The 119,522-nt window shown below is 38.1% G+C and overlaps 4 protein-coding genes and 1 pseudogene across 5 annotated transcripts in view; 1 reads left to right on the plus strand and 4 right to left on the minus strand.

Annotated features, from left to right (window-relative positions):
* Positions 1-10,431, minus strand: part of LOC127658613 (sacsin-like) — a 24,597-nt gene extending 14,166 nt beyond the window's left edge. Inside the window, exons 1-5 of the mRNA XM_052147987.1 lie at positions 10,385-10,431; positions 2,237-2,293; positions 1,904-1,991; positions 1,667-1,778; positions 1-92 (exon numbers count right to left, since the gene is read on the minus strand). The exon at positions 1-92 is cut by the window's left edge and continues 55 nt beyond it. Coding sequence (XP_052003947.1) covers positions 1-92; positions 1,667-1,778; positions 1,904-1,991; positions 2,237-2,293; positions 10,385-10,431 — 396 coding nt within the window. The remainder of the gene's footprint in view (positions 93-1,666; positions 1,779-1,903; positions 1,992-2,236; positions 2,294-10,384) is intronic.
* Positions 10,432-12,780: 2,349 nt separating this feature from the next.
* Positions 12,781-19,744, plus strand: LOC127659279 (zinc finger protein 239). Its single transcript, XM_052149027.1, has 2 exons — positions 12,781-12,920; positions 17,996-19,744. The coding sequence occupies exon 2, from the start codon at positions 18,052-18,054 to the stop codon at positions 19,057-19,059; it is 1,008 nt and encodes a 335-aa protein (XP_052004987.1). The 5' UTR covers positions 12,781-12,920; positions 17,996-18,051; the 3' UTR covers positions 19,060-19,744.
* Positions 19,745-27,793: 8,049 nt separating this feature from the next.
* LOC127658614 (uncharacterized) lies at positions 27,794-33,886 on the minus strand (annotated as a pseudogene).
* A 12,483-nt stretch (positions 33,887-46,369) lies between these two features.
* On the minus strand, positions 46,370-90,334 carry LOC127659277 (prostaglandin F2 receptor negative regulator-like). The gene is made up of 9 exons (XM_052149024.1): positions 90,047-90,334; positions 83,467-83,838; positions 79,319-79,732; positions 75,548-75,931; positions 64,868-65,290; positions 63,814-64,218; positions 63,000-63,107; positions 50,231-50,542; positions 46,370-48,972 (listed from the first exon to the last, which is right to left on the minus strand). The coding sequence occupies exons 1-9, from the start codon at positions 90,096-90,098 to the stop codon at positions 48,794-48,796; spliced, it is 2,649 nt and encodes an 882-aa protein (XP_052004984.1). The 5' UTR covers positions 90,099-90,334; the 3' UTR covers positions 46,370-48,793.
* A 4,811-nt stretch (positions 90,335-95,145) lies between these two features.
* LOC127659280 (uncharacterized) lies at positions 95,146-102,036 on the minus strand. Of its 2 annotated transcripts, none has more exons than XM_052149028.1 (6): positions 101,922-102,036; positions 100,744-101,037; positions 100,363-100,614; positions 99,902-99,967; positions 99,536-99,685; positions 95,146-97,927 (listed from the first exon to the last, which is right to left on the minus strand). In XM_052149028.1, exons 1-6 carry the CDS (start codon positions 101,977-101,979, stop codon positions 97,770-97,772), a joined length of 978 nt encoding a protein of 325 aa, XP_052004988.1. In that variant the 5' UTR covers positions 101,980-102,036; the 3' UTR covers positions 95,146-97,769. The 2 variants fall into 2 exon arrangements, with proteins under 2 accessions (XP_052004988.1, XP_052004989.1); XM_052149029.1 differs by lacking the exon at positions 101,922-102,036 and adding an exon at positions 101,289-101,369.
* Between the last annotated feature and the right edge of the window lie 17,486 nt (positions 102,037-119,522).

A 119,522-nucleotide genomic window follows, 5' to 3' on the forward strand; every position in this document is an offset into this window, starting at 1 on the left:
GTCATCCTGCTTGATGCTTCTACCAACTCTCTGAATTCCTTCCCAGTCTTCTTCTGTGAAGGCTGCATCATTGAAGGCATAGAGAGCAGGTCCTGCCAGAACAGTTATACAAAGTGACAAAATAGTTATGCAAACATGATTGAACACACACATGTTGGTCTACCTATCATTATGAGGACTTTCCATATACATAATAATTTTTATTCTGTACAAACTACAGATTATATCCCCTAAACCTAACCCCACCCCTAAACCTAACCCTCACAGAAAACTTTCTGCATTTGTACATTTTAAATGTGCAATGGGGACACTAGAAATGTCCTCATAAATCACATTTATGTATAATAGCCTTGTAGTTACCAGTTTGTAACCTAAAAAACTGTCCTCGTAAACCACATAAACATGCCCACACACACACACACACACACACATACACACGGTGCGTCTATCCTTATGAGGACTCTCCATAGACATAATGATTCTTATACTGTAATGTATAGATTCTATACCTAAACCTAACCCTCACTAAAAACGTTCTGCATTGTTTAGTATGTTTTTTAAGCGAATGGAATTATAGGGACACTAGAATTTCATCATAAACCATCGCTGTCCTTTTCTGCATATCGCAGCGCCATTTTGTGGTCCGTTCTGCATTACGCAGTGGCTCATTTTAGCTTATCGCGGCCAATTCGGCACGTTTCGCCGCCGACCCACCGGACCGCTCTGTTCTCCCGATGGCCATTCCACCCCTGAATGGCCCCAAAGTGCGTCGGCCACAGTGAATCACACTGTGAAGCGTCCGATGTACTGAGACATCAGCACTCGGACGCTTCACAGTGTGATTCACTCCACTTGTGTTTGTGGTGTTTTAATCTAATGTGATAGATCAGTGCATATGTGTGTGAAGAGCTACAGTATATGTGTCTATTTTCATTTATTTTTGTGACATTAGAGATTTTAGCCAGCAGGTGGCGACAAAAGACAATTTTTGTGTGTAATATAAGCCAGTTCGTTGCCGTTAAGTGAGTCAGTGTTTTCATTCATCATCAGCACGTAGTGATCGTTCGGATTAGGACTACACTACTAAAGCTAAGAAACAGCTTTAAACAGCTTTAAACTAACAAATTCAGTATTAAGGCTCATCACAGCTGATCTAGGAGCTTTATACAGCTTTATACCATTTGTGCCATTGAAGGGACTGTAAGTCTATCCCTCACAGCCTCGTTTCATTCCCATTAAAAATCAAAGATGGCACTAATATGAAGAAGGTCTATAGTGAATGACTTGTGCACCGGCTATACAGTATTTCCACAGGGAAAATAGGAGAGCATTATTTTCAGAAAGCTGACTAACACACTACAGCATCTCTGCACACTATCTCTCCTATGAAGGCCGTAATAAGACACATCTAAGGATGAAGTAATCAATAGCAAAGTGTGTCCTTAGATTTACTGCAATGTTGCTCCCAAAGCAGCTGAAACCTATCACCTATACCCTCAAAAGTGTTTTCTCACCTATATAACATCTTAGGTTTTTCCTTGCCATTATTGCTTTTGGCTTGCTTACTGGGGGATTGTAAGGCACTATATTTCTATTTTTCATAATTTTTCTTATGTTTTCTGTAAAGCTGCTTTGGAACAATATGTATTGTAAAATAAATAAGTACCTTGATACTTTCTGAGCTCTTCACCCCACAGGCTTTGAGTCCCATAATGTCTCTCATCATGAATAAACACCACAGCTGTAGCTCCTGCATCATCTGCATTCTGTATCAGCTCCTGATATGTCATAGCACAATTATTATCATAAAATAGGCGTCAAATAAAAATGTATGGCACATCACAATGATTGTCAAACGTCTATGCAATATGTAAAGATATTATTTTTATTTCAACAAACCTACCTTTAATATTTGTCCCCCATCTGGGTACCTTCTCAAAATCTCTTTCAAGTAATCAATAAATGGGGGGGACGTGGCACCAAATTTATTTCTAAATTGAACAATGTTAAAAGTTATCACAAAGTGCACAAAACACACACAAATTAAATGTAAATGTGTTAAAAAATGTGTTTAATTCATGCTAGTGTTTAGTGTTAGCATGGTGAGCATTTGTAAAACATATTGGTCTACTGAACAAATTCAGGTTTCAATCAGTTTTCATGTTCATATAAACTTGCTTCATCTGAGACTTGAGAATTTTTCCCAGGTTTAAAATCAATTAAAATAATCACTTACTTTCTTTTCTTCTTGTGCTTTGATGCTGAACTCATTTTTATGCTTTTGCAGTCTCCTCTGTGATAAAAGAAACTGTTAAAAAAAAAATTATCAATTCAGTAAAAACTTCTCAACACAGCACTAAATAAGAAGGATATACCGATTTCTATCCAAAAAATATTTAACTGAAAACAGAGGATGCCTCGCAGGCATTTCTGGAAAAACTTTTGAATGATGACAATATATATATATATATATTATTATTAAATTATTATTTTTTTTTTTTTTTTTTAACCCTATAGCTATGTATATTAAGAGATCAGGCTGGAGTGACCTGACTTGCCTTGAAAAGGAATTTGACTGCCCACTGAGGTTTTCTGTGCTGTACATTTTCTACACATTGTCTTCTATTTATCTGTGTTTTTGTGTACAGTGGCTTGCGGAAAAACGAATGTGCCATCATTTAAAAAAATTCCCACGTGGGCTTTAATTATTGTGTAATATATCCCAGATAACTCTAAATGGCACGTAATGACAAACTGACAGTGATGAATCGCTTAACATGTCAAGTTGATGGCCCTTCCAGTCTGAGTGGGCGATTATTGGCAAGTTTAAGTTTCAATAAGCCCTTTTGCCAATTTAGACAAAGGTCTGGCTACGTGAGACAAACTGGGCATGTGCCTGTGTATATATAGTATGATATAAGTACGATATCATTTTGTGGTGATGGGGGCGCGGCCGAGTAACGTCTGTGGAGTGTGAGGCTGAGAGAGTGAGTACGGTAAGGGTTGACACCTGTTGGAAATAACCTCTAACAGCTGCGTTTGACAGGGGAGCGGAGAGGGATTTATAGGGCAATCCAGGCTGCCGGAGGAGAGAGAGAGTGACCACCAGTCTCAACATCAGGCCCTACTTGAGCTACGCATGGAACTGGAGTGGCGATTCCTGGCACTAGTCCAGGGTCAAGTGGAGGACCGGCAGGTATTACGGAGCTTAATACTCCAAGAGTGATCTTCCACCACGACTACAGCCATTCTTACAAAGATGGGACCGCAAGATTACCCTGAGGCTTTCGTTGAGCTGTTCGAGCAGATGGCGGAGGTGTGGAAGTGGCCTAACTCCCATTAGATGGTCCGCCTACTGCCGCTGCAGACGGGGGAAGCCCAGCTCATGGCCCAACAACTTCCGGTCAACATCCTCCTGGTGTACAAGGATCTGAAAAGATACATCTTTGTAACGCGTCGGCCAGGACTAGGAAGAGATATCGGCCCGGGGTTTTACATAGGGGGGTTGCAGGTTTATCCTTTTCTACATATCACGGTGTAGTTTAGTGGTCCGTTCTGCATAACGCTGTGGCTCATTTTAGCTCATCGTGACCCATTCGGCATGTTTCGCAGCAGACCCACCGGCCCACTCGATTCTCCCGATGGCCAGTCTACCCTTGATTGGCCCCAAAGTGTGTCGGCCCACTGGGAAAATGCCCGGGATGCCAGATTACCAGTCCAGCCCTGGGTCGGCCATAGGAGCAGCACCTCCAGTGCTTCTGGACACTGATGCTTGGGAACCACACCCGCCCGTTCAAGGAACACATGGCAGCATATCCGGGGACCAGCAAACCCTATTCTCTCCATCTCACTCTCTCTCTCTCTCCCTTCCCTCTTCCCCCTCATTCCGTTCCTGTTGCCCGGAAATGGGGAATTCCTGTACCAAAACCAGTTCCCTGATCCCACGGGCCATTGGCTTCCCCTAATCCACTCTGTTGTACCCCAGACAGGTGAATCCACTGCTGTGTGTGTGAGTATGATTACCTGAACACAAATTTGGGCGTCACCCATTTGTCACCCTTCCTTTCGGATCCTTAGGGTGACAAATATTTAATTATTTGTTTGTTTTTTTATGTTTAACTTATTGTTTCCAAAGGCGTATTTAGGACTAAAGGTTGTCTTCTTGAACCCTAGAATGCAAATGTGGCACCGAAATGACCCAGCATTATTTTTTAAGATATTTGTATTTTTTTACATGAAGTGGTCTTTTGATCTATCACTCCAGGTAGTCCTCAATGAAGGGGTCTTCTATCCTGTGAACTGACTATTTTAATTTAGCTGAATATTTTTTTAATTATAAGAGAAGTTGCACAACTACCCCTAATGCATATTTGCGTCCTATTTAACATGTGTTTCCTATGATATTCAATGCATTCATTTATTTTTGTAATAAATGTATTGTTTCTAGTTTCCATTTGTTATGTAAGTCAATTAAATTCCAAGTTCACATTCATATTTATGTGTAGTATGCAAGTATAGAAAGTTGACATTCAAATGATGCTTGCATCCAAACTTCCTGACATTGCACCCATTACGGAGACAGTCCTCATGGAGCAACATCTGGTTAGATGCTAAATTCACATCAATGGCACAATGATCATTAGCTCCTGGAGCACTATAGAAATATAGTGTCATAAGGCAATATACTGTGTAGAGAGTACACAAGGTTGTCATTTAAGTTCAAGTTTATTTCACTTTATTAATCCCAAAAGAGGCAATTCGTAGTGGGGATTCAAACCGCACCCTCCTCCTCATCACAACTGTGTTGTTGCATAGTTTTCTAGTGTTATGCGAGTGTATTCTGAATTTCCAAAGTGTACACTGCAAAACCATAAAGATTCTACTCTACTCTATAAAATGACTTTATTTCTTAGATTGTGTCACTGTGTCGTAACTCTACTCTCACTGAAGTGGGGGAGGAATCAGGCCAATACGTGGCTCTGTAAGTGACTGCGTGAGTGTTACAATATGCAGGTTCTATCATTTAAATGTATAAATCCATTCTTTTATCTATTTTCTATAAACAGTTATCCTACATAAGGTCGCAGGGGTGCTGGAGTATATCACAACTACCATGGGCTAAAAGAAGGGAATGTAAAAATCAGTGCAAATAAAAATATAAACTTTTTTATTCAACTTTATTGTCATTGTGCAGAGTACAGGTACAGAGCCAATGAAATGCAGTTGTTTTTGCATATCCCAACTAAGCTGGGGTCAGAGCGCAGGGTCAGCCATGAAACAGCACCCCCTGGAGCAGATAGGGTCATGGGCCCAACAGTGGTATCTTGGCGGTGCTGGGGCTTGAACCCCCAACCTTTCGGTCAGAAACCCAGAGCCTTAACTGCTTACACACAGCACCGATGTGAAAACTTCAAAAAGTTGAATGTTGCGATCTGCACTCACAGACAATAATTCAAAGCTTGTGTTCTGAATTCACCGTTGCAGTCACAATTTACACAAATGTGTAAAGTACAACTACAAACACAAAATTGTATTACATATTTACTTTTGTATTTTAATTCATTTTCGCAGTACAACCACAATTCAGCACTTGCAACCTTTCAAAACTGGCACTGCAACTTTAAATCTTCATGCCTTGACTTTTGCATCTACTTTTGTGAAAAAACAGTAGCAAAACTCACTTTTGCACTTGTAAACCCAGATGTGAGCGAGCAAGACCAGTGTTTGGTGAGGGAGGGGGCAATGAAGTCAAATATTTGTTGATGCCTAGCCATTGAAATGGGATGTATTTACATGTATATGCGATGAAGTCATGCCACAGCACCAGACACGCCTGTTTGTAAGGGCAAAGTGAAGGAGTTTCTTTACTGAGTCAAACCTGTAATAATAAATGTATTTGTCAACTACTACACTCATGAAATTCTATTTCCCCAAGAGGAAAATTCTTCTGGAACTCTATCATTAACAACATAAATTGGAGGAATGTATGGTTGTTATAAATATTGCATGACTAATAAGATTAAAGAAGTGTATTTTTGTAACCTACTTGTATCTAAGTATTCTGAGGTAAATAAGCAATGTACCTTTTGTGGGAACAATAGTGAAAGTCTTGATCATGTGTTTTTCTTTTGTGATCTTGTATCAGCTTTTTGGCACGATCTGAGTCTCCATTGTTTTGATTTTTGTGTCAAAGACATTTTATTTTGAAATAAAACAGATCTCTGGAAAACACTGTCAACTTTTTACTTTTCTTCTCCTTTTATTTCCTTTTTTCCTTTTTGTGTACAAGTGATACAAGTTTACAAATATGCAAGTCTGCATTGAAACTCCTATATTGGACTTTTTCATTGTAATCTTTTTTTATTCAATAAAAAAAAAAAGAAAGAAAAAAGTTTGTAAGGGCAAAGCAGAACCTATCATCACAATGGAGGAATCTAACAATCCGAGGGCACGTTTTTTTTAATAATTAATTAAATAGTATTACATATTTTTTTGTAATATACTAACATATATTATTGCTAAAGATTACTTTCCACTTGCCAATGCAAAGTTTTACAAAGTATCCATGTATTGTTAATTAAATAAAAGCTGATCAGAACAAAAGGTGGTGGGCCAATTTGACTCATGGCCCAACAGGTCTGTGCAAAATAAAATAAAAATTGGTTACCATGCGATGCTATTGTGATTTTTATACAGGTAAACAGTTGGATTTTCTGTAGTGTTTCACACAGACAACTGATATAGGGATGTGCATGAGTAATCGAGTAATAGAGTACTCGTTATGCGCCAGCTACTCAATTATTAAAAACACTTTTCAAATACCGCAAACTACATTTCCTTTCTGATTTTCCCTGCCATGAGTAGTGCTGAATTACACAGTTTTCCCTCTTAATCTGTCACTGGATCTCACAGTTAAAATTTTGTCCATTTGGGGTGCTGTGGATACGTGTTGTGTTGAGGCGTCTGCGCCACTAAAGCTAAGAGAAATTCTCTTTTAAGTATAAGTTTTGGTGACTCACTGTGGGACATGGCCCTTCTGCGTATTCCTCAGAAGCCTAATTACATTACATCAGCCCTTATTGGCTGGCTGACGTGACGCTTGTGTCAGGGAATGGCTCCGCTTCCCAGTATAAAAGGAGTGACACAGTTTGTCACGGAATGTGCCAGGAATAAGGACCCAATACCATGAATGAGGCTAAATAAAAATGTGATTAAATAAAACAATAATAATAATAATAATAATAATAATAATAATAATAATCTTTAAACTTTTTTAATAGACAAAATGACAAATCAGATTAGAGGCCAAGCAAACAAAACACTTACGAGTTTGCGCCTTTTTCAAGATGTCGTTCCGTAAGTGTTCATTGTCAAACAAACATGAGAGCTGCGTTTTCTGTCTGGGCCGTACCCACGCAGAGTCAGCTCTCATAGAGACAGACTATCCTCACTGTGAGGACATGAGTCTCAAGTCGATTGGCTCACGAACTGTCCTTGTTCTGAGGAACGATTCAGCCTCTCGTGCCCTCCCATCCATCTCTTCTGTGATACCAGAGGGTTCACACGAGGTTCGTCGGAAGAGGAATATTGTTGCTCTCAATGTTTTGAAAAATGTTGTTTCTGTGTCCTATGTAATAAAAAATACAGCACTTATTGCACTTATTTGCAAGTCGGCCACCCTGTTTTAACAGCGTTCTGTCTTCCAAGGTTTCATGCGAAGTCGAGTCGAAATACACAATTTCATCGTGAAAATACATTTCTTGTCCCAAAGAAAGACAGCGGACTTCGGCCAATCCTGGATCTGAGACATTTAAATCTCGCACTCATAAAGAGCCCTTTAAAAATTATTACTCCGGAGTGGATCTTATTGCATGTATGCCCACACTATTGGTTTGCGTCGATAGATCTGAGGGATGCGTACTTTCATTTCCAAATTGTACGACACCACAGAATGTTTTTGAGATTCGAGTTTGAAGAAACAGCCCTTCGGGCTGTCTCTGGCTCCTCACACATTCACAAAGTGCACCGATGCAGTTCTCGCCCCTCTGAGACTGAGCGGCATACGCACCTTGAACTACCTCGACGATTGGCTGTTACTGCCGCAATCAGAGGCTCTGTTATGCCAGCACAGATACTTACAGCATCAGCATCTAAACAGCTTGGGCCTCAATGTAAACTGGGCGAAAAGCACGCTCTCACCCAGCCAAAAAATCTCACGAGCGTGCGCATTCAGGCCATTCTACGGTGCCTGTCTCAGTTCAAACTGGGGAGAACACTTCCTCTGAAGCTGTTTCAGAAAGCATTGGAACTTATGGCGGTGGCATCAGCCATCATACCATTAGGTCTCTTACACATGAGACCACTTCAGTGCTGGCTGAAGCACTGTGTGCAACAACATGCCACAAGGGCGCATGCGCATCCCTATATCCTGCCGCTGTACAGCTACTTTAGGACAGCTTCTACATTTTACCAGTGCGGTGTCGTGCTGGGGCAAATTATCTGGCAGAAAGTGGTGACTACGGATGCTTCCAACACAGGTTGAGAGGTGGTGTGCGATGGGCGCCAGACTTTCGGCACCTGGACTGGTCCTAGGAGGGCGTGGCATATCAACCGCCTAGAGCTATGGCCTGAAATTCTAGCCTTGAAGTCTTTTCAGTCAGAAATAGAGAACTGTCATGTCCTGGATCGCTACGACAACATGACCGTTGTGGCATATATAAACCGCCAAGGTAAATTAATTCACCGCCACTGTTGAGACTGACGCAGCACCTCCTCCTATGGAGCGAGCGTCATCTCCTCTCCCTGAGAGAGAAATATGTCCCATGCTGCCTGAATTATGGGGCGGACCTACTGTCACGCCAAGGGGTGATAAGGGCGAATGGAGACTTCATCCTCAAACGGTGTTGAGGATTTGGGAAATATTCGGCAAAGCAGAAATCTATCTATTTGCCTCAGTGGAGAATACCCACAGTCCCCTTTGGTATTAGAAGTCCCAAGCCCCATTGGGAATGGATGCAATGGCACACAAATGGCCAGCGAAATGCCTGATCCACTCCATCATATGCAAAGTCCAAGAGGACAAGGACACAGTGCTATTAGTTGCACCGACATGGCCCAACCAGCCATGTTTTCTGGAAATGGAGATGCTGTGCAGGACACCATAGGAAATACTACTGATGAGGGATCTCCTCTCTCAGGCAAAGGGCACATTCTGGCATCCACAACCCCAGCTGTAGAACCCTGAACGGGGCGCACTACACAAGCCAGAACTGATGCGTTCAGTCATGAACACCATTTTACAAGCCAGAGCACTGTCCACAAGATGCCTCTATGCACTAAAATGGAAGGTTTTCACTGATTGGTGTCTCTCACATAGCAAGGACCCAGTAAACTGCCCTATAAATGAAATTCTAATATTTCTTCAAGAGCGATTAGACACAGGACTGGGGTGAGTCCTGCATCTAATCACTCTTGACGAAATATTAGAATTTCATTTATAGGGCAGTTTACTGGGTCCTTGCTTGTCAACGCTCAAAGTGTATGTGGCTTTAGTCCTAAAAGCTCTCGCAGGGCACCCTTCGAGCCTTTGGACTCTGTTGATTTGCGCATGCTCCCCATTAAGACTGCACTACTGCTGGCTCTGGCCTCAGTAAAACAGGTAGGTGACATTCATGCACTCGTCAATTCATGTCTGGAATTTGGCCCCGGTCTTTGTCAAACCCAGAAAAGACTATGTACCCAAGGTACTGACCATCCTTCAAAGTGCAGGTGGTTCACCTTCAGGCCTTCTTCCATCCTCCATTTAATTCTGATGAGGAACAGTCATTGCATTTGTTATGCCCTGTGCGGGTGCTAAACACATACGTTGAGCGTACACGCCAGGTTAGACTGTCTGATCAGCTCTTTGTATGCTATGGAGGATGTACAAAAGGAATGTCCATCTCTAAGCAAAGACTTTCTCACTGGATTGTCAATGCAATTACTTGGACATGGACAAATGGTGTGTCCTTAAAAGACATATGATTTGCAGCAGAATGGTCCTCTCAAAACACATTCACAAGGTTTTACAACCTAGATGTAACGTCTCTTTCTTCACAAGTCCTCTCTGTTTAGAACACTTGCTATTCATTGGCCATATATATATATATATATATATATATATATATATATATATATATATACACTTATGCCCTTTGCTATAAGTATGGGCTCCCCATCATTTACACAACCAGGCCATTATAATTATCATAAAGTCACAGGCACTTTCATTATAAATAAACACCCTTCCTGATTGTGTTCATAAAGGAGTTAATTATACTATATGACTATAGTTCATATATTCATTATGAGCGCTCTCCTCCTGGCCATCACGAGGATCACTCACTGCAGCATGCTCATGTCGGTCATCGTCCCATAAGACTGCGCCGCCATGTTTCCTCTCTGGGAATTTATGTCGTGTAGTGTGGCATGATGTATTCTGTTCCCCATATGCGTTACTACGCAATGTCAAGTGGACTGAGTCGTAAGGGAACCCAGACTACCTAGATGGTACCTTTCATAAAGGCAGAAATGAATTCCCTGCATAATCCCCCACATTGGAGGAGACTACCCATTGGTTCAACTTGCGGTTTGTTTCTGCTAAAACCAATTGGTACAACTTGACTCTCAACCAGCTTGTCTAGATGAGCTGTCAATTAAAACTAGTGGACCAATAGGGACGTAAAACGCCCCCTGATTTACATGACACTCTAGTCACAAGTTTTGGAAAATCAAGCGCAGAACTTGGAAAAAAAGCAAAGAAAAATACAGCGTACGTGTACAAAAAATTTAAATATGAGCAAAATTGTCAGAGAGCACAAAAAACTAATATAACCAAGAAATCAGGATTTTGCTTGTAATTCTGATGACTTTGCTTTCAATTCTGATGACTTTGCTTTCAATTCTGATGACTTTGCTTTCAATTCTGATGACTTTGCTTTCAATTCTGATGACTTTGCTTTAATTTAAAAAAAAAAAAAATGTTGCTGCATAGGCTATTTTAAATGCGTTTATATATTTTTGATTCATGCTTGTTAATTTTTTTTTTTATCTGTACTTAATATTTTGATCTGCGCTTATTATTATTATGTTTTTTATCTGCGCTTATTATCATTTTGATTCACGCTTATTATTTTTGGGTCCGTGACCGCAATACATCTGGCGGAATTTTGATGCAAACTTTTATCGGTGTCCGCGTCACGGGCTCGAGGACGGAGGAGTTATGAAACGAGGAAGAAAAGTGTAGGAAACGAGAAGTACCCTGTCTGCATTCAGTGCACACTTTACACTTGTGTGTGGGAGGGCACTGTGTCTGACTACTTGATGAGAGAGATTGCACAGCTGAAGTAAAAGTGGCGAATTTTGGAGAATAAATGGTAAAGAATTTAATATTACAATAGTGCAGGTTGATCAATCAGAAGAAAGGGTCCACTCGTATGTGCCAATCAAATATTCAAGTCATATATTAGTGAAATCAAATAATCAAAACGCATCCCGTGGCTACTTTTAGAAAATTACAAAAACAAGTAATATTTTTTTTTAATTATTATTGGTTTTGTAAACGAACAATGAAATAAGTCGTTGTTTGGTTTTCCGATTTTGAATTCCAAATTGAATATGAAATGAATGGTACACGGATTATTCTATTACAACGTAACGAGATTTTGTTTGTTGGTCATCTGATCTCAGTCACATCCTGATTGCATCATCGGAGACAAATTTGGATGGAACACAAATTAATCCTGAACAACATTTTTAGTTCAAAACCTTTTAAAGATTTAATCTTTACATTTGTATTTACGATTTAGAAGTATTTTAACATCTTTCTAAGATGCTTAGCAATATTTGACTAAATGTTCTGTAATTCGACAAAATTTGGCATTTTTTGTTTCCTTAAGCACTCCAATTTATGTTCTTCTAAAGTAGCTTTATCAAGTTTCTTACCTTCAATGGTCCTTACTATGACTGCGATCATGCTGATGCTTCCTCTCGTGCCGACCGAATGAAAGTAAGCAATCGGAATGAGACAGATAAACCAGAATCAGATGAGATCATTGCGCTGGAAACCACTCGGTTTCTATTCCCTGGAAGAGCCAGAAAACGAAACTTACTCTGGGGTGAGGGTCAGAGACCAATCACAGTTTTCACTAAAAGTTGCAGAACACCATGAATAGCCTATCTGTGATGACACAATGAAGTTACGTCAGTTGTATTTATCAAAGTACATTATGATGTGAATACTGATGTCCTTTAATACGTGAATCAAAGGCAACTTCAGATCTTCAATGCAACAACATATATTTACATAAATATTTATCCTGAGCGTCCTCTTTTTATTAAAGGGACTGAATGCACACCATTAAAAAACAATACTTTAGCCTACTAAAAATGTCCACCAAAATACTGTAGTTACAATGCCAGGCTGCTATAATCCGTGGTATCAAACCAACATTGACATACAAAATCAAATATAAATTATACAAAATAAAAAAAGATTATAAAGCTTTTTACACATTGAAAGAGATCCCATCTTTATTACAGGAATATATGAAGTAGTCTAACTGCAATAAGTATATGTAAACATTACTATGGTAAATTGGCGGAATCTGCGTTTATGCCATGGTAAATTTTTATTTTATTTCTATTTAAGTGTGTAGTTATAAGTAACGTCTGACGTTAGACTACTTTTATTTTGATAGCATCAAAGCTGCTTTGTCGTTTACTTCATACTAGCTTCATGTGAAGAGAGGTGCTGTTATGTTCTGATGTGCGGAATCATGTCGGATAATTTGACGCAACACTAACATACATAACAAAAGAGGTTATTAAAATCTCCCATGCAACGTTGGGCGATATCCTTGGAGGAAATGTTTGTCAAAGTGGTGAGTCCTGTTTTACTGCATCCCTTGCTCTTGGATGCAGCATGAGCATGAATGCGACAATAACCGTCCACGAGAAATGTCATATAGGTTATTATTGGCATTCTCTTTCCCCTATTTCAATTCTAATGTTCATCATATAAAGCACTTGCGATGTGTAGGGGTCATTTAGAGACATTTAAGATCAGAATCAACTGCAACTTTCGCTTTTATTTTTTGTATGGGTTTTGGGTGAGTGCAGGGGCGTAGAGGATGCGGGGGACGTGTCCCCGTCCCCCCACTTTATCACGGGGTAAATGGGTTTAGGCCGTGTCTTTCATTCAGCAAATGTCTAAATCTGTAAATGCAAAAGTTAAAATGTACTAGTCAATCACATAATTCGTTAGATAAAAACATTTTAATTGATTGACAGCCCTAAAAGGATATATCTTATATTTATTCTCATCTTGCACTATACATTCTGTCCCAGTCACTTTTGAAATAATTGCTACGCCCCTGGGTGAGTGGGTGATGATGATGTTAGTGGTGGTCCGTGAGGGAGTTTTTGTGATTATGGCTATTGATGAAACGTGCTGTCCGTACATTGCAACAATTAAATGCTATAGTATGTTTACCATTAGTATCTTTTGCTGATAATAATGCTCCCGTGCAGATGACTGCTCCCTGATACAGCTATAATCTTACTGATAATCACCAACCAATACCTGCCAATACAGCAAACTAATGGAACATAGCGCCATCAATACAATCATAGGCTAAATTATGAAGATCCCCTTATCTAGTCATATATTTGTATAAATCCTCTTTTGCTATTTTCCTTTCATCGAGGTAAATGTGAACTTAGCAAAAAAAAAACAAATGTCCTCTCACCTTCAACTGCTTTTATTCCCAGCAAAGTTAACATGTGTAAATATTTGTATGAACATAAAAAGATTCAAGGAGGGATTGTGCGTTCCTGGTGTAACTTGGACCGTTGTTGTGCCACCATCCTATACTTGTCCTGCAGGTGTGATATTCGGATGTGCCGATCCTGTGCAGATTTTGTTACTCGTGGTCTGCCACTGCGAGGATGATCAGCTGTCCTTCCTGTCTCCCTGTAGTGCTGTCTTAAGCTGCGTTCACACTGCCAGCTACTTTGTTGCTGCATGTCCCCGGTGGCTGGCGGTTAGGTAGCTAGTGGTGTGTATGGAGAGTCTAAACAGCACTTTACAATAAATATTATTATTAAAATATTAGGATCACGTGAGCTCTACCATCTTCTCTCCTACTGGCTGTCATTCCCGAAAGTCGCTCTTCATTTGCATAAAGTTAAACATTTCTCAACTTTGTCGCGCCGCTGGACACGCCCACATCCGGTCTCCATTGGTTGCCATTGCTCATGGAGCCGGAAGTCGCCAGCTCTCATTGAAAAAGAATGAGATGAGGTTGTTTTGTCGCTGCATGTCGCTGGCAGTGTGAACGCAGCTTTAGGCGTCTCACAGTACAGACATTGCAATTTATTGCCCTGGCCACATCTGCAGTCCTCATGTCTCCATGCAGCGTGCCTAAGGCTTTTTCAGAGTCAGTAGAAAGGTCTCTTTAGTGTCCTAAGTTTTTATAACTGTGAAGTTAATTGCATACCGTCTATAAGCTTAACGACCGTTCCTCATGTTCATGTTCATTAATTCTTTATGGTTCATTGAACAAGCATGGAAACATTGTTTAAACTCTTTACAATAAAGATCTGTAAAGTTATTTGGATTTTTACAAAATTATCTTTAAAATACAGTGTCCTGAAAAAGGGCCGTTTCTTTTTTTTGCTGAGTTTATATGTCCCTGTTGTACAGTCAAAGACTTTTGCTTCCTTCAAGAGGAACTGGGAAGCTCGTACTACCGAGTTGGGCATTTATTATTACATCACGCATTCAAGTGGGAAACAAAATACTTAAGATGTCAGACTTAAGCAATTACACAATGAATGACAGCAAAAGATCTTTCTGTTTTACGAGAGAAAAAGTAGGGCCTATAAACTGATCACAACATCACTTTTAGTTTAGTTTACAACTCTTAACTATTAATCCCGCATGGGGCAATTAGAAGTAGGGCCACAGACAAAAGCAGACAAAATCAATAAAAGACCAAGTACAATCAACAATACATTAAAACCAAATAATTACAACACATCATAAAACATGTGCTTTCTCAGCACGCTTTCTTCTTTTACACTACTTATATAATATCGGCTATTAATGCATGTATTCTAAATTAAAAAGAAACCGTGAAGAATGAGCCAATAGTTGACTGACACATCATAGAAGTTAATCACTGCAATTGAAACAACTTTGCAAAATCATTGCTTTCCAATATCTTTCATGACATGCTCTTCCAACATCACAACTCTAGTATCTAGAGTTTCCCCTGTAACAACAAATGTATTGGCCTAAATATTTCAAAGCATGAGATTTCTCCTCGAGGGAAAAACTTGGAATGCTCAAATTTCTGACACTGATCACAAAAAATGTTGGTTAAATCCTTGTAAATTCTGTATTTCCAACAAAGTGAAAGAAGTGCATTTCAAAGCACTACACAACATTTTATCCCTGTAATGCAGCTTTATCTAAATATATGGACATTAAAAACAAATGTAGATTTTGAGGTGTAAGTGGGGAAGACTTTGAGTAACTGTGACGTGTCCTCAATTTTGGTTAAACGTTAGTTCCTACTTATTGTTCCACTGAAAATTAACAATATGTCTGAAAGACATCATATTTACCTAAGAACAAGATGGAGTATGTGGTAAACTTTTATATTCTACGTGGCAAAAGTTATATCCACAAACAAATGTGCAAACTGCCAACCTAAATTTCCCCTTTTGTCTTTGTTTTTGAAGCAATAACAAGTAGAAGAATGACACTTAAATTCATTGAGAAATTATTTGTATTGGAAATCCCCCTAACTTTGCAACTTCCTGTATTGTTTTTGTGCCCTTTTGTAATTTGAAAATCTTCTCTCTTTTTTTCATTATTTTCCTTAATATGTAAGTCAGAGTAATTTTTTTTTATGGTACCATCTTGATAACATGTTAGTTATCATACTTAAGTCACTTTGATGAAACTTCATTAATCAAATCAAATAAATCCCAGAAGTCAGAGTTTCCCACTTGTAAATACGACTTTCTTGGTCATTGCTGGCAACTTCATATATTTTGGCTGCGTTTAAGTCTCTTCAACTGTTGCTGTTAAAAAAGCAGGCTTGTTGATATACTAAAGTGAACCTGAAAGGTAATTGGTTTGAAAGATTACCATAGATAATGTATTTGATTATGATTTGTTTATTTATAAGGAAGAAAGCAAATAAAACATTTGATGGAAACAAAGAACAATGCATCATTCAATGCTTATGCATTCTAATTGGCCGATTTACACATCAGATGACATAAAAAGGGTTTCCACAGTCATAGGGAACATGGAAATAAAAAAATACAGGCCTGGAAAAGTCATGGAAAATCAATAAAATCTTAAAAAGTCTTGTAGATTTCTGTAGTATGGTCAGTTCTAATATATCATTGGCTAGAAATGTCTTATTTGTGAGCGCAATGTCCATAAATTTGTTCTTTAAAATTCGTATCCAGTATTCAAAAGCGATTGGAAAAATCATGGAAAAATAATCAAAATTCATTGGTCAAAATGTGTGAGAACCCTGCTTTAAGCTGTCAGATTTATTTATTTTGTTATTTCAAGCTCAACAGATGACAGATATGCATGCATGTATAATTAAATGGAGTTCTTAGCTAAATTTGGGAGGAGCATGTTCATTTAATCCAACCAACCAAAGTAAGCGTATATAAACTACTGCTTATCTCTGTCCTGCGACAGTTCTTCCGGCATCCCTTCTCCACCTCAAACTTCATGGCTAGTTACCACTAAATCAGACAATGAGGTCCAGGGGGTTCCTCAGGCTTCCATTATGGTCTGCAAGCCAAATATGTTTACCTTCGCTTCCATTCAAAGATTACATTAACATGCAAACTCAAGAAACAAATGACTCAATGTTGTATCAAATTTGCAGAAGGCTATCAGATTTCTCTGGCATTTGTGCAGTAATTTGGGTAGGCGTTAACAACTTATTTTACTTGCGTAATCTGACATGAGTGAAACAGGATATCAGCAAAGGGAAAAATAAAAAGGGCAGGACTTCATTTTATCTAGAGGGTTGAGAAGGAAGGAGCAGTTCTGTCAATCAAAAAGGAAAGCTGTTTCAGAGGAAAGTTATTACATTTTGATGATTGTTTTTGTTTCTTTTGAAAGAAATGCACTAATTAATTTGGCATAATATAACATTAGAGACATATAGTAAAAGTAAATAGGGTCCATTTTAATTTCAAAAGGAAAGCAAAAAATCTCGCTACTCCTTGCCTAAGCTACCGTACATAAAATTCTATTTCTATTAAAGTTCTATTAAAGTACTTTTAATTTTATCACTGTAGTTTATTTAGAGGTTCACCCTCTTTTGACAGGTAACTGCTGGAGGATTGCCATCAATCACGTTGTGCGTTGTGTCTTTAAAGGGATAGTTCACCCAAAAATTTAAATTTTCTCATTATTTACTTACCCTCATGCCATTCCAGATGTGTATGACTTTCTTTCTTCTGCAGAACACAAACAAAGATTTTTAGAAAAATATCTCAGCTCTGTAGGTCCATACAATGCAAGTGAATGGTGATCAGACCTTTGTAGAATGACTTAAATATTGACCTGTTTCTCACCCACACCTATTAAATCCTATATACTTCTGAAATCTTGGATTTAAACACTGGAGTTTTATGGATTACTTTTATGCTTCCTTTATGTGATTTTTGAAGCTACAAAGGTCTGATCACCATTCACTTGCATTGTATGGACCAGCAGAGCTGAAATATTCCTCTAAAAATTCATGCACATCTTGGATGGCATGAGGGTGAGTAAATGATGAGATAATTTTCATTTTTGAGTGAACTTCCCCTTTATCAAGGGTCTGAATTTGGAAGTGTGTATGACCTCAGTGTAGAATCAATGTCATACAGGTAATATGATTTGTTAACTCATTGTTTTTCCCATTAGGGGTGTGAAAAGGTGATCCTTTGGTCAATTCTGTGATTCATCCGAAGTCATCCGACATGTCCCACGCTTCCGAGCGTCGACCCCACAATTGTGGCCTTTGTGGTAAGTCATTCGCCCAGATATCCACGCTCACCAAGCACCAGCAAATGCACACTGGAAAGAAGCCCTACAAATGCCCCTACTGTGACAAATGTTTCAGCCTTTCTTCCGGCCTGGTTCTGCATAAACGAAGCCATGCTGGAGAGAAGCCTCACACCTGCCGGCTTTGCACCAAGACCTTCATCTCCTCCGCTCACCTGACACTACACCTGCGCTCACACACAGGAGAAAGGAAGTACAAATGCAATATATGTTCCAAAATGTTCATGCAGCCCTCCCAACTTATGTGCCACAAGACGATACATACCGGCGAGAAGCCTTTCAAATGCCCTGAATGCAACAAGTGCTTTGGTCGTGCGTCGCACCTGAAAACCCATCGTAGGCTTCACACAGGTGAAAAGCCTTTCAGATGTACACAGTGTGACAGGGCTTTTACACAGAAGGCCGGACTTGTTATACACCAGCGTCTGCACACAGGTGAGCGCCCTTTTAAATGCGACAAGTGTGGTAAGGCCTTCCGCACCTCAGCCCACCTGCTTAAACATCAGGCTCTAGAGCTAGATGAGGGCGCGTACATCTGTGCCACATGCCACAAGGGTTTCAGGTCAGTGTCTGCATTAAAACAACATGAGAAGAGCCACCAGAGCAGTGGGTCACTCTGCTGTGGTGTGTGCTCGAGGGCATTTGTTCCCTCCTCTTATATGCAGCTGAAACTGCAGATACGCAACAAAGAGCTGCTCTACCATTGCAAGGTGTGCAACAAAACATTTGTAAAGATATCTACCTTTGAGAAACACTGCAATAAGCACCACATGAAGATGGACAGGCAAGAGGACAATACTGTAGAAGAGGAAGACGCACATGATCCACCATTTGAGCTGCATACCGCAGCATCCTCAACATCAGATGTCAACACACGTTCAAAAACGAGAACCAAATGTTGGATTAAAACGGAAAACTCATAATAATGGAGTTGTTGTTTTTTGCACAAGCTTTTATAAATAACATTTACATAATGACCTATTGTATTCACACTTCATAAATTATTCTTTGATTTGTTCTTAATTAAATGATAAAAACATGCACACATACAGATCTTATAAAGTTGTAGAGAGACTTGTCTTTAAAGGGATAGTTCACTCAAAAATGAAAATTCTCTCATCATTTACTCACCCTCATGCCATCCCAGATGTGTATTACTTACTTTCTTCAGCAGAACACAAAGATTTTAAGAAGAATAACTCAGCTCTTTAGGTCCATACAATGCAAGTGAATGGTGGTCAGACCTTTGTAGCTCCAAAAATCACATAAAGGCCACATAAAAGTAATCGTATGACTCCAGTGTTTAAATCTACATCTTCAGAAGCAATATAATAGGTGTGTGGGAGAAACAGATCAATATTAAAGTCCTTTTTTACTCTAAATCTCCACTTTAACTTTCACTTTTAAGATGTGAAAGTGAAACTAAACAGGCACCACATGTGACTTTCAGATGTAAAAGTTAAAGTGGAGATTTACATTAAAAAATACATACATTTTGATCTGTTTCTCCCCCCACACCTATTATATAGCTTCTGAAGATATAGATATAGTCATATGGATTACTTTTATGCTGCCTTTGTGATTTTAGGAGCTACAAATGTCTGATCACCATTCACTTGCATTGTATGGACTTACAGAGTCTTTGTTTGTGTTCTGCAGAAGAAAGAAAGTCATACACATCTGGGATGGCATGAGGGTGAGTAAATGATGGGAGAATGTTTTAATTTTTGGGTGAACTATCCCTTTAAAAAGCACATGTAAAAGTACTACAACTTTTCCAGCCACTGGTCATTTTTACATTGAACAAGTTCCTTGTTTTCATCCCTTCATACTTGATGTAAGTGGTGGTACAGAGCGAGCACGGCACTTTCTAAAATGTACTGCTCAACATACAGTACTATTTAAAAATGACAACATGTAAAAGAATTGAGACCTACACAAAATCCATGCTTTCTGGAATTCGGTAGTGAAATGTGTTGGGTTCCTGAAAGAGATTTTTTTTTTAAGCAGATAAAAACATTGATGTTTGGTTTATTGTAAGTTGTCTTAAATGTTTATGTCAACACCCTGGATTGATAATGTGATAGATAAGTTATTTTCAGTACTATAAAGGACTCATATAATGGACTCAAACATTTGAAAGATGGTATATAAAGGAAATATCTAAATGTACTTTAGTATTATCGATCTTATCCACTGAAAAGGTTTAGTAAATTTAGCAGAAAAGATTAAGTACTTTTTACATTGAAGACGTTAGTTTAAGTATGAACTTGAAAATATTAAGTAAATTCTACATTTGTACTCCATTCAAACATGTAAAAATGTATATTCTAGCTTATAAGTGACTATTTGTTTATGGTTGTTTATCTTTACAATGTGTCATCTTTAATCAATCCTACATTTTATTTTTGGTGTTCCTAGCAGGCTTGAAAAGTTAATGAGCTTGCATGGTTTGCAAGTTTATTTACACCGTTAGTATTGTTGACCGTGTTATTGGTAACTTCCAGTTTTGTGGAAAAAGTTCATTTTGTACTCAAAATTAGATGAAAAAAAAAAATTATCAGTTGATTGTTACCGCCATCGTGTTTTGTGCACCAAGTGTTGAGGTGTATGTGCTGTGTATCTTAATACTACCGATAAAACAAGGTGATGTTGTCACTACGGCAAGCATGAAGCTTCGTTGTGGATGGCTTCTGTATGTCATGTGGTACATGATTAAACATGTGTTTATAATTAAAGCTCAAAGCATGAAATATTCTAATAAAATTCTGATTAAGATGTTTAAATAGCATGAACATTCGATTTGTACAGCATGTAAAAGTTACTATATTAACCAAGTGTGCCGCACAAGCCCTCAAAATTGAAGCCGAAATGTCTCGATCGCCCCCCGGTGACTGGTCCTAGTATAGGTCATAAACCCCGCCTCCCCATGTTATTCAACAAACAAAACAATTAAATTACACTACACATATCTTTTTTCCAAAGATGATTTGATGCTATAATAACGGTGCTGTGACATCATGATTGACAGCTGTGATTGACAGGTTCTCTGAGCGAAGTAGTCACTGAAGCGCCAAATGACTTTTTTTCGGGATCTTCGGAGAGCGTCATATCGGGACACTGGCGGCTTCAGTTCTCACCAATGGAAAAGAGCGAAGGGGCGTCGTCCATCTTTTTTTACAGTCTATGGTATTAACTGAAATGTTAAAGTTTAATTGACTCATTTTAATATTATACCATGAAGTAGATTTTACTTAATTGTATACCATAAAAATGTACTTAGAAAACCTGTGCGCAGAAACCTGTGAAATTAAAATTAAGTAAATCTTAATAATAATTTTTTCAGTGTAATTGCAGCTTCAAGTGTAACCCTTTGAACCTTTTGGTGAAGAGTTCAGCTGTCTTAAAGCTACAGTTTGTAATTTATGTGCAATCAGCTGCTCTAAATGGTATTGCAAAAATAACCTTTTGACTGTTTTACTTTTTTTTAACAGGTTTACATCATCTGCCTTTAGTGGGACAAATAGGTAGTCCCACCCCACACTCATGCCATTGTTTGAGCCCATTGTTTCCCTTTTTGGGAAATCAGTCTACAAATGATTTACTTGCAGTTGTCTTTGCACATTAAAGGAAGTTCTCCCAAAAATAAAATTCTCTCATCATTTACTCACCAACATGGGGTAACACGAGGTGGTTACCCCATGTGACTCTACCCTCCCTATATCAACCAGGCCAATTTGGTTGCTTAGGAGACCTGACCTGAGTCACTCAACACGCCCTGGATTCGAACTCGCGACTCCAGCGTTGGTTGTCAGCATCTTTACTCGCTGAGCTACCCAGGCCCCCTTCTTCTAATAAACTTTGTGATCAACAGAAAAAAATTAAGTAAAATGAATATCTGTGATGGTGTGAGGATGAGTAGCAAATTATATATTTTTGGTTGAACTATCACTTTAAGTTGGGACATAAAGTTTAAATTGAGGCCTTAGCTTGCAACTAAGTCAGTGCTTAATTTAGTTGTACCACCAGTTCTTAAGGCAACAAGTAGGATAGAAATCTATTGCACTAAACATGATATTGATGTCGTTCAATCAGATTGAGTGTTTATTCCTACCCTTACAGTAACTCCTAGCTGGAACATTTCATTTATGGAAATGTCAACCAATTATGATTTTTTTACTGGTTTTATTTCTCATAACTTGTAGTGCTAGATTAACAGTGTACATGTGAGGTAAGGTATGAAAACAAAATAAAAAACCTTTTGACGCCTGACTTTTCACCACTAGAGGGCGATTATGACCCAGCACATGGCTACAAAAAGTTTCTGCTTTCTGAATCCTTATAAAGAAGGTGGTTCTCAAACCTGTTCATGGAGGCTCCTCAACCCTGTACATTTTGTAGGTCTAATGTCAGGTATTGTAGTTTAGACAATGAGTTGAAATGTTTACCTATTAGTTAGCTATTCATTAACTTCCCCATTCATCTCAATGGCAGTTGCTTGGCCATCGCAGGGCCCCTGGAAGTATATGATTTGAAATCTATCTTTGCTCATGCCCTTTTAGTTCTGGATACAATTAGTTTAAAGCCAGTCACCTGGAGGTGAACAGAAACTTCCTATAGGAAAAATAAATAAATTACAGGTAAGATTTTAAATATCCAAAAACTACAATATTTTCAGAATATATGTTGCTAGCAAAGATATGTATTACAATATTAATTACAATGTGTATATTATAATTCAGAATTAGCATTGTAGTTAATGGTGTCAAACAAAGCATAGCAATGTTTTTATAGTGCTGCCATGTCACAATATTACACTTTTCAGGGAAATCAACAAATGGTTTTGTTTTTTCACATTACTTTGGGATAGAAAAAGGTATTTTAATATTTAGAAATGATACATTTCACCTTTAAATGTCATGAATGATGGTACTGTTGATCAGATTGTCTCAGAAATGAATCAAAAAACAGATATTTACATATATACGTGTGCTATTTGGTTGTCAGTCAATAGTCTGAAAGTGGGAAATGCAGTTAGAAAATATAGCCATTAGTCCTGAAAGGTTTTTTGAGACCGTATTTAAATTATTAATGGCTCTGTGAAGGTTAAAGTTAATGTAAGAGCAGTTTTAGCCACTGCTGTTGTCTCTTTTAGGCAACACAACTTGGCTTACCTTAGAATGCAGGCAATTAAGTAGAAAAATGCCAAAGCAATAGTTTAACTGATAAAATTGCAGAGCATTAAGGAAACCCACAGCAGAAAATTCCTCTGACATTTTTTGATTTGGAGTAGATAAGGAAGCTTATGGTGAGTATGACAACAGCCTACCCATGTAGCTCTAGGAAAGTCATCTGATTCTCAATAATAAAAGTCATCACAAAACACATTAAGTTAAAAGACCAAATTAGTCTATCACAAACCATAGTATGTCAACAATGAATTTTTTACATTGACCCAATCTGCCATTGCACAATTCCAATGTGGACATTATTGTTCAATGAAATGACCACCTAGAAAACAATAATTTAACCTAGTGGTTCTCATCTGTGGGCTGTGACCCAAAAATGGGTCACATATCTTTTCAGATAGACAGCAGGTAAAAATCAATGCTAATGAAAATTATAAAATGCAACTTAACCATACAGTATAACCATGCACAGTTTGGATGGCAAAATAAGTTGGCTTATGAACTTTAAAAAGAGGGATCAAAACCACTTTTCATGGCCTATCTTTTGTTGTTTATGTCAAAAGCTTTGCTCAATCAGCATATTGTATATGGCATGCCCTCATCCTTGAAAACCATGAGCAATACTATGCAAGGTAAAATAAAAAATATAGAATGACTACATTAAATTAGCTGAAACAAGGATAAATATGGTTTGTGTTGACCACAAAGTTTTGTGCCATGAATTACAGGCTGCTGAGAGCAGTTATCAGTTATATCAAATAAAAACGTATACATTTTCTTGTTTGATTTTATTTACCTTTGTACTGTACACAATTCTAGTTCTGTTCTTTTGTGTTGGATCACCACTTGATGTCTAATGTAATATTTGGGCCCTGAAGCAAACCCATATGAGAACCACAAGTTAAACCAACACCTATTCTTCTTATTTTGCCTCTTATAATAAATCTATTGCTTGCGATTCAAACGAATGCTAGTCAGCATTATCCTGAGCAAATGGATTATGCCAAGTAATACTACTGTCTATACTCTATATACTGTAAAAGACCACTGCATGGTTAATAACTGGTGTGGTAGAAAAGCTATGAATGGTCTCCTTCACCTGCACTCACCTCAGGTACTGGGGTAAGGGGGTTGTTTTCAGCCCATAGACACTCTTTTTATTTTTCAGATCAGAACTCCTCTTGTGCTCCCTTCTCAATGGCATTATTATGATGAAAACTAGAAAGAAGTTTTACCTCGTCAAAGATGTGCGTCTATATGTGTCATGGAAAATCTTTGAAGAATCTCTGGAAGATGCAAGAAAACTCTCAAGATTCCAGGGTTCCAGATGCCAAAGTTGAAGTTTATTGAATTATCAACAAACTTGAGAAGGCCAGCTGACCGTTCTGACTCTCTTAGTCCAAAACCTCATCTTCTATACAGTTTGTTATCTGGCATTACCTCATTAATACACCCCTTTATTATTTTTGTAACCAATGGATTCTATTCGCCACCATTATCTCACAGAGCCTTTTGATATCTTTTTACTGGTAGAAACTTGGCTTTAGTCTATCTTTTTAATTACTTTGACCACTGGTTGTTTTTACTCTCTATCTTCAGCTGTGTTTCAAGGTCCATAGCCTCATTATTTTGTTACAGCTGGGTGCTCTTTGTGGGTTTTTGCAGTATCAACACTTTTAGTAACCTCATATGCTCTCTCCTGGGTCACACAAAGGCCAGGAAACTCATATTAAGTACTTTGATATAAAAACATAATATAATATTGAAAAATATACTATATATGTCATGACCGAGCTTATCTACCATGTGGCCGATCTAATTCAGTGGCTAAGTCTAGTGGAAGTTAGCAAAACTGCTTAAATGGCTAAAAGCACCAAAACTATTTTCAAGATTTAGTCTTGTCGAAGTTAACGCGTTAATAACTCGTTAACGCAAAATTCGTTTGACACAATTGTTAACGCACAATTGTTTTAACGGCGTTAACGCGTAATGTGACCCTTTGAATAAACCGTAGTTCACGAAAAGCGTGTCAATTTGCGCAAACGCTGCTAATGTCACATTGACCGTCGGGAAAATGTTGGGAGACATTATGCTGATTCCTGCGCCTAGCGTTTTATCAATATAGCACAGTAGTAGAACATGCCCGCAAAGCACAGATAGAGCTCGGAACTTGATAAAATGATTGCAGTTGCAAGACATCCTTGCGGCGCGGTGTGAGCGCGAGGCAGAAGTTGCGAGTTGCGGTTCGAACACTGAAGTGAAAGTGTGAGGGCGAGGCAAAATTGTGATTTTTCAATTGTGACTGGGGTCTAAAAGGAGTTTTTGATCTATTTTATCTATTTATTTTTTTAAGTAATTTGTCAATTGTAAATGACAGTGCAGACTTTTCTCCTTGAGTGGTGCAAATATTCACATGACCAGAGCTATTTATTTCCACTCTTGGAAAGATTATGTCTGTCAAAACTCATGTCATAATACACATAGGCCTACAATGACCATATTTTGTACATAATTTGAATTGCGTTGTGTTGTGTTCATGTTCTGTTGTTCAACTTTGTTAGTGGGGTAGGTTTTGTGTGGGTGACTGAAAAATATATCTGGATCTGGAAGCACATTTTGTACTCTCATGCTTATAAAGATATTGCGATTAATCGCGATTAACTACAAAAGCTATGCGATTAATCACGATTACATATTTTAATCATTTGACAGCCCTATCAAGATTATGTTACCATCAACATGAATATGTACAAAGAGGTCTCCAGATTTGTCCATAGGCAGCATTTTCATTTATCATAAGCACACTCTCAACATCAAGGCTGTTCCAAAAGGTAGGCAGCATAATTATGCTTTGTTCTAAGATACCTTTTTTTTTGCCCAAATTCAAATGGGTCATTTATGAGATTTTGTACTAAGGCATTTTAAGATGATGAAAGTGGATTAATCTGAATTGAATGCAGCTATTAATCTGATTCGTGCTGTACACCATGCTGTCATTGTGGAAAAACAGACACTTGACACAGTAAAGTGATATGATTATTTCCCATGAAAATATATATATATATATATATTGTTTTGTTTTAGAACACAAAATCAACAGATAACAGTTGAACAAGTGATGATGAACTCTAAGACAAAATACTAACAATTTATGTCCAAATTATGTAATATTTCAATGTTTTAAACTTTTAACTGGTGGTTCTCGTGCACATCAGCATGTTCGATGTGATGGTTTAACATGTAAATAATACAGTACTTTCTTCTTTGTGAATTTTGAATTTAGGTGATTTCATTTTCCGCTCTGCAATCATTCTGAAATGTATCAAGAGAAGAGTGTCAAATACGGGTATGCTGATCAACTGTTCTTGCAACTTATTGCTAAATAGCAAGAATTGTATGATGATATCATTCAACTGAATAAATACATTTAAGCCAATTTTAAATGACATTGAAAAATGCCCTTTCCCATATTAACTAAAATTCTAAACTAAACTGAGGCAGTCAAATTTAGCCAGTGTGGTTATTTGTGCAGTTATTCTTAATAACTCACCCGCAATATACCTAAGAAATGCACACACAATTTGGTAGATTGCACAAGCAAATTAGCACCCTTTATTTATGCAGACTTCAAAATCGTTACTGGCGCTGATATCAGCATTAATTCTGACAAAATCTTTAACATTTTTAAGTATAAGCCACAACTCAACTGTGTCAGTGTGAAACTTGAGAGCCAGGAGGTACGTTGAACAGCTAAGGAGAGTTTACAGCCATGACTACCTACAAGAATAGGCAGTTCAGGTTTACTGTATTTGTGGTGGCTGGTCCCAATGTAAAACATTTTCTCCCTGGACGCAACACAGCTATAGAAATGGGTTTAGTCAAGAGCCTAGAAGAGAGACTAAACCAATGCTTTACCATACAGTGTGCCCACTGCAAGACGGGAATTAGAGAGGATGGTGCAATGTGGCGTTATAGAAGAGATCACTGAGCCTACAGAGTGGTGCACTCCTATGGTGGCTATTCCAAAGAAGACGGGCCAGATTAGAATTTGTGTTGATCTCAAACAACTTAATAAAGCAGTAAAGAGTGAGAAATATATGATCGATGAGCAAATCGATGATATTCTTCCAAAACTAGCACATGCTCAGGTTTTCTCTCTTCTTGATGCAGCTAGTGGCTTCTGGCAGTTGTCACTAGATAAAGGCTGTGCTAAATTAACAACCTTCATAAATCCTTTTGGAAGATATTTCTTCCGCAGACTACCCTTCGGTATCACCATTGCACCTGAAATTTTCCAGTGGGAGATGTTTGCAATCCTCAAAGACTTGGATGAAGTTGCAGTCTTCATGGATGACATCTTAGTATATAGCAATACTCTTGAGTATTGCTATATACTAAAGCAACTTGTGTGAGTTCTGCACAACTCATGATGGGCAGACAAATCAGAACAACAGTTCCCACACTGGAGTCACACATGCAACTGATTTGAGATCAGCATGGGGAAGTGAGAAAGGCTGATGTAAAGGTCAAACAGAACTACAGCAGGTACTACAACAAAAGGAATAGTGTCAGAACATTGCCTGAACTTTCACCAGGAACTGCAGTTGCTATTAAGCTAGATGATGAAAGAGGATGGAATAGGTCTGGAACTGTCCTTAAGAAAAGTGACACACCACGGTCCTACTAAATCCAATCCGATACTGGAATACTTCGTCGAAATAATCGATGACACTTAATGCCCATACCTTGGGATAATGATTCAGCATCTGCTCAGGTACGAAACACACCTGTACACGACAAACCACCTGGTCAGAATGTACCTGTGACAACTTCCCCTGATAATGCCCCAGACATTCTAGTGCAGGAAGAACAACCTGGACAAAACTTACCCGAGTTCAATTCCAGTCATGCTAGCAGTTCACCGCCAAAAATGAAAACAATGTCTGGTCGAATTGTTAAAATCCCAGAGAGATTCAGAGACTTTTGTGATTAATATATACAAACACACATTCACTAAACAAGGACTTTGTGATGTATGTTAATCAATGTGAAGAAGAAGGAAAAAAAGTGAAGAAAATAAGTATGCTGATGGACACATATTACTGTTAAATTGTAAAGATGTGTTTGATAAAGGGAATGTAAAAAAAAAACGTTTTAGCATCTGTTGGTAAAATGTTATGTGATCTGAAATGCATAAATGTTAAAAGGTTCAATTGATTATTAATAGGTTAAACAAACATTATTATCTAAAGTGTAGTGTGTGCATGTTAAGTAACTCAAAAGATGGGGTGATGTCATGTAATGAGTAAGTAACCTAAGCTGTGGTGCTTAAATGTAGGGGGAGATGTGCTAGGCATGGAACTGGGGAGTTACGTGTTACATTGTGTAGAGCAAGCTGGCATTAATAAAAGTTCATACATTGAATAAACATAGACATTTCTTTTGAACATCACACTGAGCACACTGAGTAGTGGTTCCAAGAGCATTTCCGGGCTAGGAGCAGTTTGATTACAAAGTTAGCAAACCCTGCTCAGGACAGATAACTGTTCTGGAGTACCTGTAGTGCAGTGGCGACTCATGATTGGACACTTTTTCAGTCAATCCATTCTAATCATGATTTCGCAACCCATAGTAGAAAAAGAAACCATAACCGTGCAAATAAGCCTGAATTGGTATGGAACTACACAGGTCCGCATTGAGAAAGATTAGGCTTGATGGTGGAGAAGCACTTGCGAAGAACCTGCTTATGTTGATAATAACATTAAAATAAGTCACTTATGAGGTTGCATTTCATTTAGTATGCTGCCAAAGGAAGTAGCTGCTTATGCAAGGCAGTGAGGGAGCTCACTAGGCTTTGAAACACTTTGACAAATTACTTTGAGAGATACTTTTAAAGGTGTTATATACAGTAGAGATTTCCAAAAACAAGAACACTGTACTATGTGACCGTGAGTCATTTTTGAGATTTTAAGACAATGAAAGTGAATAAGATGTAAATACTGAACATGTAATCCCAATTAAGCTAACGTTGACAATGGTCATGCCTGATTGGTCATACACTATCTGTTTCCATTTGCCCTCACAACCAAGCATATACTGGTAAACCTTGCACTAGTACCTGTATCCGAGTTTAGTACAAGCAGATTAAACGTTCCAGGAATAAGTCTAGGGAAGCGCAGCCTGTCTGTAAGTTGCTGGTTCTCAAGTTGGTACTGTAGAGGGCCACCATAAGTGTATGCCAATAAAGGTGTCCAGCTGGTAGATTCCGGGCTATCAAATACCCAACTGAGAATGTAGTGAAGGTTATGATCCTCTTTTACTGTATCCAGTGAGCATTCAAGTTCAAACTGCTCTCCTTCTTTGATGTCAAGTAGCTTATCAGTCCTGTCCAGTCCTGACAGTGATAAAGTCAGGTTTCAGTGGTGTTGATGTTTGGCGCAGTCAATTTATAGTGTGTGGCATGTGGTCGTCTAAAGATCAGATCATTATCACTAATTGTACTGTGTAAGGTTCCATCACGGCTGGCATTGATTGATGGCAGGTCATTCATCTTTCTGATTCTGGACCAAGTCACCTCAAACACGGATATATCACTTGACCGAGAGTCAATCACACAGTCCATGGTAAATCCAGCTTGCAGATTGGTAATATCTAGGCTTCGGTTCTCCTTTTGCATACACAATTTACTCTCTGAATGAATTAAGAAAACAACATAACATACAGTAAAAGAACATAAATTACCTTCTCAAAACAGTTTCTGATAATATCAGAATTCAAATTTGACTTAAAGGTGAAGTGTGTAATTTCTTCACTACAATCGTATTAAAACAGAATTGCAAAAATGAATGGTTAATGGTTTCTCAAAACACTCTGCCCCTGTTTTTCATTGCTCAGATAGTTCTGTCCCAAATTCACACCAGTGGTTGAGTCAATGTTGCTATGTCAGGCTGGTCAGAATGCTACAGCAAACAGAGCAATATTTTAATAGAGCCACAGTGTTTACTCTTTCAAGGGATAGCAGAAAGTGTTGTTTACACTGAAAATGTTTCGTACATCACCTCAAATGTTTCGTACATCACCAGCTGAATGCTACTAGATTAAAGGAAAAGTTCACCCAAAAATGAAAATTCTCTCATTATTTACTCACCCTCATGACACCCCAGATGTGTATTATTTTCTTTCTTCAGCAGAACACAAATACAGATTTTTACAAGTGTATCTCAGCTCTTTGGGTCCAACAATGCAAGCGAATAGGTGCTAAAATGTTGATGCTCCAAAAAGCACATTAAGGCATCATAAAAGTAATTCTTATGACTCCAGTGTTTAATCAGTGTCTTCAGAAATGATACGATAGGTGTGGGTGAGAAACAGATCAATATTTAAATCCTTTTTGCAAGAAATTCTTCTCCCTACCCAGAAGGGGGTGGTATGCATGAAGAATGTGAATCAACAAAACACATGAAGAAGAATATGAAAGCGATCTGTTTCTCATCAACACCTATCATATCGCTTCTGAAGACATTAATTTAACTTCTGGAGTCTTATGGATTACTTTTATGCTGATTTATGTGATTTTATTTGTATCTTAAAAATGTTTGCACTCATTCACTTCTATTGGACCAAAAGAGCTGAGATATTATTCTACAAATCTTAATTTGTGTTCAGCATAAGAAATAAATGAGAGAATTTTCATTTTTGGGTGAACTCCCTTTAATCGAGTAGCATTCAGCTGGTCGTGTGATGCTAACATGTAGAATAAAAGAGCTTTTATATGATTACTTATATGACTGAACTCTTCATCTCAATGTGATTTTTTGAGCTTGCATGTGATGCTTCCCTAGAGTTTGGCTAGTATCTTGCAAAGGATGCATGTGGTGCTTCACTAGAATTTGGCTAGTATCTTATTTTAGAACAGATTGAACAAGCTGTATTTGCCAGGTTTCTGTACAGTCACTGCTATAGAGTTGGAGATCTTCCTGGCTTTCTGTACATCCTTCTGATGAAACTGGTACTGTCCTCCTTGCTTTCTGCTAGCTCTCAACGCCCTGGAGTGAAGCTTGTATCTGGATGTTGCTCCTGCTGCCTTGTTATGTCTGTGAAATAGTCTGTACTTATTAAGTTTGGACAGGCAAATCTAAATAAACCATGATCGGTCATTGTACATGTCTAAGTAGGAGGTTCTTGGCCAGAATAAGCTGTTGTTTAAAAATTATAACTTGCCTTTTTTTCCTCAAGGATCTATTTATATTTGATCTAACCCTTAAAACTATTACTTAGTCATACAATCATTTAATTTAGAAAATTCTTAGGTTATCTGAAAGTACTTTTTTATTGTATTTTTTACAGTGCAGACATGTCAAGTCTGACTATTTGAGACTAAGAATGTTATGCTTCCATATTTTGACTTTTTTGTGAACATTATAAAAGAGAAACATATTAGTATATAGTGGCACTTATCAACAGAATGAACAGAAATGGCATCATGCTGTGATTGGGTGTTGCCTTTCTTGAACCAATCTCAAGGCTGAAGTGTCCATCTGGAGAATGGAGTGTTTGAACATGTCTGCCTTGATATCTTGATGTCTTTCATCACTCCCTCATGGGTCAGACTGATGATGTCACTGATGGAGTCTTTCTTGTGTTGCCATGATACTGATAAAAGACCTTTGAATCCAGACACTGAGCAGATGACCTGCAGTGCTTCTCCCTCAGTCACTGTATTGTCTCCATTACCATGACCACAGCTAGGACACTCCCTGACCAGAGACAGGCAGAAAACAACCAATGTCAATGTCTTTCGATATTTGTAACACAAAAGTTTTCTGTTTTATTTCAGAGAAAACTGTGACAACTTATGACTACTGAATGACTATATTGTATGTATTATGTATATTGTATATTGCTAGGTATGGTATTTCTAGGCAGAAATATCATTGTCATTAACTGTTTATCTGCAATAATTATTCGTCTTTGCCATCAAATGTGATATTCTCCTCTTTATAACCATAATTGTACATTTATTGAGGCTTGCTAAGCAGGGCCTTAACAAGGAATTCTGGGCCCTCTGACTATGAATTGTTCTGGGCCCGTTACCTATTAAAAAATAATGTTTTGAATTTATTGTAGGCCCTCCTGGACCTTTGGGCCCCTAGAATTGTTTCCACCTTTCCCCCCACTAGCTACATTCCTGTTGTTAAGGTAAGCATCACAGTTCCAATTGCTCAAATTTAGGGTTAGGGATTTTAGGTATTAAATGTCAGTGTACAACTCATCTAACATATTTTATGTTAAAGACATTCAACTTGTTGGGGAGGATTGCACGTGCACGTTTTGAGATCAAAACAAGCTAAGCTTAATTTTCAGCATTTGTGAAATAATGTTGATTACCACAAAAATGAGTTCAGCTTGTCCCTCTTTTTTTTCTATGGAAGTGAATGGGGACAATTTTTGGGGTGTTTTAAGATGGAAATGTGAAGCTTAAAAGTTTATAAAAGCACTTACATTAATTCTTCTTGTTGTGTTGTGTTGTTTGAGCTGTAAATTTCTTTAAATTATCGTTTTTGCTGTGGACTACTAACTTACAGGAATTACAGGGTTTATGGCGTTACACCATCATGGCAACGAAGTTTTAAAATTGGCTATTACTTTACACAGAAAAGGTTAGTAAGCCATGTTGTCACACTAAAATCAAGTTAGCATGCATACTGTTTACATCTTGTGGCTAAACTTTTGAAACAGTGAATATTTGAACATTTACAGATTGGCCCCATTGACTTCAATTGTAAGTGCCTCACTGGAACTCTTTTTTTTTATTGTATATTTTTGTGGTAATTAACATTATACTATACAAATGCTGTTGATTGAGCTTAACTTGTATTGAACCCGAAAAAGTCCTTCTTCGCATGAGCGAAGAAATCCCATAAATTTACAGAGTATCAATAAAGGCTTGGGGCTGGTCACTTTTGACTTGTGAGAGTAAGCATTCTAGTAACTACTAAGAACATCCTAACAACTGCATAGCAATGTGTTAAAAACCACTCAAAACACTTTAGCAACCATAGATAAATGCCCTGGCAACAGAAAGGTTGCATTACATGCTCCCATCCTCAAAAAGATGGATTATGATAAATAAAAAAAACTGTATATCTCACCAATTCATTTGATGTCCACATTACAGGCTGTGGTGGTTTTGTGGGCAATCTGTGTCCAGGAACAGTCAGGGTCTTGGTCCACTCAGTGTCCTTATGGAAAAACTTCCCGTGGTCTGACTGCTGCACCTGGGGCATCTTCAGTCTGTTGGTTGTGCCCTCCACCTTATCTATGCTAATAAGACCTAATTGGTAGCTGTCCTCAAATCCAGCTACTGGCTTTACAGTTAGACCCCTGTCCAGAGTAATGATTCGTCAGGGGCTCACATCCTCTTCACCATGGGGAAATCAGGTGACTGACAGAAGTGTGTGTTGAAAAGTCTGACTAGAGACCTGGCACTCAAGTTGAAAGAGTCACCCTCAGATGTGCACTTAGAGGAGGAGCCAGAGTATGATCCCATCAGGGATATCATCTTATCACCGTGGACACCAGGGTGTCCTCTTATCACCTTTTTTGTAATTAAAATTACTAGTGGTCAACCAATATGGGGTTTTCAATGACCTATAATACCAAGACATCCCTAAAAACCAGCTGTCGACAGTTTGCAAGTGTAACAAGGTTAAAATGGGCAAGGAGGAGGCAGGAACTGGCTGAACAGTCAAAATAATGTTTAATGAAAACTTAAGACACAAACATAAACACACACGGCAGCTGCGTGTGGCTCTCTCTATCCCTAACTGCCACATCCTGCTCAGCCTTATCCCCCTCCTTGGCTGATTAACCCAATTGGGGGCCGGCCTTGCGGTCTCACGGCCCCACCCTCCTCCTCATCACAGCGAGCATCAGATATAGTTGCCTTCTTCTAGACATGCATATCTGCTGAATTACAGCATGCAAGGCACAGAGGTGCAAGTGTTGTTTGCTGTGGTGTGCATAATGTCACCAAACCCTAGCATCATGACAAGCCAAGTGCCATCTCCTATCAGATATTTATTGACACCAGTGTGTTTAACTTCCTCTGTGGCATGACCGGGACCGAGTTACTTCAGCAGCGTGAGATGCCTGTGTTCGACTCTTTCATTGAAACCAGGAAGTAGCTGCATTCACATAATTAGCTATGAGCGCAGTTCAGAGGTTGCTTTTTTCCCTCAGCAGTACATTTTTACTCCATTGATGGTTAGGTTTAGGTTTTGGAAGGGTTTGGGGTACAGTTGATAAAACATGCATTCCTCTTAACCATATTACAGCCTGTACAGCTGAAAAGAACTCGCTTCACAACTTGCTTTTGGCGCTCCTCACGTGGACAATGAAGCTCACACGAGTACATACGCCCAACAGCACTTAGCGCTTTGGCCACTGGGGGCAGTGTTTCAAATTTCTGTAAACAGCAATTTTAGCTAAAGAAAAGTAAATCTACTGTTTCTGATTTCACAGTGAGATCAGTCTGAATCTTAACATTTTAAGTTTGATTACAAAGTGAACATGAATTTTTTCATATTTGATATGTTCCCCTTTTGCTTTCATTATTTCACAAGTTTTTGCAAAAATTTCAAATCTGAAATTAACCTTGTCATTTATTTGTTTACATTTGATGAGTGATATAGAAATGGCACAGAATCTTAAATATATCTTATTCATTTTATGTAATAAGATTTCGTTAAAAATGTTCAAAATCCTAAAACTTTCTGTTTCCAGTTTTAAATCTGATTTTGAAACACAGATTTTCACTATTGATTATTTTGAACACCATTGCAAATACAGTGCAGTTTAATGTTGGCAAATGAGATGCTGAAACTCTTTTTTTACACTATTTAAAGGGCACCTATTATGGAATTTTGAAAATTACCTTTCATGTAGTGTGTAACATAGATTTAAGTGAACAAAAACATGCTGCAAAGTTTTATATATGAAAGTTCACCGTAAAAAAAGTTATTGTCTCTCAAAAGTAGGAGTCGACTCTGAGTCAATGTAATGAATCGTTTTTCCAATGAGTCATTTTCCTTTTTGTTGTGGGGTCAAGACGAAAAGTAATCAAATTGGCCACGCCCACTCATTGCTCGCGCAGACACCAGGGAAAACTTGAAAACATCATGTCGACAACAAGACGCTGTGTTCTGAAGTGCATATCAAAAGCGACCTTTTTTTCACTGCCCAGGGACGAGCATGTGATGAATCAGTGGCTAGAGTTTATATTTACAACTATACCACACAACTATAGCCCGAACCTTGTGCTGTGTTCGCGTCATTTTAATGACGATTGCTTTAAGAACATGAATGCTTTCAAGTGTGGATTTGCGAGTCGGTTGATACTGAAGGAAGGTTCAATACCTTTTATTTGGATCAGCTTCCTCCGACGAATCACAACCTGTAACTATTAATAATTGTTGCTTTTATGTGGTTTTTAGCATGCTTAAGTATTTGTGTGTGGTGTGTAAGTTACGCTCAGCGCAGCTTCTAGGTCTCCAATGTCAATTTTTTTGAAATATGTGAAATGTTTGTCAATGTTATTGGAGTTATCATAAAGAATAGAGCAATAACTTGTAGTAATGCAGTGCTTTACCAATATGTTTATGCGTTGGGCTAACGCAAACAATAACTGATTGGGTGTTTACCACCGAACTTTGGGCTATGATCGCTAAAATAAATCAACTCAAATTCCTTCTCTGATTTGGATTTTTTTACTACAAAGCGGTGATGGGCGTTCAGTTTCCGACAATCTCTGCACAGAGTATACCAATCACAACTGACTGGGTCATCTGACCAATCACCGCAGATTAGCGTCACGCAAAGGAGGGGTTTGGAAAAATTAGTTGTTGAATGAATCATTTGGGAGTCGGTGAGCAAATCAGGTAAACATAAATGCATATTATAAGACAACAAAAGGGTTTTTTGTCATTGCATGCATGTAAAACTGTTGTTGGGGACTCCCAAAACAATATTAGGACAATTTTAAATGCCATAATAGGTGCCCTTTAACCTAAATTCCTAAAAATCATAAAAGACTTAAAGGCTATTGGAGGAGTCAGGAACTGACACAAGAGGTCGCTATATATCAGATATTGTTATTAGTTAATGGCAGCTATATCTGCCTATTATTTTACAATAACCCCCCAAAACACAAATATCTTACCATTGAGAGTTGTGTCTGCACCATATGTGCCATCAGTGTTTGGGATGTGACAGGTAAAAATTCCAGCCTCCTCCAACAAATTGTTGATCTTCAGGAGAATACAGACAACCTTTCAATCTTAATCTTTTCTTTCCTCACCTTTCAGAGCATATTGTATAGACAATGTTTGTGTTACTAATACTGATGATATCTATACTAATGTCTGGTCTCTTAACTTGCTTGACTGAAAATTCAAAAGCCTGTACAGGGGAGCCTTAGAACCCACTACATTACAGGATATGGAGATGGGATATCCTTTCACTCTATACAGAGTGTCAACATTACTGGTTCTGGACCAGACGCTGGACCAGCACACATCAGTGTGGAGGAGTGGCATTAAACAGAATGACTGATCTCATATAATGCATCTTTATGGTCATGTTTAAATCTGAAACTTGTGAATATGTAATAATAGGTAAAAAAGGAAAAATTCTGTCAATTTTATATATATATATATATATATATATATATATATATATATATATATATATATATATATATATAAATTATTATTATTATTATTATTTATTTTTTCTGTGTGACATTTTTGTTAGAAAAAAAGAAGAAAAAAAAGCATTCATGCTAATCTTTTACATACAAATAATAATAATAAAAAATCTGGATTGGGGAAATTAAAAAGTCTCTTGAAACCATATGACAGATTTATGTGAATTCCAAGATGACAAATGGTGCTGGTTCTCACATGTCCAACATCAAGAATGACATACTGAATTTAAATATGTAGAAATTTTCAGTGAATAATGACTTGAATTTCAGTCTGTTCCTCAAACAAAGTTAATATATGGCTTCATATACTAGACTTTAAATATAGCACATTATTAGTATCATTAGTATGTTTTTTTTTGTCCTATTAGGAATGTGACAGCTATGGTAACCATTCATTTTCATGATCATCATCCAGTTTCCGTTTTCATTTTTGTATGGTAATGTCCAAATGACACTAGGGCACTAAAATCTTTTGCATTCCATGAAACGAAGAAAGCTAGCATGGAATGTCATGAGCATGAACAAATTTTGACAGAACTTTCATTTTCATTTAAATATTAGGTATAATTCAGTGCCTTCAGTGGACCAAAGACAACAATACACACATAGTCCCAAAAGAAATCTATCCATTCAATCTCGATGCTTGTGATTGTTAATGGAATGAAAGACATATATCAATGCACATTACAAAATCATATAATGTTATTAAATATAAAAATAATATACACCTTGTGGTGTTGATATGAAAAGAAGTAACTGCATCAAAATCAATTGCATATTTTTTAGCAGTTATAGGAATATAATTTGTACTTCTCTAAAACATCTTTGTAGCTATAAATTCTACCATGTGGGTTAAAAAGTTGTTTAACTAAAATAAGATTGTTGTTAAACCAATTATTAAAAAAAATAGGGATCTATTTATGTAGTATTTATGTTCTTATTATTCCAAATATAATATATATGTGGAGAGAAGTTGAGTTTGTATATCAGGGACCAAACCAAAATCATCTGTTTATGAAAATTGGACAATTTGATTGGGATCTTTATGACATCATAATTACAAAGTAAAAGAAAATGCAAGCCAACAGCTTTAGAAAGAATATAATTAGGGATAATGTTCCAAAGTGATGCAGAGTTATTAAAAAAGTGCTTAAGTAGGGGGCCAGGGTAGCTCAGCGAGTAAAGATGCTGACTACCATCCCTGGAGTCGCAAGTTCAAATCCAGGGCATACTGACTCCAGCGAGGTCTCCTAAGCAACCAAATTGGACCGGTTGCTAGGGAGGGTAGAGTCACATGGGGTAACCTCCTCATGGTCATATATAATGTGGTTCTCGGTTGAGCATGATGAGTTGTGTGTGGATGCCGCAGAGAATAGCGTGGGCCTCCGCATTAACGAGCTTAACAAGCCACGTGATAAAATGCACGGATTGACGGTCTCAGATGTGGAGGCAACTGAGATTCATCCTCTGCCACCCAGATTGAGCCAAGTCACTACGCCACCACAAGGACTTTGAGCGCATTAGGAATTGGGCATTCCAAATTGGGGAGAAAAGGGGAGAAGAAAAAAGCGCTTAAGCCAATTCATTTTAAATGTATTGTTTAAAGGGTAACTAAACCCCTGCTCAGAGTCTGACTCCACCCACTAGCAATATTTGAAAAATGCTGGAAAAGTGGGCAGACACCAGCGGGGATAGAGGGGACGAAACGAGGGCTGGGCTGAGCGGGGGGGCGTGCACCTGAGACCCGTAGTGACGGATTAATTGACAGCTGCTGTCAGACTCTAAAATGGAGAGTGACTGGAGTGGTAATTTTCTCCAGGAGTATTACTATTATGTTATTATTATTCCTCACACGGTCGCAAGACGACATGTACATGAATTTGATGAGTTTTATCGAGTTGATGTCAATAGCGCGTGCTCTGTAGGCATATTCATATTTTGCTGCTATGTGAAAAAATCCAGCAAATGCACCGGCGTGTTTGTCTACCCCAGAGGATTAACTTTAGCCTAACCATAAATTGTGATTCAAATATATATGATCACTCACCTCAAGACGCCGCTGCGGTGGTGGAGTCCATGCAGGAGGAGCAGCGTTTGGCACTACGTCGCTTTTCAGCGCGAGCTGTTTGGAGAAGCCCATTTCCACCTCCATTGCGTTGGAGAAGCAATCCCGCATAAAATGCAGTTTGCACACTCCTCCAGCTCTAGGCGGGAACTCGCGGTCTTCCAGGCCAAGGACATGCAACCACTGGCGCCTAATTTCCAAGTCTGCTGGAAAGCTATACAGTCCAGCAGTGCTGTTGCAACCAGCAACACTACACCTACGTACCATCCTGACCACTGTACTAAATACAGATAATCTACGCTAACTTGAAGCTATCCTAACTGACGCAATACTATGCTACTTACTAACTATGCTTCTAACAATACTACACTAACAAATATGCTAATTAACTACCTAGACTACACTAATTAATCTAAATAACTATAGAAATGCTATGCTAAATAGATGCTAAAATACTCTATCCTGATCGTTTTCAATACTCACAATTCCAACTCCTGACTCGCTACAGTGGTTTTGACGAAACGAGATGGTTTTTATACTGCCATGGGCATGGTAGCTCGTACCAAGGGCGTGATGAGCTGGAACCTGCTTATGTCAGCTGTCACGCTACGTCACAGTACCGCAAACAGCCAATAGGAAAATTCAACTGCAGTAGCCACCGTTCAACCTGAAGAGGGCAGCACTCAGACGTTTTTACACCATATATTGTAGAATTAAAACACTTTATACACAAATGTCAAAAAAATTACTTGAATCAATGACCAGTACTAATAAAGCCCCATACTTACAGATCATTAACTAAAAAAAGTTGGTTTAGGGTTTAGTTACCCTTTAAAGTAGTGAAATCCAAAAAAATAAAGCCCCCCCTGATTAAAATTGGGTTCATCATCACATAGTTTTTATGTGGAGACCTGAAGCAATAGGGACTTGGGAAGCAACATTCAGAAACAATGTGGTGTCATCGGCCAGCTGGCTATAATTTGCAGGGTATTGTCACACCCTGCAAATTACTATTGCAAATATGAAGACAACAATTTTGCAAAAACAAATATGGGGATATAGGACACCCTTGTCATATACAGCACGATACACTGAATCTTGGTGAAGTTCCACATTTTTATTTGATAGAACTACTATTATTCCTATATAATGTTTTAATAACTTTTAATAAAAAAATCTCCAAACCCAAATTTTGCAAGAGCTTTAAATATGAAGTTGTGTTTATAGAAAAGGCTTTATAGAAATCTAAGAAAAGCAAGTAACTATCATTAGTGATGAGTTCATTATAATCCAGTAGATATAAAACTAACCTTTTATTGTTTGCAATATGACTTTTTACCATAAATCCTGATTGTGATTCGTCAATTATAGAGTTAAGTACATCTTTAATTCTTTTGGTAAAAATCTAAGATAAATTGTATAATCAATATTTAAAAGGGTAATCGGGCGCCAATGTTCTAAACATTTCTTGTCTTTATTGTTTCATACTTGATGGAAGTGCTTCCATTTCAATACTCTCTGCTAAAACCTTTAACAAGAAAGGGGATAAGTGTTTAGAAAACATCATATATTACTCAGAGGTTAAACCATCACAGCCTGGACTTTTATTATTTTTTAAGAATCTTAATGTCCTGTAAGATTTATGTTTGAGAGATATTGTTATCGCTATCTTCTTTATCTTCTGCTGAAATTATTTTATTTTGACTAATTGAATCAAAAAAGAATTGGCTAATTTATCGCAATATCTTGATGTATATAAACTATTATAAAACTTGGAGCAAAAAGATGCTCTTTAGGGTCTTTAGATGCTCTTTAGGGTCATCAAGAACTCTTTCATTAGTTCACAAGTTTTTTATAGATCTAACATAGATCAAAATCTAAGGAAGCTATGCAGTTCAATTTATTTTGTAGTCTGGAGTATTCATATTTTTTACTATCAGATAAAGGCTCCTTAAATGATAAAGAGGTTAGTTGTGAACGAACTACTTCTGCTATCCTATTTTGCTTTGCTAAATTACTTCCAAATTTCCTTAGAAATGTACCCAATTCATATTTTAAAAGCTCCCAATTTCGCCCATAAGCCTTTTCTGCCCTACAAAGCAAAAAGGCAGTAACTACGCAGAGTGCAGAATGGATGTTACTGTACTCATGCTTTGTTTCACTAGGGCTTTTTGAAGTTACTGTACAAACGACTACCATTTTTCTTCAAAATGACACACATTTGAGATAAGATGTTTTGTCACATAACAAAGGATGCCTTGAATGTCATGAAAATGATAATAACTCATTTTTGACCAAAAATGCAGTTACTGCCTTTTTGTTTTGTAAGGCAGTTTTGTGCCTGTAAGTTTTGATTAGTTCATTAATTTTCTGCTTTGCCTTTTCACCTAGAACCAGTAAGGTTATTTGCATAGAAAAAAAAATCTGTTTTTTGCAACAGGATTGTACCAATAGATGTTAACAATAATTACAATAAATTTGTCCACAACAACTACCATTAACACAAAGTGTCCTGATGAATAGATATTGGTTTCCAAAATGGTCCCATTAAAATTGTGTTTCAAAACCCCTACCCCAGCAGAATGTTCTGACCCATGTGCCAACCATATATTGTTGCCCCATTGTGACATCCAGAAGTTAGTGTCCTTAGATGTAGAGTGACTCTCTTGAAAAAAAGAAAATTAAATCTACTTGTACCTCTTAGCAAACAAAAATAAAGCCTTCAGTTCACATTATTTTTCAGACCCCTGGCATTAATAGATAACAAAGATAAAGACATAACATGTAACACAACAAAGGAATACAGTTGGAACTTGGTATGGAACAAAATATTAACCTGAGAAAATGAAACTTCTCTTAAACAGCTCAAACGTTACATTTATGTCTTGCCTAATTCTGCTACAGAACATCAAGCAGAATAATGAATATGAGGGTTGATGTGGAAGTTTATTTTTTGTTGCTTTTTATTGATGAATTCTTCTCGCTTTCCTTCCCTTTTCAATCTTCTTTTTCCAATATATTCATTAGAGCAACTACTTCTTTATGTATTTAACTAAATGTTACTTCAACATTTTTGAACAGTACGGGTTCAGGTCCATATTTTAAACGATCAGCCGGGTCCGGGTCAGGTCCCATTCTTGTACTTCGTGTCCCGGGTCTGTTTAACACCTGTAGTGACTCGATGACTTTACCAGTTGACGATTCGCTCTTTTATTTAGTATGCAGGACTTTCGCCATATTGGTGTCCGGGTCCAGGTTTCAAATTATAGACGGGTTTGGGTCGGTTCCGGGTAGCACTTTTCCGAGTCTCTTCGGGGTCGGGTACACATTTTTGGACCCGTGAAAACCTCAGCTCTGGATCCCGCTTTCTTCCCTTCCTTTCTCGCTCGTTCAACAATTGGACAGTTTATTTCTGGTGTGGTGCTTTGAATCAAGTCTTCGAGAATTCTTATTTTCCCTTCCCCGAGGAAGTCTGAAGTTCTCGCTAATCATATTTTTACTAGTAGAAATGTAATTACTGATATCAACAATTACATTGTTATTAGTAAAAATATGAATTCCTGATATCAAGTAATTCATTTTCACTAGTTCAAATTCAAATTCTTGAAATCTATAAATGTATCGCAAGCCATTTAGGCTTTTAAAGCTTTAGTCTTACTTTCCGTAATTATATTTTAGATATCTACAATTGCATTTGCATTTTGATGAGTCACGATTATAATTTCACGAGTCAGAATGCTAATTTGCGATATCTGCTAATGTATTTTGCCTAGTCGAAATTCCATTTAACATAACGTCACAGATTTAATCACTTCTCACGTTACACATCCTCAGATATGATTAGAGATATCTGTAATTCAGTTTTGACTCGTCAAAATGATATTTTCGGATATCTAAATTGCCCTTACCCTAGTCGATCTGCTGTGTTGTGACGTGCATTGACTCTTCATTACGTAGTGCTATCAAAGCAGTTAAAGTAGCTGCTAACAGAAAGATTAAGTCGATGCTTGACAACTTCATAAACAATATCTTGATGCATTTATACATGTTAGAAGGTCTCCAGTTAACTATATGTAGCTAAGTGATTGTTATATGTTGCAGCGCGGATCGATTTAAGTGTAATTTATACATAAACACAGTTACAAATTACAGTCAATTGAAAAGAGAGAAGCCTCATTCATCAATTTAAATAATCGATCATAACTGCTATAAGCGGCTGTGAATTTCCTAGTTACTATAACTTCTGAATTAATACATAACCTATATAAATTAATGGTACAAACAATGAAATACATGTATTTAATTAGTATATATTAAACATGCTCGTGTATTATTTGCCAATACCGTTATAGGCCACTTGATGGCAGTGAGGAACAACAACACTGAATTAAGTACTGCTGTGACGTGGATTAATAAAGTTTGATTCTAATAATTACATGCCCACGGCAGACATGCAGTGTGCAATTGACTTTGAGCTAATGTAGGGGTCCCTTTTGATTTATATGAGTTTATTTTGGAATGATGGCTGATACAATTATTTTTACAAGTGCTCCATCGTCATTGTTTATCACCATAAGTCCATAAGGAAGACATACAAAATACTAAGACAACATTCATATTAATTTTTCAATTAAATGTTTAATTAAAATTGTTATGATTATAGTGTAATTTGTAATTAAACACTTTCTATTAAATAATAAAAGACCATTCAAGTATTTTCACTAGTAAACTCCACTATGTATGCTTATGGAAGATGTTCAGATATGTGGGCCATGGATTAACAAAATAAAATGTCCAAGTAAATAAAATGCCTTCATGGATTGTGCAGTATGCACTAAAGTCACAGAAAACTCCCAAATACCCACAGTCTGAGACTGGGTATAGATCAACTTTTATGAAGCAATAATAATAAAAAAGCTTTATTGAACCAAAGCACTACATCAAAGTGGTGGAGAGCAGAACTGAAGCAATTATTAATCACATTGTGCCCTAATCAGACATAACATGGGTCATTCCACAGATTGATACATTTACTGTATATTTCTGAGGTGCCGTGCTGGGAAACCCCACCCACTGTGAGATCTTGTTCAAAATCCCACTCCTCGTAACTGCACATTCTGATTGGGTGTGATGATCACATCACGCAACAGTTTCACGTTTGAGTCGACGGAATTGCTTGTTTCTGGAAACCTTTCGCATTTCACCGAATACTGTCTCAAAATCATCACAAATGACTGTACTGTCTGATTGGAACATTAACAAATATAATTTTCTGGCACACCTGAAACCCATCAGCACAATGCGTCAAAGAATGCTCAGACTTGCACATCCGGAAAATGACACAACCTCTTTATAAGCACATATACTGTAGCCAGAGGTGTATAGTAATGATGTACAAATACTTTGTTACTGTACTTAAGTACAGTTTTAAAAATGTTCTAGTTTATTGAGTATAAATGTTTCTTTGGAATTTCACTTCACTACATTTTGGAGATAAAATTGATACTGGGGCAGCTGTGGCTTAGTTGGTAGAGCGGGTCGGCCACTAATCACATGACTCCACATGCCGAAGTGTCCTTGGGCAAGACACTGAACCCCAAGTTGCTCCCAATGGCAGGCTAGCACCTTACATAGCAGCTCTGCTGCCATTGGTGTATGAATGTGTGTATGAATGGGTGAATGAGACGCAGTGTAAACCGCTTTGAATACCGTTAAGGCTTAAAAAGGCGCTATATATGTGCTTACCATTTACCATACTTTTTCTATAGACCCTTTCGTTACTTTTGCGACTGAACACAGCAAAAAAAAAAAAAAATAGCAGCTGTGTAAAAATGCATGCAGATTGGCGATAGTGATGTGTGATTCGTTAAAATAACTCTTTTGAACTGAACAAAAAGATTAAAACAGAATCATTCGTTTTGCAAATCATGAATCTGAATCTAAATTTCAAGCGAAGCGCGCGCCAGATTATGTGTTCCGTCGTCTGTCTCCTCTGGAAGACTAGAAACTGCTCATGTGAGTTTTTTTTTTACTAATTAATTTGATAAGTTTAGGCTTAAAGATTATGAAACCTGTTACATAATAGAGTTATGTGCGATCAGTCTCCCGCCTTTCCAGGAGACCTGTTCATATAAAAGTCAATCACATTGCTTTACATTAAAATATTAAACAAGATATGATGTGTATGAATAATTACCAGCACTCATGAACATGTCCAACAATATTTATTTTGATATTTGATCATGAATATGTCCAACAATATTTATTTTTGTATTTTATGAAGATGTGAATGGTCTTTGCTGAAGCAAAACTAGTTTTCTGGTGGTTGCTAAAGTGTTATATTTGCTTTGTAGCATATTTATGCTACGGTATGTCTGGTATGCTATGCAGTTGTCAAGGTGATCTCTGCTGTGTGTTTGGCGCATTGCTACAGTATGTTGTTGCCAGGTTGTTACTATGCTGTGTAAAGTTGTTTTAACTGTTTCAGCACACTGCTATGCAGTTGCCGGGGTGTTCTGGGTGGTTGCTTATTGGTTAAAAGAAAAGAGCCCACCCCCAGCCCACCCCCACAAGTCTCTGTTCTGGTCACTAATATGACGCAGCTCCCCCCTTCAATGTTCCCATTTTTATGGGCTGTGGTGTTCATTTACACAAATCCCATAAATATGATCATTCGGATTTGTCTTGAATGCGCCATTGATGTGAATTTTCTCACCCTCATTCGATCCAAGATGTGTACGACTTTCATATTGCTTCTGCACAACACACAAAAAAAATAGATTTCGGAAGAATATCGTTGTTATGTAGGTCAATTCAATGTAAGTGAATGGTGGCCAGAACTTTGAAGCTCAAAAAAGCACATAAATGCAGCATAAGAGTAATCCAGAAGACTCCAGTGGTTTCAACCAATGTCTTCTCAATGGATCAAATAGTTTTTTGGATGAGAATAGACTCAAATAAAACTCCTTTTTCGACTATAAATTTTGACATTAAATTTAGCAGTCTTCTTGGCGATCAGGATTTCAAGCTCGATTACACTGCCTATAGCGCAATCTAGGGCTCTGCGTATGCATCAAACACTAGAAAGTGAAATCAAGCTTGAAATCATGATCATGCTTAGAGATTGCAATGGCAAGATATACAGTGAAAATGAGTTAGTTTGGTTTGTTTTCACCCAAAGCCAACTGAAACACATCAGAGGACATGGATTTAACCACTGTAGTAGTATGGATAACTTTATGCTCCCTTAATGTGCTTTTTGTTGCTTGAAATATCTGCCCACCACTCACTTGCATTGAATTAACATGTAGAGCTGAAATATTCTTCTAAAAATATTTGTGTTCTGCAGATGAAAGAAAGTCAAACACATTTGGTATAGCATGAGGGTGAGTAAATGAGCAATACAATCAAATAAGTTGCCATGGGTTTAATGAAATGTTCTGTAATTTATGCAGTATACTTGTACTTTTGATACTTAAGTAAATTCAATATCAGTTGCTTTATTACTTTTACTTAAGTAAAAGTTAATGTTGCTCACAAGAAAATGTCCTAAGTCAGAATTCCATGAAGTTAACTTTACTTTTACTCAAGTATGACAAATGGATACTTTATACAACACTGACTGTAGGTCAATGCAGAAGGGCAAACCCCCCAAGGCAGGACTCGGCTGCTTATTTGCATACTGAGTCGTTAAACAAGTTAAAAATGTTTTAAACCATGTCGGATAAAGCCTGGCTGGCGTTCCACAATGACTGAGAACTTTCATAAGCATTCCTAAAGTGGGAAAGGAAATTCCCATGTTGAAAATCAATATTTAGTGGTAGAGCAAAGTAAAAGTTTCCTATTTACAGATGTGCAGAGTGCGGATTTCAACAATCGGGCTTATTGAATATTCTCAAATCTAAAGTGAAAGTAATGGCAAAGAGGAAATGGCAGTTCTCAAATACTACAAAAAAATGAATTGTGGAAATGACAATGACAAAACATTAAGCATATACATTTGACAGCCATGGTCAGTATTAATTGTAATTGCATGGAAAAAAGCTGTTTGTAGATTTTTCAAAGATTCTCCTTAAGTGTTTCATGGGGCGGGGGGACAACATAGCCTACAGGTTCGGAAAATGATGAGGATGAGTAAATTACAGAATTTATTTTGGATGAACCATTCATTTAAAAGAAAAGGGATGATGAAGGCTGTTGTACAGATGAACAGCTAAAGTACATGAAGAAAAGTAAAATTGGAATGGAGAGCAATGAGAGGGAAGGAAAGATTCAGAAATACAACAGACTGCAATACCATGCATATAAAATAAATCTTCATTAATAATTTAGAGTATACAGATGCACTTCCCAGGGGTTTTGCAGAAATGTGGGACAAACATAGGCCTCAAGTCAACTCAAGCATTTTAAAAAGTTTTATTAAAGAATTATTTTACGTTGGTTTTCATGTTTTGTTTTTATTTTGAGAGCTGGAATCTATCACTGACCAAAAAAAAAAAAAAAAAAAAATCAGATGAAAAAAAGCACATACAAATTCACAGAACTTAAAAACAGATTTTTTTTTTTTTAAAAAACAACAACTTACATTTATCATAAAGCAACAATGCGGAAAATTCCCTTCTAATGACTTCTCTATAAATGTGGGTCTGGATGGCACTCTCACTCTGAGATACTACAGTGAAACCACTTCATTGTGTGCAGTAGTGTGCATTTCAACAGCTTCACCTCTCTGAAAATACTTGGCTCACCACATGGTGGATTAAAGCGAGCATGTGCACAAAAGGATCTACTACAACCACGTCATTGCGGGTCAGCCATGTAAGTGAGGGTGCAATGAGTGCATTTTGCTATAAAAAAAAAACTAAAACAATGTCTTGGTAACTGATATTCATGTTTCTCATTGTTTGTGGGGAGGAAAGAACAGGTTAGGAAAGAGTTAATGACAACAATGTGGATCTCTGTTATGTGGGCCAGTAAAATGCCTCTAACCAGTCAAGCATTTTTTTTAAAGCCAAGCCACAGATTGACAGGCTTCTGGTCTGTCTGAGAGTGCTGTGCATTAATTGGTCACTTCTGGATCCCACAAGGTTGCAGTGTCAGTCTTGGAGCGCTCATCCATCAGCCAACTTATCTCTCCACCTTTGCCCTTAGACCGGGAAGGTCAACCCTTTCAGGGGCCCCAACTGTTGGGGACATAACTCTGACAGGCAGGAAGGGGCGGGCCACAGCGTATATCCAAAGGCAACATGAAAAATCAAGCCTCTGGAGATGACAGCGGTTTAAAAGGTCAGTCTACAATTTGATACAGAGTTTCAGCCAGAATCGTAGGGCAGAGCGACTCTGTGATTCTTGGCTCTTTTATTGCAGTCTTTCCCATGATTCCCATGAAAAACGAATAATTATCAATTGTGCAACATTGCTGTAAGTGTAACATTGCTGCTTGGGCCACAGTGCACAATTCCTGAGAATAATAAATGTATTACTCTCTTGTGTGAACACAGTGATGATCGAACAGGTTGTCAAACTCTTTTTAAGCAATGTGCATATCCATGTCAGGACACCCTGTCCAGTGGTGTAATACAAGGTGGTTGTAGCGTTTTAGTGCAAGGACGGGCCACAGCCGTGGGAAGGTGGCTGGTTTAATCCATATCCAGATCCATTAGCTTCGGAAGCTTTTGGTTGCGGGGGCGGGGCGTGTGCATGGGGTTCCTGGAGAAACAGCAGTGGGCAACAGCGAGACCTAACAGCACTGAGAGAAACCCAGCGATCACAGCAGCAACTACACCATATCCCAAAGGCATCTTCAGCGATTCCCACACTGCAGAAAACACAAACAAAATAAAGAAAACTGCTACTGAGAAAATATCAAAATCACAAACATTCATAAGTTTACCATATATAGGAAAAATGTATATTAAAAACTCAAGAGGACGAATTCACTTAAGTTGCGGCACTTTTTGCGTTACATTTCAGTGCAAAATCCTGCATCTTATTCTAGTTAAAGCTGGCACAATCAGTGCTAAAAAGTGCTGCAATTTAAATCACTCTATTACCGCCAAATGAAAGAAGCTTGGAAACTGCATATTATTTTAAAGGGATGTTTTTGTTCATTTTCTATTGATCATCTCAGCAGTAATTCATCAAATAATGATCAAATGATAATCTGGCATATATCCAGATGCACAGTACAGTTAAGCACACTTTAGGTGTTACAGAGATGATTAGGGTGTCTGGATCACAGTAGAGGAATGATGCTGTACAGTTCTGGTAGAGTGTATCAGATAATGGTGGTTTGCAGCATCTTCTGCTATATACAGTAGTGTTTAGAATTGGCACGCAAGATCAGAATTGCACGTGCAATTTGTGTTCAGTACAGATTTTGTCAGCATGTTTGCACCTTTGCCTGATCCTCATAATTCCTTTAGTGAATTGAATGCTATCCCTGCGCAGACAGCTTGCACAAATAAACATTGCTGTTATTGCAATTAGTCTTTAGTTTTCATATTCAAGATTTTTGTCAAGTATAAATGCATTTTACATGTATGCCTCTTTTATAATGGACACAACATGACTTGGAATGGGAATGAACGGGGTTGGGGGGGGCATGACATCTGTTGCAGGACTCCCTGTTCTCCTATTCTAAACTTTTCTATTTGCAAAAGTAATGTTTGGGATTCTAACATTTATATTTCCTATTGACACACTAAAGGATATAAAAAAACCATCTTAAGACCTTTGCACAGTGTGTATGTCTATATAATTTATGTTTTAACTGTTATTTCTTTTTTTATTGAAAACTTCTAAATTATAAGCCTAACTGTATTTTTGTCCTTTTTGGAGCTTTACACTCATGGTCATTATAAACTGTTGTTATATGAATAAGAGCTGTGTGAACATACTTAATGTCTCTTGTGTTTCATAGAAAAAACTACAGAAAACAGGTTTAGATCTATTTGAATATGAGTTGAATTTGAGTACATTTTACATGAACTACTTTCAGGAACTGGAATCATTTATGGAATCATTAAATTCCTTATAATTCCCATCACTAACCACAGTAAGAAGAAGATTCTTACATTCTATATTGACAGAGAGAAACACAGGAGCAGAGGTGAGATCTTGTCCCTTGGTCCATGCTCCGGTAGCAGGGGACAGGAGCCAAGGTGTGGCAGTACAGTAGTATTCTCCCACATCCCCGTGTTGGGTCTTGTGCACACTGAGGACAAACGTCTGCCAGTTGGTGCGCTCAAGACTGCACTGAGTGCTGTCATTTGAGCCAGTCTTTTTCACCACACCCCAGCGGTCCATACTGATGAGAGGTGTGATGCCTCCATTATCTACAGCCCGCTGTGGACGCTGGAACCAGCGTATGTCAAATGCCACGTCACCTGTGGAAAAGGCAGAATGCAACAAAAACAACAAATTCAAGTCATTTTACTTCATTTCCTAATGCTCTTTGTCTTATTGTGCATGATTTGTCAGTGCATAATGTTTCAAGTACAGGGATCCCAACCCTTTTTGATCAATTAATTATATTATTTTTTCATAACTTTCCCAGTTGTATGCAATGACTGAATACATAGTTTTCATATGTATCATAGAGACCATATCCACATATCCACAAGGGTATTCAAGGAGTGTATGGACAGGAAACAAAGGTAAAAGGAGTGTCTTTTCATTTGGTTCAATACAATTACATCTCTACTGAGGAGCAGAAACACTCCCTAATGATCCAGATTGAGCAGGAACAGGCAGACAGTTTGAACTGACAAAGTCTACAGCAACTCAGATAATCACTCTGAACAAGCTGTGGTGAGAAGAATATAATCTCAGAATGCTATTTTAAGATGAGGGTTGGTGCTGTTTTGGAGGCACGAAGGGGACCTACACAATATTAGGCAGGTGGTTTTAATGTTGTGGCTGATCAGTGTATATATACAGTTGAAGTCAGAAGTTTTACCTTTGCCAAATACATTTCTACTCAGTTTTTTCACAATTCCTGACATATAATCATAGAAATCATTCCCTGTCTTAGGTCAGTTAAGATCACTATTTTAAGAATGTAAAATTTCAGAATAATAGTAGAGAGAATTATTTATTTCAGCTTTTATTTCACAAATTTTTATCATCACATTCCAGTGGGTCAGAAGTTTACATACACTTTGCTAGTATTTGGTAGCATTGCCTTTAAATTGTTTAACTTGGGTCAAACATTTTGGGTAGCCTTCAACAAGCTTCTCACAATAAGATGTTGGAACTTTGGCCCATTCCTCCATACAGAACTGGAGTTAGGTTTGTAGGCCTCCTTGCTCGCACATGCTTTTTCAGTTCTGCCCACAAATTTTCCATGGGATTGAGGTCAGGGCTTTGTGATGGCCACTCCAATACCTTGACTTAGTTGTCCTTAATGTCCCATGTGCACTTGCAAACTGTAGTCTGGCTTTTTTATGGCAGTTTTGGAGCAGTGGCTTCTTCCTTGCTGAGCAGCCTTTCAGGTTATGTCGATATAGGACGTGTTTTACTGTGGATATAGATACTTGCCTAACCGTTTCCTCCGGCATCTTCACAAGGTCCTTTGCTGTTATTCTGGATTGATTTGCACTTTTCCCACCAAACTACATCCATCTCTAGGAGACAGAATGCACCTCCTTCTGGAGCAGTATTGATGGCTGTATACTTGTGTACTATTGTTTGTACAGATGAACGTGGTACCTTCAGGTGTTTGGAAATTGCTCCCAAGGATGAACTAGACTTGTGGTCCACAATGTTTTTTCTGAGGTCTTGGCTGATTTCTTTTGAATTTCCCATGACGCCAAGCAAAGAGGCACTGAGTTTGAAGGTACACCTCCAATTCAGTACACCTCCTATCAGAAATGTATTGGCCAATTGTCTAAAGGTTTGACATCATTTTCTGGAATTTCCAAGCTGCTTAAAGGCAGAGTTAACTTAGTGTATGTAAACTTCTGACCCACTGGAATTGTGATATAGTCAATTAAAGTGAAACAATCTGTTTGAAGTGTATGTAAACAGCTGACTTCAACTGTGTGTGTGTGTGTGTGTGTGTATGTATGTATAGAAGAATATTAGGAGGTGTGAATCTTCACTGGCCTGACGATTCAAAGGGTAATGATTTGATTATAAAACGATTCTCTATGCATCACGTCATTCAATACCTTTCTTTTTTCAGTTTCTTCAAAATAATTTTTTTACCCTATTTTTCCCATTCAGCTTTTTATTTAACAGCTGTTTTAAAAATCAGAATGAGTCTTTACATAAGCTGGCCTTTTACATTCAGTATGAGCTGTGAACAAAACATGGAACATCCACAAGATTAAATAAATGGTTCTATTGTTTAAAAGAGTATCTCAGTTTCTTTCTTTAGCACCTTAAAAAAAAAAATCTATTTTTTTTTAATTAAATATTGTATATTTATACAATTATAATAATATACTCTATTAAATGTTGGTTCATCAAAACACACATAATTCTATTACAATTAGTACTATTCAGTACTATTATTGAATAAATACTATTAGTGGCGCGCACCGATTTAAACTGAACTCAGAATAGATTCAGATTCTTTTGAGAATCAGAGTACGAGTATGAATCACGATGCATCACTGAAACAATTTTTTCCAACAGCTCTAACACACACACACACACACACACACACACACACACACACACACACACACACACACACACACACACACACACACACACACACACACACACACACACACACACAGAGACAGAGAGAGTAAACCCCTCACATTTTTGTAAATATTTGATTATATATTTTCATGTGACAACACGGAAGAAATGACTCTTTGCTGCAATGTAAAGTAGTGAGTGTACAGCTTGTATAACAGTGTACATTTTCTGTCCCCTCAAAATAACTCAAAACGCAGCCATTAATGTCTAAACCGCTGGCAACAAAAGTGAGTACACCCCAAAGTGAAAATGTCCAAAGTGTCAATATTTTGTGTGGCTGCCATTATTTTCCAGCACTGCTTTAACCCTCTTGGGCATGGAGATCACAGAGCTTCACAAGTTGCCACTGGAGTCCTCTTCCACTCCTCCATGACGACATCACGGAGCTGATGGATGTTAGAAACCTTGTGCTCCTCCACCTTCCATTTGAGGATGCCCCACAGATGCTCAATAGGGTTTAGGTCTGGAAACATGCTTGGCCAGTCCATCACCTTCACCCTCAGCTTCTTTAGAAAGGCAGTGGTCATCTTGGATGTGTGTTTGGGGTCGTTATCATGCTGGAATACTGCCCTGCGGCCCAGTCTCCGAAGGGAGAGGATCAAGCTCTGCTACAGTATGTCACAGTACATGTTGGCATTCATGGTTCCCTCAATAAATTGTAGCTCCTCAGTGCCGGCAGCACTCATGCAGCCCCAGACCATGACACTCCTAGCAACATGCTTGACTGTAGACAAGACACACTTGTCTTTGTACTCCTCACCTGGTTGCCGCCACACACGCTTGACACCATCTGAACCAAATAAGTTTATCTTGGTCTCATCAGACCACAGGACATGGTTCCAGTAATCTATGTCCTTAGTCTGCTTGTCTTCAGCAAACTGTTTGCAGGCTTTCTTGTGCATAATCTTTAGAAGAGGCTTCCATCTGGGATGACAGCCATGCAGACCAATTTGATGCAGTGTGCAGCGTATGGTCTGAGCACTGACAGGCTGACCCCCCACCCCTTCATACGTCTATTTCTCCAAAGACAACCTCTGAATATAACGCTGAGCACGTGCACTCAACTTCTTTGGTCGACCATGGCGAGGCCTGTTCTGAGTAGAACCTGTCCTGTTAAACCGCTGTATGGTCTTGGCCACCGTGCTGCAGCTCAGTGTCAGGGTCTTGGCAATCTTCTTATAGCCTAGGCCATCTTTATGTAGAGCAACAATTCTTTTTTTTCAGATCCTCAGAGTTCTTTGCAATGAGGTGCCATGATGAACTTCCAGTGACCAGTATGAGGGAGTGAGAGAGTGATGACAACAAATTTAACACCCCTGCTTCCCATTCACACCTGAGGCATTGTAACACTAATGAGTCACATGACACCAGGGAGGGAAAATGGCTAATTGGGCCCAATTTGGATATTTTCACTTGAGGGTGTACTCATTTTTGCCAGCGGTTTAGACATTAATGGCTGTGTGTTAAGTTATTTTGAGGGGACAGCAAATTTACACTGTTATACAAGCTGTACACTCACTACTTTACATTGTAGCAAAGTGTCATTTCTTCAGTGTTGTCAAATGAAAAGATATAAACAAATATTTACAAAAATGTGAGGTGTACTCACTTTTGTGAGGTACTGTATACACACACACACACACACACACAGGGCTGCAGCTGTACGGCCATACACACTGTGCGCACCATGGGCACTCCGACTGACCTGAGAAATATTTACTCAGAATATTTCACCAATCGTGAAATGTGTCCCGTATTTAAAAGAAGTAGCAATGCCCAATTTGTGAATTAATAATTCTTTTGAGTCTACTCTATTCAGTGAATTGTCCAAACAGGCTTGCAAAACGGTCTGAATCGATTCATGATTCAGTACAATTCATTCAGAGCGCTCTCTCACTGAATCATTTGGAGCGGTTTCTCACACAGTAAAACAGTATCGGGATATTTACGAATACAGAGAACACACAGCGCTTGATACTGTGGAAATGTCCCAACAATCAACTGAAACAAAAGGTTGTCTTTTTGAGAGGTAACTTTGAGAAACTTCAGCTAGTGCTCCTTCATGTGAACAAGGGGCTGTTCAAACTATACGTGTTTTTGCGTCCGCTCGGGCTGTTTTTCAATGGTTTTCCATTGAAACATTGGCTAGATGGATGTCTTTTGACAACTGCATCACGTTTCACTGTGTTTTTAGCATCTCTCACAGGAGTGCTGCATTTTAAGACGCTGTCAAGTTAAAAAATTAATTATAAACTGATAAAAACGCATCTCGAGACACCTGCGTTCGGCTCTATTCGTTGTGGTGCATTTTTCTTTTTTAGTGTGAAAATGCATCTGGCTGAACGGTTACTGGAAGATATGCTTTAGCCAATAGTTTCATGAATGCTAAGAAAATATATCAAATGCTTATCCCAAAGTCACCAGAATTTGTTGTACACACAAAAATCTCCAGGGGAGCATGTCCCCAGACCCCACCTAGATATAAGGTTTATTAGGCAGATTTCTGTGCATAGCCTCAGATTAAATCCTGCAGGCACCCCTGTATACACACACACACACACACACACACACACACACACACACACACACACACACACACACACACACGTTAGTTCTGGTTCTCAAATCTGATTGGAGAGACAATCCATGAGAACTGACGTTACACACCATCAGCACATGGACGCTTCACTGTTTGCATCACTACACTGGTGTTTGTAGTGTTCTAAACTAAAGTGTAAGAGAGCAGCACAGATGTGTTAAAAGCAGCTAGATGTACCTCTTTTAATTTTTCCCTGTAACATTAAAGATTTTAGCCAGCAGGTGGTGACAAAAGACCACTGCTCGGACAGCTATATTTACACAGAAAAAAATAGGATTCATTTGACCAGAATTGACCCTTCACTAAGCCTCACCTTTAAAGCACTTCTGACCAATCCTGTCATAGCAACTGTTGCCCTGCTGCCATTTCTCTGACACACGTTTGCTATTTTTCAATGACAGTCTATGAAAGTATCGGTGTTTGAGTACTTTTAAGCAGGATTTTATAGCAAAAAGAAAAAAAATGCAAACATGTTGTTGCCGGGTCATTTGTAATAGTGACATGAGTTACCCAGAGAAGATACACGCATTGTTTTTCCTTCTTAAAAAAAGACAAACAAACAACTAAACAAAAAAAATATCTTTAAATAAATCAGGAGAAGAGCATGTTATGGATTAAACTGTGTCAGCCCTCATTGTCAAATGAATATATAACATCTGCAACAACACCTACATCTGCTCAAAGTTAAATGAAAGTTAATAACTGAACGTTAATTCATGTATTGTTTCAAGCCATAGTAAAAGCAATAGTGAATAAACAGTTTACAACATCAAAATGAGTGTTATGAGACGTTATATACATCTCTGTTCACTTAAAGGTTATTAGATGTGTAATCGTTATTAAATGAAGTTTCTCTTTTCAAGTGACCGTAATCATTTGCCTTGATTTTGATTCACAGTCTCCACAGTTTTTAATCAAATTACTGTGCAATTTAACCATTTATTTTACATAAAACTTCAGATAAATATGCATTACTATGTCACTCTTCATTCCAGCCCTCGTTAAAATATTATCCATTCCATTTATGAGAATATTGTGCAAAAAAACAGTGTTGTTCAGGGACAATTCTTTCCAATGGGGAGTTATGCAGAGCTTGACAGAACGAGAAACCGTACCCAAGCGGGGCGGAGCTTAGCGAAGGGTCAAGTCCCATTACCTTCAGCAAGCTGACTAACACTACACTACAGTTTGGGACAGACGCAGGTAATCGCACATGCTGAATCGCTCTTTATCTCGCTGTTGCACGCATGTGTGCGCTCACACGTTTCTCCAATAACTTGTTAGAAACAGCCCAAGCCATCATTACTAGTTCTAAAGTGACGTTTTCAAATTGGTAATGGAGGCTTGTGCACATCTTTTGAACTAGCAATGGCAGGTCCTGATCCGTGGTGTAAGAAAGTAGTTGTAGTTCCATGCACAAATACTTTTTTTGTAACAGTCCCTCATTTTTTTATTTACTTGTTCTTTGAACTGCAATATCACACTCACAAGCATGCTGTATGGGCCTACAACAGCACACCTTGTCATCATTAACAATGTTTATCCATATTTATATCCTCACTTCAACACATATTTTGATAAGATAATCATGTATTATAAATTGAAGTGAGATCATGCAAAGAAAAATGTGACTTTATTCCACAATACAATAATTCATTTCCTTGCACATTTATAATAATACCTCTCCATGTAAATTTTGCATTAGGTGTTAAATACTACCTTAATAGTATTTTTGTGTAATGCAGGGTTCGCACGAGAGGTATGATCTGAACTAAGGTGGTGGAAAAGACTGATTTATAGAATGTGAAAAACATTTCTTAGTCTCTCCTTTCTATGATGGGCACAGAAACCGAGGTTACAAGAGTCCAAAATGAATGAAAAATCCCAGATTCAACCAAAATCCCAATAATTATCAGAAAAAATTAAGATCTGGTGCATTATGTGGGAATTTTAACTATAAACAAGTCTGAAACACACCAGTGCTCTTACATACATGGAATATATACATTTTGTCACCAACTTCATATCTTGTGAATAATAATTAATCTTATTCCTCATTATACCTCATCTGGTGAAATATATCCCTACAAAGCCCTTCATCAATAGAATAAAGAGATAATAAAAAGCTTAATTTGGTTAATACTTAAATATAGAGCATTGTAACCGAGCCAAGTCACTGTCATTTCATAGTTTTCTATGAATTATTGTAGGATGGCCACCCAGCTTCAAAAGCTTTCTGGGAAAAAAAAACTAAAAAAAAAACTATTTAATTCAATGCAAAGCAGAGCAGTTTGCGTCACAGCCTCCAGCCTCCAGCCTTTGTAATGGTTTATGCAGGACTTGGTAAATTAGATGCTGTTAAACTGCAGAGGTATTTGGCAGGAGTTTTCTATGAACCTGAGATCATTCAGAGCCTTGGGGAGTCACACTGTCCTTATTCTCAACCACTATGAATAACAACTAGGCCAAAATTAGCCTCGAAACAATTATGTTCTTTCTGTTGTGATCTAGCACAGAACAAAATGAGAAATGCTCTCAGAACTCGTGGACTAACTTTGACTTTCAGCCTTGAATTCTGACAGCACTCATGGGTGCTTTCATCTCCCAGCCTCCTGTTATCTTTCAGCTGAAGCACTCGTACTTGGCTACATTACTTGTGTACATTAGTCAGTTTGGGGAAGAATTAGCAAAGTGAAGTCATTTAGATTCATGAATTTAATTAAAAATACAACTTTTTAATGAGAGAAACAGTTCTATGAAACAGTTCACACTGCTCTTTTACACACAACATTCATTGTGAGCCCAGCTGTCAAGATCCAAAAGCAGAGTTCCCACCTTTTTTTGATCAATGAATTTCTATGACTTTACCTTGACCTTTCCAGGCATTGGTGATTAATGGATACAAGTTTTTAAAAAACATTTTGATTCAGAAATATTTTCAAATTAATTATTGAGAAATTTTGATTTACAACTAATTCATTGAACAGAAGTGTTTCAAAAGGACAATTCACTGACAAATCGGACATCACTATGGATTGTAAGAAAGATTTATATGAGAGCAATTTCTATCATGAAATATTCAACAGCAGTGAAAAACTATAATATATATACTTATTATTCACAATAGAATGTTCCATGACTTATGAGATTTGGTCAATTTCCATGACTTTTACAGGCCTGGACACACAAATTTCCATGATCATGGGAACCTCGCAAAAAAGACAAAAGAGCAACATAAAAAGATGTGTGCGATATATTCAGCCGCGTAATAATGATAATAATTGTGTGATGAACAGACCAAAATTGATGTTGTTATTCACATAAAATTGTTGTGCAGCGGCTCTCAAATCCAGTTGCCAACTGTTATGAAACATGCATGAAGCAATGGTGGTTTGGGGTCAATTACATCACACCTGGGGCAACAAATTTCTGCGCCTGAATGCAAACACAGACAATATTTCAGAGCTTCAGCAGATAGACAGTTTAATGCAATTGTCTATATTAAAAAATATAGACAATTACATTGGTGGTGGCATAGTGGGCTAAAGCACATAACTGTTAATCAGCACATAACTGTTAATCAGAAGGTTGCTGGTTCGATCCCCACAGCCACCACCATTGTGTCCTTGAGCAAGACACTCCAGGTTGCTCCAAGGGTATTGTCTCTGTAATAAGTGCACTGTAAGTCGCTTTGGATAAAAGCGTCTGCCAAATGCATAAATGTAAATATGTTTCTCACACAAAGCTATCGTATGGCTTCAGAACACTAGGTATATAGCATACAAGGATTACTTTTATGCCTTATTGGAGCTTTGGAAAAGAGGTGCGTAAAGATGCTTTAAAATAGCTCATTTGGTGTTCCACAGAAAAAAACAACAGCATACAGGTTTTTGAAACAACATAAAAGTGAGTAAATACCGACAGAATATATCATTTTGAGTAAGTATTTTAATACACAAATCCTCAGAGACATACAGTAAACTGCTATACTAGTCTCGTTGAGGGTGACACTTTCATCACAATAGAAATAGAAACCTCTTTTCCTTCAGGGTGATAAACTGATAAAGCAGCACAAACATCTCCCATTTCTCTACAACTTGACAAGAGAAGTGTGTTCATTGTGCTGACATGCATTTATGACTACAGCGTGTGTGTGTGCCCACCTGTGGCTACAAACTGACGATGAAGGAACATTCTAGCTCTTGTGCCGAGTATTACCCAACATTCAACCACAATAGTGCAAAATTTATGACTGATACAATCAAAAGCAAACAGACAATGAAGCCAGTATCTGTATGTTCCTCAACTCACAGGATCAATAAACAAGATAATGGACATCCGAGTAAATAAAGCATTCACCTACCTGTCTGACTAATCCACAGCAAGAGAATCACATTTATGCTATCTAGGGTTGCAAAGGTATGAGGTTTCACGGTACGATAAGAGTCTCAGAAAATATCACGGTTTAATGGTATTACACAATTACTATTATCAGTTATAATGACCCTTAATAGAATGACAACAGAAGGTTTTTTTGGGGTATTTGTAAAAATGTCTCCCTTTTGAAAATCAATAAAATAGAATAAGTAATAAAGCTAACAGAATTTTAATAATAAACATTACAAAATAATAGCATGTAACTCTAACATGTTATATAACTAAAGCATGCTAGTATGTTAAATTAACTACTAAATGAAAAATAACATCAAACTTTTACTTTTAAAGTAATGTTCTATGATTATTAACAGTTAACATATACTGTAGGTGTGTGACAGCTCAGCCAGACTGCTCCTGTCTCAGTGCTCCTTTACTCAGACTTCCTCCATAACGCTTTAAACTAGAAAAGTCTCACTAGAATTTAAATTGGCCACATCAGTTTTGAGGTCTGCGCTCTGCAATATCGAGGGAAGCCCGGTTGTTGCACGCACGTGCCAGAGAGAAGAGCAGATCATGATCGTGAGCTCGTTACACTCGTGCGAAAGTGCAGTTGAGAAGCCTTTAGCTGATTGCGAGATTATCATTAAATCTGCCTCGGCAGTCCTATATAGGTTATCACTTGTGTGGCCACCGAAATATCTTCAATGTCACTGATCTTTCCCTGCTGTCCGTGACCCAGTCCGAATAGACCTGCAACCCACTTTTGGGTCGTGACCCACCAGTTGAGAAACACTGCTTTAACTCACACACACTCACTTCAGACCCCCTCGCCTCTCTCTGACATTTTCTCCACTGCATGTGTGTGTGGGGCAAGTTGAAGAGTCTGACAGGCAGTCGAGGAGGAAAGGAGATACGCACTTGTGAGATTCTCCGTCCGGTTGCATTTTTTCCTCAATACCGTAGATAAGCAAATGCACATGGTATGATAACTGTCAATTTTCATACCGTGAAACTGGTTAAGTGCTGCAACCCTAATGCTATCTATAAAACAATTCAACAAATCTACAACTTAAATAAATCCCTGTTAAGAAACATTTCAACCTCCATGATATTTAAATGCAGAATAAGATTCAGATTTAGACAAATATCCACAGGCTGATTTTTAAAGACATTGTTTACCTAAAAACAAAAAAATCTTTAATGATTTACTCGGTCTCCTATTGTTCTAATCCTGTATTCTGTTTTTCCTCATGGAACACAAAAGGTGAATTTCCACTGAGCTGTTTTTCATTTAACAGTTTGTAGTGGACATACCGATGAAGCTCCAAAAAGGACAAAACAAACAAACAAAAAAATAAAACACCATCCTCCACGCGAGTTGTGCGCTATAATCTACCTTTTCTGAAGCCATTGCTCCTCATTGCATAGTGTGAGGAACAGACTGAAATTTAAGATAACTTTCCCCTCTGCCGAAGCTATGAAATCTATGTCAATACGCCATGCAGGTTCAATATGTGGAATTGAGACCTCCGGCAGAGGGTATATATATATTTATATTTTTTGGCAAATAATGACTTCAATTTGGATCGGTTCCTCACATATGGCTATAATATGGACTTTTAACATAGCACATTAGTCATATAGACTACTTGTAGACTAACTGGTGTTATTCTGTCCTTTTGGAGCTTGGCAGCCATGGTCACTATGAACTATTGTATAGACAACAGCTAACTGAACACTAACTGAAAAATTGCCTATTCGTGCTCCATGGGAAAAATAACAGCATACACTTTTAAATATAAAATAAGGTTTTAGTTTTATACTTAAAAACTAATCGATTTGAATTAGCACATTGCTAACAAAAACAAGAGGGAACAATGATTAGGTATTTAGTCTCTGTCTCAGACAGCATGCCCTTAAAATGACACAGACCATTAATGACCTACCGGATGCATATTACACAAAAATGGCATGAACACACATAGATATAAAGTATACTCCTACCTAACATAACTGCATAGAGTTTATGAGTAACAATTAAGCAATAGCCTCAGAACTAAAAAGTAAAGGATGCTGACACTGAAAGGAAGGATGTGACTCAGGGGGTAAAGTTGAGGTAATAATTTCCACCTGGAGGTATTGCCTTACAATATTGTCTGTAAAAACCAAAAAGCAAACAAAAAAGGAAGAACAAAAGCAAGTGGCATCTAAAGAAAGGTGTGTGTGTGTGTGTGGGGGGCTTTTGTGCTGAAGAATAAGCTGAAAATAGGTGTTTTAATCAGAAAGATATGGATATTAAGATCACAGTAACAAAACATGATAAAACACGTCATTCAGTTCTTATGAAGTGGGAGTGGATTAAGGCAATGAGTGAAAGAGCATAGAGACTAAATATGATTCATGAAAAAGATATGTTTGGGGAACAAACATTCTTCAAACAAATAAAAGACTCTCAGTTCTGTTACTTTTGAGATGATGTTCTTTTTATACATCAAAGTCTATGTAACCTTACGAGTAATTAGTGAAATTAAGAGTGAATTTCCAGTAGTGTTGACTGTAAACGGATTACAAAGTAATTAATTATGGTACATCATTAAAAGTGGGGTAACATTACATTTTGAAATTCTTATCAGGTTATGGTTACTGACTTTGAATTAAGGTAATCACTTTTAAGTACATTGCTTGTGTTACACATATTCTAAATATTTATGAAGAATACATTTAAAACAAGAATTAAGGTCTCACTGTATTGTCTTTTTTTGTTTCTGTGACAGCTAAAAGGTCTTATCCATATAGACATTATTTTGAAATTGTATAGAAGTAATTAGTATCGGATTGCTTTTTGTGAGTAACTTATCAAACACTGATCAAGAAAAAAGTTATCAACTCAAAAGAAAGAAATAAGATTCTGTCAATATGTTATTTTAATAGTATGTTATTAAAAGAATTTATATATCACTGTGGTAATTTGTGGTTATTTTATTTTAGGCGAAATAAAAATGTTTTACAGCATAAAAACTATTCCAGTAATGAGAATATCCTGAGAAACCCTGTATGACCAAAATAATGGGAATTACAAAGAAAGGCCTTATTGGTTCTAAATAAGCTTAATTTTCTTCATCATTTTGGAGTTACACAGGTTAAACAGTACTTGCCAGTGTTCGGAGTGGTGGCCAGCGTGGACATGATGCACTTCATTTTGACTGTCTCTCCAGGTAAGACCTTGTTGGCATCTGAATGAATGGATATGTTGAATACTGGACCTGCAGAGTGGAAGGACACACATTTAGTTTTAAAGTCTCGGCACACTTACTGTACTCCTAATCCTACCTCCATGCCAAAATAACTGCCAGTATGGCCACTTGTACAGAAGTGGCTGACCAGAATTTATCATCATTGTCTTTTCATTCCTGTTTTCTCTGGAGTTTCTTAAATCCACTCAAGAAAGTCTCTTTGACCCCGTTTCAACCTGGTATTAAGATGTGTTTTGGTGATCGGCTCACATGTGGTCAGTGCTAAATACATATGTAAACGGGATCTAAAATGTTTCGTGATCAGATCACAAAAACCGCATACGAATGTGGTCAAAAACACATGTGACCGCATCACATTTGAGATGTAAATGCTAATCCGTCCAGTATGCATCCCGGCAGCAGCGAAGCACCACCCCTTGCCTGTCAACCAACCGCTGCGCTAACACAAGAGCTTAAACTTTGCTGGATACGAGCGGTTTAAAAGGAAACAATTTTCAATATGGTGCATGTGTTGCAAGATTAAGAGGAAGTGAGAATGGCAGCAGGAATCTGCCTTGGGGACAGACTATAGAGGTCTAGTCATCCAGAAGCAAAGAAAGAGGGAATTACTGAATTAGGGTGTGAGAGGGTAAAATTAACAGAATTCTCCCATATCACCCATTTGAGTAATAAAGCTTATTGCATTATGAGCCCAGTCTAGTTAGCATGATAATACCTGTGTCTGCAAAAGCAATCTCGATCTTGTTGGATTCCGCACTGATGGCTTTGATCCAGTCTTGGCTCTTGTCACGAGTCCAGGCTGTTACATAGCAATAATAGAACCCACGATCCGAGACAAGCGCCCCATACAAACGGAAGCGGTACTCAAGCTGCCCGGTCTTCTCCAGAACCACACTGTCAATCCGGCTCGGCTCGCTCCACTCCTCTAGCTGCAGGACTGAGTCTGGGCTGAGTGATAAAACTTTGCGTGACTTTCCTCCCAATGTCTCCTCAAAGAGGATGAGAACAGAGTAACCAGGACTCTGCAGGCTCTGACCAGTCACCTGACAGCTCATCTCAAATGTGGATCCACCGGTGGAAGCTTCTCTCACGCGATGGGCTACTACATGCAAAACCGGCACTGCAAAGACAAGATAAAGACATTGCATAATCTTTGGAAGATACAGTCTGAGAAGAATAAAATAACTTTTCTTTTTTTGAGCTGTTGGTGCAGCTAGAGGGTTTAAGAGAGCGACCTCACAATTGCCACCAGGAATGTTCAGAATCTTCCTAAAAAGTGTGCCAAATTTTTACAACTTTTTACCAAATTGTTCTATGGGCTGCCAGACTCCCAGCCAGAAATGGTGAAAAAATAAGAATACTACTATTAACAAATACAATCATTCAGAGTAAAGCCTCAAGTGAATCAAGGGTGTAGAAGAGAGTGTTCAGTCTAAAACAGAGAGGCCATTGTGAACCAAATTTGTCTTTAGAGAAAAAACCCCAACACAATCACAATTTAAACCATTTACTCTAATCCCTTATTCAGAGACATTGAGGACATTCATCTGCTTTGATGTGTGCGTTTTAATGCAGTGCTCCAAGTAAACTTTCAGTCATGGGGAGCACTTAGCCAGTTATGTAGAATATGAATGTCAGAATATTATAATGATCATAAATCTTAAAAAAAAAAAAAAAAAGTAAATGGAAAAGTTATGACATGGCTAGAGGCCCCAAACATACATTCGGAAAAACGCTTCATAAAAGAAGACCCCAAATATAGTGCTTACTATTTGGTGACCACTGAACAGTCACAGGAGTTGACTGGACATCCTTTGCTTTTTCCCATCCTCCTTGCCGGGTAGGAGTCCATGCAGTCACGTTGCAAAAATAAGAGCCCATGTCTGTGTCTCGAGTCTGAAGCACTCGCAGATTGAAGATGTTGGGTTCTCTTCTGGTCAATACTATTTCTCCTCTCTCCAGCCTCCGCTGGTACTCACTGCCAGTAATCAGAGCTCCATGTTCATTCAGGGAGGCTATCGTACTCTTCTTCTCAGACACATCTCCAGGTGTGTTAATGGAGAAAGACCAGGACACGCCCAGATGGCCAGCTTGAAGGTGGAGGAGGTCAGTCACCTGACAGCGTAGCTCAGTAGGGTCACTGGTGAATTGAGGGGTCAGAGGGGCTTCTAGGGTCACCTTAAACTGCGGCTCTGTGGGAAAAGATGGTGGGAAATCAGTCACATTTTTAAGGAAGTCAGCAAAGCCATGTCCCTACATCTACAGCTAATGTTTGCACAATTTTTTTTAAGATAAAAAAAAGAAGAAAAAAAGCCAGAGCTAGAGGTCATCTGATACACGATTTTGCCAATACCAGTAACTAAGGTGGTGGAAAATGCAATAGCCGATTAACAGGATGTTAGTTTTTAAAATCGATGTAAAAAATATTTGTTTGTCTTTCCTTACTATGACAGGCAGAGACACAGAGGCTACAAGACTCCAAAATGAATAAAATCCTCGATGCAGTTTATTGTTCAATCAAAATCCCAATATTAACCAGAATATATTTGTTTTTAGATTTGACGCATAATGCAGGACTTTAAGCTATAAAATAGTGCCTGATATTGTCGGCCGATATTAGCCTTTCCGATATATGTTTACCGATATGCGCAAATATGAAAACTTTTTCAGAACATATAATGCAGAAAACAATGCTTTAGAATTGGTGTCATTACGTAGTTTGTCCAGCAGAGTGTGCTCTGACTCCATTGTTTACGGAGCCGACTCTGAACTGACCAGACAGAGCTGAGTTAAGCTGTGTTCACACTGCCAGCGACACGCAGCGACAAAACAACCTCATCTCATTAATTTTCAATGATAGCTGGTGACTTCCAGCAACACGAGTGACGGTGACCATTGGTGACCGGATGTGGGCGTGTCCAGTGATGCGACAAATTTGAGAAATGTTTAACTTTATGCAAATGAAGAGCGACTTTCGGGAGCGACAGCCAATATGAGAGAAGGGGGTAGAGCTCACGTGATTCTAATATTTTAATAATAATATTTATTGTAAAGACACAGTGCTGTTTAGACTCTCCATACACACCACAAGCAACCTTACCGCCAGCCACTGGTGATATGCAGTGACAAAGTAGCTGGCAGTGTGAATGCAGCTTTAAGCGGTGCGGTGTGGTGTTTAGCAGTGCAGAGTTAAGCTGTGTGTCTTCTCTGTAAGTTCCTTACTAGTTTGTGAAATACAAACTGGAAAGTTAATAAACAATGACCCCATCATTTTCCCTTTTCAATATAACAAATTTAACGTTAACCCTGTCCCTGACATTCATGTCACTCATATCTGTTTGCTAGCTATAGTTTGTCAGTGTAGTCAGTAATGTAGCAGACTGAAAGGTAAACATCAGAGCATCTTTTTACAGCTCAGCAGACAGTGCGGTGGTGGATTGTGTCTGCTGAGTGTTGATTTCAAGCTATGTTGTTACCTAGTAGGTGAGATGCAATGCTGTTCCATCTTTTACTCTCCATGACAACGAGCTTATATCTAACTAGCTAACCATGTAGCTGCTTTCATACATTGTCAGCTGAGTGGAAGCTAATGTGTAAACATGTATTCACCAAACTGTTTTGTTCAGGAATTGCAGTTTGGCACACCCTTCAACCGAACAATTCCAGTTGTTGTATTTACAAAATGTAATATTTAAAAGTCTGGTTTTCCACCGTTTAAATTGTCGCTGAACTTTTATAGCAGAATACATTGCAACACCGCTGCCGCTGTTTATCTCTTGACTCGGCAGGTGTAAAAGCTTCTTGTTTTGCAACCTGCCTCTAATTGACTGGCAGTATTAAAATAGTCAGCTGAATACTGATGACTGATACTGAACATACTGTAATTATAGCTATTTATTGTATTTTATTTATTCTTTATTTCCTCAGTGTTAATTTCTAGAATTTGTTGACAATGTTGACAATATTATAATAATAATAATGTCAAATATTCTTTGATTAAATGTTTTTTTAAGAAAGCAGCCTTCTGAATATATTTGCATAGTCATATCAGTTCAAAATGCACAATCCACATAGATAAGGTCTGTTTTCATTCCAGCTCAAAAATTAACTCTCCCGCCACCATACCGGTAATCTGTGAATTTTCCCTCGCTAAAATCTGTATAGTCTCAAAAATCCCATATTGGTCAGGCTCTACCAATAACATGCTAAAAATTCACCAGAGACTTGATGACTTGAGACTTTACACCATTGACATGCTCTATATGTACCAAATTAAGCTTTTTAGCTTTTATACTTAACACATGAAGGATTTTGTGTTATATATATATAAATAAATAAATATAATTATAAATAGCAATTAGCAGACAGCGGTCTGGGTCCAGACCACGGATTGGTTTCATCCGGACAGCAATATATCATGGCAGCAGTTGCCCCATCTCACCATTTCTACACTTAAGGTTAGCAGCGCGACAAAACAATGGAGCTGTGTACACCTCAAGTGTTCAGATAGCAATGATCTTTCAGCCTTATATACTTGAATATATTTCTCTAGCACTGATCATGCTTCATTTATGCCCTTTCACGCTATGGACACATTGCCTCTCTCCCCCGGCCCACAACATGTGACGCCACAAAGTAGAGCTGCAAACACTGTTATTTTAATGACAGTAGACCGTAGCGGAGAAATACAGTGAACAGCAATATAGATGGATACAGGCATCTTTTGCTGAAATACATTGCAGAAAATAAAAATTAAGACAGGGGGCGTACTCAAAAAACAATGTTTGTTATTGCAATGAAAAATGTAAAAACAAAAATCATAAAAAGGTATAATTGTTTAAGCTTTACCACCCAGCCCTGGTGACAGTTGAGGGATACATTTGACCTCTGACCATAGTATTAGTCATAAGTCCCGTTCACACTGACAACAAATAAATAACTGGAATTTGCAATCCTGTTTTTCCAGTGCACACTCCTACTCGACCGCTATGTTCAAATGTCTCAGGTGACAGATCACTGTCTGCTCTCCTTCTGGACGCTACCATATCACAATACTGCTTATTTGCATAAGGTTGAACTTGGTTGCATTGCCAACGGTTACTGTCACTCATCTGAATTCGCCACCGCACATTGACGATAAATGACTTCCGGGCATTTTGTCACTGCAAATCACTGACATTGTGATACGCGTTGTGACTCTGTGGAGGAAGGGCAAGGGTGCACATTCTCTCAATTTACAGCTGTCATTGTTCAGGCTATGACATGCTTGAACACACACAGGTCTGGCTTTGTATACTTGACACCAGGCCAGCTCACTCAGCCACTGCAGTGACTCAGACATATATTGTAGGCAGCTGTTGTGTGTTTTGAGAAGAGGCACCTGTTACTATGGTTGGAACAAACACACTTCCATAGTTCTATTTGAATTACTCTAGTCTAAAAGACAAAGAGCTTGGAGTGATGCTTACCATTAACAGAGGCTTAACCAGTTCCTCTACTTCTTATATTTAACGGACCAGTATAAGATAATACTCATTCACTTCCTCTAAGGCTTTATTTCACCCAAATTGGATATTTTTTGGAAATCTTATCATTAGAACCAACTTTCTGATGTACTGTTTCTTTAGACAGTACATCTGCATTGATTGCTATTATAATGAATTAAGTATCAGCAAAATGGCAAGAGTAGCTATCATTGTGGGAGGACAGAAAACTGGAAATTTCCATATGCTCGTGTCCATAATGACTCCTTGCCACAGCGCTGGATTCACAAGACAACATACGGGTCAGAGGCTTGTCAACTGTCAAACCTATTGCAAGGGAATGCAAAAATTATTGCGAGATAAAACGCAAACCTCGTTGCAAGGGAACGCGAACCTCGTTGCGAGGGAATGTAACACGTATTTTGAGGGAACAAAAAAATTTATTGAGGGGGCATGCAAAAAAAAAACAATCCCAAAGTCACAGGGGGGATATGGAACCTTGTGCACTTTGATGCGGTCAAAGATCAATAAAATGTGCAATACCAGTAAGACAGCATGTCAGCTTCCTCGTCCAACTCAACGTGGTATAACTCGACACAATATCTCAATATAAATAAAATGCGCAAAGACTTGGCACCTTGGCAACTGTAGCAAAACTTCATGAAATGTCACTCAACCGACCAGAGCTTCTTTACAAAACTGCATGACGATGAAGCGCATCAAATACACTCACCTAAAGGATTATTAGGAACACCTGTTCAATTTCTCATTAATGCAATTATCTAATCAACCAATCACATGGCAGTTGCTTCAATGCATTTAGGGGTGTGGTCCTGGTCAAGACAATCTCCTGAACTCCAAACTGAATGTCAGAATGAGAAAGAAAGGTGATTTAAGCAATTTTGAGCGTGGCATGGTTATTGGTGCCAGAACTGCATGCATTGTTGACATTTTAACGCATTATAAGAAGACCATCAGAAATGTTAAATTATCGTGTCTATTGCGGTTATGCAAAATCCCGCCGCATGGTAAAGAATGCACGATCCAAAAATCTTTTTTTATCAGTTGTACTTTTGCACTATTTTTGCATTTCTCACGGCCTTGGATGATAGCACTCCCTCAAACACAGTGAGAAATGAGATATGATACAAAAGCCCCACTTCCCTTAGTTACTGATGCCTTCAAGTTTTCCTGTTGGCATCTGTTTTGCCAGAAAGCATGGAGAAGTATATAGTAATGAAGAGGCACTTCAAGGAAAAAAGGATGGAAACCATTGCTCTAGGGGCTCTTTAATAAAGCCGGTGTCCTCAAAAATAAAAATAAAGTTTAACATTTCATTTTCACTCTTTACACAGAGATATCTTTTAATGACAACATTATTAGACCATACAAAGAAGAATATAAATGTATCAAGCAACACTGCACGGCAGAGCTTTGAATATTTTGCACCATGGAAATTCCCCAAGCTGAATTCACAGCGCAGTTAGAGTATGCAAAACACTTATTAACATTTAACGTTGAGGGAGAAGACTTCAAAAATACATGTTGCACAGAGCTCCTTGAAATGCCTCCATCACCAGCGGCTAACAAGAAAAAATTGAGCAGCAAAGACAGCTCTTTTGCATGATGACCGCACTTAATAAAGAGATTCATTATTGAACAGAGACAGAACTCTTAGATGTAATGTTTTACAATAAGCCATTAAGGAGAGAGAGAGGAATGCCTTAGAAACTGGGCCTCAAGAGAGCTAAATGGAGACACTCCAAAGAAACAACATTGAATGGAGGACACTTCTGCTGTCACTTAGAAACATGTCCTCTCATAACGAAGCCAAGTAATAAATATTCCCAAATCTCTTCTTTAAAAGTGACAGTGTATTCACATTAGGGGCAGACTGTAAGACCAAAAGTCATTTTATATTACAGTAACGGTATATTTCATCACAATAGGAATGCATTAGCTGGAAATATAACCATATATGGTTTATATATATGTAATAATCATGTGGCAATGCATATTTTTGGATAATCCAGTGAATTAAATACTTTACAAATGAAAGTATTTCTGTATTTGAAACTTGATGGACAAAGCAAAAGATAAATTATGTACCACTTGTTATAAACTCAAAACACTAATAATGTTATGAAAAGGATACTTCTGAAGCCAGAATGTTCCTTTAACAACTAAACTCAGCTTTGTACACTTGAAAACAAGTTATTCCTTCCTTGACTTGTTTGGGACATGGTAGTGAGGTATAAACCAGTATACCAAAATCTCTACCAATTTCTACACATTTGCACCATCATACAGCCTAGCCCTAATCCACACATGAAACAACAACAGAGTTAACTGATAAATAATGAAACAACAGGAAGATAACTTGATATATCATTCATGCAGACAGAGATTATCCATCTCCCCTGGCCCCACAGTGAACTATGCACCGACAAGCCGACATAAATTACTTCAACACAGGACTAAACAAGGAAATTGGATGCACAGTCTGGAAAGGCAATTGCTGAGATATTTGATGAAATTACTTAATCAGAAGTAAAAAAAAAAAAGAAGAGAAATAAAATTTCAGTATCAACAAAATTTCAGTGTTTTGAGTGAATCAAAACTTTCTTTATAATATCCACAGTACTTTCTAAAACACCAGGTTATAAGAGGGTATTTGAAGGGTTAAATGTACAGAGAAAGGGCAGCCACTCTGTTTGCTTGGTAATCTTCAAACAGCCCTCACACGCTGTTACATGGCTTTTTGGAAGCCGGTAAGAGGGTCACAGATAATATCAGATCCTAATGGCAGGACCCACGGCAAACCAACCGACTCAAACTGCCTTGTGGTTAAGTTAGACATATAAACAAAACATGAGGGATTGCTTGTTCCAGAAATTCTCTAAAATGTTCTCTTTCCTTTTTTAATGCAAATGGCCTGAAATCAGAGATGAGTGACCAATTAGAAGATTCCCTACTCGCAAAAGATTTATGGCAGATTTTCTCCAGTATATTGGAAATATAGTTTAGTTCGTTCAAAAAGTCAAGAAGGTTAAAATGAAGTCGAGATGGGCGTTGTGAGGAATTTAACGACACAGACTCGGATTCACATTTCACTAAAAGGAATATTCTGGGTTCAATACAAGTGGTAGGAATATATTAGATCTAGTCGCAACCTCCAATTCCCCGGACCTGTCTTTCTATGTTCGTGCCCAGTGAGGTGCAGTCGTGAATCTGTGTCTCTGAAGACTTTGCGAAGGAAATAGAAGGAACCACAACACACACAGTGTCTATATTCAATCTACTCAACGTTTATTACAGCAAGCATGTTATTTATATTCTTCATGAGACAAAGAACAGCCAATAGTAAAGTGACGACAAGGCTCTTATGACAGAGGTGGTGAAACTGGGTACACCGGAGTGATAAAGGAACATGACCCAGACGGTTTACTACTTATAGAGCTGACCCACTCAACTCACGAAAAATAAGCATGCTCCTCGAAATACAGAACATCAAAAAGAGGAATTAACAGAAGAGCAACAGACTGCAATAATTAACAGCCATGCATACCCTGAGGCGTGTGGCAAGCCTCTGGGGTCAACTGCACACACATACATATAGAGCAAAAACACAAAGCAGAACATCATGTATAATTTCATATTTTCTCATTTCTCGCAACAAGTTAAGCTCAATCGAAAGCATTTGTGGCATAATTTTGATTACCACAAAAATTATTTAAACTCGTCTCTTACATTTGGAGGTTACAGTGAGGCACTTACAATGGAGATGAACTGTAAGTGCCTCACTGTTTTTGGAGGGTTTAAAAGCAGATATGTGAAGCACATCATTTTATAAAAGCACTTCATTCTTCTACTAAAACTCATTATTAAAAGCTGTAAAGCTGTTTAAATTTATGTTTTTAACAGTCATTTTAGGGCTTGTGGGTCTACAACATTACGTCGACAAAGTTATAAAATGTAATATCAATTTACACAAAAGGAAAGTAAGCAATTTTATCCCAGTAAAATCATGTTAACACATATATTGTTTACGTCTTGTGGCTATACTTAAAGAGCATTTTAATGTTTACAGATTCCCTTCCATTGTACAGCCATGACCAAAAGTATTGGCAGTGAAATAAATGTTGTGTTTCTCAAAGTTTTCTGCTTCAGTTGTTGTGGTGTGATTCACATTGTTTCTAGATTATTGTGCAGAGTGATCAGATGCATTTTAAATAATTACAAAAAGCTTCATTAGCCAAAATATTTTACTTTCATCACAAAAACCCAAATTTCACTGTTTTTTGGCCCTGGCACAAAATGACCAACTAACATCATTTTACTAATCATATCAGCAGCACCTGGGAAAGTGTGAATGAGTACTAGTCAGTTGAAATCACTATCATTCTGATTGGATTATAAGAGCAGACTGATTGCTATAAAAGGTGGGAAGAAGTGCTTCCAAACATTGTGTTCTTGCTAGCAATAATTTCCTCTAAAGAAAGACTTTGCATGAAAATGGCCTCACATGAAAGGAAATTGCTGCAAAGATTATTGCACCTGAAAGAACCATTTACTGGATCATAAAGAACTTCAAGGAGAGAGGTTCAACTGCAGTGAAGAAGGCTTCAGGATGTCCCAGAGTGTCCAGCAAGCACCAGGACCATATCCTCCTGAGGAGTCTGCTACAGAATTTTGTCACCACCAGTGCAGAGCTTGGTCAATAGTGGCAGCAGGTTGGTGTGAGTGCATCTGCACGCACAGTGAGGCGAAGACTTTTGGACAATGGCCTGGCCTCAAGAAAGGCAGCAAAGAAGCCACTTCTCTCCAAGAAAAACATCAAGGACAGACTGAAATTCTGCAGAAATTACAAGGATTGGACAGCACAAGGCTGGTGCAAAGATATTTTCTCTTTTTTCTGACTGTTTGGGATATCTGGAAAATCGATAAATCCGGAGAAGAAAAGGTGAACGGTACCATGAGTCCTGTGTCGTGCCAACAGTGAAGCATCCCGAGACCATCCATGTGTGGGGTTGCTTTTCACCCAAGGGAGTGGGCTCTTTCACAATTCTGCCCAAAAACACTGCCATGAATAAAGAATGGTATCAAAACGTCCTGCAAGAGCAACTTCTCCCAACGATCCAGGAGCAATTTCGTGATGAACGGTGCATTTTCCAGCATGATGGCGCACCACGTTACAAGGCAAGAGTGATAATGAAGTGGCTTGGAGATCATTACATTGAAATTTTGGATCCGTGGCCAGTCAATCCTCAAAAGGCGAGTGGACAAGCAGAAGCCCACAAATTGTGATCAACTCAGAGCACTAATAAGGCAAGAATGGATCGCCATCAGTCAGGATTTGGCCCAGAAGCTGATATCCAGCATGCCAGAGCAAATTACAGAGGTTATGAAGAACAAGGGCCAACACTGTAAATATTGACTCTGCATATATTGAGTGTTTTTGCCAATAAAAGCCTTTAAAACTTTAGAAACAATTTTCATTGTTTTCCAGTATACCATAGAAACATGTGAAAAAATAATCTACAAATACTGAAGCAGCAAACTTTGCAAAACCTTTTTTAAGAAGAGACAAGTCCAAATGAATTTTGTGGCAATCAATATTATGCCACAAATGCTGTTGATTGAGCTTCACATGTATTGCACCCTTACTGTTCCTTTAATGAATCCAGTTCCTTAATAATTCTGCCCAATACCAATTTTGTTGACTTTTTTTGTAATTGAAGTACTGTTTATTACAAGAAATATCTGTTATGAAAGTGGATAATTAACTACGTATTGTTATATGAACAACAAGGCAGTAGTTCCACTGATTTAAGTGTCTTACCATATAAGTGCACAATACACAGAAACCATTCTAAAATCAATATAGTTGGAAATCATGAAAGTAATGACTTGAGATGACTGTTTGAATATGTTTAACGACTTTGTCAGAGATCATGTCTTTTTGACCAAATCATTCAAAAGAGCTGGATCATGGCTATGTTCACAAACCTAACTACAATAGTTGTGCTGCAAGCAACTGCAACAACAATGAAGACGACGTGCTGCCCAGTCTTTTCCTCTCATAATTAAATATCATTAAATTTAAACTGCATGCTTGTAACTTTACATGTGCACAACACCATGGCACATTTTGCAGGAAAGTCTGTCCAAATATTTCAGTACAGTGTTCCAATGCAGAAGAATGCAGACACTCTAGATCCATTAACAGAATCGAATGCCATAACATTTAAAAAAATCATTATTCTGATAAAAATAAATTCCCAGCTGTGCTTATCATCTGCATTGTAAAGGTGTAGTGTAACTTGAAGCCTTAAGACTCTTTATTGCACAGACTCTAAATTTGATGTTGTACAAGAGTTGATGTGATGGCGCGCAGGGAAATTCTGCAGAGTCAGGCCTTTCTGAATAGCAACCACTGCCTGTTTAAAAGGACCTGAATTAAGTAGAACCGTCTTTGACAGAGCAAGGTGATAGTAAAAGAGATCTCCACCCAGTATCCAGTGTTGCTGGATAAAGGGAAGAAAGAGGAAAAAATTAATAAGTGTGATAAATTAAACAACAACTAGACAAAGAAAATGAAAGGAAAGGAGGGACAAATTGAGATATGCTTTAACAGTGGGTTTTAAAAGGGAGATGTTTTGTTGATGAAATCGAAGGCTTGTGCGTTTAATAAAACTACGGTATTTTGCACAAATTAATCTGTTCCACGTGAGAAGCCAACATGGACAGGTTGCATGACATACATTCACTCTCGAAAACCATGAACACAACTATGCAAGGTAAAAGAAAATATGACCCAAAGGACATTAACTGTTGCCACATGAAATGGTTGCCACATAATGTCCAACATAAAATCTGGTTCTTGATGCAAAACCTGTGCCACTGTGCTAAAATAAAGAAAAAAGTAGAATAGGGGATAATATTGTAAATATGACTCTCTCTTACCTAGATGGGTCACCAGAACTTGTACTGGGTCAGATGTTTTCTCCGCTGCCTGGTACCATCTTCCATTGCCCTGTGGAAGCCAGGCCTTGACAAGGCAGGAGTACAGTCCAGAATCCGAGAGCTCTACCTTGTGAAGGAGCAGTCGGAAGTTTCCTGCATTGACTCTGCTCACACCCACAGCTTCTGACCCATTCTGTAAGAGCCCATCACGTCCTATATGGATCAGAACCCGTGGGCTGCCGGAGCCATCGACTGATCTGACCAGCCACATCACTTCCATACTGAGAGAGGGCAGGCTATTAGCAGACACTTTGCAGGTCAGATTCAGGGTGTCCTCCACGTTGAGTGTAGCATTCTTCTCCACGGCAACCACCAGAGACTGGGCTGAAATGTATCAGAAGGGTAACCATTAAAATAGACTTGGATGATGTACAAAGATATGGAGACAGTGGCTGTGTTAGGAATAGAACAATAGCTTTCGTGTAGTCTACAAACCTCCTGCAGACCATTCACTAACATATTTGCATACAAAACAACAAAACTAACATATTTGATACATAATTGCACTCAAAAATGGAAGTACTTTCTTGATACAGAAAGTTATTTAGTCGAAGCACTTACAGTACACTACCTACTACTGTATATTAAAAATAGTCTATAAAACAGAATGCAGCAATAACCTAACAGTTTATAACAGTAGCTTTTTAGCTTGTTATCACGTTGCATGTTTATTTCAAAGAGTGACATCCAGTTAGCAATATTTATAGAATCAAATTTTTTATTTATCTTTTCCTAATTTTGTATAATTTTTTTAAATAAAATTTTGTGTTCAAATGCCTCAACTCTTGGTGGTTCCATTAAAAAAAAAAAAAGTGTGGACATAATTACTTTGTGTTCATTCATCACACTGAAAGTGAAAGATCAAATTAAGTGCGGTTCATTGTGGGATGCATTACCTAGCTGTAAACGGCACAGTTTAGCAAATCATTTGTGTAATCAGAAAGTTTGCATAATAGGCACAGTACACATACCAAACGCTACAGAAATAGTATGAAAGTATGCTATTCTGACCAGGCATTCTTGGAAAGTATCCAATATTTGAGAGAACTCTTCACAACATCAAGCTGAGATAAAAAATGAATTTGTTTACTGGAGTGAGAGCCTCATGAAAGAACTTGGGTAGGCAAGAGTGCTTTTAATAAATCTCAATTTAAAGGTCACAACAAAGGTCTAGAAATCCCTTAGACTTTGGTGTCATTGTTCCTAATTCTTCATAATTACAGCAGGGACTATCAAAGAGCCATTGTCTCTTTTTTTTGTCTACAGGCAACAATTTATCTTACACATCACAGTGTAAATGAAAAGAGAGGTCTGTAACCAAGACAACCACAGCACTGTGGTGTTTAAGTGGAGAGAAACTTCATACAGAAGTATCACCATTGAAGTTCCTCTACAAAAGTTCAAATCTTGTTTCCATTTCTGCTTCTCATTTTTAATGTCAAAACTCAAATTCCAAAAACAGCATGTAAATACAGGGATGTCCTTGAAAAAGATGGCATCTGGATGGCAGCATACAGTATGTTGCTCCAAAATTTGTAAATTTCTTTCTGCATTAAAGGTGCCCTCACAGATGGCACTGACACACCCCCATACCATGACAGACACTGGCTTTTGGATCTGACGCTGATCACAGCTTGGATGGTCCTTTTCTTCTTTGTCCCGGAGAACACGTCAGCTGTTTTTTTAAATGTGGACTTGGAGCACAAAATACGATTCCACTGTTCTACTTTCCATCTAAATTGAGACTGAGCCCAGAGAAGTAGGCATCACTTCAAGTCAGTGTTGATGTAGGGCTTCTGCTTTGCAGAGTAAAGTCTTAACTTGCATCTGTGGATGCAGCGGCGAATGATGTCGACTTACAAAAGCTTACAGAAGTATTCCCGAGCCATAATATCCATTACAGACGCATATGGTTAAGACAGTGACATCTGAGGGATTCAGAAGTGGTTTCGGCTTTGCCCTTTACGCACCTAGATTTCACCCGATTCCTTGAATCTTTTAATTAAATTGTGCACTACAGAGGGTGAAATGGCCAAAATCCTTTCAATTTGTCTTGGGGGAACATTGTTCACAAAACGCTAGATTAACCCATCCTTGCTCTTGAAAGATTAGGCTTTTTCGGAGGCTCCTTATAACCAGCGGTTAAATTGAACCGGTACGGTCCGGAACGGCATTCCGGCACCTTCAATTAAAAAAATAAAATGCTTCGTCAATCCATTCCATTTCTTGTATTCTCCGATACGGTTTTTGTTTAATCCATTTCACACATTCCATCTCTATTTAGCAAGTGTACTTGTTCAAAAATATTTCAAGAACATTTCAAGAACATCATGCTTCTCCCATTCAGTTGCGGATGCTGGTAGAGCCAGCATTTTCGAGAGCGGCACGAGACAGTTTAACCCCTGACTATAAATATGACAAAATTGCCCAATCACCTTTTTAACCTCTTCAGTTTCACATCAACTTGTTATTTCATCTCGTCAGATTGTTACTGGTCCTAAATGGTCGCTTCCTCTGCTTTGTTGGAATGTGTTGCAGTCATGTGATTTGAAAAGAAAGTACATTTAATTTTTTTTTAATTCACATGGTAAAACAAAATAATGTATTGCTGTACTGCTTTCAACAAAGCACAGGGTGAATAGAATTTACAAATCACTAATTTGTGTTTTTATTAGCATTTTCCATAACTTTTCTTTTGTGGAGTTGGGGTTGTAGACTCAATAATTTTACATACACACTTTTACTATTTATATAGTAATATGTAACCACTAACATAACCCAACATCACCTGCATGTACTTCATTTGTTTTTCTTTCTGAAGTCTATTTACTGGGAAGTGTAGTTACAGGGAGTTAGCCATTTCTAGGGCTGTCCCATTCATTGTCAAAAATCGTTCCAGTGCACTGAAATGTTTGCTCACTGGAAATTCCCAGAATGCACCATTAAACAAAAACAGAGCATCAGTTGCTCACTACAGAGCAAAAACCAGAGAATAAATCCCATTTACTTTCTCAATAGAGAAACAGATTTTTATATTAACCTTTCAAACGTCAGAGCTATGAGGATGTTATAGAAGCCACACGTCATATAAAACCTACATTACATCTGAATATATTAACACTGATTAACTTCCGTAAACATAGCACAAATCAAATATGGTGACACATGAATAACTTAAATGAGGTTTAATGTTACTGTCGCAGTTGTTGATCAATAATTTGATTTGAGAGTGAATAAAGACTTAAAATTCTGTTTAATCATCCCACAAAGTGATCATATGGCTTCAGACTTTGATAATAATGCACAAGTGGCACTGACTATACTTTTTGGCTTTTATAGTAACTATGCACTTTCATTATATGGCAAAAAGACAAAGATTACATATTTTTCCTTTTGTTTTCCCAGAAACAATGTTATTCATGTTTGGAGCAACACAAGGATGAGTAAATGTTGACAGAATTAACATTTTAGGGCAAACAATTCCTTTAAAATATATTGTTTTTCTAGTCATTGTAATCAATGACAATATTGGTCATGGCATGTAAAATAGTGATGCCTTTGATAAATACCAGCTTTTAATGTTTTTAATGCATCCCTATATAATCGTGTTTCAGGTAATGGTGTCTTCAGTGTCCATTAATATATTGGATTAAAGCTCTCGCTAGTGCTGAAAATGATTTCCTCAATATAGTGGAATGAGATGTGACTCACCTGTGGGCGTAACCACGACCTTTCCCATTTCCTCAGTCCTTTCCAGAATCTTCTGCCAGTTTCTTCCTTCACCCTGCCTCACCCACTCGCGGGCCGTACATGCGTATTCTCCTTGGTCTGTTGGCTGTACTCCTTTCAGGACCAGTCCATAAAAGCCCCCTCCACGAAGGTCCAGCTGAAGCCCATTGTCTGAGTTACGCTGGACATAGTTGCTCCCTACTACGATCTTATCATCTGGTCCAAATGTCAAGATTTCCACTAATGGGTTCTTCCCTTTTCTGATAGACCAGGTGACTGAGAGGAAAGTGTGCTCTGTAAAGCCTCGTGTAGCGTTGCAGTGAAGCTCCACAGATTCTCCCTCAGACACTGTTGGTTTGGGTATGGCTGGAGCCACCTTCAGACTGTCCCCAATTACTGAAAATAACAAACGACACATTGAAGCAGGAAGGCGAATTTACTTAATGTCAAAATGTTTAAAGGTTAAGTGCACCACCATCAGTGGCACCAAACAGAATCAGCCATTGCTAGGAAAAACAGAAAGTCCTATCCCAAACAACAAACAGAAATACAGCGTTTACTATATTTATATGTGTTTTTCTGAGCTTGACAGCCACAATGAATTGTCATTCGTTTAACCAGCATAAGCGTTTGGATCTGGATTTTGTTTTTGTTCATTTTGAATGTGAAATGGCTGAATGGAAAACTTCAGGCAAGGAAGTGTTTTGCTTGTCACAGTGATCCTGTATCACTGAAAAACATAAAACAAATCGTCTGTCCCTGTACTGAACCCCGTCCTCATTAACATGTGAGAGCCTCATAAAGGGAGGACAGTTTCATGGTAACGTCTCTCCACTGCACTGATTCTGCAGTTCCTAAACTCAATCGCATGAGCAACAAAAAAAGCTCACCCACTTTCAGAGAGAACATTGTTTACTTTCTTTGACAGCTCCTCACAAGTCCTACTCAAGTATTTGTTACAGGAAAAAAAAAAACATACTATGCATCTAGCCAATTATTTGGTTACTCGTATATTCACTACATACAGCCAACTGAGAGGTGCTTTGAGACAGATTTGCATTTGACCCTTGACTTATCTCAAGCTCTTGAGTCTGTAAGTGTCATCATAGTAAAGTAGGCTCTTTATTGGCTTCTCTAAAGTTTAAGGGAAATTCCTGATGGTGACTGGTTTGTTCACTTTCCACTATTCCCAGAAAGCAAACATAACTTGTTTTGGAGAATACATCTGTTTTAAGGAGTACTTCATGGCAAATTAATCTGACTCATTGATTTGGTTACGTCTTGCATAACAATGCCTGAGTCTTGTTTGGAAGGCTGCGTCATCTGGAGGTCGCAATTTTCGGCTGCATATGTCATCGAGGCTGTCACGTTTAAAAAAAGCGAGAAGGACACTTCAAATGCAGCCTTTGAATGCAACCTTCTTTCATGGGAATTGGGAGGATGCATGAGGTGTATCCTTCGTGGGCACTTGCAACCCACAATTCTTTGCTTCAACGGAAATGTAAAAACGAAAATTACGCCAATTTGCCCGTGAATATGATGTTCAAATGAAAATAATGTTAATTGCCAAGTTCAGTAGATGGGTTTAGAGTATATAATGTATAATTAATTATATTAATATATAATTAAAATAAAGTATTAGACTAAAAGTACACCTGTAAAATCTATTTTAATTTCTCTTTAAATCATTATAACTCTTCTAAAATGTACCTTAAACATTCCCTTCTAAAGGGACTTTGTTCCCTTCTCACTCAAAGCACACGCTTGTTAAAGAATGGCATGCTGTCATAGCAACATGTTACATTACGTTTCCGTTTGTCCTACGAAGGCCGTCTCGTATAAACAAGGCTTGTTTAAAGGAGGACACTCGGTATACTGCAGCCTTCAAAGGACTGGACTGTGTCCTACCTAGCACGCAGCCTTCGAAACGATGTTGGGTATGACGTTATCAGAGACCTACTGCGGGCAGGACTGCTTTATGTTGTTTATTAGGGCTGTCAATTTAACATGTTAATTTAGTGCAATTAAATATCTGAAAAATAATGGGTAAAAAAAATTCAAGGCACATCTAATTCATTGACAGAGAATAAACCACACTTACCCACAGCAGACCGATTATTTGAATATAACTACTTATTAATGTAAATTGTCAATGTCAAATGTATAGCACAGTTTAAAACAACAGTTAACCAAAGTGCTGTACAATCATTACAACAAAAATTAAAATATAAAATAAGCAAAATATGAAAACATACTATACAAGTACATAATAAAAGAGCAGTTAAAGAATAAGATACTCTACAAGTCAAAATGTATATCTAAGCTCTTAAAAGCTATTGAAAATAAATGAGTTTTTAACTTTGATTTAAAATCATGTACTCTAGGGACAGTTCTAATGAAAGCAGGTAAGCAGTTCCACAGCTTAGGAGCCACTACTGCAAAGGCACCTCTCAGTTTCAATTTGGACCTGGTGACACTCAAGAGCCTCTGGTCAGAGGACCTCAGTGATCTTCCAGGTTAGTGAGCAGACAATAGATTGGACAAATAGGAAGGGGCTAAACCATTTAATAACTTAAAAACAGAGTAATCATTTGAATTCAATTCTGTAGCAAATTGGCAGCCAGTGTAGAGTAATAGGTGCCACGTGACGTCTATGCGTTGCCTGCTTCAGCAATGGTCTAGTGGTCTGTAGTCGTGTTTTTCCAAAAATAAATAAATACATTTCATTTATTAAATGATTTAAGCAATGTATTTTAAGATTTTCTATCATTCAAGAACTTTAAACATCTCATGTAAAAATTGCTATTTTCAAGGGTTTTCCAGGAAAATGTCAATACATTTTTTGAAACGTATTTGACCATTCAGGTGTATATTAGCACGAGCATTTTCAGACACACACATACATCACCTGTCACTCTAACAGGGCGCAGCTACTAGATTGCTAGCGAATTATAAAATGACGTGCTCTGAATTACTTTCAACAGCAGAATAAGAATATGAACTTTCTAATAAGTGACACAGGCCTAGGTTATCGTTATTGACATTTTAATCAGTCTGCTTGTCCAGTCGGGCAAGTCAAATACTCTTTCACTTGCCCCTTCAAAAATCCACTTGTCCCAGACAAGGGTTAATGTCGAGCCCTGATAAAATATTATATTCAACATTATCTGATAACAATATTTTCTTCGGCTGTATAGCTACTCAAGTAAATGTACGTTGTTTTAAAGGAGTTTTAGAAAACAAGCCAAAAAAGATTTTTGTTCCAGTGTTTAATGTGCTAAGACTACACTCTCTCACTTCAATCCATCTTTAACTCACCAAAAAAACAAACTTTATCTTCTTAATAGAGCTACATATTGGCAATTTTATTCCCGATAAGATACACACACAGTGAACGTGACACATATATTATGATTCGCTACTTCGCGAGTCATCACGTTATAATCTAGCTGCAGCAAACATGCGTGAGTGAAAAGTCCCCGCACCAGAGTGTGCAACAGCCGGGAGAAGATTCAATCTCTTCCCTGATCACTTCATGCAACACATAGGCTAACCACACAGAGAAATGCCAGTTTCAAAGTTTATATTTATAACCTGCTTCCTTATTATTTGTACTTTAATAAAGGATGCTTTAAAGATATAATGCTGAGGTGTTTCATTGCATAACAGAATATGGCACAATAATCATTTTATACCGATTATCTTGCCAAAATTGTAATTAAAAAAAAAATTGGATTGATCGCCCAGCCCTAGCTTGAAGTGCTTTTTCAATATAAATCTACACCTTTGACCAGCCCTGACCAGTAGGGGATACATTTATGCTGCATTTGTGTTTTTTTGGCAATTCAAAGTTTTGAACTTAAATTGTATGGTCCTACAGAGCTTATGTATTCTTCTAAAAACATTTGTTTTTGTGTTCTGGGATGGCATGAGAGTGAGTAAATGATGAGTGATTTTTAATTTTGGGGGAACTAACCTTAAGGTTATTATAAAGTGTTGCCAACAAAATGCAATGGTTTTGTATTATAATAGGTGACCCTAATTTGGTCCTAGCACACACCCACAAAACTGAGAAGACATGAGCACATTATGCTGGTAAATGTAATAATCTCCTAGCAGGCATGACTCACCTTTGAGCTCCACATCAGCATTGTAGTTCCCACTAAAGACCGAATCTGTGCTCGGGGTACTGCAACGATAGACGCCGCTGTCTGTTGCTCTGACCTTCTTGAATTTTAGTTCCACAGCAGCATCCCCAAGCTTACTATAACTGATGTCAGCATTGTTGACCCGGTCCCTCACTGAAGGGTCAGTGTAAGTGCTGTCAAATGTGGAGATAAGATGGCGCTGCTGGTCACCAGCAAGCAACATAGACCACTCGAACTCCTGATCTCTGGGTCCATCGTACTCTGACACATCACAGCGAATGGACACAGCCTGCCCCTCGACATGCAATAGTGGACCAACTGGAACCTTCACCACCCGGCTCTCACAGACCATCACTGATAGAAAGAGACAAACTTTGTAAGATATGGAGTACTGTATGTCCAAGGGAAATGCGGGAAGCATAAATGGACAGCTGACAACAAAAACGGGTAATATTATGCTCAAATAAACACTGCAAGTCAAAAGCTAGGACATACCTACCTTCTTTATTAATTAAATAATTGTGAAATTTTGGGAATTCCCAAAATAAATTCCAGAAGTAAGGGAATTTGGCCTATGTAGTGACCAAAATTATTTGTTGTATTATTATGTTTTGTGCAAATCATTTAAAGGGATATTTCACCCAAAAATGAAATGTCCCTCATCATTTACTCGCCCTCATGCCATCCCAGATGTGTATGACTTTCTTTCTTTAGCAGAACACAAGGATGTTTAGAATATTTAAGCTCTGTGGTTCCTCACAATGCAAGTGAATGGTGACCAGAACTCAGAAGGAATAAAAAGTACATAAAAGTAATTCATAAGACTCCAGTGTTTAATCAGTGTCTTCAGAAGTGATGTGATAGGTGTGGGTGAGAAACAGATCAATATTTAATCCTTGTTTATTGTAAATATACACTTAAACCAGTCGGATAGATTACTTTTTGCCTCCATGTCCTTTTTGGACCTTCTGAGTTCTGGTCACCATCCACTTACATTGAGGTCCTACTGAGCTGTATTCTTCTAAAAATCTCCATTTGTGTTCAGCATAAAAGAGAAAGTCATACACATCTGGGATGGCAGAAGGGTGAGTAAATGATGAGATCATTTTCATTTTTTGGGTGAACTATTTCTTTAATCAAAAAGACAGAACTATAATAAAAGACAGATGTGTCTTCTCCAATTTCAGAAAACATTAAACAATTCAGTTTGCTCTTTTCAAACAATACAATGAATCTTCACACATTATATCCTCATCCATTCCCAGTAGCTGGTCAGGATGCTTAGCTCCTTTTCATAATCAGCTAAACAAGTTTAGATGAGAATGTAACCAAAAAAATATTCGAATTACTGTACCTATTTGTATTTGTTTGTCCTTTCAACAGAATTTAATTTGATAAATGTCCAAAGAGTGCACATGCAAATTACTGCTGTACTTCAAGGAAAGAGGATTTCTAAACATTGTTAAAAAGTCAACTGGGTACATAGCTGTTGCTAGGCAACCACAGCAATAATCAATCCCATAATTAAACATTTGTTCACTTAACTAAACTGCATGCCATGTTTGGTGAATTTTATAGCAGAATTATAGTTGTTGTTTAAAGAAGAAAAAAAAGAAAAAACAGAAACAGTTATTTTTGTAATTAAGTTGCCATTGTTTGTCCTTTCGACTGTTCGTGAGAAATAACTTTGCTGCTTGGACACATTGAGGCTCCAGAAATAAAGGTACAAATCACTGATGCTGACTATAGTATACTGTATGTTTAAATAGGTTTTAGTTACAACAGGTTTAGCCATGAACCATAGATACTTGCTAGTCAGTTGTAGGTGATATTAGGTGGAGGAACATTCTCATTCTAGAGAGCTTTTGATTGTTTAAATATTTACAGTATACACAACTGAGTGAAAGATGGGTCATCAATATTTTCCATCTATTTTGGTATCTTAATGCAGAGTTGGAAAGTAACAAATTACAACTGCTCTTGTTACTTGAGTAATTGTTTCATGTTTTAGTATAAATAAATAATATTACTTTTACCTGAGTTGATTAAAACTTAAGTATTCAACTTCGCTTCGCTTATTTTTCACCACAATTACAAAGTAAACTGTCCTAGCGGGTAAACTCTCGCTCACAGTGCTGTCCTGTCCTTCCCTGCTCTGTCTCACCCGCTAGAGGCCAAAAGTGCACAAGGGATGGATGTTATTTAAAGAAGGTATGAGAAATAATAAAACAATGTAACCAAATGCTACAATTTACTTAACAATATCTCAGTATGTTAAATAACCATAATGTTAATTAAGACTTTATTATTACTACTGTATAACAATAATACATATACAGAACAACCATATTTAGTGTTTGAATCAACCATATATCTAACATTTAGGAGTTGATAAACATTTGCTTAATAATATCATTCCATATCTGGATAATTGCTGCAATATCATAGAAGATAAATGTCCTCCTCTATGACACTCCATTATATTAGTTTTGTACAGTAGTTTAACCTAATAGCCAAAATACTTGGACATATGTGAATGAGAATAAACCTGAAATAGGAATGTTTCAGTCACAATGAATGCATATTATGTAGTTTAGAGATGATTTAGAGACATTTAGAATGTTACAAATGGCTATTTCTATTTACATAAATGTATTCTTAAAATGCTAGTTTAGGACCTGTGAGGAGTCTTTTTCTTAAACTAGAGACTGTGATTTACTTGTCTTTTTGTTGTGCATATGGCCGTCCACTTCCCTCTCTATCTGAGATTCTTTTTTCAAAACAGTAATACATGGAATAGCCTTCATCTCTCTAAAACAATAGACTTTAGGTGAAAAACAGAATTTCAGGAGAAATGGGTTTCTTTTTGCCTATTTGTAAAGCCAAAAATTGACTTGCAAGTGTAAAGCAACTTGTAAGAACTTTGTGATTTCCGCATGGTAGTGCAACCATTCTCAATTGTTCTAATAATAAGAATATTTTCTTGAGTACCAAATTAGCACTTTAGAATGCTTTTGTTAGGAATAGGTGACAGTATATGTTTGCCATCATGGGTAAAGAAAAAAATGGCAAAAATACCAATTAAAAGTTATTAGTTAATAGTTATTTCAAACAATAATAATTTGCAATTACCGTAATGATTTTGGCAGTATTTCTGATCGATTTAATGCAACCTTTGTGAAAGGAAGCATCAATTTCTTTCAAGAACAAAAATGTCTTTGTGTTCTAAAAATGGACCCGTATATATATATATATATATATAATTTCATAAAGAAACTCCTAACAAAATTACTTAAGTAGTTTTTCGGCAAACTACTTATTTATTCTTACTTGAGTCATAATATTTCTTAGTACTTCTACTTGTACTGAAGTTAATTATTTCTTCAATAGCAGTACTTTTACTTCAGTAATAAATCAGTACTCTTTGCACCACTGTTTAAATGTGTGTATTTGCTAATATTTTCATTTTGTCAACTTTAGGTGAACATTAGCATATAGATGGCCACAAATGCTAACAAACATGGACTAAAAGGGAGAAAAAAAAACTTTGTATTTAGCATTAAAGAAATAGTTAATCCAAAAATAAAAATTCCCTCATAATTTACTCACCCTCGTGTCTTCCCAGATGTGAATTACTTTCTTTCATCAGCTGAATACAAATTAAGATTTTTAGAAGAATATCTCAGCTCTGTTAGTCCATACAATGAAATTAAATGGTGACCAGGCCTTTGAAGCTCCAAAAATCACATAAAGGCTACTTAAAAGTAATCAATGTGACCCAAATAATCAGATCTCCTATGCACGTCCATGAGAAGGTTGAGTTCATGCAACCTCCTCTATCACATGGACATGCATAGGAGATCTGGCCAGAAGTGAAGATTAGTAGTTAAAAAAAGTTTCAAATATTGTTCTGTTTCTCTCGCACACTTATTGTATCGCTTCAGAAGACATGGATTAAACAATCCAAAAGACAATGGATTAAAACCACTAGTGTTTTATGGATTCCTTTTATGCTACCTTTATGTGCTTTTTGGAGATACAAAGTTTTGGACCCTGATGACTTGCATTTTATTGACAAACTGAGCTGAGATATTCCTCTAAAAATGGCATGAGGGTGAGGTAACAAGAGAATTTAAATTTTTGTGTGAACTATCCCTTTAACCAGAACTCTCCTATGATCAGATCTTACAATGTTAGTTCAACTCCTTTGAGTATCAAAACCTTTGAACCCATCGATGAAAAACATGTGTCTATTTATGGGAATGTTAATAATAAATAACCATATTAGGCAACTAATGATGTTAAAGCACAAGAATGAAGACATGTTGTCTAAACTACACGTGAATATTAGCATTTCATTTGGTCAAGAATTAAGTGCTCTGAGACAAATTATATCAGCATGGCAGCTGTACAGAGGAACATTAGTGACATGAAACAAGCCAAGGAATGAGCTGGAACAAAAACAGCAGGATACAGAGAGAGAAGAGCAAAGGGACAGAAACCAAAACTGAGAGAAATGACATGTAAGAACTTGTCTTTACATGACTGGTTGTTCTCAAGAGGTGAAAGAATCAACTCAGGAAATAAACATAGTAAAAATTGGTGGAATATGTGTTATAAAAAGACCTTCCATGTCAGGGCTGTGTAATTATGACATAGCAAATACTGAAATATTAAAACAGGAAATAGTGAAATATGAAGAGTGAGAGCTGATTATATGAAGGATAGTGGAATGTGATCCGGCCCACATGTGTCAGAGAATGTGTCAGATCAGACAACACAACTTCTAACAACTCTGTTGGGAAAACAGATCGTTTTTATGATTAGTAGTGGACTGATATAAGGTTTTCAATTGCAGGTACTTTTGGTAAAAATGCCAATATCTATAGAACATGGTGTTGACTAATGACTGATATAGGCAATCCCAAAATTTACTTAAAGGGAAAGTTCACCCATCAATGAAAATTCTCTCATCATTTACTCACCCTCATGCCATCCCAGATCTGTATCTGACTTTCTTTCTTCAGCAAAACACATGTGAAGATATTTAGAAGAATATTTCAGCTCTGTAGGTCCATATAATGCAATTGAATGGTGACCAGAACTTTGAAGCTCCAAAAAGCAGAACAAGTCAGCATAAACCCATGAAACTTAATCAATATCATCTGAGGTGATCCAATTGGTTTTGGGTGAGAACGGACCACAATATAACTCCTTTTTTACTGTAAATCTTGACATAAGCAGTCTCTATGGCGATCCTTATTTCAAGCTCGATTACAATTCCTGTAACACCATCTCACGCTCTGTGCATTTGTATAGCACTACGAAGTGTAGGCCTAATCGAGCTCGAAATCGAAGCTAGAGACTGCAATGACAAGATGTACAGGTGTTATATTTGTATCTGTTTTCACTCAACACCGACTGGATAACTTCAAAAGATATGGATTTAACAACTTAAGTATTATAGATTAGCCTACTTTTATGCTGCTTTTATGTGCTTGTTGGAGTACAAAGATCTGGCCACCATTCAATTGCATTGTATGGACCAACAGAGATCTTCTTAAAAATAAAATCCTCATTTGTGTAGAAAGAAAGTCAGACACATCTGGACCGGCATGAGGGTGAGTAAATAATAAGACAATTTTCATTTTTGGATGAACTATCCCTTGAAAGTGATCATATTTACTCAAGAATTATTAGTTTGATGTACAAGTCTGTCAGAAGATTCTGGAACTGACAAAAGGGAAAACTGAACTTCACTTCTGTTCACAATAATTGCATATATTGGCCAATTAGCCAACATATACAGTCAGTATATTATTCTAACAACTTGTGTGTGTGTGTGTATATATATATATATATATATCTCTCAGGTGAATGTATATTAAACATGTTTGAGCCATTTAATCTGCTTGAAGTTAACATGTTTATCTCCCTGACTCCCATAGGATCATTTCACACAGACTTAAATTAGAAGCTAAACTCTGGTGGTTGGCATGTATAGAAGTGAACTGAGAGCCTTACACACTTCAAACATATATAATAATTCAACAGTGAAGGTTTAGGGATTGTAAAGACTGAGGGGGAAAGAGCCAAAAGCAATAAACCCCAAAGCTCCAGGCAAGGAAAAAAGAAAAACAAAAAAGCCTCATTGGCAAGAACTAGTTTATGTTCTATTGCAGGATTAGCAGTATTAATTGACCTAAATAAAGTGATAAGGAAGGACTGTGGACAACTTACCAAATTACCAGATGGCCTATACTCATTTTGACACTTGGTATTAACACTCCTTTATAACTGCTTAAAATAATGGCACATTTACAAAGGTGAAGGACATGACTTATATGGTCGACCTGACACAAAACAAGATAATTTTGTCATACAAAATAATAATGAAATTAAAGACAAGAAGTGAACGTGTTTGTAACTAAGACCGAATTTACGTCCAACGTGTTGGTTAAAACCCAAATTAAATACAAGCACGTACTTACATTGTGGGTAAATATAAACCACCATGCCGTGATTTCAAAAACGGCAACCGGCGTTTCTTAAATCAACTTACCAAGCGCGAGACATAAAACGCACGGTTGAAACAGTCCCGTTCTTTTATCCATCTTGTAAAGGCGCGAGTTTTTCCCACGGGCTCGCTTTTGTCATTCAAGAGTGGAAAATCCTCCTGTGAACTCCGCGTGACTTACTCTGTACCCAAAAGTTGAATCAAGTTTTGATCCACTCTATTCAGTCTTTTAAATGCTTCGGTGTTGTGAAAAATCACTCGTTTAGTTGGGCCGGTGGATTCAGATCTGTACATGGTTCATGATAAATCTCAGTACAGTAGGCTGGATTGGCACGATCGCGCCCGGAAGTGTGTGAGAGGAAATTTTCTCTCTTGTTGGATGACGAAGGGGGGCATGGGCGTGCTGTTCGCCTCAGGTGAAGTATCGCCGCACCCAGGCAATGAGCAGCGGAGACTCGTGACAGCGCAGGCAAAATACAGGCGCTAATTATCTCACCCAGAATAACTCAAAACGTCTAGAGACACTTTGCTCCCCGAACCACCTACTTTTATCCTCAGATCTTCTCACTACGGCGCAGAATGAATCATTTATGGCATAAAAGATGTACACATTACATATTTGCACATATGGCAAGAATCTGTCCTTTCATATTTCAAAAAATGTCATTTATGGAAAATGTGCTTTTTGATCATACATACATAAATAAATAAATGCAAAATGCATGTATGCATAACATAGCAAAACATTTCACAAAAATACGTTTGTTAGTTTGGTGTTCAAAATTAAGTGAAAACTGCTTGGACACCTGTGGGAACTTAAAGGGATAGTTCACCCAAAAATGAAAATTCTCTCATAATTTACTCACCATCATGCCATTCCAGATGTGTGTGACTTTATTTCTTCTGCAGATCACAAATTAGATTTTTAGATTAATATTTCAGATCTGTAGGTCCATACAATGCAAGTGAATGGGTGCCAAACGTTTGAAGCTCCAAAATCCTCATAAAGTACTCCAGTTATTTACTCTATGACTTCTGAAGTGATATGATAGGTGTGTGGGAGAAACAGATACAAAAAAAGTCATTTTTTAATCATAAATTCACCTGGCACAGAATGTTAAATTAGTTCTTTTGAAAAGTCCCAGCTTCATTTTGGTTTTTTTGCAAATGTTATCTGATGCAATGAAATCTGTGAATATTAAGTGTGACTTTTTGTAAACCCTTTACAATAAGGTTCCATTTGTTAACATTTGTTAACAACATTAACAAATGGACAATATTTTGACAGCATTTGGAAATCTTAGTTATTGTCAATTTAAACATATACTATTTAGATGTTAACAATAAAACATTTTATGACAGCATTTTGCCCCCTAAATTAAAAAAAAAATTAAAAAATTGTCATCTTTGGTGGCATTTTTGCCTTGAGAACCCCTTTTTTCCAGCCCTGGTATATAATTACATTTGAACTGTTTGTGTACACACAGACAAGCACACACACACACAAACTTATAAAAAGATTTAGAAGTGTGTGTGTGTGTGTGTGTGTGTGTTTGTGTTTGCACTCATGTAGATCTACAGATCAGGTGATACATTAAGTGTGGTAGGACTCACAGGTCATTGCACCTTCTAGTAAGCCACAGTATAATGCTTGTGTTAAATGTTTTGTACTACTATTTTTACTCCTTGATGCAGAGCATATGGTTGTTGGCCTGGGACCACAGTCACACCGCAGTGACCTGAGACACACAAAGCATGAGCCAAAGCCAAAATTCGTTAAGGTACAATCACATTCCTTTTCACAGTTCCTACAGATCTCCATTGTGCATGGCTCACCCCAGCATTAGTGCTTTCAGAGCAAACATATCACACCCTTGAGACCTGCCTGCATTACACAAGAACAGCTAGCTCTCTTCTCCATGCTGGGTGTACTGCATGAGCACAGCCCAGATGAACATATGCAAACAGTGTCGCAGGCACGTGCACTCTTAAATCAATAAAACATAATCACTGTGTCAGTCACTAGAATGATGTTGGACTGAATGCTGTCAATCAAACCCATTACTGTGTCACCAATACTCAGAGTGGTCTATTCAATAACCATGTATTTAGTCATTTGGAAAGTTGTCCACAGTGTACTCATTCCAACTTAAATATATGGACTGATTCACTGTTTTCTGCATTCACCTGAAATTCTGTCATCATTTAGTCCTCCTCATGTCATTCTGAATCTGCATGACTTACATTCTTTGGCAGAACATTAAAGGAGAGGTTTAGGAGATTGTTTGAGCTGCTCTCTTCCTTACAATTCTAATGGGGACTGGGGATGTCAAGCTCCAAAAAGGACAAGAAAATACCATTAAAGCATCATAAAAGTAGTACATATGATTTGTGCACAAAATTTTAAGTCTTCTGAAGCCAAACAAGCTTTGTGCGAGGAACAAGTTGAATTTTAAACTGTTATTCACTGAAAATCTTGCTTGACAGCCGTGGTCACCATTCACTTTCAATGTATGTAAAGGAGCAGCTTGGATATTCTGCTATAGATAACTTTTTTGGGTGAACTATTACTTTAGTATCCTGTCATTACACAGCATAATCCAGCAAGAGTAAAGCTATGTTCTTCTACCTTAGGATCCTTCATCTCTTAGAAATGACTACATATGACTACAAATGTATGCTTGCATAAGCTTGTGCACATTTTTGGAGGAAAAATATTTGGCATCTTTGTTGCAACCTGCTGTGGTTTCACAATTCAAGCCTTTTACTAATGCCGATGTAGGTTTGTGAAATATCATGTAAAACGGCTTTGTTGGGGAAGGAAACAAAGGTACATGTCTATCTAAACTTTTCTCAAACAAACAGTCTCAAACATAGTTTATCCAACACAGCTTGATCAACAGCACTTTCTAGTGGCGATAATCTGCATGTTCATATTTTAGAGGAAAGAGGACTTGATTGGGAGTTTGGGCTTAATGTCTGTTCTTCTAATATTTGCCATAAATTGTCAAAATCAGGAAGTCAGATTAATCAGATAGACTACTATAGTAATCTATTAGAAAATCCGGCACATTCCTGGTAGGTCGGTTCACTTGTTGTCAAAAACACACCATGAATAAAATACAATGAGTTGACTACTCAATTGATTAAGTAAACTGTTGTTTTTTTTAAGACAAGTTCAAGGAACATAGACATTTGAGTTATGAGCCTAACACTTTTAGTTTCAAGTAATTTTTTTATTAAGACAACTTGATTTTTCCAATAATGACAACATTAGGGTTTACAGTGCAAGTTAATATACAAATGATGTAAAGAGAGAAAAAAGATGTAATGGAGAAATATCTGTTTTTCACCACACTTTCCTGGAATAGGATAGAGGTAAAACTAATATATATATATATATATATATATATATATATATATATATATATATATATATATATATATATATATATATACAGTGGGTACAGAAAGTATTCAGACCCCTTAAATTTTTCACTCTTTGTTATATTGCAGCCATTTGCTAAAATCATTTAAGTTCATTTTTTTTCCTCATTATTGTACACACAGCACCCCATATTGACAGAAAAACACAGAATTGTTTAAATTTTTGCACATTTATTAAAAAAGAAAAACTGAAATATCACATGGTCCTAAGTATTCAGACCCTTTGCTGTGACACTCATATATTTAACTCAGGTGCTGTCCATTTCTTCTGATCATCCTTGAGATGGTTCTACACCTTCAGTTGAGTCCAGCTGTGTTTGATTATACTGATTGGACTTGATTAGGAAAGCCACACACCTGTCTATATAAGACCTTACAGCTCACAGTGCATGTCAGAGCAAATGAGAATCATGAGGTCAAAGGAACTGCCTGAAGAGCTCAGAGACAGAATTGTGGCAAGGCACAGATCTGGCCAAGGTTACAAAAAATTTCTGCTGCCCTTAAGGTTCTTAAGAGCACAGTGGCCTCCATAATCCTTAAATGGAAGATGTTTGGGACGACCAGAACCCTTCCTAGAGCTGGCCGTCCGGCCAAACTGAGCTATCGGGGGAGAAGAGCCTTGGTGAGAGAGGTAAAGAAGAACCCAAAGATCACTGTGGCTGAGCTCCAGAGATGCAGTCGGGAGATGGGAGAAAGTTGTAGTAAGTCAACCATCACTGCAGCTATCCACCAGTCGGGGCTTTATGGCAGAGTGGCCCGACGGAAGCCTCTCCTCAGTGCAAGACACATGAAAGCCCGCATGGAGTTTGCTAAAAAACACCTGAAGGACTCCAAGATGGTGATAAATAAGATTCTCTGGTCTGATGAGGCCAAGATAGAACTTTTTGGCCTTAATTCTAAGTGGTATGTGTGGAGAAAACCAGGCACTGCTCATCACCTGTCCAATACAGTCTCAACAGTGAAGCATGGTGGTGGCAGCATCATGCTGTGGGGGTGTTTTTCAGCTGCAGGGACAGGACGACTGGTTGCAATCGAGGGAAAGATGAATGCGGCCAAGTACAGGGATATCCTGGACGAAAACCTTCTCCAGAGTGCTCTGGACCTCAGACTGGGCCGACGGTTCACCTTCCAACAAGACAATGACCCTAAGCACACCGCTAAAATAAGGAAGGAGTGGCTTCACAACAACTCCGTGACTGTTCTTGAATGGCCCAGCCAGAGCCCTGACTTAAACCCAATTGAGCATCTCTGGAGAGACCTGAAAATGACTGTCCACCAACGTTTACCATCCAACCTGACAGAACTGGAGAGGATCTGCAAGGAGGAATGGCAGAGGATACCCAAATCCAGATGTGAAAAACTTGTTGCATCTTTCCCAAAAAGACTCATGGTTGTATTAGATCAAAAGGGTGCTTCTACTAAATACTGAACAAAGGGTCTGAATACTTAGGACCATGTGATATTTCAGTTTTTCTTTTTTAATAAATGTGCAAAAATGTCAACAATTCTGTGTTTTTCTGTCAATATGGGGTGCTGTGTGTACAATAATGAGGGAAAAAAATGAACAAATGATTTTAGCAAATGGCTGCAATATAACAAAGAGTGAAAAATTTAAGGGGGTCTGAATACTTTCCGTACCCACTGTATATATATATATATATATATATATATATATATAGGTACTGTATATACATATCAACAACATACCTATTTACAGTAAATACGCAGTATCCCATAAGTTAAAATGAAAAGAAAGCATATAAAACAAAATATTCAAAATATATGAATAAATGTTATCCAATCCCAGAATCAAGTCATATGAAGGGGAAAATTAAATCTTCTGATGCTGTATTGGACAAAAGTTGTGCAAAACTATGTAAGAGAGATTGAAAGAATGCAAAACACTTTGTACAATGTGTGTGTGTGTGTGTGTGTGTGTGTGTGTGGTGGGGTATTATTTGTGGTGGTTTGTGAAGGTACATTCCAGGTCATGACACATGCAGTAAGAACATTTGCTTGTCATTGCGCTGAATTCTTCATCGTCTTACATACTATTCTGAACAGGGTTGTAACTTGTACTGTACTCGCTGTAGAATATACATGTCGCCCGTTACAGATTATCATCAGTCATTTCTTCACATCCTCTCTTTGACACAATTAAGTAAGCAGAAACTCATCTCAAGTCTCAATAACATACTTTGGTCTCTGGTGAAATGTATATCTGGAAGGGGGTTTTAGTTTCTGCACTGCTGTGCTCAGATTATGTGCTAGTGTGAGTGAGTGATGAAATGATGAGCATGGGAATCAGAATGAAAATAAAAAAAGTTATTGCTCTACTGCAATACATCGGTTGAAGAATGTTTGTTGCTCAGAAATACATATTTTACTCAAATGGAAAATTAAAATACTTTGGAAATTATTCTCATTAGCTGTTTTAAGATAAGAAGCCATTAAAACTAAAATGTCAAAAGCAAAAAAACATGCAAAATACAGCAATTGCAAGTTCATAATATTTCAACTAAAATCATGCAGCAATTTAATTAAAAGCTGAAAATATTGAAGATGCCAACATATTCCATTTACTTCTCACTAAAAACAATCAAGTTTTATTTTGGACTTTGTGTAACGTACCTCAAAAAGCAGCATTCAACTCACATTTTCAAGTTGACGCTAGACATTTAGTAATAAAAGTATATTTTATTGAATCACACAATGGGCAAATTTATATTTCTGTGCAAAGCTCAATATGATAAACAGCAAACAGAAGTGCCCACATTCACACGTGCAAACCTAAACAACCAAGAGAGCTTTATAGTTTTCACACACCACTTGTGGGAAACCTCATGGCCTTTCAAGCATTTAACTTGAACCTTTCCATCAATAAAACTGTGATTTGATAGCTCTCTGTGTAATTTGGCTAGATGATAAATGCTCTGTCCATCATCTTCAAGTTTCAATCAAAAATTTTCTCTCATAAATATGTCCTTAAAACTTATAACTATTAAATAAAATTGGTTGTTGTTTGTGGCTTGAAACGATTAATGAACAGAGTAAATCTAAAAAATATATATGAACTGAGTGACTGTGTGGGAGAGATTTATGTAATGCAGTTTGTTAGAGCAGATCTTGCAACCACATTTGACTAAGATCAGTTAAAACAGGAAAAGTGCAATTCTATTGTGCTTGCATGTACAAAGGTGGTCTTGCAGAGCACAATCACAATAGTTCCTGTAGAAGTGCATATAACCTGCGGAAATGACCTAGTTTCAGTGGAATATTTATATTCACAAAGGGAATTATTGATATGCTGTTTGTGTAGAAAAAAATCATATATACACTACAAGACAAAAGTTTAGACATAGACTTGACTGTACGGGTTTTTAAATACAAAGTATGTTTTTTTTAAAACCTGTATGATCTAAATGTTTAAATGTTTTTACAAAACTATAATTTAATTACATTTTTATTTTATTAAATTTGCATTTTTTTAAGTGGATTAACTGGACCAGATAATGTACGAAAAGCAATCAACTTGTGTCTAGCGTACATGTAAACACATTCAGTGCTGTTTAAAAGGCATCTCAGAATACACTTCGTGAAGTTGGTTGAGAGAATGTCCAGAGGGAGCAAAGGGTAACTCATTTTAAGAAAATAAATCTGAAATGAGAATTAAAATGTTTTGGTCGCTACATAATTCCCATAATTCCATTTGAGTTTTGTTGACTTTACGATAATTCTACAATGTGGAAATGTTTTCCCTCCCCTTTTCTCCCTAATTTGGAATGCCCAATTCCCAATTTGCTCTAAGTCCTCGTGGTGGCGTAGTGACTCGCCTCAATCAGGGGGGTGTGGATGACGAATCTCAGTTGCCTCCGCCTCTGAAACCGTCAATCCGCGCATCTTATCACGTGACTTGTTGAGCGCGTTACCGCAGAGACGTAGTGCATGTGGAGGCTTCACGCTATTCTCAGCGGCATCCGCACACAACTCACCACACGCCCCACAGAGAGCGAGAACTACATTATAGCAACCACAAGGAGGTTACCCCATGTGACTCTACCCTCCCTAGCAACCGGGCCAATTTGGTTGCTTAGCAGACCTGGCTGGAGTCACTCAGTATGCCCTGGATTCAAACTCTTGACTTCAGGGGTGATAGCCAGCATCTTTACTCACTGAGCTACCCAGACATGAAATTTTACAAAATGAATAGGTATGTCAAAACTTTTGGCTATTGTTATATAAATCAGAAATTAAACATGATATAAACAATACTTATTTCACATGATTATATTGGTGGTCTCAATGTTTGTCCCAGATTAGTCTAAATATAAGAGGGTTCAACACTAGGGGGTATTATGGGGGCGGGTATGGGTGGAAGAGGACGCTGGCTTTTGGATAGCCTTTGAGATGCATTTTCTTGATTGTACTGGCAATCACGCTGATCTGGCATAAGAGAGATAAGCCGAAATTCTTGCTCCTCTACAGGAAATAAAAGAGAGAGAGAGAGAGAGAGAGAGAGAGAGAGAGAGAGAGAGAGGTTTGAATGATAGGTTGTTGTTAAAGGTGAAGAGTATAATTTACATTTATGCATTTGCATTTACATTTATGCATTTGGCAGACGCTTTTATCCAAAGCGACTTACAGTGCACTTATTACAGGGACAATCCCCCCGGAGCAACCTGGAGTTAAGTGCCTTGCTTCAGGACAAAATGGTGGTGGCTGTGGGGTTCGAACCAGTGTCCTTCTGATTAACAGTTTACCAGTTATGTGCTTAGACTACTACACCACCACCACTCACATTTCTGCACCACTAGCATCAATTTCTGCACCACTAGCATCACCTAACGTAATTGTAAAAACAATGGCTGTTTTCAAACAGGTTTCCTAAATACTTCCCCTGTGCTCATAGGTCACCAAAACGGATAGCCCCACCCCAAGCTCCCACATATGTTTGAACCAATGTTGTTAACTCACCTTCATGTTGTTTCAAATCTGCATGACTTTCTTTCTTCCATATAACACCAAAGGAGATGGCAGAATGGCAGAATGGCAGCCTCATTTAAATTTTTTTTTATATCTGTAATGAATGGTGACACTGGCGAACATTCTGACATATGGTTATGAAACAACAGGAGGGTGAGTAAAAGATAACATGATTTTAATTTTGGGGTGAACTGTCTCTTTAAGCTGGGATAGGAGAAAGTATTTTAAAATGTAAAAAGAATGACATCACCTTTTTCATTTCATTCATTCATATTTCCGGTTAAATGTGAAAGCGTTCTGTTCATTTTTGGGTCATTTTTGACCCGTTTCATCTTAAGCTTATATTTGGTCAAAATCATTTTGGCTTCTCCACAGCAATGAATAAATGATTGAGTAAAGAAAAACTAAGTATGAAACTGATTTCTAGGGCACTGCAAGGGGGTTGCTAGGGCATTACTATATGGTTGCAAGATGGTTACTGACTTGCCCAAGTCATAAGTGACCTTCTCCAATTCTCTAAAACATCCTGATGGACCTTTTCAATGGAAGTCTATGGGATTTTTCAAAAACAAAATTTGCCCACAAGGTAGACATTCTGAAATAAAAATGTTCTTGAATAAAAAAAACGTGATTCTTCATTTGTGTCAAAGAGATTCAATTTGTAAGTATCCTAATTATCATTAATTAGGGTTTACTGTATATTTAAAGAATCGTACCATTGATATATAGATGGCACTCTTTCCAGATTAAATTGTGTTTAGTGTAAAAAACAAGCCTATGTCAATGTTCATCTTTATAATCAAAAGTGAGTGTGCAGTACTGTATATTTACTGTACTCTACCAGGGTCTTTTTGACAAAAGTAAAACGGTTGTTTGGAATTTTTTCCCAAAACAGAAGGGTTAAGCAAGCTTCAGTTTGAGTGACTGAACATTTATTGAATATTTACAACTGATTATTTGATTTCTCCATTCTTCTTTTATTTGAATGACTGAATGACTTCCCTACCCTCATTTACACTGACAGATTTCCTCATTTGCTCTGTTCCTAGGGTGAATGTAAAAATAGTGACAAATGCTTCTGAAAAGAGTTAACCGGAAACATACCTTTCGCGAGTTTCTCGCTCCGTTTGCAGCAGCGGCAGAGACAGACTATACAAATGAGGAGGAGTACGAGGAGGAAAGTGCCACCTCCAGTCAGGATCACTAACATCCACAAAAAGTCCAAGCCAAAGAGATATTTCTTCTCAGACATGTCTAATGCGGGATAAAACAGAAACGGACATGATCAACAATGTCTTCACCACCTTTTATCATTTTAGTGTAAATACCAAATGATGATCTGCTTTACATTTAATATACTGTATGTAATGAGGGATATATTGATATTATATGTAAGGGATATTGTACAAGTTAAACTGGTAGCCAACATCAGAAGGAGCTTCATGAAATAGATATAATCAAACTATTTACCGTCTTTTATATTTCCCTTGTCGCTCTTCACTTCTTTTTCTTTATTGTCATTCATTGGATGTTGGCCTTAAAAAGGTTAACAAGAGTTTTGTTTAGATTCCGCACAGACATGGCCTTAAAATCATAAACATACATACAGAACATCAAATCAATCAAATGTATGGAGACCCAAATAATATTTGGACACTTTTCGAGACTTCACAAGTTAGAGTCACAATTAATACTGTAAGATTCCACTGCATTATTAGATGACAAAATGTCAAACCATCTGCCAGACCTGCCCATTTTTGTGAGAAAAAAAAGAGAAAATAATAATAATAATTTCAAGTGTGCTTGTACTATCTTTCTTTAATAAATGGTTTGATATTTTGTTCATGGAAAGACATTCATAAGTGTGGTTTATGTGTCCAAATACTTTTGGGGCCACTGTATATTTAAAACTATTTTGGTATTGCACCTACCTGAATCAGAGCATAGAGGCTGGACTTCTTTTGCTGACTTCACACTAATCATGTTTTTGACTGTGCATGAGAACTTATCTCCAGCCTTGAGGTCAAATGAGTTTACATGTAAAACAGCATTTGCCATGTTGGACTCAGTCTTTCCATTTTTCATCCATGATACAACAACCTCAGAGTGGTTCGTAGCATTACAAGTTAGAGTGACTCTGTTTTCTTCACACATGAATATGACTGTAGGTTCGGCCACTGGCTCTGAAATGCACAAACAGCAGCAAGTCATGTACATTGCTGTAGCAATATGCCATAATGTATCACAGTTGGTCTTACATTCTATTGTTTAGGGCAAAAAGAGAGGAGATGCAAGAAAAGACGGCAGCATACCTTGCACACAGAGCTGTTCTTCGTTTTTCTTTAAAAGACGTCCGTTACTGTTATAGACTTCACCCATGTACTTTCCTGACTGCTCTAACTGTATGTTCTTCAGTATCAGAGCTCCAGTGGGGTCTATGTTGAACACGTTGACCGAAACTTTCATGCCCTTCTGAACATACACCCTCCTTTCATTATGCGTCCAGGAAATATGGCTTTCAGCTTGTAATTTTTCCTCACCCATTGGAATAATAGCTTGTTCACCCACTGCTTTGTAGTTACATGATGAATTACTCCCAGGATTACCTAGAAATAAAGTGGTGTGTAAAAAATCTGAGCAAACATTATATCTCATAAGTAACAAATGTAAGTGTATCAAGCACACAGTCACTGTGACCTTAAAATATTGCCAACATGATTTCATTTAAAGGAATATTCCGGGTTCATTTCAAGTTCAGCTCAATCGACAGCATTTGTGGCATATTTTTGATTATCACAAAGAATACATTTTGACTTGCTCCTCCTTTTCTTTAAAACAAAGAAAAAAAAATACTCACGGTTTGAAAAGTTATGACATGATGATGTAATGTCGACAAAACCTAAAATAACTGTAAAAATTACTATTTAAACAACTTTATACGTCAAATAATACAGGGTTAGTTTTAACAGGAGAATTAATGTAAGTGCTTTTATAAAATTATGAGCTTCACATTTGTGCCTTTAAACCATCCAAAAATTGGCCCCATTCACTTCCATTGTAAGTTCCTCACTGTAACCTCGATTTTTGCGGGTTTTGTATAAAGAAAAGGAGGGACGAGTCAAAATTATTTTTTTGTGATAATCAATATTTTGCCACAAAAGCTGTCAATTGAGTTTCACTTGAATTGATTTTCCTTTCATTTTCCTCTAAGACAAGCGTGAGAGAAAATACTTTTGACCTGTTTAACTCATATACATTTTACATCAGAAACATGTGCTTGGCTATTATTAAAACTGAGTCACTATGATATGCAAATTATTTCTGCTTGCTATTACTACATTTTCTTTAAACGTAAACTATAAGTAAAATGCTTATAAGAGATTTAGGTTTTCTGTTTCAAAATTTTGAGGGCTGATAAATGAAACTGGAATTCAAACCAAAATTAATTTCATGTTAATCTTCCAGAAATGGCATTATAATAACAACTTACCAGTGGAGAACACGACAGTGAAATTGAAGAAAAGTAATATTGCCAAGATTTGCAGCATATTTACGTGAGTCTTTAAGCAAGGCTGTATTGTTTTAAGATGACAAGCTCACAGTAGTATCATTTCCTGTTTGTCTTTGGGGGGGGTTGAGGATAAGAAGGTTCGTTTTCTGTCAGTAATTCACAGCAAAAGAGTGAAAACTAAACGGCAATCTTGGGGTATGTCTGGAATAAATTTGGCCAGTAGGTTTATCAAGACTGCAAAATGAATACATTCTAAAACAAACAACAATACAAATAATAATGATTATTTTATATTATAATTTCATAATTATTGTGCAATAATTTTTTATTATTATTATTTTTAAATAAATTAAGTTTATTTACAAGACATCTAGAGATGCAATTTGAAGTTGCATTTTATTATTTTTGGAAACTACTTTGTTTAAAGTTTTAAACACACACACACACACACACACACACACACACACACACACACACACACACACACACACACACACACACACACACACGTGTACACACACACATGTACATACACACACACGCACAAGCACACACACACATGTGCATGCACACACACACACGTGCATACACACACACACACGCATGCACACGTACATACACACACAGGCACACACACACACACACACAGGTACATACATTACACACACACGCACAAACACACACACACATGTGCATGCACACACACACGCATGCACAAGTACAGACACACACATGCACACACACATACTTACATACACGCACACATGTACATACACACACACACACACAGGTACACACACACACAGGTACATACACACACACATGCATGCATGCACACACACACACGTATAAATGTTGCACTGTGAGTAATCAGAATTCCTTTCAGAACATTATGAAATAGATGTATAGAAGGTGGTAATTCTCTATATATTTATTTATTTATTATTTGTATGATAGTCATTTTATTCCTGTAGCTAATTTGTAATTGGTTAAACTGATTTTAACATCCCATCCTGTTACAACACTCTGTGTTCTCCCCTAAAACATTTCAACTTATTTAGTTATTAATACATTATTTTGCAACAGATCAAAACAATTTATGCAAAACTGTTATGATAATCATCAAAACCACTTTACCTTTTTACAGTTTTTGTTGAGCGCTTTAATAATATTATCGTAATTACGTGGTAAAACTTAGTACATAACTCCAAATACATCACACTTGTAACATAAACATCTCTCACCACACAACCATTGAGCCATCAAAATATGTTTCTTGTGAAATGTCATGAGAACATATGGTTTAATCACCAAAACACAACACAATGATAGCTTTTCAGTTTAGTCGTTTTAAATACCGGTGCATCCAATAACAAGCAATGCAAGATACATGTTTCAAATTAACCTTAAAGATGTTAATAATTTTTTTTACAGTACTGTAAAGTCACATTACATTGCCTGACCAAATTGACATTACTGTAAATATATAACACCTGTAACATCAACCCAATGTGTAATCAAAGGATGTGATCAGTGCAGACACAGTATGATGCTGAACTGACGTTCTCTGTCAATTCTGACAGTACAGTATATGTTGTCAATACATGATACAGTAAGAATTCTGTAACAAGTACAGTAATGTACACTGTAATGTAATTTACTGTTCTGTACTCTTACAGTGCAGTATGACTTAATTGACTGTTTACATTTTCAGATCGGGTGAGTAATTACATTTACTTTTAGACATTTAGCAGACACTTTAGTGACATACAAATGAGAGAGATTCATACATTTGTCACAGTCCTGTAATTTGCTTTAGTTGCAGTAGTTCAGCCTTTGATTACTGAATCACATAATGGACATTGATGGCCCAGATTTCATTGGGCTCATCAGTACCTGCCATCTTCCTCCCTCTGTTGCCCACCTATGTGACCTCTGTGACCTCTATAACTGGTCTCCAGTTTAACTGATCTGTTGCGATATTAGTTCTAAGAGTATTGAAAATGTACCACTAACTTTTGAAAATAGTACCAAAGCAAATAAAAAACTGTATTTGCTAGAATTTCTATCAATAATATGTCACTCAATTAATAGGAAAGGAATAGTTCACTTAAACTTTAAAAAAAATGTAAACTAAATAAAACCTACAAATACAATTTCTCTCATCATTTACTCCTAGATGTGAATGATTTTCTGTCTTCAGGAGAACACAAATGAAGATTTTTAGAAGAATATTTCAGCTCTATAGGTCCATACAATTGAAAAGTGAATGGTGACCAGAACTTGTAAGGTCCAAAAAGCATATAAAGGTAGCATGACATTAATCCATGTAATTAGAAGAAATATGATAGGTGTGGGTGAGAAACGGAACAATATTTAATAATACTGATCCTTTTTTACCATCAATCTCCACTTTCACTTTCACATTCTTTTTCTCAATACAGCAAAACCTGAAGCGCCTCATTGAATAATTTTGCTGGTAATTATTTAGGTGAAGCTTGGAATAAATCTTTTTATCAACCTTTGACGGTTCCAATTGCTCCAGCTGAGCATCTGTCAGTTTAGTGTCTGCTGGTGTTCTTCAGATTTAAAGGTGTTTGTTTTACCTTTGTGAACTCATTGACATGCAAGTGTTCATATTCAGAGTGATGAAGTGCTTTGAACACAATGTGAATGAGTCTCTCATGTTTAATCTTGTTACAGATTCACCAGATAACCTGGGCCTAAGCACATCACAGATGAGTCTGAGAATAGATTCAACACAGATTTCAGCAACATAGGTGCCTTTAATCCAACCGCACAAAGTAATGACACTGTTAAATATGACCAGGACAAGAAAGAGACTGAGGTCATACATCAAGTGAGAGATGTGTATATGCTGATGTAGAAGCAAGTGAAGGAGAAAAACTTTATGAACTGCAGGAGGAGATTGAAAGTGATGTTATAAATGAGGAAATGACGGGCCATCCACAGGACCAAAATATTCAACAACAAAATCCAGAATCTGCTGTGACAGAAAGAAACACAGAGGACAACGAAGTAAAATAATTAAATTTTTTTTCAATTGCTTATGCACAATTTTGAAAACAGGGCCCGGTTTTTCAAATCCCTTCACACAATTAGCACAACACTACACCAAAGTAGCACAACACCTCAGATCATTTGCAAAATGGAACACTTGTCAAAACTATAGGCCTACAATGTCTTATAAAAAAAAAACTTATTTTGTTGTCATAACAAACCCAACCATCATATGGTCTGATTCTCTTTGAATCCGTTAAACACTCCTGTGCTCAACCTAAAACACTTTTAGCATTTACACAGAGAAAGTGTAAAAATAAATTCACCAACACCACATGACACCAATTGTGCAGACTAATGAAAATATTTATTTATTTTCATGTACTCAAGTCAGTCAAAACTGAACATTTCAACAAAATTAATAACAAAACATTTTCCAGTTTTCATACAGTATTACTGAACGTACCATTGTACTGTAAGCTTACAGTAATCCTGTTACACAAATTACATATCCAGTTCAGTACCGAATAAAAAAGAAAAATAACCTAAACATCTCTCCGCCTAGCTGGATCTGGCCACAGGGCCTCGTCAACATCACAGGCTATATTTTCATTTGCAAGGCAACATGGGAAGAATCATTTGGAGTGACGAATCCACGCTTGTATGGATGCTGCTTCAATTTGATCACATGCTTCCTCCATAGCTTGAATGAGGGTCATCTGGACATAGGGCCGGAGATCATAAACCTTCCACCACCATGCTGAGAAGAACTCCTCGATGGGGTTTAGGAAGGGGGAGTATGGTGGAAGGTATTGAACTGTAAATTGTGGGTGTTGATGAAACCAGTTTTGGACCAGAGCAGAACGATGGAAAGCTACATTGTCCCAGACGACAATGTATTGCATCTGGTCCCTTTGGTTTGCTGCTGTGATAATATTGTGTAATCGGTCTAAAAATGTAAGAATGAGGTCAGTGTTGTAAGGACCCAAGTTGGCATGGTGGTGGAGGACCCCATTCTGTGTAATGGCAGCACAAAGGGTAATGTTACCCCCACGTTGCTCTGGTACATTGACAATAGCCCTGTGGCCAATGATGTTTCTTCCCCTTCTCACTGTTGTCAGGTTTTAAATCCAGCCTCATCAATCTATATAAACTCATGCAGGACTTCCTCCGCATCCATTTGCAAAACTCTCTGAAATGCAGCAAAAGATAAAATTGTGTAGATCAATTTACTGTAGGTCTGCTATACAGTAAAATGACGTGTACAGTAAAAAGGTTATGTGTGCAGTACACAACACTACAGTCAGTGAACAAAAGTACCACCACATATTCATGCCGCAAGACTTACACCTTGTCTGAATTTCTTTCAAATGGCACTTTATACAGTTGTTTCATCAGAACTTGATGTTTTTTTTTAAGGATAAGGGCTACTGTTGACAGAGAGACCTGTTGGACTTTATTGAAAATTGTGTGATCATTGACAATATGGGCTTGAATTTCTCTAAGTCTGATTGCATTATTGGCCAAAACGAGGTTTGTGATCTCTCTCTTGCTCCTGTGTGAATATGGGGCCCCTCCCTCCTTGGTGTTCTCAACATTCAATCCTATGTTGGCCAAACAAAATACATATAGCTTACTGTAAAATGATACAGGAATAGATAGTAAGCTATGGATTTTCGGTTGACAGAAGATACGTTTCTCACCTGTGCTCTTGACGAAATGTCCGAACTATTGATGCTACCGTGTACCTGCTTAGGTTAGGCTGTACTCTCAGTCCAGCCTCCCTCAGTGTTAGTCCGTGGTTTATTACATGGTCCACAATTGTAGCACGAATTTCGTTGTCTTCTTGCATGTCCTACCCCTCTTCCAGTTCTTCCTCTCCCTCTCCCTCTTCCTTCGCCTCTTCCTCCACCTTGTTCTCTCCGGATTACGCCTCTCAGCCGCACTCTCCTTCTTCCTCTGACACCGTCCATTTTTTTTGAAAATGGTGAACTTACCTGTTGCCTTTTTATAGTGCTTAAACCTGATTGGTGTGTCTACAATTACAGTTGTGCAAATTTAGGCCGGTGTTTTGCTCCTTGAGTGTAAGGTTTTGCTAATTTTGGGAAAGTTTTAATTTTAGTGTGTAAGCAATTGAAAAAAACTGTAAACAGAAATGAGAAGAATAACCTAAATGCTCATGAAGTAGAAGGAAACAAAAGCAGAAAACCTGATGAAACAGACCTCAAGTTCAGGGAGAAGAAGAAGAGAAAGAAGGAAACCAAATAAGAAGAATAAAAAGGAGGAAGAGTCACCCAAACAGAGGAGCAAGAGCCTTGGAAATCAGAAAAATGAAGCTGTGACTAGTGATGAGGATGACCAGACAGGAGAGACAATAGAGGATGAAAGGAAGAGGAGAATACAGAAGAACATCATGAAGGGAAAGACAAACCAAACAGAGGTAAGATCCATAATTTTTGTCTGGAGAAACAAAGCTTTGCAGTGTGAATTGTGAAGTTGAATTTGATGGAAACAAAGGAAGGTCAAAAATGACAGAAGATGGGGAGGAAATAATAAAGACGCATTCAACAGCATGCAGAAATGGAACGTGATGGTTTAGGAATGAGGGGTTGTCATCGTGATGATGATACACAGAAGGATCTGACAAAAGATGAGCAACAATTCCAAACTGAGTGAATGCAAACAAGATGCCAACAATTAGGGAGATAATGATAAACCTGAGCTTAGTGTTTCTAGTGAAATGGAAACCGAAAGGGCAAGAGAAACTATAGAAAGAGAGAATGGTGAAGAATGTGAAGACAACTCTATCTAAAGTTTATTGTGCTCTCTAAAATGTTTAAAATGATTTGAGATGCAGATTATATGGAGATACAGATGATGTAGAAAATGTGAATAATAATAATAATAATAATAATAATAATAATAGTGCTTATTAATTATTTGTATTTAAATTAAAATGTGTGTTTAAATATTGTTGTTCTTATTTAAACGATAAATTGTTTGCTTATTCTCTATTATTAAACATAATTGACATGGCACTTGTGGCATCTTGCAAAGATAATATATGCTCAGTATAATTTAAATAATTGAAAATCCCTGTAGAAGAGTGTTAATGTATGGATAATTTCAAGAATGGAACACCTTAAAATTCATGCTAGGCACTGAGATGAAAAGTTGGTTTATAGGATTGTGGAGGTGAGGGTGTGGTCGAGTGCCCATCTAGAGAGAGAGAGAGAGAGAGAGAGAGAGAGAGAGAGAGATAGAGAGAATTTTTTAATTTGAACACTCCTTTATTAAAACATTTTTTCCCCAAATCAATCACATTATGACAACAGAAAAAAAATAAAATAAAATAATAATAATAATACAATTAAAAAATAGATAAAAAAAAAAAAAACTAGATTGTTCTCTTCATCAACTGTACATAAAATTCCACCAATACCCCAAAAATCATTAAAAACAACCAGATTATTTGTCAATTTGTAAAAAGCAAACTCTGGTTTAATTCTAGCTGCTATAAGGGCTTTACATGTCAAATCAGGGTCTACTGAATTTCCCCCCCTTAATTTCCATTTTCTTGTCAACCATATTGCCAACTTTGCTTCACCCACTATAACGTTTATCAGAGAAATTTTCTTTCTCTCTGAAGCAACGTACTTGGGTCCAAATATAAAATGTATTTCACTAAACACTTCTCCAAAATTCCTAAACCATTCCCCAAGAGTCTGAAACAACTCTTTCAGTCTAAAACAGTGTAAAAAACATGGTCTACAGTCTCTTCAAAGGTACAAAAAGGACACCCCTTATCCACAGTGGAATCGATGTGTGCCACGTGTCTGTTTGTGGCTACCGCTCAGTGAATAACCCTCCATTGGAGATCTGCAGTGTGTTTCTTTATGGGAGGCTTATACAGGGACCTCCAGCAGCCCCTAGGGGACGAGTCTGGCCCAAACAGATCTAGCCATTTTGATTCCTTCAGCTTCTTTAGTGAGGCATGATGAGACACTTTCACACATGTTACATAGATTGCTTTCTTAGAGGTTGCCTCAAATTTGCTAGATCTGGAGTTCTGAAATTGAGAATCGAGTCCTCCGTTAGTTGTTCCTCAATAGCAGCAGAAACCTTTATCTCTGGAAAAAGGAGATGGCCTTCGTCCTCTAGCGGAGATATCTTGATGGCCTCAGAAATTTGTCTAAGGACTGAAGGTAAAAATGAATACATTTCATTAAGTACCATCTTCATGAACCTGACAGACTTAATGCATGTCAGGCAACACTTCTCCTCAGGACTTTTCCAGGTTTCACCAGCTCTCAGATCTGATATTTTGGTACAACAACCATTTGCCATTAGAGTCCTTAAGCCCTTAAATTTTAACACCTTAGCTTGTATTAGGGGATTACTGAAAAGAGGTTCGAATTGTATCCAGTCTCCTTGATCCAAGTCTGTCAGCCTTATTAAAAACAACTGCATGTCATATTTTAAAATGTCCACTTTTTTTTTTAGCAAAGCACAGGCTGTATCAATTTGATCCTAGAATATAGCAGTCTCTGTTCAGCTTGAAGTCTGAAGGTCATGAGTCGGCTTTGTACATCCATTAGTACGTGCCCACCTTCATGAACGGGCAGAAAAAGCACAGCCGCCTTTGTCTATTCTCTTTTGTATCTTGTGAACAAAATCCTCTGGTGGATTAAGCACAGTCATTTAATGCCAGAGCATGGAAGCAACTAGATTATTGGCAACCAAAACTCTACCCCTATATGATGGGGTAGCACCCAGTTCCATCTAGACAACATAGCACACACCTTTTCCACCATACCCTCCCAGTTCTTTCCCTGATACCCCTCCTTTCCTAAATGGACACCAAGGACACTTCACTACCCCATTCAACTCCACCTGGATGTACAGGGAGATTTCTCTCTTGCCAGTTCCCTATAATAAATCCTTCACTTTTTTCCCAGTTGACTTTTGCAGATGAGGCCTTTTCATAAATTTTTTAACTTTCTTTTAACACTCTTACATCATAATTTTTTTTTATAAGAACAATTATATCATCAGCATATGCAGATACATTAACAGGCCTGTTTTCAAACCCTTTAACTAAACAACCTTGCAATTTCCTCCTTAACTGACAAAGCAAGGGTTCAATTGCCAGTGAGTATAGTTGCCCTGATAAAGGACAACCTTGTCTAATGCCCCTATGTATTAAAACTGGCCGACTAAGCCCACCTCCTACCTTTAACATGGCTGATGCCCCAGCATATACAAGTTTTATCCCTGGTATACATTTTTTTCCAATTCCAAAAGCTTTAAGAGTGCTGAAAAAATTAAAATGATCAACTCTATCAAAAGCCTTTACTTGATCAATAGAAAGTACACCCAAATCTTATTTATCCATACAAGCTAAATCAATCACATCTCTTAATGAAAAAAGATTGTCCATAATAGTTCTGTTGGGTACACAGTAGGTCTGGCTTTTATGTAACACATACCCAAGGTATTGCTTTAGTCTGTTTGAGAAACACTTTGCAAGAATCTTATAGTATGTGCATAGTAAAGCAACTAGTCTCCAGTTTTTTAAAAGACCAAGGTCACCCTTCTTGGGCAGTAAAGACAATACTGCTCTTTTACAACTTGTTGGCAATTCCTTCTTTTCAAAAGAAACTTTAAAAACCTCTAACATGTCTTCTTTGAATAAGTCCCAAAAATGTTTATAAAATTCTACAGGAAGTCCATCAATACTAGTGGCCCGACCAACAGAAAGTTGTTGAACTGCTTCTAACAATTCCTGTATTTGTATTTCAGAGTCCAATTTCTTTTGCTGTTCAGCACTCAATTTAGGCAAATCCTTAAGTAAAAAATCCATACTAGGGACACTCTTGTGCTCCAAACAGTTCATTATAAAAGTCCATTGCAAATGTCCGCATCTCTTTTGGATCAGACGTCAAAGTTCCATTAGTTCGTTTCAGATGTAGCATCTGTTTTCTCTCTGATTCTTTTCTTTCTAGATTAAAAAAGAAAGAACTAGGCCTAACATTACCTGTAGTTGCAATGTAATTAGGAAGCTAATGCATGTATTTAAGTTGTGAACTAGAGAGTTAATTCAAACTAAGGTACATATGGACAAGGTATGTAGATACACATGAAGTCCACTTAAGTACAGTCTTGATACACTTTATTTTACGTAGCTTATACCTGTGTAATATTCTGTAGTTGCAATGTAATTAAGAAGCTAATGCATGTATTTATGCTGTGAACTAGTGAGTTTACCCAAACTAAGGCACATATGAATAAGGTAAGATAGAAATGAAGTCCACTTAAGTACAGTCTTGATACACTTTATTTTACGTAGCTTATACCTGTGTAATATTCTGTAGTTGCAATGTAATTAGGAAGCTAATGCATGTATTTAAGCTGTAAACTAGTGAGTTAATTCAAACTAAGGTACATATGGACAAGGTATGTAGATACACATGAAGTCCACTTAAGTACAGTCTTGATACACTTTATTTTACGTAGCTTATACCTGTGTAATTTTCTGTAATTTTAATGTAATAAAGAAGCTAATGCATATATTTTAGCGGTGAACTAGTGGGTTATTTAAGATGGATAAGGTATGTAGATACACATGAAGTCCACTTAAGTACAATCTTGATTCACTTTATTTTATGTTACATACATGTAATGCTACAAAACGTACACATTTGCCATATGTAACTGCAGACCTTAGTAGCCTAATATATTTAAGTGCTTCTTGTTACATTGTGTGGTACTAAGTACTTTCTTACATAATTACAGTGTACCAAGTTTGTAACACGTATGTAACAGACTCGGCTTGTTACATATTTGTAACACGTATGTAACAGACTCGGCTTGTTACATATGTGTAACAGTAGCTGCCTATTACATGTGTGTAATTACAATCTGTAAGTACAGGCTGTACCATAACTTAGTTACATGTTAATTACATTTTGGTACATGTAATTACAATGTTTATTACTAAGTAATTAACTAAGTAATTACTCTGTATCAAGGACTACGTAAAATAAAGTGTTACCTAAAACTCTATTATTTTTGTTTCTACTAATATAAAATCTATCTAACCTAGCTGAACTAATATGTGCATTAGACGCCTCAACCCAGGTGTATTGTCTTGCCTTTGGATGCTGTTCTCTCTATACATCAAATAAATCATAATCTCTAATAATATTACTTAAAACATTCACTGAGGGAGGGCCAGGCTATAAATGGATGCGTCACCAGGTGTCGTCAGATCCTCTTTTTTCAGAGTGATTCTGTGTGTGTGTGTTTTACAACCCTGTCAAAACTTTCTTTCCTCTGCTAGGAGTTAGAATTTGTTAGGCTGTGTGCAGTGAACCTTTTCTCCTTTCCTCTTCTTTCTAAGAAAATAATATATATATTTTTAAAAGAGAGAATGACTGAAAGCCGGGGCAAACGATGCATGTTCCCCTGTTCTCGCTCTATAGCCGAAGAGGACACGCATCAGTTTTGCTCTGTTTGTTTGGGGGAAGAGCACGCTGCTCTCGCGTTGCAGCAGGGCGGGTGCGATCACTGTGATTTGCTTTCTGGCAAATTGCTTCACACTCGCCTCGCTCGCTTCCGGGAGTCAGCATCCATGCTTAGTTCGTGGGGCTCTCGCATGGATTTGGTTGAGGAGCAAGTGACGTTTTTTTCCCTTTCTCTCGCTCTCTCCCCAAACCCAGCTGGTCCTTCACATGATCTCGAAGTGCGTTCCGACACCTCTTTGGTTCATGAGGGGGACCGCGATTCTCTTCCCGCCTCCGAGCTTTCCATCCGGGATAAATAAATCAGCGGAGGAATTGCTCAATGTGGATACTCGTGCGGTTGCCAGACTCCAGTTGGACTGGCCACGCCAGAAAGAGACTCCCAAACACTCCAAATTAGGGGATAGATATTTATCTAGAAATCTGGGGAAGGGAATGCCTCATCAGTCCCTTCCCTTCTTTGATAACCTCCATGAAGATCTTTTTTGCTCATGGAGGAACCCCTATTCTTCCCGTGTTCACGTACCCTCGACGTCATTATATTCGACTATCTTGGGTGCTGAGGCACGGGGATATTCAGTGATGCCGCCGGTCGAAGGGAAGCTTGCGGGCTATCTCTCGCCGGGCTCGGCGTCGTCACTCAAAAAGCCCTCTCTCCCCTCAAAGCCTTGTAGGACAACCTCCACTTTAGTGGGAAGGGCTTATCAAGCAGCAGGTCAGGCTGGTGCTGCTCTGCGAGGAAGCCTTTGGGCAGTTCCTCCCTCGCTGCACTCAGGGGCGAGTCCTTCGGCCCCCCCAGACCCGCCTCGATCCTGTTAGAAGGGAGGCTCAAAAGCAAAGCGTGGCGTGTCGTGCTTCTCCTCCCAGGGATTGGGGACAGTCTCGTCACCCTCGGCAGCCCCCGAAGCAAGACCTCAGCACCGTAATTTCTAAAAAGAGAAAACCCTGATGGTCTTGCGCCTAGATTTAGGGGGTAGCTCCCCTCGGGACGGGGCGCATGCTTCACTTCACCCCTCCCGGTACCCCCTCGAAGCCTCTCCATTCCCGCCACTTCTTGGTGTTTCGGGTGGCAGAGGCTCCCATCAAAAGTTGGGTGTTTTCACTGTTCTCTGCATTTATTCAGGACGAGAAACACTCGACAACCCCTCAACAGGAAGTGTTAAAATCTAATACCCATCTCAGAGATCCTGGCAGTGTAGAAACTTCTGCCAGATATATACTTTTTCTGTGGGTCTTAAAAACAGTAGGAAAGGGCGTCAGGATTTAATTCACCGCCACCTTCCGTGTTTCAATGGCATGGTTCTCACTACTAAACTGGATACCTTTTTTATGTCTACTGTGAAAAGCAAATCTCCTGGTTAAAAGGGCCATGGAATGTGTTCCCCTTCCAGAGAGAGTTAGGTTATTACACTAAGTACTTCTTGGTTCCCATGGAGGGTGAGGTGTGGCGTCTGCCTTAGATCTTAAAGCTTGAACTGCCCAGTCTGGGTGTTCAAGTCCTAGATGCTGCCTATCAAGACAATCGTGTCTCAAGCCCTACGTCTTGTTTGGCTGGCCACCATCGATCTTATGACTCACTTCTTTACTTCATTTAGAAGTTCTGCCACAACACAGGAAGTTCCTGAGGTTCGCTTTGGGGGCGAAGACTTCCAGTGTCAGGTTCTTCCATTCGGCCTAGCCCTTTTTACCCGCACAAATGCATGATGTAGCGCTGGCTCCTTTGCGACTCTGGGGCATCTGCATTCTGAATTATATAGACGACTGGCTGATCCTAGCGCAGTTCCAGGAACAGGCAGTTCAGCACAGGGATATCGTCTTAGTTCATCTGGTTTCTCTGGAGTTGAGGCTCAACGCCAAGAAAAGCGTGCTCTCTCTCCCACTCAGAACACTGTCTATCGGGGCATCGTATGGAGTTCAGTCACAATGCGGGCACAACTGTCTCCCGCTAGAATTGAGTCCATTCAGATCACGCTGAGCAAAGTCAGGCTAGGTCAAGGTTGCACTGTTATCAGAATCAATGATTTGCAGGTCTCAGGGCGACCATGTCCTCGGTGATCCCTCTGGACCTTCTGCTCATGAGACCGTTTTTGTTGTGGCTCAAAGGGACAAAACCCCTAGGCTAATAAGGGTTATGCGCCTCGGGCTTCGTTCCCTTTCTATGTGGTTCAGACCCGTTTTTTTTGCCTTGGGTCCCACTCTAGGTGCGTCTTGTTGTCGTAGGCTGCTAACGACAGATGCCTCCCTGACGGGCTGGGTAGCGGCCTTAAGTGGTCGTCCAGCTTAAGGGGATAGGAGGGTCGTCAGCTCGGTTGTCACAGTCACTGTCTCGAGTTGAAGGCTGTATTTCTGGCCCTGAAATACTTCCTCCTGAGGCTGCCATGTCTTGGTGCGTGTGGGCAATACAGCGGTAGCCTCTCACACAGATCATTCTTGTCAGCTGTATTTCCGATGCATCGGATTCTCCTTAGGGCCCAGGGTAAGCTCCTGTCCCTCAGGGCAGTTATATCCCTGGATGCCCATATGTGGGAGCAGATTTACTGTCCAGACAGAATATACCAATGGGGGAGTGAAAACTCCACCCTAAGGTAGTAGTTGGCCAGAGTTCGCCACCCAGGGTCTTGCTTCTTACTGACAGCACCGCGCTAGCCAAACAGGGTTTGGTTCTCGGAGCTAATTTCTTTCCTCGACAGCTCGCCTTGGGCGATTCCGAACAGGAAGGATCTTCTATCTCAGACACAGGGGACATTATTTTATCCCTTTCATGCTTGGCCCCTAAGAGTACCAACTGAGGGACACAGGGCTTTCTCCTGAGCTTATTGAGACCATTTTAAATGTGGGCTTCTTCCACTTGGAACAAGTTTGGGTGAGATCGTATAGGGCAGAAGAGGACCTCTTCATCTCTATGAACAGCGCAACGTCTCCTCTATTTCTCCCCGAGTCTCCCAGCCCCCTTGGGTCTGGATGTTAAGACACATACATGACCCAGAATGCATCTTTATGCGTTTCTTTCCCTGGTTTCTCTGCTCCCGGGAGTCTTGGCCAATATTCACCAGCAAGGGTCTTGCCTCCTACTAATGGCGCTGCGCTGGCCGAACAGGATATGGTTCTCGGAGTTAATATCTCTCCTCGACGGTTCGCCTTGGGCGATTCTGAACAGGGAAGACCTTCTTTCTCAGGCGCAGGGGACATATTCATCCCCGGCCCGAATTGTGAAACCTTTCATGCTTGGCACCTGTAGGGTACCAACTGAGGTTCACAGGGCTTTCTCCTGAGGTTATCGAGAACATTTCAAGTGCTAGGGCTCCCTCCACTTGGAACTGATCTGGGTAGATTTTACAGGGGTATCATCTCTGTTGATAGCGCAATGTCTCCTCGGAGGGGCTGATCGTGGTGGCGCATACATGGCACAAATGCACCTGCATGCGTTTCCTTCTAATAAGTTCATATTACAGAACCAGCTTACTGCCAGTTTGCTTCAGTTCTGGATTTTCTGTAGAAAGAACTGTCAATGGGCACTTGCCTCGCCACACGCCTTGGTGGGCGGGGTGCCCTCTAAGAGGCATCCTTGCTAGGACCTCTTCATAGGGTAAGACCCCCCTTTTAAACCTCTAGAGTCAGCGTTTGGTAGACTTCGGACTCTCAAGATGTTTTTTCTTATGGCAATTACGTCTCTAAGGAGACTTGGGTATCTACAGGCTCTGTCTCTTTTGCCGGCCTGTTTTGAAGGTCCCTAAGTATGACCAAAAGCATTCTTTGCACCCTCACCCTGACTACCTGCCCAAGGTGCCTTTCGTGACCCTTGGCCGGTTATTCTCTAAGCTTCTGCATTTGTAATGCTGGAGCAGCTAAGACTTCTCAGACTTTGTCCAGTCTGTACCCTTCAGACTTATGTCCACCGCATTTGCTAGTGGTGTAAAGTCAGGGCAGCAATTCTTCACTTGGAAGCCGTGACCGGATGGCGGTCACCTCCTGGCAGGCTATGTCACTTTGGGTCGACATCTCAAGCTCATGTCTGAACAAGTTTGTGATGTGGCAGGCTGGTCCTCTCCGCACACATTCATCCAATTTTATGGTTTAGATGGTTATGCTACTCCGGGCTCTTACGCCCTTGAGTCGACATCTCAAGCTCATGTCTGAGACCTCTCGCGTTCTTGTGAGCACACTTCCCAAAAGCGCTTAGCAAAGCGCAGCATCATAGTGAAGCTTTTTGTAAAGGGAACGTCTCGGGTTATGTATGTAACCCTTGTTCCCTGAAAAAAGCGGAACGAGATGCTGCGCTGTTTTGCCGCACTGAGATGCCCCAGGACTGCTCTTCAAAAATAAGTATCTGATGACACCTGGTGACGCATCCATTTATAGCCTGGCCACAGGTGCATCTAATGAATACATCAGCCGAGGCTATAAATTCCGGTCAATGTTCATTGACGTGTTACACACATATTCACAGCTCGGTCACAACTAGGATTATTCCCAAAAGCGCTTATCAAAGCGCAACATCTCGTTCCGCTTTTTTCAGGGAACAAGGGTTACATACGTAACCCGAGACATTCTCTCTTATATATTAACAAATACAAACAATTGGCCCATTATATCAACTTGAACAGCTAAACATCGTCCTCTTTCTATTTCACAAGAAGAAACAACAGTCATCTTTAAATTTTTCCCAAATAAAATAGCAACACCCCCGCTTACATTAGTGCCATGACTAAAAAAAGATATTTCCTTCCCACAACATTTTACAGTCTATATCATTTGTCATGACACTATGAGTTTCTTGTAAAAAATGTATATTGATGTTCTTAGTCTGAATATATTGTGATAAGACTGCCCTTTTATTTCGATCCCTCCCTCCATTAATATTAATTGTTCCTAATTTTAAGCTCTCCATGAAAAGACGGAAAAGAAAAAGAACAAGAAAGGAGAAGGAAAACAATCTAAGACAAAACAGAAGATTCCCCCCTTGTGACATTACATGGTTTGGTTAGTCTTTTGGTTGAGGTTTTCCCTCTCCATAAATTTGTGACAATTTTCTTCAATCTAAACCTTTTCCTTCTACTAAGCTCCTCAAAACCCACAGACTTCTGTATTTTTCCCACTGAAATCAAAAACGTATTGATGTCTGGAAAAAACTTTCGCACTTCAACTGTTCTGCCAAAATTTCATCTAAGAAATCATTCATTTCTTTTACAGTGTACAGCTCTTCATCTCCACACTGAGATGGGATGTCTGACATTTCATTTCTCCTCCATACCATCACTAGTTCCTGCCTCCATCTGTGAAAGAGAAGACTGCACTTGAATTACCCCCTCTAACAGTTTCCAGGGTACACATAACTTCAGATTCTTCACAAGCAGCCTCTATCATTTCACTATTATCCTCCACCACTACACCAGCTGAACTTTCCTCCACCACTACACCAGCTGAACTTTCCTCCACCACTACACCAGCTGAACTTTCCACACTTTCCTGCACAGCCACACCTTGTACATTCTCATTTTTGGTTACATTTTGATCTTCCCCTACTTCAACCCTTTGTTCCTCTGCTATTGGCACTACAGTTTCAGTCACATTATTCTCATTCTGGGTTTTGTGTGGACAAGCAAATTTCTTATATCCAATATCTCCACACTCGAAACATTTCAGACTGCCAGTACTCGCATAAATCATGTAGGATTTCCCTTCATGCTGAATGCGGAAAGAGATATCTAGAGATTGCGCTTCCAGAAACATAAACACATGGCGTCTAAATGAAAACACATGCTTTAATGCTTGATTTTTACAACTGATTGGAATCATTTTTATTCCACTAGTAAGTTTTCTGAATCTCAGCAATTCACGTTCAATATCACTGTTAGATATGAACGGCAGGACATTGGAAATGGTAACCCTCGTTGAGAGTGAGCCCAGCGGTGAAATAGCAGAAAATTGCCACTTACCCACACGCCGCTGTCAATCAGCCAACCAACCAAACTGCGCTCCTTCAAAAAGATCACGACGGCCTTGTTCATTCTTAAGGCCGAGATGATATTCTCAAAGCCAATCTGTTCACCCACAGCCACGAGCACATCTTCCACTGACGTGCCGGCATCAGGCATACACCTGACTCCATGACGGAGTGAAAGAGAGGAATTCCACTCACTCGAGTGAGCTTCCATCTCTACACCCCGCCACGAGGACGGAAAACAAACAAAAAAACAACAAACAAAAATAAAATAAAACAAAAAACAAACACAACGTAGAAGAGAAAGAGAAAAAACAAACAAAAAACCAGCAAAACGCTTACATGCTCAAACACCCAACAATCCCAGCATGCAAAGCAATAGAGAGAGAGAGAGCGAGAGAGATAGCGTGAGTGAGTGAGTGAGTGAGTGAGAGAGAGAGAGAGAGAGTGTGAAAGTGGTAAGGAGTTCCACCTGAGATTAATTGTTACTAATTACTGTTTGTATGTTCACAGTGAGAGATGGGGTAGATAAAAGCGTCCCAGTCCACAGAGAGAGGGAGCGAGTGGCACACACCAACGTATTCGTTTCACAGAGAGTGTTTATGCTGAAAAGCAAGGTCTTGTGTGTTTATGCTGAAAAGCAGTATTTTTGTTTCATTTATGCTGAAAAGCGACTTCTGTATTGTTTGTAATAAATGTGACTCGTGTGGACTGTGGAAACCGGCTCCCACTTCCTCCTTTATCTGCTCCAAACACAAACATTTGTCACAAGGATGAATGTGATCAAACTATTAAATTACATCTGAACATTTCAGTTTCAGAATAAAAGAGGTGAAACTGCAGAGATACAAGCATCTATCAACAGAAACAACAGCTATTACACCACAATAGAGTTTTGGAAAGGGTTGTTGGGCTACTCGAGATTTGAACTTTTTGTGATTGCAATGTAACGACTGTTCAGATTGTTTTTTGTTAGTGACAAACCATTAAATATTTGTATGTTTGAGTGTGGCAAATAAACCATGCTTAACGAACAAGAATATAGTATATTGAAACTATTAAATTCACAACAGACCTCTTTCAGGGATAATTACA

This window comes from Xyrauchen texanus, chromosome 18 (genome assembly GCF_025860055.1).
Source record: "Xyrauchen texanus isolate HMW12.3.18 chromosome 18, RBS_HiC_50CHRs, whole genome shotgun sequence".
NCBI classification, from domain to species: Eukaryota; Metazoa; Chordata; class Actinopteri; order Cypriniformes; family Catostomidae; genus Xyrauchen; species Xyrauchen texanus.

Excerpts from the sequence above, each read along its gene's own strand:
- LOC127659279 (XM_052149027.1), top strand. The coding sequence starts at position 18,052 with ATGTCCCACGCTTCCGAGCGTCGACCCCACAATTGTGGCCTTTGTGGT.
- LOC127659277 (XM_052149024.1), bottom strand. The coding sequence starts at position 90,098 with ATGGATAAAAGAACGGGACTGTTTCAACCGTGCGTTTTATGTCTCGCG. Across the intron at positions 83,839-90,046 it reads CGTTTTATGTCTCGCGCTTG|TGATGGTCTGTGAGAGCCGG; the intron begins GTAAGTTGATTT and ends TCTTTCTATCAG. Across the intron at positions 50,543-62,999 it reads GGCCACCACTCCGAACACTG|GTGACGTGGCATTTGACATA; the intron begins GCAAGTACTGTT and ends CCTTTTCCACAG.
- LOC127659280 (XM_052149028.1), bottom strand. The coding sequence starts at position 101,979 with ATGCTGCAAATCTTGGCAATATTACTTTTCTTCAATTTCACTGTCGTG. Across the intron at positions 100,615-100,743 it reads AGAACAGCTCTGTGTGCAAG|AGCCAGTGGCCGAACCTACA; the intron begins GTATGCTGCCGT and ends TGTGCATTTCAG. Across the intron at positions 97,928-99,535 it reads GAGCGAGAAACTCGCGAAAG|AGGAGCAAGAATTTCGGCTT; the intron begins GTATGTTTCCGG and ends TATTTCCTGTAG.